Source organism: Citrus clementina, unplaced genomic scaffold (assembly GCF_000493195.1).
Source record: "Citrus clementina cultivar Clemenules unplaced genomic scaffold, Citrus_clementina_v1.0 scaffold_3, whole genome shotgun sequence".
In the NCBI taxonomy this organism is placed as follows: Eukaryota; Viridiplantae; Streptophyta; class Magnoliopsida; order Sapindales; family Rutaceae; genus Citrus; species Citrus x clementina.
Window position 1 is genome coordinate 43,753,330 of NW_006262339.1, and position 138,771 is coordinate 43,892,100.

A 138,771-nucleotide genomic window follows, 5' to 3' on the forward strand; every position below is an offset into this window, starting at 1 on the left:
AGCCCGAAATGATTGGACATTATCTAGCTGAGTTCTCGATCTCATACAAGCCAGTTAAGCACGGAAGACCTGGTATTGGTGCTACCCACTCTTCTAGGTTCATTCCTCTGAAGTGAAGATTTTGCATGCTGTCCTTATGGAGGGTATGTTTTGTCCTCCAAAAAATGATTTTGGACCTGCCTGTTTTTGTCGATTCAGTTTTAATTAAAGCTTTTGAAAGAGTGTGATGCAAAATAGTTTTGAAGGATATTCTGCTCAAGAGTAATGCTTATTCTGGGAAATTAATTTAACCTGCCTTACCTGGGAAATGCTTTTTGGCAATGCATCTTAATCGATTTCTTCTTGTGGCAACCATACAAACATTTTAGGTCAACCTTTTTGAATCTAGCAGGTGTTTTAACTTCTAAGGAATGTTTTTTAACTGCATTCAATTTTGCCGTGCTGTGCCATAAGAATAATTTGTGAGTCAACTATAATTGAGTAGAAAAATTATTTATACGAACAGCCACACGCCATTAGTGACTATCGAAACGTTCTCAATTATTTGATCTATGAGGAGAAATTTTCTTCGTCCCTGAGTTGTTTTTCGTCAATTGCTTTCTGGTGATGATTTTTGTGAATTTTTACTATTTTTCTTTGTATGAATTTTATTGATTTACAATTCTTTAATTATTCAAATTTATTGTTGAGCGTATGTTTGGGATTGTACTAGCTTCCCAAATAATCAAATAATCAACTTTCCAAATAATTTACTAGCACCTTTGATAAATCAAGATTATGAGAGTCACTTTTTAAATAATTTGTAACATCATGTTTGGTAATTAATCTTAAATTATGTTGCTTATACAGATAATGACTAAAATGGTATATAATTATTGTAATAATAAAAATTTCAAGTATTTTATTATTGGTAAATTGAATTCATATATATCAGATTTTTATTGAAAAATTATTTTTCAATAAAACGAATGAGTATTCTTAATTCTCTAAAGAAATTATTGTGAAATTTTGTCATTGTCAGCCACTGCATCGCTGCCGTCTTCGGAGAATAATTTAATTTTGATATTCTACATTATAAAATTTGATATTCTTTAAAATAATTTAATTTTGAAATTCTACCTTATAAAATTAGATTATCAAATGATTGGATTTTTTTTTTTTTGAATACTGATTAATCATCAGATTACTGGATTGCACAGATATTTACAACAACTGCTATTGTAGCAGAGATATTACACTGATATTTACAATTAGATATACATGATTGGGACTTACATTATTACATTGAATTCTATTGCTCAGACAAATAACCCCTCACAGGAGAGGGATGTCTATACTCCACTTGCATTTCGGCATTGGCCGAAGTGGCCAAATGATTGGATTTTGAAAAGCTATTATTTACTACTTTTAAGAATGATAGAGCCCCAATCATCTTATACAAGTGAGTATAAATTGATGTACAAATTGTTAAATAATCACTTTTAAATTTAGTTTACCAGACATATATTAGGTGTCAGTGACTATTTTTTGGAAAAATTGGTGAATTCTTTTTGTTTGTTAGAATTGGGTGTTTCATGTAAGTGAATTGCTCTATCATGTCCGTTGTATTGTATTTATGATTCAACAATTCAGATCTTCAATGGAAAATGGGATTTTCTCCAATTCCAAACAAAATCCTAAAAAAAAAAAAAAAGTGAAATTAAGTTTGAACTAAATTCCAGACATGAGTTTTGTTGTCCAGATCCAGAACATGACTCTGTATGAGGTTGGCCTGTTGTTATTGATTTATCTTAATTTTGGCATTATTATAGTCAAAGCTATTAATTTTTGAATTTTTTTTTTTATAATTATTTGCATTTTAGTCTAGAGAGGATTATACAGCTTTATTTAACAACAACAATGTATTATAAAGTTTGATACAAAGTTTGAACCCCGCTGGTATGTCACCAATAAATAATGGCTTTTTGTATGAATTAAATTGATTTTATTATCCTATTATTTAATATCTAGTTATATCATTTAGAATACATATATATTGCATTCAGATTGGTGTATAATCCCAGAGCTTGCTTCATAACCAACAGCAGCATCCTCGTGTTATCTGATAAAGAAGCAAAGTCATTACCAAAATTGAAAATGTCTTATGTTTGGGGAGCAATCTTTGTTAGGCAAAGGAATAATGAAGGCTACTCGCCAACTGCCAAGCTCTAATCCAACTTCAGGAACTCTTGTATTCTTCTTTGTTATTATGTTAATGCTTGAATAAGCTTTCTGTTTTCCCGATTGCGCAACCCCAGTCCACAACTAACAAAGATTGTTAGCTAGTCTGGTCATTGATAATCATACTTATTAATCAAGGTTACAGAACTCATCATTGTTACTTCAAACATTAGTCTATCCTCATTCAATATTTGAACTTTTTTTTTTCCTCATTTAAAAGGAAAAAAAAAAAAAGTATTACATTAATGTAAATCACATACATTTCTAATATAAAGGAGGTCTCAATATCAAGACCTGTTATATTATCCTGAATCCTTGCCAGGGTTTCAAAACTTTTGTCTAATTTGTTCACTAGTAATTTCGGACCCATTGTTGCGTGTGGCAATCAATGAATAACAAACACAGCAATATGCCAAAGCATTATTGCTGATTGCCCATGTGGGTCAATCTCATAATCCACATGCTTTTGTTGCCATGGAGGGGAAAGAAACAATCAGAGGGATAGGAAAGGTTGAACGATTTAAGTTGGAAAATTGATGGATTCAAAACCCTAGAAATTGACTCCGAGTCCCCACTCATTTTCCTTAAACCATATTGGACTGCTGTTGAAAAAAAACATGCAACTACATCCACCAAGGAGGAGGAGACCAGAAAAATACGAAAGAACACCAACATTCAAGTCGTTGTTAAAAGTGTGAAAAGTTTTACTTTGACTTCAAACACATTGCTTTGTTGTGACAACTCAATCATGACTTTCTCATGAAGAAATTTTAAGTACCTTGAATTTCTACCAAACACGAGAGAAACTGGAATCAACCTAATCATCAACTACTATTGCTTATTCTAAACTTGTAAACATACCATATTTGTACCATTCCATTCACTTCAATGGAACTCTAGACTTTAAAGCATTGATTGCCATAAAAGATGAAGAAGTTCTTACAATTTGAAACCCCATTCCTACATTGTTCTTTAGTCCACCCAAGGATTCAAGCCTGCAGCAGTCAAATTACTAAAAAGCCTTGGAAAGCAATCCTCCAAAGCCCAAAAACTCCCAAAAAAAAAAAAAAAACTGCTCCAAATATGTCCCCATGACTTAAGTCAGAACCATGCAAAATATGTACAGGGGCAATTCAAGCCAAACATATACAGCGGTTCAACAAATTCAACATCAACCGGCTTGAAGTGACATTGATGTAGCTTTCCAGGAAGTTTATGTGGTTGCGGATTGCGATGGTAACCTTGGGTGGTTATGTTCGCCTTCGTACGTAACAATAAGCATGGTTGGTTCTTCCAAGCACCGCTCCACATGCTTCCTGGCAGGACAACCTCTCATGCTGCTACACTTGTAGTATCCCCTGTGGAAGTTTAAAAAAGGTTTAAAATTCATATTAGGTTCCTTCAATTTCATACTTCTTTGAAAACAGTTATCCGAAATGCTTGAAAGAGCTCCTAAAAGCTAACTGATACCCAAACTCTCTACCATGGGAGACAAAGTTCCACACTTTACCTTGACACTTAAATATCTACGGAAACGCACTAATCAGTTCAGTAACAACAGAGCAAGCACCTAAAGTCATTCAAATAAAAAAGACAAGATGACATCTAACTTAACATATTCATTGGTAACCACCAGTGTAAAAGTAATATCATAACTACTCAACACAGGCATAGATGGTATACCCCAATGTACCAACCACGAATGGTCTTCAAACAAATACTATCGCTTTTGAGCGTGCATGAATAGAGAGAAGACAACAAAAAGGTTCCTTATTTATCTTCTAAAAACTTTCCTTAGAAGAAAAAAATACTATATCCTTTTCAATTAACACATTACCATATTGAATCACACAGCTTCGAAATAAATGTTCACATAAACCATGCCATGAAACGGTGACCGGTAGAATTGCAAATTACTGCCTTAAATTTAAAAGAGCATACAACAGAACTACAGCGAAACTTCATACACATTACTTGCAAATTAATCTCATATCAAAGACTGCAAATTGAATGTACCTAGGATGGGGAGAACCCTTGATTGGCTTCTGCCCATACTTCCTCCAAGAATAATCATCGGGAGGGATATCTGCAAGCTTGTTGCTGATAGCAGGTACCTTGATTGACTTCTTCACCCTATGCTTCCTGTCAATAAGCAACCAATAAGCGAAAAGAAAAGAAAAGAAAAGAAAGGGGGGGAGGGGGGTGAGGCAAGCTACAAATAAAAGAAAGAAGAATATGATGATAAAGAAATAACCTAACCTCTTCTTCGAGCAGTGGCATCTACCACTGCTTCCACATTTCACACTCCCATCTTCCCCCCTTCCAGAGCACTTCCTCTTGTGCTGTTGTGAACTCTGATCTGAAGAACGAGGTGCCCCAATCAAATGGAAGGCACTTCCATCCAAATTAGCCACACTACCATCCATACTCAAGGAAGAAATGAAAGACCTGTTGGATGACATTGTAGGTGTGCAGCTAGAGCTATCAAAATTAAGGCTAACCCCACTATTGCTCTTTCTAAACATCTTTTCAGCTTGAAGTTTCATATGATGCTGTTGCTGCTGCTGCTGCTGGTGGAGCAACCTCTGTTGTAGCTGCTGTTGCTGGAGGAAATGATAGTGTGCTGAAGTTGAAGGAGTTTGCTGACCAAGTTGTAGATGCTGTTTCCCATTTGAGATCAACTCCAAAGATGGGTTGCCCAGAGTTAACGAACTTTTAGCAAGCGATCCCATTTCTTGAACAGGGTTATCATGAAAACTAGATTGGAGAAATTGCAGATTCTTGGAAGGAATTTCTGTTTTATGGTGAGGATTCTCTAAGAAGATGGATTGGTTAACAGGATTTGGTAACTTCCTGAGCTTTCTCACTCTTGCATGACCCGACCCATTGTTGAGAAGGGAAACAACTTTTTTGAACCGAAAAACAGCCTCTCCAGTTTCTACCATTAAATTCTTATACTGAACCTGATCTTGGGGCTGACTCAACAAACTTAGAACTCTGTGGCAACTCTCAACAGCTGCCTTGTTCGCTTCTTCAACCTCCTCCATATTAACCCAAAAAACCCTAATTCCCCAAAAATAAAAAAGCCAAACCAAAACAGGCCATAAGATACTCCAAAGATCTCAACTTTTTTACGGGAGAAAAAAATCTTTTTAAGTCAAATTTCCATTTTCTGACCCATAAATGGTTTTCCAATTAAAGTTTAAAAAATTTAAACTTCCCAAATACGTTTGAACTTCCAAATTACTAGACGCAGAAGATCAGATTCTACGAAAATCAATTGGGAGAAAAAAAAAAAGAAAAAGAAAAAAAGACCCAGATAGAGGATTCAAAAACGCAAAAACTATTTCAACATCGAAATCTACAACCAAAAGAAGAAAAATGACAACAAAAAAGCACCAAATAACAGACCTTTGTTGGACTTGGTGCTACAAAACTTCAAACCCTAGATGACTCTCCTCCTCCCACGCCTTTTTTTTTTTTTTGGGTTAAGATTGAATGGTGTGAAAGAGAAGACTTCGCCTCACTTCAGAATTCACACCTCCATATGAATACAAAACCCCCCATTTCTTTTGAGTGATATTTTAATAATATATATATATATATAAATATATTACACATATTTTTCTACAGAGAGAAAAAGTAAGACACATTAATTTTTATATAAGCAAAGGAACACAGGAAGAAGCACAGAGACTAATCTGAGAGAAAAATTGAAACTGCCGTCTCTGTCACAGATTTCAGAGTGGGCCCCACATCAAAGACCTTGGCTATTGAATTTATTATTCATTTTCCCTCTTCCTTCCCTTGTTTCTGGCTTCTCTTTAATTAAAGGTTTTTTTTTTTTTTTTTTTTAAGACTACCATTTTCAGCTTCAGTTTTACCACTCCCAGAATCCGGACATGCAGTGTGGTTTTCTCATTTTCTGATAGTTGATATTTGAGTTGAGTTTAAGCTTACGATACATGGACACAGATTTTGACAGGCTTTTAATGTATAAGTTAATTATTTTCAAATTTTACTTCAATTATGATTTCCCAAAAAAAAAAAAATGTGTAAGACAAATGTTAATTATGATTTCTTATATATATATTTGTCCCGAATTTTAAATTTAAAAAAAAATTCTAAAACCGTGAAGTTTAAGAAATTTAAAATTTAAAATTTAAAATATATATTATGATTTTTTAAATTTTTTTTAAATTTTTAAATTTTGAATTAAAATATTTCTAATATATATAAAAGACAAATGTTAAATTCCTAAAATTTGTAGTGCGCCTATATTGCATTGGGGGTGTGTATATATTGCATAAATCACGAGTTTTTCGTTGTGATTTTTAACTTATTCATGACGCTCTCAATTAATTTTGTAACATAACAAAATTCGTAAGGATGCAACATGTGTTGCACGTAATGCAATCGATATACCCGTTTGTTGCATGTATTTGTTGTCTCTCCTGCTGCCTAATATTTTTACCGCAACTTCTTAGCCCGGTTAAATAAACAGCTATCGGCTCGGACATTATTTTTCCTGCCTTTGTTTTTGCTTTTGCGACTAGTTATCATGATCACTTTTACTTTTGTGTACGTTAAAAAGATAGATGCTTAAAGGAGTCCCTAATTTCCAACCTAGCTATTTGCTGATTACCCCCCTTTGCTGTAAATGATGCGCCTGCTTTTGTATTTATTGTAATTGCTATCATTTGCATTATTCGCTTTTTCAAATGGTTTTCACATCTCTGTGCCCCAAAGCACCCACCCACCATATAACATTTTGAGAATAACACAAAGTAGATATAGATAATTAGATGTGGATGTGTTAAAAAGTAAAAATCTTTTACTAGGAAGTTTTTATTACCATTAACAAACCATATAACATTATATTCTAAGCAATTACGAATGTGATTATTCCAATTCGATTTACTATCATACATGTAAAGAAATCAAGATCATCGCTTTTAGATCCATTATTCCTCAAACTATAATTACGAAAGGTATGAAAATAATTTTTCAGTTAACTCAGAAAAAGAATGAGCATTCGGTGGGGGGAATTGGAAAAGAAAATGAGTAAATATCAAAGACTAACTGAAACTTTGACCCTTTTGAATCAAGGAAGAGAAAAACACAAAGGAAACAAAGAGCAATTGGCAAGGCCAAAAAGTCATTCATTCAACCAAAGTCCTAAAGCAAGGGTCCAGTGGCCAGCCAGAGTGCGACCGAGGGATTTATTTGGACTGCGCGGGGGGGGGGGGGGGGGTGGGGAGTAGAAACAAAGCTACTGCTGCCTCTCTTTCCCTTGGCCTTCTTACTTCGCTTTCAAGTATGATTTTTCTCTTCCATCTCTTTCTCTCTACATCTCCAAATTCCTATAATTGCCGTGCGGCTCTCTGGCCACATCCTCCGGGGCACACACTAACTATATTAGTATATTTATTTATTTTTTTTAAGGAAAATGCACTGGGCAATCGTACACCTGTAGCCGTTGCGAACGCTGCCCAAGAGGAGGCTGCCACGTATACAATTTGAGTTTTCCGCTATGTCTGACACGTGCTCCGATGCGGGCGCTTTGTGTGTGATGCCTGCTTTGACTGCCACGGCATGCCACTTGCTATCTTGCGCTGTGGGATCCCTGTCAGGTCGGTGATTGACAGCTCGTGGGCCCACCTTGGTCCCGATGCCGTTGACTTTTATTGTTTTATCTCTCTCTCTCTCTCTCTCTTAATCATCTCGTTTTTCTTGTTTCTGAATTTCCTTAATCGCGTACTTTTAAAATTAAATTTCAAATGAAAATTCTTCTCAACAAACCAAAAAAAAAAAACAAAAATTGCGGATGAAATTAAGGGACCAGTGGAGGAGCTGTTTGTACTTCCACATCACCCAAAACACAAATCTGGGAGTAGAGTATTATCAGAAATTATTTTATCCCTTCTGTCTGACTATGGTTATGAGGGTAATAATTTGAGTTTCTATGAACTCAAAATCTCTTAATTAATTATAATTGTATAGAGATTGTTTATAATATTTTTTTTTTATGAAATACGAGTGAAGTAGAGATATTATTTTTCTATAAGGAGTATTTGGCTGGACATCTACTTTATAAAATAAAAATATAATAATATAAGTCACATGTATATATCTTATTATAAATATCAGAGTAATGATATGTTGTCATTTATAAATATTTTTGTGTAATACAATAACTTGATGCTTAATCAGTTTAAAAAAAAAAAGAGAAAGAAGCATACCCTCAGGGTTTGGGTGGCTCGATAATCATCCGTTTAGATTAATAATTTTCACCTATTTAACTTTGGATATATGCCGCTTGACACGTGGTGAGTGGTCAGCTCGAGCCCTCACTTTGATTACTCTCATAATTCATCACACAATTAAAAAATTGGATAAAAATAAATATTTCTCTTACTCATATTAACAGAATAGAAGTTTCATCAAGACATTTGCCGATAGAAATTTAGATTGTATTATATTAAACTTCATCTAAAATAGATTTAGTAAGTTTTTATTATTATTATAAATATCAGTAAATCTGTTATTGCTCTCTCTCTCTTTATGTGCTTTGCTTTGGATGTATAACACAAAATTCAAAATATGGAAAGTATAATTAAAAATAATTTGTAACCGTTATGACAATTGTTAGAAAGTAAATTTATCCCTTCCTTACCAACTATGGAGTATGGACTAGACATGAGACAAAACAGACATATAATGAAGTTGGCGCAACTACTGCTACGAGTCCCCGAGATTTTTGTCTTAAATCAGCAAGAAAATGCTTTGTCACGTCCATCTCCCATGTTTATAAAAATCTAAGCATGTGCTTTGACCTTTACAGATCACGCGTGTGGAGTTTTTTCATGTGACTTTATATATTTCCGTCGTTGTTGCATATTTTAAGAGACCACTCCTTTACGCGTGCTTTTCAATTACAAGTTTAATACAACAACTGTAGTACAAGTTACGATTATTAGGCAAGAAGATTATAGTGAAATTCCATTTTTCTAGGGAATATTAATATATCAACCGCAAGTAAGAGATTTTGGTTGAATTGGATGATGAGAGAGAGAGAGAGAGAGAGAGAGAGAGAGAGAGAGAGAGAACAATTTCTGTTTTTAAGAAAATAAAAGAAATAAAAACGTCAACTTAATTTCAGCATGAGCATGTTAATGGTGTTACTAATTACATGTGGAAGAAATGAGGAGAAAGAAAAAAAAAGAAAGTGAGATGAGAAAGAAGAAGGAATCAAAGCATATATATATATATATATATAATATAATGATCAGCAGCATCAAACGAAAGTGGGAAAAGCAGTACAGCTAATCAGTTATTCATTCAATAATTATTGCAAGAATTTTCCACTTTACAATGTTTTTAACTTTGAGGATACCACTTTAATCACCCAATAAAGTTCAGCTGCAAAGCAAGATGTTGTATCATCTGTTGTACGCATAAGTTTATTAACCCGGCTAGTTGTTTTTATACTCTTTTAGGGATGCCAAATGCGGTTTTAGAGAAAGCATAAGGGTCGCCCTAGAGCTGGGCTCGGGTTTTCATTATTATTTTATTTTTTTTTTTTAATTATCATAAACATAAAAATGAATTAATACTGAATCTCTAATTTAAGCAATCTCTTATTAATTAACGATTAAGAGAAAGTTTAGTATTATAATTTAAATTTTTTAATCATTATTGATTTATGAATTAGGAATTTAAGGTTTTTTTTTCTATTTTTCTATTATTTTTAAAATTTCAATTACTAAATTTATTTTTAAAACAAAAATAGAGGGCCCAAACTTTTTCCTTAAGCCTTTATCCAAGCCCTCATATGGAGGGCTGGGCCAAAAGACCACGGGAGGGTCAAGCCAGCTCGGATTTTTTTGCACATCCTATATGGTTCAATACAATAGTGGTGTGTTTACTTCTTAAATTAAAAAAAATGAGAATAAATTTTGGGTGTGACTCATAAATTTAAAAATGAAAAGTAAGAATCTCATTCGCACAAGAAGATGAGAATAAAAATAGGGAAATGAGAATGAATAGTAAATTAATATTTTTATGCTTAAACAAAATTAAAAATTCTTTTTTATCCATTTAAATAATAACATTATTATTATTAATTACTAATAGTATAATATTAAATAATAGTAACATTAATAATTATTATAATGTAAGTAAGCATTCGGCATAAGCTTTAAAATCTGTATTGTAAATATAAAAACTTCAATACTCATTTGGTAGAATTCACTTGAATTATTGCTCTTACTAAATGTGTAGCTTATAGTTATATTCAATGAGTAATACAAGATTAATTTGTTTTGCAATACCACACAATCTTTAGTAAAAAAATTCATTATCTTTATTAATCAAATAATTCAGTCAATAAATATATTATAGAGTATCTGATAGAATTTATATGCGAAAACGATATTCAAATGAAAAGTATGGTAAGTTTAGAGAAAAATCTCATTTGAAAATGTTGCTTTTCATACTTATCAAAAAAAAAAAAAATGTTGCTTTTCATAGAAATATCACAGCCTATTTCTAATTTTAACTTTTTAGTGGGGCTACTAAACCCTAATAATTAGTAGAGTGGTGCATTGGGGTCGGATCCAAATCCAATGGACTGAGGACGTGCATGAGATAAATGAGGTGCGGCCATGAATGATTAATTAGCGTTAATTAATTTCTTCAATCTAAATTTTCCTGGATTTAGGTCTCCTCCCCTCTTCAGTCTTAACATCATTTTCCCTTATCAGATGAAGTTTATCTGAATTCTCAAAGATTATGGGCAATGAATTAATTAATTTAAATCGAAACACACTGCACTGCCTTTGAGGCAAGCATCAAAGCTTCAACTTTTTGGACCCCATTGCTGCATGCTGACGCCCTTGTCTAGCAAACTTTAGAGTGCTTTATTTGCTTCGAAAGAGTGCAAACAGCAATCTGGAGCCACGTACATTAATTCTTTAACCATTTGTTTTGTGTCAAGAGCAACTGCTCATACTATAAGGTTGATCAAATTTATTTAATGATGATAGACTGAGTCGGGGTGGAATCAGAGGACGTTACTTCTTATGCAGGCGAATCGATGGTGGCAAGCTTAGGAGCATCATCGGGTCATGCTGATAGACTCATCAAAAAAAAAAAAAAAAAAAAAAAAAACACTTTTGAGAAACCAATACCCAGGAACATAGCTGACATGCTACCTTCCCTACACCACAAAACTTCTGCAGCAGGCCAAAACTGAAGAGTACCTCAGCCTCCCTGCCTGCAGTCTGCAGAATGTCTGAATGCCTGCAGTCTGCACTCAACTCATAAAATAACAAGATTACGAGTCATGCTCCAGTTACTGCGATAGGTATATATAGTATAAGCTTCCCATTTTCTTTTACGAGTTACGACTCCTAGGCAAGGCTTTGATTAAACGCCCCCAATGCTTTGGTTATTATTTACAGAAGTGCGCCGAAGCATAGCACGTAAATAGGGATACGTAACATAGAACTTGTAATGAGCTATTCCGCACACAGTAGCATATAATCATGTTCGTTAAACATAACAGTGATCATAAAAATAATGAAGAAGATACAAGCACCGCAAGCCCATAACCTCGATTAAACCATAAACAGAAAAATTATAGGAAAGTGAAAAAAGAAGAGCAGGGGAAATTAATGTTTCTATAGAAATTCCCTTGAAATTCTTCGTGACCGAAATAATTTCGCCAGAATTTTAGTTGGCAATGAAATTGCAAAAATTCTTTCAAATCAAACATCGTCTTATAACATTTGGTCAATGACTATTTGCCTATCTAGCAGCCGACAAAGTCACTGTTTCCTTCCCCTTCCTTTCTTTGCTGGCTGTGCTTCCATTTGTTCTTTTCCAGTAACTTCTGACAAGTCCACTGCAAAAGTAAGAGGCACAGTTACTGCCAAGCACAATTTGATGGGATAAAGATTCAAGACCGAAAATCAACTTTCACTGAGGAATGATAATAAATGATAGGAATGTTGTTTCCAAGAACATATAAGTTCCAGCTTCAATCATAGCCCATATAATTAACATTAAAGTATGTTCAAAAGCAGTACTATTATATACCTATTTCATCAAATAAATTGTCAATGTATCCTACTTGGCAAATGATTGATACTTTTACAAATAATCCTATCACAGATTTGTATCTTCAACAACTAGAGGATAGAAAATTAGATTTCCAAGGGTGTTAAAATACGACCCGAGTTAGGACATAATAGTTTAGGGGAAGATGGTACCATCAGGGCCCCGGGCCATCAAAGCAAAAAATATGTTGTTCAGTTTCTCCATCTTCTTAGCATCCTGTGCTTGGTCTGTCTTGAACTTAAGACACTGAAACAGAGAAACAAAGAACTATAAAAACACAATATCTTAACGCATTGATAACAAAGGCTTCAAGTTCTGCATACTTACGCCATAACTACATGCATGTATCTATGACTATGCTTGCGTTTGCGTGTGCATATATGATTTTGTCCTACCGTTAAGATAAACGAATCCCGGTTACTACCAAACATGTGGGAAAAATCAGCATTTAATGAACCAGAGCCAATATTATTTATGTTAGCAAGGAGGATTATCTCTCAACTTACCCAAGACTTTAAAATTTGAAGGAGAAGAACTCACTTCCAATGAGGTCCAATATGGTGCATATGAATCTACAGCATCATACACAATCAACCAATTACCACCTCACTCCAAGGCACTTGTGTAAACTACCATGTCCGCCCAAGGTCTATCTACACTAACTTCTGTCTTGCCTCAATTTGCACAATATAACAAACTTAAGAAGAAAGGGTAGGAATTTTCCTATTAGCGAAAAAAAGACATAAAGCTGCTCATAAATAAAGGGTCCTCTAGGCACAATTCAGCCCCTGGTAGCTTTAAAGATGTCATATGCAGTGCCAACATCATTTTATACTCTAAAATGATCAAAGTGACACCACAATCATGAGACAAACTACTTTTTGCTACAAATTGAGGAAAATGATGCAAAATTAAGGCATACTTCTTCCACATTAAATTGCTACAATTCAAGAAGAGTCTCTATTCTCTACCCAAGAAGCATCTCTTCAAAGTACCTCTTTTACAATTATGATGCATCTGAAATCGTATTTCCATCTTCCCCCTAAAAGGCAGCTTATAGTTGCATTCTGAATATTCCTCTTATTATTATTATAATTGTTTTTCCAAATATCACCGAATTAATTTTTCCAATTTTCCTCTATCTATGCAACCTTTAGATGTGATTAACAAAGAAGACAAACATGAATCTGCAACCATTAATCAGCAAGTGAAATACCTCTTCCCAAATCAGTAATCCCAGACAGAAGGCAAGTAAAAGAGAGATTACAGACTTGAAAAGGAGCTGAACATCTGAACTAATAATAAAAGAGAATCTTTGCATCTGACAAGAGCCCTTAAAACCAGAAAACTAACCAACCAAAAAGTTTATGTTCAATCTCAATTCCAAAATTGATCACAGCTTTGTGCTCCAAAAGCATACCTATTATGACAAACTACAATTGTTGCCACACACTAGTAAAACTGAGAAAAACCAAAGCGTCCGTAACAAAGTTAAGGAACCACTTAACAAAGTAACAAACATTACTTTCAATTATAGTTGCAGCATGATGTGCAAGGTGAAATAGTATTATGATCTCAAGGATATTAACTTAACTATGTATAGGATCGAAAAAACCATCAGTTTATATTAATAAAAAAGAAAAAAATTCCAAGATTCAAGCACTTAGAGCTTACAGTGCAATGCGTTCAGCTCTTTTTCATCCATGCTGATAGATGAAATTACTAGAATAGGTTGCCTACCTAAGAGTCCCTCACAAATCCTTCTACTCAAATCCGCGGTTCTAAACCAATCCCATCTCATCAAAACTATTGAAAATGAAAGAGAGAGATGCTATAGCAATTTACAGTTCCTAATATACAACACAGCTAAGACAATCACATAGACCCCAAAAAAAAAAGCTATTTCTTCTAGGCTTTTATCAGAGCTAAACTTAAATCAAATCTTTGCAAAACCCACCCAGATGCCACCAAGTGAAGCGTCTTACTGAAAATCCATCATTAACTTCTCAAATCCAAGTCTTTACTAATAAGCCACTGGTTGCAAAATACAGAGGCAATAAAGGATAAGGTTATTTTCCTGTATTCATGATTCAGAAAGGTATGGCACTATATTTCCCATTCCACACGTAACTTCACTCCACAAACATCCTCCCAAGTTTCAACATTGGAAAACCAAACAAAAGCACAAAAATTTAGCTAACTCAAACACAAAAGCTCAACATCCATTGCAATTACAAGCCAATCTGCAATGTTTGACTGAAGCATTAAACATAAACAAATATACATTGCAACCCGAAATTCATTAAAAAAAAAAAATGGAGTGGATGTAATTCATACCTCTTTGTTATCAGTGACTTTGAGAACCAATTTACCATCGCAATGCCGATACTTCATGCAATATCTAGTCTGCGTCCCAAATTTGATTAAAAAAAATCAAGCCAAAAAAAAAAAAAGAATCAGTCCATTTCACATTATCTATCAATAAAAAGTATTCCTATAACTCTGTTTAATTGCCGAGGAAAAAAAAAGATTAATTATTCCAAGATAACATTGTCAAGAAAATGGAAGCAAAAGGGTAAACAGTGGCTATTATCACGCCGGTTTTATCTTAATGAAAAAAAAAAGCAATAAATTCAGAATCATACTTAATTATCTTCTCGGCAATTGAACCAAAAAGAAAAAAAAAAAAAGGTAGCATACAGATTGGGGATCGGCTTTGTACAACTGAACGGATCGCCCAACGAACTCGTCCCACGAAGTTACGTAAACCATTGTTGCGCCGCTGAGAAATCGAGAGAGCAATTGATACAAGTAAATCTGTATATGAATCGTTAAATGCGAAGAGAGGAGTGCTTGCCTTTTTTGTTTTGTTTCGTTAATACTTGAGTTTGTGGGGTTTTGGAGAACTGGCCTTCCCAATTTACTTGCAGTCCGGATCGAAGAGATTCACGGGGGCAAGGCAAGAGGTCTTTGTTTGAAAGAGACGGAGACAGAAAAGAGAACGGAGAAGCCAATATCTAAAGCTTTCCCCCTGGTGGGTTTATTGACGGTAGGATTTTGGCATTTCGATTATTTATATTGTGGGGCCAATTATATCCCGCCGCGTCAGCAATAAGGTTATGTTCTTCTTCTGTTTGTTCAAATGATGAGATATGCGTATTTTCCAGTGACATGGGTTTAAAAAAAATAAAAAAATCATTTTTGGAAAGTGGTGTCAACGAACGGAACTCTAATATCAACTTACAAGGGTCGACTTCGTGAACCCGTTATCGGCACAAGGCCATTAAATGTTTTGCAATGGATGAGTAGGCTAGCTGCTCTGCTCTGCTTCTATTAGAGTTTAGAGCAATGATTGTGAATTTACAATTGATGAATAATCAACTTTATCTCCACATTAGCACAGAGCAGGATTGAGCTTCCCATTCTTTCAATTTAGTCCTAAACCAAACTTCAGCACTTCACCGAGGAATTCTGTCGTTATTTGCATTTTTTCAGCAGGTAGCTTCTCTGGGCACTAACATTGCCATCTAAACTGCTGCAGGCAGCAGCCTTAGGCTTAGCCAATTTCATTAGATTTTCTTCGGTAATTACATAATACTTTATGCCATTAGCCATTTTGTTTTCTTTACTTGTAGTGTTTGTTTCCCTTTCACACTTCTCTTTTTCTGGGGTGGGTCGGTGGAATTGTGTTCTGTTTTCTGCAAGCAGTTTATGTCGCACAAATGGCACCCTAACTTTACAGTATTTCATCGTCTTCTTTGGTGCCTTTGAGCTTGTCCTCTCCCAGCTTCCTGATATCCACTCATTATGATGGGTCAATGCATTGGGCACTTCCTGCAGAATTGGCTTTGCTGGTATAACGATTGGTGTGATAACGTAAAATGGTAGATAAGGGTGGAATTTGGAATTGTTTATTTAACTTTGTTCCGTTTGTAGACTTTTATTTACAGTTTTATCAATTTTCTAAACACGTTCATGCAATAATCTATTGGGCTATCTTTTCTTCTTGTAGGGAGAAATATAGATAGAGAATCAATCAGTTACAGTTTGCATGGGAACTCCTCTTCTAAGACTTTTAGGGCATTTAACGCTGTTGGGGCAATTGCATTCTCATTTGGAGATGCAATGCTTCCAGAAACACATGTTTTTAACGCATTCAGAGATCATAAATTGATTCTTGTTCCTTTTCTATCTGTTTTTTTCTCTTTTGCAATATTTCTAATGAAATGGTTTAGAATGCTCTTATCTTACCTGTTGTAGACACAAAATTGCAAATTTGATATTTTTACTAGTCTTTAAATGATCACTTTCTTGCCATTTGCCAGAAAACCTTGACAGAACCTGCAGAAAAAGAATGTGTAAAGGCGTATCACCAGCATGCAGTAATTGGCCTTCTGTGGATGCTGGGCATGTGGCTCAGAAGTCCTGCCTCATATCTTGGCTTCTCTAGCTATTCCAGAATGGACAAATTGTGATGGCAAACCTCCTTGTTGTGATTCAAATATCAGGATGCTATCAGGTATGGTAGTGTTCATGGTATTGTATAATGGTTGGCTTCTCATCCTTTTGGAAGGAGACTAGTTTATTCCACTTTGGTGTATATGAAGAATCATCCGTAAACTGATATTTACAAGAGAAGATATTCATTAGCTATGTTCCCCACTCTGAATAACAATTCTAATTCAATCATCAAGCTTATCCATTTCTCCCATTTTTGCATCAAACCAAAATGGACGAATCTTTGTTTGTTTTGAATAAATGTTGTTGCTCCAAAACTTCTCTCGTACAAAACCTGCTACAGGAAGTTACATCTATGATTCGACTTCGTTTCTGACGATGATGTATTGATTTCTTTGTTTAGATATATTGCAGGCCTACACATGCCTACTTTGAAGAAACAATGTTGTTCCACAAATCTGCTCGGCACATTCCTTTGAGAGATCGCTTCATCCGTCTTTACTTTTACCAGTATTTACATAGTTCTTGTAACTCTTGTTGCTGGAGCAATGCCTTTTTTCGGAGATTTTGTGTCCATCTGTGGTGCCATCTATAGCATACCTGAAAGCTGGAAGAATGCCCAGAGACACAAAACTCAGGCACTCAATGCAGCTCCTTAACTGCGTAATGCTATACTGGGTTGCGTTGGCGGGTGCTGTAAGGTTGATCATAGAAGACACCAAGACTCACAAGTTCTTTAATGAAATGATATGGGAGAATTGAGGTTGATGTATGGTTCTGAACACGTTGGATATCTGTTTACTTTCTTTCCGTTTATTTATTTATTTATCTTTAAATAGCAGCTTTCTTTATTTTGATTTTACGTTTAAACCGCACCACAAATCGACAATAACGTCGTCAATGTCTGTTTGTTTAGAAAGAGAAAAGAAAAAAGAAAAGGAAAAAGAACACGTCGGCACTGACCGTCACCTTTTAAATCCTTGAAAACGTGTCGTAACCTCTCCTTCAACGATGCTAATTTTCCCAGCAAATATCGAAGCCAAAAGCATCAGCTTTTAAACGAAGAGACCTCTCTCCCCTTGCACTCTCACACACTCTCAATTTCTCTGCATCATCGTCATCCCATGACGCACAAATTTCATTTCAGATCTTCGAATTAGGGTTTCCTAAATTCTATTAGTTTCCAAAATTCACTCATTTCATTCATCACCCAATGTCTTCACAAGCTCCGCCTCACTACGGCTCCCTTCCGCCCACGTCAACCTCTCCAACCTACGTTCCCCCCACCACCGCGTTCCTCACGCGTGCCAGGGACACCACCCAGTCCGTTTTCTCCACGCGTCGCCCATGGAGACAACTCCTCGACATCCACGCCATCACGCGCCCTTCCTCCGTCGGCGAAGCCACCATCCACCTAAAGCGGAACCTCTCCTCCTTTCGTGTTAATTACGCGATGATCGTCCTTGCCATCCTCTTTCTCAGCCTCTTGTGGCACCCGGTCTCAATGATTGTGTTCATAGTCGTCTTCATCGCCTGGTTCTTCCTTTACTTCTTTCGCGACGGGCCATTGGTTGTATTCCATCGCACGGTGGATGACCGTGTCCTTTTGGGAATTCTCGGCGTCGTCACGATTGTTTCGCTGGTATTGACGCACGTGTGGTTGAACGTGTTGGTTTCACTCTTGATTGGGTTTTTCATTGTTGGGTTACACGCTGCCTTCAGAGGAACTGAAGATTTGTATTACGATGAAGGAGAGGTTGCTGATAATGGATTGCTTTCTGTTGTGGGAACCCCCATCAGAACCGGCTACACCCGCGTTTAGCTGATTGTTTCCATGGTTAGGTAGCATTTTGATTCTTAATTTGCTTACGGTATATTGTGATTTTTCTTTTCCTTTCTTTCCGTTTTTATTTTAAAATGTGTTTTGTAAATGTTTATATAGGTTCTTTAATTGATGATAAATGGATGAATATTGAGATGTAACAGTGGTTCAAATGTGGAGTTCTTAGTTGCGGAAATTGTTGGGTATTTGCAGTGAGAAAATTGCCCTTTCTGAATTTCTATGCAAATGTGTGAATTATTGTTTTCGTACTGTTCATGCAATTGGCCGGTGGAAATCTTCATCAAAAAAGACAATTCTCTTTTGGACGCTATGTGATTGTCTGAGCTCTGTGTTTTCCTTGTTTTCATTGTGTTGTTACTACTTGCGATTGCTTTGTTTTGTTTCGGATAACCTGAGCTTGACCTTTTACTTTTAAGCTATCTAGTTGGTTATCAAGCTATATCTAGTTGTTTTATACATCGACTATAGGTATTGTATTGAGCTGAACGATCTTGGTGTTAGTGAAACTGGTCATGTTTGGATTATGGATACAACAGCTTCATACATATCTGGTCCCAGATCACCTATTTAAGTTTATAATTGCACGGTCCAGATGTTGAGAAGTCCATTTGTTCAGACATTTCATGTGGAGCTAAAGCATGAATCTTCTCTAGTTTACTGGCAGCAAAAGTTCCCTATAAATTCTATGACTGTTAATGTGGGTCGAGAGGGAAGTGTAATACAGAAGGGTTGCAATGCCCCTGAGATTTTGCCATGTGCAAGTTAAAGCTTTTGAAATTAGAAAAATAAGAAAAGTGGTATTTCAAAAGCAAGCAAGAATTATAGATCCATGGGCCCTTGCCTTTTTAGTTCTTATTTTAAGACCTTAACATCTACACTGACATCCACATGGGAATCACTTGTAGGATACTTTTTTGGGTGCCTTTTTTTTTTTTTTTTTTTGAATTGGGTGCCTGTTAATTACACTTTATGGTTTACATCAGAGGACTTGCTATAGAATTTCATTGTTCTATAAGTTCTAGAGTGTGAATATCTGATGAAATGGCGTTATGATGTACTTGTATAATATTCTGATTGTGCCATCTGCCAATTTAGGTTAAAGAGTATTTTAGTTCCTACATAATCATGGAATATGGTTAAGCTGGTCTCACTCTGTCAGACAAAAATATACTCTGCATGCTTCTAGTAGAAGTCAATCAATCTTTGAGCATGTCTATGTGAACATGAATGGTTGGATCTTGTTCTCTGATGGACATGTTGAAACATTGCCTTAGAAATAGCGACCCTCTGTAAGCTTCTGATGGAAACTACTTATACAGCATGAACTGTGGCAGAAATCTTGTTAATGATCTAAGCTCATTTGAATGAGATGGGGATCTTTGTGCCAGGCATTTACCCCACTGGAACTCAGATTGATCATTTCTAGATGTACTACAATCAACAGAGAGATTCATGGCTTACTCTGACACGTGCTTCATATCTCTATTTTTTATCAACCGCAAAATTTTTAACACTGGCATGTTAAGCTCTTCAATCTTCAACTTTCTTGGTCAGTGTCACGTGGGTCCTATTTAACTTATAAAGACTTAATTTTCTATGATCCAACGGAGAGATTCATGGCTTACTCGGACGTGTGCTTCATCCCTCTATTTTTTATTAGCTGCAAAAATTTCAACACTAGCATGTTAGGCTCCTCAACTTTCTTGGTCAATGTCAAACGGGTCTTATTTTGTTTATGGTGACTTTAACGTTATACTGTGATTGGTTGGATTGCAAAGGGGAAGGAAACATAAGGCTAGAGAATTAATCCTCATCTTTACGTCCATTTTGTTGCTGTTATGGAACATAGAAAGTTAAAGGATTGTTACTTTTCACCTTTTCATTTTTTATTTTTTGACAATCTACTGATATTTATAATAAGAAAATCTGTTAAAAACATTTAGTGTATCGTAGTGCAACCTAAATTTCTATCCCAAATCTACCGGAGCACAGTCCATATATCCACCAGGACTTTTGTTGCTATTGTGGACGAATTAGTTAAAGATTTTCTGCAACTTTGTGCCAAGGCGTACCAAGAGTCAAGGCTGTTGGATCTTTGAATATCACTTTAATCTGCATGTGCCTACTCTGCTTTCTGCTTCAAAAATAAATAGTCCTCAAATTACAGTTTATTCGTGTACTGGATATTTCGCCTGCTCACGCGAACAAAGGTATGGATAAGAAATTAAGATAGCGCTTGTGGAACCGCAATGCTCTTGGGAGGGGGGGGGGGGGGGGGGGGGGGGGCATTTTTGCTGCTTTCATCAGTACGGTGCAATGTAATTCTAAGCAATGTCAATCACGGTGCTGATGCACGTACGAGCAGAAAATTGCGAGTACGAGCAGAAAATTGCGAGTACGAGCAGAAAATTGCGAGTACTTCAAAATTCTTTTTTATGGAACAAATCTTTACAATTATTGCAATAGCCAACACCACCATGTTACTTAAGCGTCAAAACGGAGGCAGTTTTGCATTTGATCCAATTTCTCCTTTGCTGCTGCAGCTCGCTGCGGTTAGCGATATGGTGACTGCAATTATTGTAGAGGTACCAAGTAATGGAACAGTTCTCATAATATACAAGCTAGAGCATAACACCGCACTGGATCGCTAGTGCGAAACAGCAATAACAGTATGAGATTATTGAAGACGTGAGGAGTTATAACATGTTATCTATCGAATGTCCCGGACCTTTCGTGCATATGTGAGCACCATCACAAAATCCTTTGCAGATGAACCTATCATTGCTGGTACTCGGTCTGAAGTTGCTGCTGTTTGCAGCCACAAATCGACCAAATTATACAGTTGCAATGTGGGGATCACTGGTTGTCCCATGCATTTAATTTCAACCTGCAAGAATACCAAACAAAAGATTCAGTAAGACGAAAAACAGATGCATCGTTACATTTGTCAACAAAAGCACAAACTATTTCACTATACTTCCATTTCTCATTAATTGACTTGAAAGCACATCTCAGATAACGTGTGGAGCATGTTCCACCATACAAAATCCATGATGAAACAAGGTCATAATAAGAGGTGTTACTGTTTGCAAGGGCTCAGTTTAGTTGTTTCAAAGTACGAGAGATAATTCACTGTTATCTTTGATTTTTCCAGGAGACCTCACTAATTGTTTTTATGATTAGATAACTTTATCAAAGTTCAAGACCAGATATTATGGTTGCCTTCTAAGTTTTTACGACACCAAGCCAAGTTTCGTTATTTTGATCAGGACTAAATTACCAAAGGCAACATGACTATACATACTTCTATAACTGAAAGCAAAAAGAACGTACATGACATGCTTGAGTTGACTCTACAAGCTAATGGGTAAACTGAAATCATATCAGTCATTTTCTCTGATTAAGAATTTTTCTTTTAACGAGAATTCAGAGACAGATTCACTAACCTCGGATTCACTAGGGAGATCTAGTTTCATCATTAAGTACTTCTGGATAAAAGAAACAGGTATGTTTCTGTCCCTGCCACAGAATGACAAATTAAAACATATAAAACATCAATATTACCTGTAATCAGAGAATCCTTTCCAGTTAATTAAAGCAAAAAAAAAAAAAAAAAATTCATTGACAGCAGCAATTAGTTGCAGGAAATATTAACAGTAATGCTTCCAAAACAGTCACAGTGCACTCTAATTAAAATAAGGCACTGTGCCATATGGCTGACCTGATACAAGAATTTGTACACGTGCAGATCAACACAGTTAAAATATACACTGCATGAGGAGCCACCTAAGGGCAAAGACTGATACAGATGATTTGGCCAATGATGACAGACCTCATCATTCATAGATTTATACAGTCAACTTGAGTCCTAAAAAGGCCATATGTTGGAGACTGGAATATTTGGGTTAACCCGTGCGGCACTTAGACAGCTGCTAGCACAAAAGTTGCTAAGTAAGCCTATTGGACTTCTCAAGCTAGATGATTGCGGAAAGGTTAGAGAGAGAAAGAATTCTCTGCAATCAGTTTCATTCAGGCCATGCACTTAACAAGTCAAGATACATTGGAGTAGCCTAGTAGTTCAGGAGATGAATTTCATGGTATTTTACTTTTTGTGGCAATGAACTTGAAAGATCAGTTGCTGTTGGCATATGACCATAGAAACACCATGATTTTCTACCTGAAGTTCTAATGGCATACAAATATTATTAATAGGAATCTAATCTCTAGTTGGTCAGCATTGTAGAAACTTCTCAAAAAATTGGGAAGAAGAACCATCACACAAGACCAATTTCGTGAATATCTCCCAGATTTTATTCTTACCTCCCAACTTCCACATATGATTAGGAAACCTATGAAGCCTCTAAGACATGATAGGGTTCTATTTAGTAAAAGAATGAAAAATATCCATTGGGGTATCTGCCGGGAGAGCCAGCTGGATTAACAATACAAAGCTGAAAGGCCTGCAGGATATTTATAGATCAATAAAGTCAGCTGAACACAAGCAGGGATACGTGAGTTGCTGTATAACTAGCCCAATCCTGCTCCATATTAACATAACCGGAAAGGAAATTAACAGCTCTAGGTGAGGAACTAATTTCTTTCCACAGTACTAAGTGTACATAAACATACACTCCTTGGCACAGAAGAATTCAGTTTGCAATACGATATGATTCATGGATTTCCAAATTATCAAAAGTATGGATGTATGAAAATCTCATAGAAAAGTCATGCTGATACTCAAATTTTAAGAAATATCCTTTAGGACCAAAAGTTAGTTTACTAACTCAAAATTTCTAGAATGAATTCATTCAGAAACAACTCAAAATTTCTAAGAATGCAATGAAACCAGAAGGAGACTCACTTTATTCTCAAGTAACTCGAAGAGATTTGTGGCAAGGGCAAACTTCCTCTCCTGAAAGCAAAATTTAGTCAGTAAGTCGAACAGAAGTCAAATATTTTTTAAGCAAATTTATTATTAAAATTTACAAATCAGGTTGAAAGATAACTCATTCTTACTGGTCTTCGGAAGCTACTAAAGAGAACCAAATTGGACCATTTCTTCTTTCATACTTTGCACCAGCGGCATCCAAAACAGCTTGGGGTGAAATATTTGAATCCCCAAAAGCAGCGGCTGTTTTTCGACGAATTCTTCGCAACCTTTTAGGATTAATTGTTTCTGAAGTGGTAGGATCTGGGTTATTGTTTTTGTTCCCAGATTTTGATTTGCATTTGTCTTCCTTATTCTTAGTTTTATGCACTTGAGCTTCATTATCAGTAATCGTTGTAGGTTCTGCTTTCGCCTCAGATCCTAGTGAATTAGACTTGAGGGACCTAGTTCTACTTGCAACTTCCACCAAAAAATTTAAAGGTTTCCAAAGATCTGATTTCCCCTCACATTGTTCAGCATCATTATCCTTCTCTTTACTGGATATGGGTTGGCTAGGCTGAGCAGAAGAAGAACTCTGCATCTGTAACATTTGGGGCATGAAACATATTAAGTCACAGAAAGCCACAAGTATCTTATAAAGTAAGCGTTGAAACAAGAAAATAATATTGTAGGATGTAAGAATACAAGTCACAGAATGCACAAATAAAACATGTTCTGCTATCTTACCGGCTTTACATTCTGGGATAGCTTATTAAGAGTTTCTGGTGAGCTTGCCCCATCCTCATTATCTTCCACAGAGTCTTCCTCTTTTTTAGGGGGTTTATCAGTGGAAAGATTTGAACCTCGTAAAGCAGCAGCCTTTCTTGCAGCAGCATTTGATCTTCTCCTCGTCATGGTAGTCTGTGCTGATACTCTAGGAGCACTAACAACCAATGATGAGAGCGACCTTTCCTTTCTTCGAACTGGCAACGTAACTGAGGGTACAGCTTCAGGTGCCTTCACCTTTCTTCTTTTGAGAGGAAATATTTTTGCCCTCACATCTTGCAAAGTGTGGTCTGGCCTGAATAAAGCATCAATAGACGCTAAAGTGTGACGCAGGGAAGGAGAGAAGTCAATTGACAGTAGAGTAACCGGTCAGCAGATGTTACCTCAATTTCTCCAGAGGAACACAACCCAGATCGATATTGCATACTGGACAGCATTCTATTTCCTCATCTGAAATTTTGTCATATATACACTTCCTGCAAACTGAAGAAAATTCAAAGACAAATCTATAAGAATTTTGCAAAGACCCAAGAAAACCAGAAGAGATATTGTTTGTATCAAATGCACATGAATATGTCTGCATATATATATAAAGGGAACAAGCGGTAAATGCCATCTTATAACAAAGTCAAGGCTAAGGCCATAATGAGTGTTTAATTATTTACCCGTAAGCATTCACCTGCAATGAACACATACTGTGACAAGCAGCGGTTAGTTCGTTAAGATCAAACTAACCAATGATTGACTGCAATTATCGCTCATACAGGTAAAGCTGACAATTAACAGAGATGTACGCACAGCTTAGAACCTCAAGAAAATAAAGGAGTATGAGCTAAATAAGCGCAAAATATATCAAAGCATGCAATCACTTTTAAAATCAAATATCTAAAATCACGAAGAGAAGTATCGAAATCGGGGATACTTTGCATCCCAAAAAGCAAGCATTTGAAAGTCCTTTGATCTCCAAAGCATAACAGCGAGTGAATAATAGTCAACCAACGAAACCCAGATGAAGAAAAAGACTGGGAAATAATCCGAACCCAGATCGTAATAAGAAGAGCAAAATGGCAAGAAAACGTAGAAATTAAGATGAGCTAAAGTGAAGACCAACAGAATTGGAAAGCAAAAAACGATAATAATCAGAAAGAAAGGAGTTTGGAAAGACTTACACGTATGGAGACACTCGGATATGGTGGTGGCATCCCTCAAGAGCGTATTACAAATAGGACAAGTCATGCATGCCGCAATCGTCTCTCTCTTCACTTTCACCACCAGATTATTGCTCGCCATCTCTCTCTCAACTCTCATGCCTCAGCAACGCGTATTCACTGTGCAAACTGCATGTTCATTTTTATTTTACATCACAAACATTCACCCCACCACCACGTTAACAACGAACAAAAATATTACGAGATAAACATTTAGCCAGCGGTAACACGAGAGATTTACTTACGTTCACTCACATATATCTGCATTAAATTAACTGAAAACGAGCTTAACAAAATTACCCAACAAGGGTAACAGCTGAAAATAATGCAGCTGCGACATACATACGCGTGAGCTTGCACAGAAAATAAATAAAGGAAAAAAGGGAGCTGCTAACTATGTATGTTAATTACCTGGTGATGATCTGTGAAGAAGAGAAGCTTTGTGATGTTACGAAGCGTTGATGATATCAGAATTGACGTGGGATTTTGCTGGATTTTGACGAAAGAGAGTTTTGGATACGATCTGAATCGAGCGACTCGAGAGAGAGGAGAGAGAGAGAGAGTTTTGTTTGTCGAAGGAGAAAAAAAGCATGAAGCAAGAGCTTCTTTGTTGAATTTATTATTTGCTTTTAGTTAATATGAGTTTCTGCACTCCATATATATTTTACTTCTATTATTACTTTATCGTATTCGTTATTTTTCTTGTTTTTTTTTTTTAAAAAAATTAAGACAAGTTCAACTGCTAAATGTAGTTGGGGCGCTAAGGATATGGTGCGCCGGTGGTGCGCTGCGCACAAGGGTACCGTGTTTATGACGGCGCGTTCTGCGGTGTGCGTATTAGTGTGTGCGCAGGCGTACGTTATTTTCTTGTTGGCCGTCAGAGTGTGGGCGTGCAACTGCAATCGAACCCATTAGTAAGTAGTAACCACCATAAGAGACCAAAATTATAACTACTTAAAAGTGAAAATCATTAACTGCTGTATTTTATTTAATTCAGTTGGGCACGTTTTGGCCTAATAAAATTTATTAATGACATCTTTTAGACTCAGCTACCATAATGTACATTTTCGTCCTTTGCTTCATCCCAAATTCATATCGAAATTTCGAATGCGGTCCCATATATTTTTAACATATTTGTCGATTATTAGTTGCAGCCGTCAATGATTACGAGGCTTAAGACTCTAATGAAATGAACACTATTGGTCGAATAATTCTTTTACTCCAACATGAGACTTTTAAAAATACTCGCTTGTCAAAATTATAATTTGTAAACTTAACATGCAAGAATCTGTCTGTATTACCTTGTCCCTGTGCTAAATAAAGCAGACCACCACCAGGGCCACTAATTGAGTGAAAAAGGGCAAAGGGTGTAACGGGGAAGCGTCTCCTCTCTATTATTATCGAATGGGCACATCACATTACTCAATTAGCGGACATGAGAGGCAGATGTTTCATTCGCGTCCAGTTCAGTTCAGTTCAGTTCACATTATGGACAAGAACTGCCTTCCGCCGTCTGAAAAACGTTGTAAGAATTTTAGCTGGTCAAAAAAGGCGTACCGACTTAGCCAGGTAGGGCTCGTTCGAGACTGGTGATTCAGATCTGATTATTTGCATACCTAGAACATGTTTCGTTAAAAGTACTTCTTGCAACAAAAGTGCTTCCTATTTAAAAACCCAAATAAATATGATAATCGCGAGTTGTGCTCCGTGACACCATCCTTATCCAGTTCCAAGTTATTGCAGCAAAATCCCCCACCACAAGCAATCATTTGGATCAAAATGAAATGCAATTAAATCAGCAGAAAGAGGAACATTAAAAGAAAAAAAAAAAAATCTGTAAACAGTATTAGTCAGCCGTAATTGATGGACGCGTGCTCCAAGTTCGGGGCGATTGGCGAAGTGACTCAGACAAGCTCGCTTCATAGAATTAAATCAAACGGTCCCAGCAAGTCGACTTCATTGAACATTCCTAATCATATCAAATGCTGTAAAATTTGACAACAAATTAACCCAAGTTCTATCATACAAAACAAGTAGATATTTCTAGCATTTAGTTGTACCTAAGGCAGCCAGAGACAAGTCACCTACTTGAGCAAACGAACGCCAATAAAACATTGTGATGGATAATCAACCAACTCTTTCCCAATTTTAACGAGTGATTAGGCTGGGCCCCGAGAACCAATCTTATCCGAAACATAAACCGCAATTCCTCAGTCATATATACTTCCAAAATAAATGCTATGAGCTTTTATCTTGTATCTCCTTCCAAATTGATTCTACGTGTATGATCAGGATCCAACAAGACCTATGATGCTCCTCCGAGCATACGGTGTTATTAATGAGAATATCAATGCACAAACTGCGCCCGAGTTGATGACGACCTACAGTTGAGAAATTGAATAGAATGAAAAAAAAAAAAAAATGCTAAAAGTTTGTTTTCTATTTTCTTTTGGCAACCATATGAGAGTTGCTGTACATATAATACATACCCATTTGAAGGCATATTTCCATGTATATGGGATGTTCATGCCAAATGTTGCAGCCACCAAAGAATGAATATACAGACAAGGTAATAGTCCCAGCCATTGGGATAAGCTCTAACTAGAACATATGATAAAGGGCTATTGTTATTACCCAAATTATTAAAGCTGCTCTGACCAGAAAGACAATTTAAGAATGTAAGAAGCATTATAAAAGTGGGAAGACGTAAATGAACATGAACAGAGAAAAGAATTGCGATCAGATTCAAAAGACATTACCCGAAATTAATCAGCCGATTTCGATGATTATCAATCTTTCAACGTTAAATAAATCGAGTATCCGACAGTTGGTTTCTGTCAAAGACAGGATGCAAGGAGTTTAACAGCGGGGGCGAACCGATAGGAAAATGAGCCCTCAAATTATCCAAAACTGCCGCCTCGTGTGTTGTCACCTCACTGCATCAAAATCTTAAACCAAATGTTCTAACTCACCCGAATATTAATATAATCCTCTGCATCGTTTCGCAGCTGTTAATAAAAGATTTACAGCAAAAGGTATAAGCAATCCAATAAAATATAACAACAAAATACTAGATTTGACTTTAATAAAATGTGCTTTCTACATTATTCCACATAATCCCAAGCATGACTTTCCTAGTAATCTGATTGCAAGGGGAAGTTCATGGGCGTACTGTTTACCGTGGTCAATTTGCTCAAAGTGTCTTCAATTTGAGAAAATTAAGCCTGCGATAGAAATCCAGTATCACCACTCAACATGTCAAATTTTTCATTCATTCATTATGCGATACCAACGACAAGTAGCTGATGTTCTAACCTCAAGCAACATTCAAGTTCCTCAACATCATTCTCCTCTTGAATTGTTGCTGCGTCTTATTCTGTATGTTCCCAAACTGATTGCGCGATAGTGAAGAAACCAAGCGGGAACACTAGAATCAGTGACGGGTGGAGATGACACAGCCAGCTTCCTTGTTAAATTAAGGTCTGCCATACCACCTTCATCATTTAGAAGTTGTTGGAGTTCATCTCTGACCCGGAAAGAACAACATTTTGAAAATTTAACTCCGAATCGAAAGGCACATCATACACTTAGTGGTAGTCCCTGCTGGCACCGGTTAATAAGGCACGTAGCAGAGCTTAAACCATTATTACTCACACTACAAATGGCATATGTGGATACAAAAAGCTTCTTTCCAGAGTCATAAACTCCCTTCCTTCAGTTGTGATATTCCTTATTGTCGCTTGATTGTTTTACAAATGTTTCTCCAGGTGGTAATTTACTATACACCTTTAACAGATATCTGTAAAGGGTCATATTTTCATTCAAGTAATCCAATTTTCTTTATGTCTATCTTTCTTTACATCAAAATTATCATTCTTCTTGTTGGTCAATGTTCTGCTGCTGCTTTGCACTTTTTTTTTTCTACTTCAAGTAAAAGTGTGAGATGAAGAGAACATTGGATAGAAATTGAACTTTAATGACGCGCACTGATTTTATAGAAAGATGCCTTGAAATATTCTGGTTCAAGCCACTCACGGAGCTTTTCTTCTAATCCACTCCAATTAGCTCCCTTATTTAAAAGACCCTTGGTTTTTTTTTTTTTTTTAATATCAGAAATGGTCTGCTTTTTCACTTATTTTCCTACTTCCAATTATTTTGGTGTCTGTATTGAACCATGTTAACTTCTTCATATCAGTCACAAAGGCTAACTGAAGGATGCAAAAGCATTGAACCAAGAATCCGAAGATATCTCGCATGAATGCGAACACGGCGCATAATAAAGTGCTTGTCTACATCAAGAATCGTGCTCTGTCCTCTGTAGTGCAGTCCGACAGAATCCATCTCCTCTCCTTTTAACATAGGTTGATACGCCTCAGACATAAAATGTGAGTTTATCTTTTAAGTTATAATATTAAAATGTTCCGTAAATATTAATTATTGTAATTTAAAAAATATATTTATATGATTTTTCACTTGTGTGATGAAAAATTTATTACATCTTGGTTGGTGTGAGTGGTTGGTATGATTTCAAAATATGTTAATATGATTTTTCAAAATTTAGTTTCACACCAAAGTTGGTTTGTATGAGTGGTTCGGCACTATCACTCCTTAAAAGAGGTCAGGGGTTCAAGCCCCGCTCTCGTATAGAGTCACCACTTTGGCCAGTATTTTACCCCTTACGGACCGACCCGGTGCGAGTGTGGATTAATTTGAGTTGTGTTACTGGTTTAAATGTGCCTCACAGGGGTTCAAGCCCCGCCCTTACGGGCCGATCCGGTGCGAGTGTGAATTAATCTGAGTTGTGTTACAGGTTTAAATGTATCTTCCACAGTTGGGGCTCACTCAGGACTACCTCTTGATCAGTGCCCCTGGTTTTATCCAAATTTGGCGCGTGCCTCTATGCTTAACAGATTTCCAGAGGCAAAATTTAAAAATACAACTCAATCGACCGTTGATTTTAATTTTTAAGGGTAGTTTAATCGTTGGTCTTCATGTTTATTTATTTATTGAGGGTAGGGATCTTTGAATTTATCAAAATATTCTCTAAATTCATTATTTCATAAAAATTCTTATTACACAATTATATTTAAGGACAAAAAATAATCTACGGAAAAAAATGAACTATTCCTATGTAAACAAATTACTGATTTTTGGATCCTGCTCTTGCATAATGAGAATTGTTAAAACAATAAAGAATTAAAATCAATTTGAAAAAATAAATTTTATTAGATTGTTTAGGATCTACTGAATATATTTAAGAGTAATTGTTTTTGGTTCTTCCTCTAGACAAAAACTAGTTTTATATGATTGGCCTGATAAATTTAATGTGAATTTTTTCTTTACTTTTGTTGTGATGCCAGGCTATATAGTCACTTGTATGATTAATTTGAAGCATTGTTTGATTAGTAACTAGTGCTTTATTCTTATCAAGTCTTTGTCTTACAATAGATTTACAATACTTTCAATACCTTTTATAGTAGCAAATACCAAATTGACAGTTGTTAATCTCATTATTCTCTCTTTAATTTATTCACGACTGTGAATGAAGAATATAAAAAACAGAATATAGAAGGAAAATGATGAAAGAGAACATACCATAATGGTGGGCTTACTTAAATTGGATCTAATAAAAATATTGTTTAGAAAGTTTATATTAAGTATTTAAGTACGTTTATAAGGTAAAAATATAAATTTTAAATTTTAGTAGTGAGTTTATTTAATAATGAGTATGATAAATGGTTTAATAAGTTTAAATAACCTTACCCATTTATTTAGTTATAAGTGGGGTTATTTGAACTTATCAATTTTCTCTCTAGACCCTATTTTTTAATTAAAATATTTATAATCAAATTAATTTTCATAAAATTACCCAATCAACCTTATTCTCTCTCTCTCAATTATTGATCAGCTCTAACCAATTCCTTCGATTTTCTCGTTTGCAAATGAATGTTAAATCTTACAAACAATCGAAATTAATTTTCCTTTTTGGATACAACCAAAATCATATCAAGGTTTAATGCCTCACTGCTGACTAGGGCTCTTGGGACCAAAGGGGTTTCAAATTTTGCATGCTTCACTTTGAAATTTTAGAGCCTGAGTTGGCTTATTGATTTTATTCAAAAACTCTTCAACCAGGAGCTCAATAATAATAAGTACTCTTTCTTTAATTTATAGGAACAGACTCATCATCACAAAAATGAGTATCAAGAATTTTAATAACCATGAAAGGGGATAAATTTTTTTATTTTTCCTATAAATATGTGTAATACTATAAATCTTTGTATCAATTTGAAAATAAAATAATGTCTGCATTCAAATGCTTAAAAAAAAATTTGTAACGGAATTTATAAAGAAAAAGAATCCATGGTCAAAAAGAGTGAAACAGTAAGTTTTTAATTTGCAAGAAGTGACATAAAGAGAGAACAAGCACTATGAGAAAGCGAAGGAAATTATGGACAGTTTTGAGATTTTAAAATTCTAATAACTATTATATTTATAAAATGAGTGCATAAAAAGATTTAGTAGATTCAAATAACGCTATCTTTTAATTATTTATTATTTTTATTTTTCATTGACGCTAATCGCTCGCTCGTGTAAATTACAACATTACCCTTATAAGAAGTTGTCAAAATATTTTTTTCCCACTTTAGTAACTAAATATTAAATAAAAAAAATAAATAGTAACATAAGTGACGCAATATATCGCTATTTATGGTGCTTTTAAATATTTGTAAAAACTTTTTAAGCTTTCGCCAACTATTATTAAGTGTCTGTTTGGTATGTCTTATCTAATGGCCACAAGTGCTTATTTAATTCCATAAGCTCTTATCATAATTTTTATTGTTGTTTTTTTTTTTTTTTAGTATAGCTTTTAGAGCTTAAATAAGCTATTTTGTTTCTACTAGCAAAAACTCAAATTTTGGGCTTTTGGGAGTAGAGGTTAATTTTTTTTTTAAATGTTAAAATATCCAAAACATTCTCTATTTATTTGACAATCTTATTTTATTCTTTTCATAAAATAACTTTAAAAAAACTTGTTTATTAAAATAATTTCATAAATTTTTAATAAGAGCTCTTATTGACAACCAAACAACTAATTTTTTTTAGATAAAAACTTTATTGTCAAAAGTTCTACTTAAATAAGCTCTATTTGAAAAACTGTACTAAACGGGACCTAATATAGATGGCTTGCCAAGAGTACTTTTAGACAATCTCCGAGCATTTTAGAAGTGGAGACTTTTGATATGTTTTGCATGATAGTTACGAATATTTACCAACTATCTTTTTTTTTTTTTTTATTATTACAAACTATCTTAAAAAGCTATTCAACGCCAATACCAAATATTGACATCACAACAAAGCCAAGCGTCTACCCTTAGGCTACAATTGTTATCAATTTTTTATACCCACTTTGATACGCAACTGACTATTTCCCATGACTATTTACTAAAATAAAATTTAAAAATCATAACAAATAATTTCTATTTGACAGCTAATGATTTTTCTTAAATACCTATTGACTTTCCCACCATAATTAGACCTTTAACATAGCACTGTAGTACCAAACAAACAAAGCCTTAGTAATTAATATTATTTCATTTTTTGATATATCTCCATGTTATTAAAGCAACGAGATCTTCTTTACTCCCTTCTTACACGGTGTGAATTTCCTCCCTGTTATTAAAACTAAGTGATTTTATTGTTCTTACATCTACAGACATGGTAGGGATGCTTTTGTTAAAAGCAGTTTGAACAGAAATGCGTTGCATAAAAAAAATAAAAATCAACAAAATACACCATGCATATTGTAGTCATACACGGCGACACCATCCTCATCCAGTTCCAAGCTATCCCAAGAAGTCTCAACATGCAATCATTTGGATCAAAATGTAAATCAACATAATCAGAGGAACATGAAAATTTCTGAAACAACAGCACTTTTATGATTTTTGCTTTAGACAAAGAGTGTTTACATGCCCACTTGACAAAGAAATCAAGCTGTCCCAGCGATCCACCGCATTGGGTATTGTTATCATCAAAAGTTGTAAGATGCATAATAAATCGAAAACTTTCATACATAACAACTTGATATTTCTTGCACTTAGTTGTACCTGAAAGCAGGGACAAGTCACCTACCCATGCAACGCAATCTCACCATTCTTGTAAACCAACCACTTTTCTCAGTGACCAAGCATGTTAGGACCTGATAATCAGTTGTATCCAAAACATGATTATAAACACAGCTTGCAGACGTTCACTTGCTATTGGCCCTCAAATTCACAACCAGGTAGTATAGCATCTCATTCTTCCCAAGTAATCTTACAAACTTTATCTTGCATCTCCTTTCAAATATTCTACAATTTTCAAGACCCAACAAGACCTTTGTGTCGAGCATAGAAGATTATTATTGAGAAAAGCAAAGCGCAAACAATACCTGTGATGACGACCACCTGAAGTAACAAAAATTTAGGAGAGTGCAAAAATTGATTTCAAGAACTTGTAAAATTGCCTTGGTTAAGACTTGGAATGCTATATTCGTGATCAGGAGATGTATTATACATACCCATTTGAATACATATCCATGGCCTGTCTTCCATGTATATGGGATGTTCATGCCAAATATTGCAGCCACCAAAGAATACACAGACAAGCAAACAGTCCCAGAACATAGGAAAAGCTCTAACTGGAGCACATGATAAATAAATTTTTATATCGTTACAACCCAAATAAAACAGCTCTCAGAAATAATAATACCAATAAAGCACCAGTATAATGATGAGAAGAGGTACTGAAAGACAAACAGAGACAAAGGATTTGACCAGATTCAGAGGACATTACCTGAATCAGCTGATTTCGATGGTTATCAAGCTGCAAAAAGAAATAAATGAAATATCAAAACATTTGTTCTGAGTCCACATACCTTAGGCAGTTCAATTATTAAAAACCTTCCTCCACATTTTTATCGCTTTCACTACATCAAAATCTTGACACTAGGTGGTTTGACTCACCTGAATATTAATGTAATCCTCTGTGTCATCTATATATTCACGCAGCTGTTAAGAAAAGATTTATTAGCACTAGTAGCGTAAAAAATAAGATGCTAGATTGTTTCCCAAAAATTGCTCTCTCTACATCATTACACATAACCTCAAGCTTGCCTTCCCTTCTCCTTTTTTTTATTTATAATCTAGTAACAAGAAGAGAATTTCATGCGCATGGTGCTAACCGTGCTCAACTTGTTCAATGTCCCATCAATTTGCATAAAGTAAGCCTGCAAAAGAAATCCAACGTCCAACTCAAATTTGAAATGTTAAATAAGAGCTATGACAAGTTGATGACTTCATAACCTCAAGCAACATTTCAAGTTCCTCAACATCATTTTCCTCTTGAGTTGTTTCCATGCTCCCCCTGCTTATCGTTCTTGATATTTTAGAACCAATGGTGGGAGAGTTAAGAAACCAATGGGGAGCACCAGAACCACTGACAGGTGAAGATGCTACAGCCAACTTCCTTGATAAGTAAAGGTCCGCCATATCATCATCATCATCTAGCAGTTGTTCAAGTTCATCCCTGACCTGGAAAAAAAAAATGTTTTGAAAATTTTAAATCCAATCTCAGGGCACAAACATTCACTTTATCTATAAATTGGAAGTACAAAACCAGAGAAGGTATATAATGGAGCTTATTTCCAGGACTGCATTCCATAATTTTGGTGTATTTTAGTCAATATTATTTTCACAGTTGAACTCAAGATTTTGCAATGTGCTTTCTCCTTCCTAAGGCACAAAGAAGCTGCTAAACTGTTCACAGGAAAACCTCTTCCCAGAGTCATAAGACTCCCTAAAGACAGTCCCTCGTGAAGACAAAACCTTTATTAGTTTGTAATCTTTCTCTAAAGCAGATATATGCAAGCAAAATAGCACTTAACCAATTGTACATAGGAAAAATGGAAATTAATCATTAGAAGATTGAAGAACTCACTCCAATGCTAAAGGTACAATGCCATGTAAATAAGAAAGAACAATTGCTCATACCTTTTGAACCCGATTTGTCAACCTTGTCATCGCACTTTTCAATTTACGCACCCGATCCAAATTACGACTGCTAATCTGGATGAATTGTGATAAGTGTTTAGCAAATGGAGTAAAAGAATGCCACCTAAACTCCAACACAAATTGTGAAAATTAAACATTTCGAGTAAAGGTGATAACTATAAAATATTAGAAAGCAACTGAATCCTTCAATAGATCTGCTAGGGCGAGCAGTTTTGACAGGTTTACTTTAATATACTCCAATCAAAGTGGTTTCAGCTAAAGATAATTCGCAATCAACAGTTTTAGCCTACCCAACTATTAGAACGAAGCAAGTGAGACAGGTCGTCGTAAGGCCATTACCTTGGAAGTCAACTCATCTAGAGCAGGATAAGCATCGGTCTCCAATTCCCTTGTACGCGCATCAAGAAAACTACAGATGGCTTCTAGAAAAACTTCTAATGCACGAAATTCAAAAGGAAATTCTACGTTGCACAAGACAGAAACAAAGAAAAGCATCATCTTTAAATTACAAACTTTACAAAATGACAACAAAAAAATGAAACTTTTCTTCGTAACACCATATATTATCAAACAGACAATTCTAAGTTCATTGAATTAGATATATTCAAAATTATTTCGCTCACCGGTTTCAAAATTATTTCGCACCCCAGGGTGGTTGTCTTCTTCTTCTCCTTGGCCTTGGCTTATCGGATAATCCGAAGCCAATCGTCTTTGAAGTTGCTCTACAATGGGAATCACATTATCATCCATTGGATCTCTAAGCAACACCTATCTCAAAACAAATAATTTCTTTCGCCTCAAGAAAAAAAAAAAAAAAGGGTTTAAGAACTGAAGGAAAAAAGAAAAAAGAAAAGAAGGAGAATTCAAAAACATTAATTAGAAGTTAAATTACCTCGTCCGCTGTAATAATAGCTTTAATATGCTACAACAGAAACGCATAAACAAAACAAAGTCAGCCGACCAAAAAGTTGCAAGTAAAAGTACAAAACACACCGTTTTGCAAATAAACCGAAAGGACAAAGCTCACCTCCAAATTGAGTACGATGACTTTTTCTCTGCCGAGAATGGTAGAAGGATAATTTAACATAGGATCAAGAATCCGAAGATCTCTGGCATGAATCTGAACTCGCCGCATGATGACGTGCTTATCCACATCAAGAGTCGTGCTCTGTGCTTCGCGGTCCAGCAGAATCCAGCTGCTCGAAACGGCCGTTTTTTTCTTTAACGACGATTGATCCACCGCCGTCACCACGAGGCCGTCTCTATTCATTTTCAATAATTCAATATCAGAAGATGAGTGTGAGCAGGAAATAGAAAGACTTGAGTGTGTGATGTGAATGTGAATTAACTGGTGGGTTCAAAAGAATTGATGAGAGTTAGAAAAATGAAGAACAGAAGAGACAAAGACAGACAGAGAGAGAGAGAGAGAGAGAGGATTTTGATGGAAGTTAAATTGAGAAGATATTTGCATGGCTTTTTAGTGGCTGGTAGTGGGAGTGTTGCAGGCGTGCTGCCTGTAAGTTAAAAATAGAGGGAACGGGTTTTGAACAGGTAAGTCGTGAAGTTTGCGTTGGTTTTACTCTCTTTTACTCCCTATTTTTGGCGCGTGAGCCACTCGCATTTTCCGGTAAAAATTAATTTATAAATCTTACCTGGCAAGTAAAAGCAACACTGTTTCAGCTTTTAATTAAGAAGAACTAAATTTTGTTTTGAATTTTATTTATTTTTTAATTTTGCGGAAATGAAGCTAACAAATTGTTTCTCACAGCGCGTGAAGAAAGTCCGAAATTCCAATGTCTCTTTCACATTCCATATTAACGTATGCAGTGCGCAGATGACCATGACAACTAATCTCAATTGCTATTCGCCGGTCAGTTTCGATTAATTAGGTTTGTGTTTTCTAATCTGTCTCTTAATAAGATTGCAAAAAGTTTTCAAGCAACTAAGAGGGGCCTAATACAAAATAGATCGATCACACTCACACCATTAGTAATTTTACAATGAATTGAGAATGATGATAAAAATATTACAAATGATATTATATCACTGCATCGCCAATTTTCAGCCACGGAACAAAAAACTTTTACGAGACATCTGAAAAGCAAAGTGTAGCAAGCCGATACGGCAACGAAGAGTAATGCACAATTGAGGAAAAAGGCTTCATGCAAAGTGACCACGACGCGTTGGCTTCACCTTTTATTTTTGGTTTATTCGACCTATTTATTTATCTCCCCAACGCCCACTTTCTAATTTGTTTTTACTTATTTTTCAAATCATTCTTGTGCTTTTCTCTCATAAACTTCAATTGCATGGCCTTGAACCTCTCTATTCATTAGTGTGGCTGTCTGTGCCAGTGCCACCGAAATCACATGCACATCAACGAATTACCCGAGCCGCATTAACTTTCCAATTTCGAAGTGAACAGCACAAATTTTGTAAAAGAAACTAACAGGAATGATTAATTAAATTGACAAACCAAAATATAAAGAGGATGAGAGAGGATTTTGGTCTGTTTAGGTTTCTTCTCTATAGGAGCATTAAGATTCTTCTCCCTTATAACTTTTTCAGGCTTCTTGGTATTAATCCCCTCTCTCTTATAAATCATTTCAACATCAATTCTCTTTTGCTTAGTTTTCAGAAATTGATAATCCAGTAGACTAAGAGAGGGAACAAATGAGAGAGAATAAAAAGTACTTAAAAAAATACTTTCTTATTTTTAGGGATAATTTGCAAAATAAATAAGATTAATGAGAAATTTTTGGGGCTGGCGATACAAAAAGAGTGGGTCAACTATCAGTAATACCATTTGCTCTCTAATTCCCCCCCCCCCCCCCCCCCCCCCCCCCCCGAAATAAAGTGGGCTTAAGCCCATAATTGCATAACAGAGCTAATCATTGGGCCATGCAAGGCCCATTACAAAACACATATACCAACAAGAATAACAACCCCGCGATCCAAGTGACCGACTATTGTATGACAAACGCAACCTCGGATAAGACACTACAAATATTCCTTGTATTTAGAATTTTTTAATGGAACCTTCACCCACACTCGATCGAAATTCGATACTCTCGAGAGTCATAAGTTTCAAAGTGTTAGGTCATAATCTGGTCACCGAAACCAACGCGTTTGGCACGATGGAGTAAATATAGAGCACATGCCGAGAGGGTAACAACTAACAAGAAGACAAATAAGTAAATAACACACAACCAATTACTAGATTGGCAGTTCGACATTTTGCTGCCATCATCAATGCACAAAACATTTTAGTGAACTTTTTTTAAGTAGAGTGCCGCTACCGCTCTAAAGGTCGCATACTCACACATTCTGCATTCGGTCGCCCCACTTTAAGATAATTTGAGCCAGCCTACTTAAAAGACACGTGGCTTGTCCTTACATTTGTTTTCGTTACGTTAATGTAATCATTAGTAACCTTGCCCCTTTCAATTTTTATTAATTACTCTATCATCTTGCTTAATTATTAATCAAGTACTCAAATACCCGAATTCAAGCCATTTCCATCTTCCACGCTGCAAAGAATTAATTAAACGTGATTTCAAAATTAAAAAAAAAAAATCTTGAACCGCGTTTGACCTAAATGAAAGACCATCATATTTTCATCAAAATCAACGGCTGAGATACATACCCCTCCCCTCATCATCGTCGCAAATCTCAACGCTGAAATCCCCAAGCAAGGGATATAGATATAGATGATAAATCCCAATCCCGAATCAGAAATTTATTAACATTAAATAAAAAATACCTGATAAGAGAAAAATAATAATGAGTAAAAAGGCAACCTCCCTCCTCACAGACCCGAACATGAAACTAACAGCTTTATTTTCCTAACAATATATTTTCCTTCCCAAAAACGCAAAGCAACGGAAAAGGGAACCTGAAACCCTAGTATAAATCATTCTTTATAATTCCTTGCGATACAAACATCGAATATTGAGATTTTGAATCTATGCGATGTGCTTTTTGGAAAACGACGGAGAAAAAAAAGATAATAATAAGAACTACAGTACCTTGGATAGAGTGAGGATTGAGTTTAGATTTTTTTTTTTTTAATAAATAGCGATTGTTATTGATGAATCAAGTTCGTCGATGGCAGAGGATTTCGATCCTCGCTTTGCTCTCTGTTTCTGTGATCGCTCCAGTCATTTTCGTCTCTAACAGGCTTAAAGTCTTCACTTCAATCGGTAAACTTCCTTGCACATATCCATATATGTATTTTAAGTATATATGAATGTATCCGTCTTATGTACGTGATAAAAGTAAGCTTTAGTGATGGTAGAGATTTGTGGATGATTAATATGGAAGTGTATTTGCGTACTTTTTTATTGTATGTTGATGATTTGGAAAGTGATTTTGATTCTTAATAATCCAATTTTCACTGTATTACTGAGTTTGCTCGCCCTTCGATGTGCATATGCAGTTGTTTTACATTTTAATTATTATTTTTTATTTTTTATCCATTTGATGTGCCGTATTGATTGATCCTGTTTCTCTGCATTTGCGATTCTGTTTTGCCAGGAAGATGGGACTTTGCTGAGGAATTATCTACTACTGTATGAATCTAATCTCTTTAAATCTTGGTTTTAAGCTTTTCTTCGTATGTCCTTTTTGGTTGCTGGAAAAAAATTAAGGACGAAAGTACACAAAAATCTGTTATTTATTTAGTTACTTACTTTTGGTATCTGAAGAATACGAAACCTTGTTATAATTAAGTAAACTTTTTTTTCGCCTACTATTGTAGGCGTTTGTGTTTTGAAGACCTCGACCTTTTTCCTTTTCTTATCATTTTCCAGCAACAAATGGACTTTAGCTGTCGTGTCTTTACCTGTTATTGAGGATCAATTTTGTTTATTTGGTGCAGAAATTTAGGGCAGAAAATATAAGACTTAATGCGATTGAGCAGGTAACTTAATATGTATTGTTGTATAATGTGTTTGCTTTTCTATTCAATTTTTTTTTGTTCAATGGTTTTACTAATTACATGTGTAATTTTATATGCTTTTGCGGTTTAGGAAGCTGATGAAGGTTTGAAAGAGCCAAAACTAGTTGTATACAAAGACGAGGATTTGGGTTCCTTAGTTAGTTACAGCACTTCTACTGAGAGTGATACCAAGCAATCTCAAAATGCTGGAGACACTAATATCTTGGAAAATAATGGTTGGTATTGTTAGGAACATATTTTCTCCCTTAATTTTTAATGCTTTCATTCTTTGTTGAATTAAAGTTAACTTTAGTTTGCAACTGTTATTATTTCCAGGAACAGATGAAGGAAAAGAAGAAAATAAGAAAATGAAGCAGAAAACAGCATCCTCGGGATCTCGTGGAAAGGTATGCTTATCCATGAAAATTTTTTGATGAACTCAAACGGAAGTGTAGAATTTAAACACAGTCTAGATGGTTGTGGTAGCGTCTAGTACAAGATGTAACAGGATAGGAATATATTCACATGACATGAAAAGATACCAGTTTGGGAAGATTGGTATTTTATATTCTTTCTTTCTTTCTTTATTTCCTTTTTTTAATTTTTTTTCAACTGGTCTTGGTTGCAGGACCAAACCAATCAAGCAGGAGCTCGGCGTAGTCCAAATGTACAGGCTTCATTGTTGAGAGTTTCAGATGAAAAGATTAAGGAGATGAAAGATCAAGTGATTAGAGCCCAAGCATACTTGAATTTCGCACCACCAGGCAGTAATTCTCACTTAGTGAAAGAGTTGAAACTGAGAATTAAAGAGGTGGAACGAGCAGTGGGTGCAGCCACCAAGGATTCTGATTTATCAAGGAGGTATATTATCACTTAGTTCATTTTTTTCTGGTAACTAACTCATGGATTTGATGGATATTTAAAAAAAGTAATGAAAGAAGATTCTTTTGTACCGATCAGTGAATAAGAGATTGTTTGTATGTCACTTAAAAGTTAAATTGCAGAGAGAAATTTCTTTAAAAATCTAAACAGACATCACCAGCTAAGTAGGTATGAGATCTGAATACCAGTGACTTTGCAGGGCTTTCCGGAGAATGAAACAAATGGAAGCTACCCTGGAGAAAGCCAGTCATGTTTACCCAGACTGCTCCGCCATGGCCACTAAGCTCCGTGCTATGACTTATAATGCTGAAGAACGAGTGCGGTTGCAGAAAAATCAAGCTACATATCTTGTTCAGCTTGCTTCTAGAACCACCCCAAAAGGCCTTCACTGTCTATCTATGCAGCTGACAGCCGAATACTTTGCCCTACAGCCTGAAGAGAGGCATCTCCCTAACCAACAAGATTTGCACAATCCAGATCTCCACCACTATGCTGTTTTCTCTGACAATGTTCTAGCTTGTGCTGTGGTTGTTAATTCCACAGTCTCTTTTGCAAAGGTATAATGCCTCTTCTTTTTTGGTCCTAGTTCTTTTATTTTTTCTTTTTCAACCATTCCTAATTTCCTGGTTTAGTTTTCCTAACCCATTTATTTGTGATATTATTGCTGACATATCTTCAGTTTCCTTTTTATTAATGACTGGAATTACTTGCAATTAAAGGGAATTCGAATCATTATAAGAATATGACTTTTCTGATTGTAGAAATATGACTATATGAGAAATGCTTACTTCTAATTATTGCACTTGATCAATGCTGATGCACCTCCCAAAATATATTTTTCATGTTTATAGGTAGTAGTTACTACACGTCTGTCATTGCACCCCTTATCTGTGATGAATAAGATGCTGCTGGGTTTTGTCATTATACGACTCAACAATTTGTGCTGGATGCAAGGAAGATTGATGATATTTGTTACATAACTATTTGTAGGAACCAGAGAAAATTGTATTTCATGTGGTGACTGATTCTCTAAACCTCCCAGCAATCTCCATGTGGTTCTTACTCAATCCTCCTGGCAAAGCAACTATCCAGATCCAGAGCATAGACAATTTCAATTGGTTGTCCACCAAGTATAATGCAACATTGAAGAAGGAAAACTCCCACGACCCAAGATATACTTCCGCCCTGAACCACCTTCGGTTTTACCTGCCGGATGTCTTCCCTGCATTGAATAAGGTTCTACTCTTTGACCATGATGTTGTGGTGCAGAGTGATCTAGGCAGACTTTGGAATATTGATATGAAAGGGAAAGTAATTGGAGCAGTGGATACTTGCAAGGAAAGTGAAGCCTCTTTTCGCCGGATGGATTTGTTTATAAACTTTTCAGATCCATTGATTGCAAAGAAGTTTGATGTCAAGGCTTGCACTTGGGCTTTTGGGATGAATTTGTTTGATCTGCAAGAGTGGAGGAAAAGAAAACTAACTGCAGTGTACCATAAATACTTACAGTTGGTATGTGAATATTTACGCTTCTGCCTGAATTTGCATTTTCTTGCGTTACTAATTGCTTCTCTCTGTTATCTCTTAGAACAATACATATTGGTCTACCACAATATTCTTAATGATTATTTACAAGTTTCCTGTGATACAAATTCTCCAATAAGAATTTTTTTTTTTTTTTTTTAATTTAGTATTTCTTCTGGTAATTGAGCTAATACCTCAGCTTTTCCATTTATTGTTATTATTATTTATTCATCAACTCACTTTACTCCTTTTTCTCTTGTTTTTTTATAACTGGAATTTCTCTAATGGTAGATGTAAATGTTAACAACAAGACGATAATTTTTTATCATATACTAGTATGCATTATGTCACTTTTAAAATATCTTTCATTCTGTACTAATTCTGAAGGAACTCGTGCCTTGTTCAGCTTTCTGCTCTTTTTGTGCATAGTTTAGACTTTAAGAGTATTCAGCGTGAGATTGGCCGAGTGGTTAGGACTTGGAGGGTAGCAGTTCGAACCCCCACAAGCGCAATGTGGGGGTATTTCCTTCCTTAATTATATTGTATAATTAAGTGGAGGTAGTCTTCTCTCTTACCCAAGTGTGAGTAGAATACACATTGCTCGAATATTAATGAGAGTTAAAATCTGGGCAGAGCTCCATAAGTATTGATGTAAGTTGGTCCCAGTAATAGTTTGATTCGTAAATATCAATATAGTCTTATGTAATATGAGTTGTAGTTTGAGCAATAGTCTCATGTAATAAAAAAAAAAGAGTATTCCGAGTGAAAACTGAGGTGATGACAAGATGATGTCATGTTATGTGGGTTGGATTCTGTTTGAAAATTGTCTTCTGTCAGGGATGTTAATGATGACCTCAAAAGGCTTTTCCATATCTATGACTACCATATTATATTTAGAGATGGCTTGGGTTGTTGGAATTGTGATAGGCCAGGGTTTAACTCCTGACTGTTGGGTGCAAAAGCTTGGATGCATGCATATTAGTAACTAGCTTAACATATGCTGCATAAGTGTTTTTCTGAAGATATGAAAGGGTCATCAACGCCTTTTTGTGTGTAATATTGACATCACTTGCACATGCATGAAAACAGACATCCATCTATGTACAAATGCGCTCCCCTTCAATGTATCTATTAAGCATATGTAATGAATATCTAATGTCTTACCCCTTACCTGGGGTTTGGTACTTTGGTTGCAGGGATACAAGAGGCCATTGTGGAAGGCTGGGAGCTTGCCTTTGGGTTGGGTAACTTTTTATAAACATACAATGGCTCTAGACAAGAGATGGCATGTACTTGGTCTAGGTTATGATTCGGGTGTTGCTCGACGGGACATTGAGCAAGCAGCAGTGATACACTATGATGGAGTCATGAAACCATGGTTGGAGATTGGAATTGCTAAATACAAGGGATACTGGACCAAATTTATAAATTATGACCATCCTTTTCTGCAGCGGTGCAATCTCCACGTATAATGCAACATGACAACTAGTATTACCGGTATTAAGTGATCCACACCACATTATTGGAGTTGCTCATTTACTTGATTCTTTATTGATCTCATGTAAATTTCTAGTCAGTCGAAAATTTTTCCGGCAGTAATCTCTTAGGAGTTGAGTTGATTTATAGCAATAACTGAAATGTGCGAAGGGTCCGTGCTGGTAGATGTTTGTACATAACCCATTTCACGTATTCCATTATACTAAAACTGTACTGAAAAAGAAGATTTTTATTCATTTACATCAATTTTAATACCTCAGTGGCCTTCATTTAAGTTTTTCGTTGTTCTATGATTTGAAGGACAATTCATTTATTTTCCACGACAGGGTGTTTTGATCTTTGTTTCTTGTGGGTCAAAGAGAGATTAACAGTACGCGTTAATGCGTGCAAGCTCGTCTATTTCTTTTTGACCTTTCAGATCTGATGAAGATCTCGCTTGATCCTTGAATCTTCAGTGAAAGACATAATTATGAGGGTGGTTTAAATTTCGGATCTGGACTTCGATTTGTGATCAGAAAATAATTTCGAAGAATGACGGACAAAATTTTTAAAATCAATCGATGGCTCAAAGTGAAAATCCAATTGCCGATAATATACTAATGTTATATGTTAAGATTCATTTCCAAAAAATATCTTAATGAATCATTCACACCCATCAATATTTCGATACCATTTACAGGCATAAGAGGTACGAAATTATTGGAATATTGATCAAATACAGAGCAAAAAGACTGAACGTCAAGAGGAAAATAACTGGGCAGGTTGGGTCCCACAGGCCACGTGTCAAAGAGACCCCACTATTGGCTTGCAAACTGATGATGTGGGCGACACGTGGAATTACGTGGTTGGATTAGTGTGGATAGAGGATTTCAAATGTAAGGTTAGCTATCTACCTATCCATGCTCTGTGGTGCCAAGCTTGGACCCCATTATATTAATCTGTAGATGCTTCAACGAAATAAACTGATATACCCTGACCACAGCAAACATCTTTGTGCTCATTCTTCACTCCATCTCGTCTTCCAACTCCAAGAAAAATGGCCGCCATCACTGCTAGCGTAGGAACATCATCGATTACACGCTCGGTTCTTGTGCACAAGCCATCCATTGTAGCTTCATCATCCCCTGTTCTTGGTAAGATTTTGTTTTTATCTCAAATCCCGCGCTGTTATGAGAATAAATGATTGCTGCTTATGAAAAAAAAATACTTAATGATTGTTGTGAACTAAATCAAGTGATTTCACCGATTGAACCAATTAACACACACAAGCAATTATAAGTTTTTCAGCAATCGAGTCGTATCTTTACAGGATTGCCAGCAATGGCAGTGAAGGGGAAAGTGAGATGTTCGATGGAGGAAAAGCCTTCAAAGCAAGAGAGCAAAACAAACGTGGGAATGAGTGCGTCACTGCTAGCAGCAGCATGCGCAGCAACAATGTCAAGCCCAGCCATGGCTCTTGTTGATGAGAGAATGAGCACTGAAGGAACAGGGCTTCCATTTGGTTTGAGCAACAACCTCCTTGGGTGGATTCTGTTGGGTGTTTTTGGTCTCATCTGGGCCCTCTACATTCCTTACGCTTCCAGTCTTGATGAAGATGAAGAGTCCGGATTGTCCCTCTGATAGTCTGAAGTCTAAAGCCAAACCCCCTGTTGGTAGAAATGTAAAGAGTTTGGCCTTTTCCCTTAATTTGTTTTAGTAAAATCTATCTTTTGTGTTTCTGTTTCTTGATTCATGTTTCCTCTCTGTGCAATGTTATTTTCTTTTTAATGCTTCATTTGATCGTAGAGTATTTGAAGCTGGGGGAATTTAGGATAGTAAATCTTTTTTCTTGACAGCCAATTAATTAATTATTACTGTTAAAAATAGCCAAGCTGCCATTACTTGTTAACTGGTCATCATTCATCAAGCATCCATCCAGAGCTTTCATTCCACAACAATTCAGCCACGACAAATATTCTTCGCAATCAGGAAGAACAAAATATGATCAGATGCAAGAATAATCATCGTGATTTTGGTCATACCTTTTATGCTCTATAACATATTGTAGTGGCGATGACCACCTTAAGTAACAAAATTAAAAAAAAAAAATTAAGAAAAAATAAAGAAATCAAGTTTGATGCTATTTTGTTCAAATCAATAGGCCAAAAAGGGGAAAAAAAAATGAAGAGTTATTTTATTTATAACTATTTTTATTATTTCTTTATCAAAATAATTTTGCTTTAAAGGCACATATCTTTTATTATCGAAGTGCGTTTAGGGGATGACAAACAGTTCGGTTTTTGTCGAACCGAACTAAAAAATTTATTCTTCGATGCGGTTCAATTTAAAGAATAAAAACCGGATGGTTCAAAAATAAACGAATCGAACCGACAAACCGATTAAAATATAAATCAATTTCAATTGCTAATAACTTTCTAAATCTAATTCTAACTCTAACCTACATTTTATTTCCAAAAAAATAAATGAATAAATAAATAAAGATTGGCACGGTGGCAGCAATCTCCCTCACGCACAAATCACTCACAGCAGCTTCACGTACAACAATCTCTCTCTCGCAGCCTCTCACGGTCACGCCGACGGCCCAATGCCGTGACGGACTCATCCCTCACGCACAGTCCGCCACAATCTCACTCTCATCACTCACGGTCTCACTCTCACCATCAGCCGCCGCCAGCACCCATCACTCACGAGTGTGGCGACGCTGTTCTGCCTTATCTTCGCCAGCCGTCGGGGGTTACCTCATTCATCTCGCCGGCCATTGCAGCCTCTGTCCGTCGTTGCTGTCGGGCCGGTGAAGGTAACAATTCTATTATTCGTTATAGTGCCTAGTGTTTTGATATATTTTTAACAGATGAAGATGCTATGGTAGGCGATGATAAAGGTTAAAAATATAGCATGCATCACGCATGGTCATGAAAAAATAGGTTCTGGATTTATGAGTGTTTTTAGCTTTTAATAATTAGGGCGGTGCCGAGAACTGATATGGTTTTTTGTGTTGTGTGTCCTGTCTCCCACAGATTCAAAATTTATGAGTGTTTTTGGCTGACTAGGAGCTTATGTAGGAACGATGAATTACACACTTGCTTTTGTTTAGGTATTGAGTGGGACCAAATTTGCATTGAGAAGCTGTTTATCTGAGAGATTCTTATTCACATCCACTGTCCTATTTCAGCATTGAGCATTTTATTTTTCACTAAGAACATGATTTAGTGGTGCCAAATTTGTTTCTTTTTTGCAAAATTGTAGTTGTGCACGGCCTGTGATTAAATGCTATGCCAGTTTGGTAGACAAATTGTGTTATTTAATCTACAATTTTATCTATAAATGCTGTGCCAGTCTGGACCCAACCAAACCGAACTCTGTTAGATTTGGTTCTGAAATTGGTTCGAGTTTGGTTCTATTTCTTGAGAACCATTCGGTTTCAGTTTGGATCGATTCTGATCCAGAATCAAACCGAACTGTATAATGCCCACCCCTAAACTGTGTTATGAACCCACAGTAGAATTCATTCTCAAAAAAGGGACTAATAAGTGGAGGGTGGTTGGAGTTAATAAAACTAGTTAATGTCGGATCCTACATTCTACCCTCTGTCAAATTTAAAAACTGATTTGTAAGAGGGCAAGGGCCACTTTAGAGGATCAAAGTATTTTGATTGCAATTATTATGAACCCACAAGATATAACCCACTCTTAAAACCCAACTTATAGGAGAATGGTGCTTTAGAATTAATAAACTACCAACTAGTCTAGGGATGGCAACATTTCCTGTGGAGGCCCATGCCCACTGGCGCCCGATCAATACAAGTCGGGTATGCAACCTTGCAAAGCTTCAAAATTTAAAACGTGCCCATTTCGGGAATAAGCCCAAGTCTGAAACATGTTTTGGGTTTGGGTTCAGGGATTTTATCGGCCCCAAACCCGAACCCGGAATTTTTTTTAAATCAAAAATATATTTTGATTTATCAAATAAAAAAAAAAATCAACTCATATAAGTTTAATCAAATAATAAAAAAAATATAAAACACTAAAACCCTAGATAAACTCATGGTGAGTTTACTCTCTCAAAACGCTAGACTCTACCCATCACCACCTCCAATTCTCCAATGGAACTTCCCGTTCCTGGCCAACACATCCAACACCAAAAGATCAAAATTTGCTGTCAACATCGCTCTCCTCTCTCGCCTAAAAACCAAGCTTCACCGGCAGCTTTTCCACTGTAAATTCTATTTTAAACTTTATCATTGTAAATTCTTCATCTATAACATTTTTTAGAATGCTCTGTATTCTCTCTTTATAATTTGTGTGCATTTTTCATTTATTGAAATTCAAGAATGACTATTTTTTTTTTCAGGGGCTTGATTGTGAATATAAACAAAATCAAATTACAAAGCTGAATCAAAGAGATCGCTACTATTGGTTAGCTGGGAACTATATTTATCTGACTGACCTTTGAGGTCATAATCCAAATCCATTATGATTCATTGTTTTTATCTACGTGTGGATTAATCCAAATCAAAGAGATCGCTACTAGTTAATAGGCTCATAACTGGTGGATGTGGATCCTAACACTGTTAGATTAAATAATTAGCCTTTTATCATCATTTTAAAAGAGAGAAAAATAGGAAAAGGAAAGGAAAATACAGTGACATCGTTTGCAGCAAAGTGTCTAAACCCTCAGCCACCACTGGCCCCCCTGGACGATAACTGCAGCAGCAAGCAATTGGAAAAGCAGAATACTCGAAACGACAGGTCAAGGCAAAGTAATTTAAGCACTGCTGCCTAGCCCCAGATGAAGTTTCTACCTTCGCCATAAATGCCACGCAAGTCTCATCTGCTCTGAAGAAAGTTGCTTTCTAATTCTCAATTTGGAAAAAGTTAAAAATGTTTTATCTGAGCAAAATTGAGCACACTTTGCGTTTGCCACCTCATCTTCTTCGCCTTCCTCTCAACGAAGCTATTAAACTAGAACTTGAAAATGTTTTCTTAGATAAGGTTTGTCAAAAACAATTCAGTGATTCACTTTAAATTTTTTGTAACGATTAACTTATTTTTAGAAGATAATAATTTTGTACATGAAGGTTATTGCAAACCTGGGACTTTGTATTTCTATCTATGATATCAAGGAAATTGAAGGTGGCTTTGTCTATCCAGGAGAAGGTGCTTCCACACATACGGTATATTTGCACACTGTTCTGTTTTCTATCTTTTTTCCATTTGTATTTAAGCACGTATAGCTTTAACTCACTTGGAACTAGATTGCTTTCCATTTGTATCTTTTGTTTGCCATTTGCATTCGAAATTTTAATTTTACGACTACATAAGTTGTTGCTTATGTAAAAGACAGTTCCTTTTCGTAAATCATAGGTTGATTGTGTTGACAATCTCTCTGTTGATTGAACAGGTGAAGTTTAGATTGGTGGTGTTTCGTCCCTTTGTGGGAGAGATAATTGCTGCCAAACTTAAAGAATCTGATGCCAACGGTTTGCGCTGTATGTCCAATCAATGCCTCACTGCTTATATGATTTTTCATTTAAGGCTTATATATTAATGGTTTATATCTAAAGTCTTGCTCTGGTTTGAATTTGGACCAACTCTTATTAGTCTTTGCCAAAATTCAGTATGATCTGAGTTCTTTTCAATCATTTGCATTAGTTGAGAGATTTTCTCGTCAAACGATAGTCTATTTATATTCTTCTTGTTTCGTCTTGGATTAAAGATTTATATTTATTATTGCACTTTTAACTTGTATTATATTTGCTCCGTTTGTGGTGTATATTTTTGGTTTTCTTTTTGATTTAAAATTGTCTTTGGAAGAGTGTTGAAGCTCAGAATTTTTAAATGACAATGGCATGGAGTCGTTGCACAGTTGATTTACTAGATATTTGATAGTAGTGAACCAAGCTAACAGCCAACATGTTGTAAAAGGTACATGCTTGGCCTGATGATAGATTGTGAAGTCTCAGCATCAAGACTGAATATGGCTGAACTATCCTCCTCAGATTCTTGATTAAGAAATTAATAGCAAGTAACTTGTTCCTAACATTTTGTTGTAACTCATTTATTTAAATTTGGCTTGTGTCTGTTATAATCAGTGGAGTTGCACCTCGGCTTGTCATATAGTGGTCAAAGTGATTCAAGAACTTTAGTATCCTTAAATAATTACTTGTGATAAGTCCTATTGTCATTTCTTGTTACATGACAAGCCTGCATCTGGTGTAAACTATATTTCTCTCCTTGGTGAAGCAACTAAGTTTGAAGTCATTATGTTTTCTGAATTCCATGATCTACAGTGTCCCTTGGATTTTTTGAGGATATTTACGTTCCTAGTCATCTTTTACCAAGTCCATCTCGTTCTGAGCCTGACCCTTATGGAAGGTGTGGTCCTTTCCTGGTTTATTCTACTTTTCTTAATTTCTATCATAATTGTCTTTACATTATGAAATTATAATTTTTTTTGGCTAATATCTTTTTATGTCCTTTCTTTACATGTTTTTGCACTGAAATAGACTTTTATGATCTGGTTATAACCGCTCTGGTTATAACTACAGGTACGAAGTCAAATGGATATGGGAATTTGGAGATACAAAATATGTTATTGATGGGCTAGATGAGGTTTATGTTTTTGTGCTAATTCTATCAACATCCTCTTTTTCTAATGTGCTCATGTATGCTGACTTTAAAATTATTAATACCAGATTAAGTTTCGAGTTCTCAGTGTGAATTATCCTTCAATTCCAATTGAGCAAGCAGAAGGATCAAAGCCATTCGCCCCAATGGTGATTAACGTAAGATAATTTTTCTAACTTAATTATTTGGCTGGTGGTTGTCTCTGGATGTATCATCATCGTTATCCTTATTTATCTCTAAAGCCTTTATGATTTTGAGACTAACAGCCTGCAGCACTAAAACATTTGTTACTTTGAGAAAGCTACTCACTAGCAACTACTACAAAAGGGGAACAAATAAAAGGAAAGTACAGAAACACGGATATTTTAGGTTACTGGTCTCTAAAAAATGTGGTGCTCATATGCTTTTAGACTTGTAATCACATTCGACAAACAAAATCCATGTTCAATATGTGATTAGTTTGGTAACGAGATTCATCTGGACGAATCTGGTAACATAACTTGCAATCATATTGGTTTATCTAGAGTTTTGAATACATTGAATATGTTAACATGAGAAATGGTTCGTGAAAATTGCACCAATTTTCTGGATCTATAAAAGTTTTCACTTGATTACTCTCAATACGTTGCATTTGATTGTTGGCCAGTTCAAATCTGGCGAGTTGCTCATTTGTTCATGGGAGTATCCCCATTTACTCGGTATGGTATTTATTTATCTCGGTGTATTGGATGTGTTGTAGAGAATGTGGTCAACTAGCTTTCATTATTACTTTCTCAACGGGATCTTAAATTCTTTTTTCTTTTTCAATTTTAAATGTTTGCAGGGGTCAATTGATTATGATGGTCTAGGTCCAGTTTCATGGTGGTAGGATGCTGAGAAGGTTTCACACAATTAGAGATGTCTGGAGCTTGTAACTAGCTCAATGAAGTAACCAAAAAACAACAGGGATTTATCTTTGTCAAAGCTTGGGTGAGTAACTTTGGGTTGTCTGCGAAAGTTAAACAAATGTATTATATTTTATCTTCATTTCTTGAAAATATAGAAATTTTTCACGCCCTTTAAAATTACTTTTAAATTTCAAATAGAGAAATTCTAACGTGTCTTTTGTTAATATCATAAAGTGCATGATACTTAGAATTATTACATTAGGAAACTAGGCTGAAATCACTCACAGGAGGCCACAGCGACAGCGGCAACAGTAGAGTATGAGATGGTGGAAGTCCTTGGACTCTTGTTGTGTAACAACTCCTCTGATGGCTTTCCCATTTCAAAGTTGTTTTTTCAGTAATATTATGATAATTCTTTTCTTGTTTTTAGAGTCTAATATTATGAGAACTCTCGGTAGTTATTATGTGATTGGAATCATGAGTTTTGGAGATAAATTAATGATTATTAGCATTGATATTGATATTGAAATTGAAGAATATAAAATCTAAATACGAACTGCTAAATTTTGTTTCATTCTCTGAACAGGAAAACAATATTTTTATTTCGTTTTCATAAAACAATTATTCTAATCTTTTTGTCTTCGAGCATGCTCAAGTCTCAAACTCTCAATATTCGTAAAACCGTTGATGCCAATGGGACCGAGCCCCATAAACGGTCGAGAAAGTAGAAAGCACAAATGCTATTTTGATCCGAAATTAATACAATTTATCTTCGGATTCTAAACAACACGATATAAGAAAGAACGTAACTCACTAAATTTTAATTTTAATCTTAAAAGAAATGGCAACTTCTATTACAACTCCAAAGCTCGCAACAACCTTTGTATAGGAGACTACCAATTGCAGACCCGCTCTCGTCTCACTTTCATTCGCTACCAAAAACCCTTACTCCACTCTCTTACTGCTCTGTGAACTGCGTGATGTGCATTTTAATTGCATTGATGAAAATTCTGGAGATTGAGGATCCACACATTGTTGATGTGGATGGGAAATTTTATTCAGCTAGGCACATACTGATTCCGGTTGGGGGACGTCCCTTCATTCGTGACATTTCTGGCAGTGAATATGCAATAGATTCTGATGCTGCCCTTGATTTGCCCTCGAAGCCTGAGAAAATTGCAATTTGCTGGTGGTGGATACATTGCCTTGGAATTAGTTGGCATCTTCAATGGTCCAGCAAGAGGGGTGCATGTATTTATAACGCAGAAAAAAGTTTTTAAGGGGTTTCCATTAGGGTGTGAGGAGTGATGAATGATGCTAGATTTTTAATTAATATACCTCAAACCTAAGTTTTATTATGTTATAATATTTACGTTTATTGTATATTTGTAGATACGAGATTTTGTTGCTGAACAGATGTCTCTAAGAGGATTTGAGGAGTCACCTCATTGCATAAGTTAGGTTTGGAGAAAGTGGGGGTCAAAATGACCAAGAATGGAGCTATAGAGGTAGTGTTCTTGCTGCATTATACTTCTGCTTTTTCTTCTGTTTTTTTTCTATTGTGGTGCTTTTTTTTATATAGTTTCTTCTTCATTGTTTCCTTAGGTGGATGAATATTCCGGTACAGCAGTTCCTTACACTCGGGCAGTCGGAGATGTTGCAGACAAAATAAATCTGACTCCAGTGGCTTTGATGGAGGGAGGGGCTCTAGCAAAAGCTTTTTTTCTGGCTGAGCCAACAAATACCTCAGTGTAGATAACATACAAATCTTGCCCTCAAAAGTGATTAAGTGAGCCCTCAATAATCTGTTTTCTAAGGGAGGATTAGTATATTATCCAGTAAAGATGCACCTGAAATTGTGCAGGTTTTTGCCTCCGCATTAAAAGCTATTCTTTGCCTTCCAATTCTCTTTTCTTTAAAATTTACAAAATCCAAAAGTTCCCATTTAGTTTTGCTAACCAGAACTACCCTATCCAGCGGCTTGTGGGGAAAAAATCATTCCTCTTCTAACAAAGAATACCCCGATGAACCTCAGATATGTTTACGAGGCATAAACACCAAAGATGCAGTGATCGTGCCTTTTGTGAGGATCAAGCACGTCTTTGTCGGAGCTATAATAGTGGGGATAGTATGGTATAACTACATGTTTTTCATTGCACAATATATAACAATTTCTGTTTGACCTGGAAGGCAGAATAATTGTATGTGATCTGAAGAAATCTGAAGAAATAAAAGGTTGGAAGACAAAATTTAGACGTGTGCTTTCGTGTTGATCTTTCACTAATGGTGCTCATCTGTTCTAAGGCCGTCGTTTATTTTTAAATTTAGCATCCAAAGCGGTGTTTTGCTTTTTCTGTGCCAAGTATTGCATCCCCACCTGAAAGGTTTTTTAAATAAATAAGCTAGAAATGAGTTTCGGGGATACTGCGTATTGTTTTACGGCTTTCTTGGATGGTTGGATAGATAAAGGAAGTTATTGGGATTCTGTAGGCCAGTGCATGCCGCTATAGTTCAGATCGAGAGGGATCATCCGGTGGTATCACGGCTCAACTGGAATCAAAATTGAACTTTTACATTTGAGAATTGATTGCCAAATAATAGGAAAAACTCAAGGCAACCAGATGAAATCAAAATCAATTGATTTGAAAATTCAACCAGAACCTGTAGCAACAAGGGAGCATGTAAGATTCAAAACATCCACTAATAAATTGATAATCATGATCCTACTAGTGGTATTTAACCGTATCCTTTATCCAAAAATTTGACGTCATGACATGAAAACATAATAAATCAACAGAAAGATAAGCTATTGCAGGGATCAGTGTCATGCAACCAACAGGCACGAAACATTGAAAGTTCTGCAACTATTAAGTGATTCACAAAATCAATCAATAAATCACTAGGAAACACATGCAGCTCCAATGATAAAACAGAAAAGATGAGCCAAAACTGATATCATCTAGTGCCTGCCATAAGATATTCACCAGCATGAACTAGAGAAGCAAGGCAATAATATTCTTCGAGCACTAGCACATTACAATCACATATTTCAGCCCCTTCTATGTTCACACTATGCATGGTGGTAATGATTCAACTTGTATAAAAACACTTTTCCTGCGGCATTTCCCACAGCCATAAAACCACCACCAGGACTGAAATCCAGACATCGAGGATATTGCAGGTTCCTATTTGCAGGAGGCCAGTTAGAGAAAACATTATATGATGGAATGTGTATCAACTTCAAACTGTTCTTCTTCATGGTAGAACAAATAGCCAATATTTGAGCATCATTATTGAATTTCATAAAATCCACTTTGGTGGTCAGATTTTCAATGGTCTTGATTGGTTTTCTCTTACCCCCTAAAAACTCCTGTCTGTTGTAAACATTCACTATCCCACTGTCAGAACCTGCGGCAAAGAAAGTTCCATCGGGTGAAGTGCAAAGAGCTGTACCATTTATGCACCCTTCATCAACTGCTCTGTGGATGCATGTTCTTGTTCTCAAATCCCAATGATAGACCTGCCCATCACCTCCAGAACTCAGCAATTGCTTCCCATCATCGGCAAAAGCCAGAGAACGAACAGTTCCATTCATCTTTAAAGTTCCAATCAGCTCCTTTGTTTTAGACGAGACCAACAAGATATAACCTTCATTGCCCACAAATGCAATCACGCTAGAATCAGGGGAAACTTCAAAAAATTCCAAGCTTTTCTCCTCCCTACCAACCAGGGGGCCTATTTTATCAGCCTTTGCTTTCACTAAATCAAGGCTGTAAAAGAACTTTCTTCTCCCAGCTATTATGGCCTGAGAACCATCAGGTAAGAAAGATGCCTTTCGAACAGGACAATCTTCAAGGAAAATGCTCTGTATTTTAGTATTCCGTTTGCCATCAATCTGAAAAAATCTGAGTCTTCTATCTAACCCAGCAACAAGTAGCAACTGAGCATTACGATGGAACTGAACTGAATTTATAGGACCAGTTGATGATTCATCAGCATTTGCATCAATGAGTCTTGAGTACTCAAGAAGTCCAGGAGACAACTTGGCACTGCTCTTCACAACAAGATCTTCGTCTGTTCTTAGAATATCGTCAACAGCTTCAGTATCTTCATAACCACAAGCCACCACTGCTTGAGTTTCTTCATCTGATGATTCATCATAAGGGTCATTATCCCTTGACCGTGAATCGAGTTGAGCCCATTCCGTACCAGGGTTCAACTTAACATGCTGAGCCCTCAGTCTTGAAACATACTCTGCACCTGAAATCAAACTCTCATCCTCTTCCTTCCTCAGCTTCCTCAATCTGTTAACTTTAGCTATATTTACATTGGTCTGTTCCTCTTCCTCATCCACCCAGACAGGTTTCTTTTGCCAAGCTTCCTCTTCGTCGTCACTTTCCCCTGAAAATTGTGCATCCTCTTCATTAACAGACAACATGCTATTAGCAGAAGGGTCGACAAAGTACACGGCAGAACCAGTCTCGGCTTCAGGTTGGACCTTTTCCTCATCTTCCTTCCCAAATTCAACAGGAGCATAAAGTGATCCAAACAAAATGTTCTCCAACTTTTTCATTTCCTTCACTTGCTCCATTTCGCTTCGTTTTTCCTTCTCTCTCTTTCTCTTCTTAGCCCGTGATGTTTCCAAGTCGGACTCTTTTCCATCCTCTACATCTTTGTTCTCTTCCACAACCAAAGGCCCCTCACCGTCCTCTGTTTTTGTCTTTAATCTATTTCTAGAAACAGCATTTTGAGATATCAAACTCATTTTTGGGGAAATAAGGTCTGCTTCTGCAAAATAAAAAAGTACGTAAAGGAGCAAATCCCCAAGATTTCCAATTCAAAAATCTATGATTTCGGCAAAAACAGATCTGAGACCATAGTTTACCATTTAAGAAATGTAACATGAACTGTAATTAAAAACTCCAAGTAATATTTCTCACTGAGAATATATACAAAGAATATTGAAATTCAACCAAAGGAATAATAAAGCTGATCTGATAAAATTTGACATGAATAAAAAGATACAGAATAACTTCAAAAGGGATCAAGCAACCACAGTAAATATCAAATGACAAAGCCACCTACTGAAAAAGACCTATAAAATCAAAGACTCCTCTGAAATGCGACACGTAGTTCTTCGAAATGCCGAAATCACATGATTTGTACAATCAATGCAAGTGCTATTGCTCTTTTATGAAACTATAGATCTAACCCAAACTCAAAAAGAAAAAAAATCAATGATTTCAATAAATACGAAGATAAAAGGATATCCAGTTCGCAAACTTAGAGTTACAGCATGCATATGACACCAACCAATCAACCAAAACATCGGCTAAAGAAGAAAAACGCGAACGGGCACACAGTCGGAGATTGCTGCTGTATTAGCATATGTTACAAAGAAGAAGGCAGTTGAAGGAGATGCAAATTCGTACCTTAAGTCGCCTGGTAGTGAGAGCAACGACGGCCAGTAAGAGTATGGCTTCCCCTAAACCCTAGCTTAGAGGGAATTGCAGGGTTTATGCTGGAGGGTAATGACCAATGGGTAAATCTACGAAGGGTATTTTGGACAATATGTTTAATAAGCGTGCTGTTGTGGTACATTGACATTTTTTACCCCTTCAAATTTATCTCATTAAATCCAACTTTTCAATTTATCTTATTATTTAAAAAAAAAAAAAAGTATGTTTATTTTATTTTGGTCCGCTCTCCTTCCTGTCCCTACCACCTTCTGTGATGAATTGAAGAGATCAAATATCAGCAACCTACTAATTTATTTTCTGATCAATAATTAGAATGGATATAAAGATTAAAAATCGAATAAATTGTCGTAAAAATTGAAATCGAAATCGAAATGAGTTATATTACATTAATGTATTTGTTTTATCCTAAAATCAAAATTATAATGAGCTAAATTGTTGCAAGTTACTAAAAAATCCTTAATTAACTATTGTCATCACCGTTTTTATTTATTATAATACTTGTAATTATTATTATTCAACAATTTATTACTATTAATAATTATTGTTAATAATAAAAATAATTTTATTAATATTAATATTAATAATGATTTTTATGAACCTCCTGACTTTTTTAACAAATGAATCTTTTATTAATTATTTAACACTATAGAGGTGTTTGGGGCAACTGCGCTGCCACATCGCAACTACTTCCCATGCCTATATTTGGGGGAATATTCCCCTAGAATATGGAATGGGGAGCAGCTGCCTCAAACGCGTATATATAGGGTTTGTGTATATGTATCTATTATCTAATGGCTAAATCGATGATCGGCGATGCAGGGGACAACAACAAAGCAAGGGCTGAGAAGAGCAACAGTTGGTAGAAATAGCATGAGAGTAACAAAGATGAGTAGCAGCAGCGAACATCAATGACACAATTATCGGCAACCTAGTTAGAAAATTGACGGGTGCTATTGATTTCAATTGATGCTTGATTTTGATTTTTTTATTTTTTAAAATATTTTAATGAGGACAAAATTGAGATTATGGAATGTAGGTGGGGGTATTTTAGTTCGTCATGAAAATAGAAATCAAAATCTCATTTTCCATTTCCAAATTAGTATAGACCCATCAATTTGATTCACATTTTTCTTATTTATTTTTAAAAGTAAGTAAGTTATTAATTCTCCTTCCCTTAACCCCATTTCCACAACTTATTAGTATACACAACATTCGAGAATTTATTTCTATTGTATTTGATTATGATCCTTGTTCTATGCATATCTTTGCCAAATTGCCTTGACCGGCTTGATCCTTTAACGAAATGACGACGTCATCACGTGATTATCCTACCTCACTTCTATGGGTAGGCATGGCAAATTGTCGGGTCGGACTCAAGTTTGGGCATAAATAAAGGGCCTAAACCCGATAAAAAGCCCAAAATTTCACTTTCGGGTTGGGCTCGAGCTTTGTTCGAGCCTAACCAAATATATTTTTTAATTTTTTAATTTTAAATAATTTAAATTTACTTCTCCTAGTATATTAAAATTAAATATAAAAATTACTCTAATCAATATCTCAACCATAAAATCATATAAATAACTAAATATAAACAAAAAAATGTCTAATTCAAATAAAAATAAAACACATTTTTTTTATTATTAAGTAATTTGATCGCCTTTATTTTAAGCCCGATCCCAAATTTTAACCCTTAAATTCGGGTCAAAGTTTGAAAAATTCGAGTTGAGTCAATTGGACCAAAATTCAAGTTGAGCCTTTTTGTCATCCCTAGTTATGGGGATATTTGAGGGTTAGTTTCAAACCTTAGGTAACATTAATTTTAAGCAAAAGGTCAGGGGTATCCAATAATATTCCTAAAAACTTAAAATAATCAAAATTAAAAAAATATTAAAATTCTTTAATTTTCATTAGTGGTAAATAATATACCTGTAAGGAAACTTTCACGTCCTAATCAATGGTTGCTTGCGTTGACCTTTTTATTCCCATATTATATATATATTGTGTGTGTGTGTGTGTGTATACACAATTATAAAAGGAAACTTACACATTATCAACTAATGTTTCCTCTATTCTCTTTCATTTTCTTGTGTATGAACCATTTAATTGCAATCTAATATATTTCAACGTTTGTCGGTAGTATTATTAATTAGGCCATACCCACCATTAGATAATTGAAAAAGTTACAGTGCACAAATTTTAAAAGAAAATTTGTCTTCGACTCCCTGTATTGATCATCTTTGAATGATATCATGTCATTGTATCCCTATATGCCCAAAATCATACATTACAATATAAATATATTTTACACTTAATTCACATCGACAGCAGCATTTTCAAATATTTAGCCTAGAACTGGATGCATGCTCAAGTACTTATTCGGACGGAGATATGTAGACTGAAGTAGACTAGCTAGAAATGCTCCGAATGAGCAAGGCCTAATTGCTTGAGATGGTTGTGAATATTGGGGGGATGATCATCGAGTTTAGGCCTTTCAGGCTGCACCCAACGCCCGTCTTTGCTCCTGACCAATCCCTTGTTCTGATTTTGCCTCCAATACGGCGGAACCAAGTAGTGATCTTTCAGAAAATCAGACGCCTTGTTCACCAGTGCCGGGTCTCTTCCGCTTGCTAGCACAAATCTATGCCCCTTTCCATGGTATCTGCACATGCATTTCACAATTAATTAATTAATATCACTTCGTTAAACGTGAACGCAAATCAAGGTGCTTTTCTTCCTTAAGGAAGGATGAATTATAAGGTGAAACTTGATTATATATCTCAAATTCTCTACGTAATCATAAATTCTAATGACTAATCATAAGTTGATGTCACTAAAACAATGGCGGCTTTCAGGACGTGTCAAGGATATTTTCTTTGATATATTTTAAAGATTTGCCTTTGGATACAACCATATTACTTGCAGGCTTTATATATTATATATATCCCACTACTATTATCAAAAACACCTTTTTCCAGAAATATCAAAACTGTCGTGACCATTGACAAGAGCTTAAGTAATTATTAAATACTAGAAGTTTTGGCCATATATAAGCAAGCGGACACAAGCGGCATCATCTAATCATGGTTTCATATTTTAATTGCTTTTCCAGCTAAGTGATCCGACTCCCGATACGTTTAATTAAACCTGCCATATCTTATAGCATCAAAATCAAAATTCGCGATGCATGAGGGCCCTAGTACTTAAAGCGATATTGTATAGATTAATCATTATTGACAGAAACTTTATATCTACCACGCGAGAAAATTTACACTACATCTATCCGGCAAGAATATGACCTGCGAAGTTTGTTTTAGGAAACAAATTAGTATCAGTTTTACCATCTAAAAAACACTCATCAATAATGTATGTTTAACGTAGTGATCACTTAATTGAAAGCATTGTAATCACGCCAATGCCAAATTAACGAAAAAATAAAGCTTTTTTTTCTAAGGATAATCATAAAATGAATTAATAAAAGAAGAAGAAAATACTAACCCATCAAGCAAATGCAAGAGAGCCTCCAAATTATGGGCACATGTAGGATCAGCCGCGGGATTCAAGAAGGGAGAGTTCTTGTGATCCAACGCCAACTCAACCCCAACGTGCGAGTAACTCCAAGGGAACCCCTCAGCCATTTTCATCAAAACAGGCGAAACATTTTCATTAAATAGAAAACCGGGCGTTTTAGGCACCACATCGTGCACATTAATCACCCTCAAAACCTTTAACCCTAATATCTCAATCCTCTCTTTGAATCTCACGTTCCCGACCCGAGGACCCGAAAACGAATACACACATACCGGCACAGCCCTGCTGTCCCTCAGCACGTTGATGCCGGTCTCAACGATGTCGTATGCGCTCAATATCGCCAAGGCACTCCCCAGACTGTGCCCCGTGACGGTTATGCTGACGTCTTCGTCGTAGTAAAGTTCTAGTAATCTTTTAACTTCTGTGAGTATTTGCTCTCGAGCTGAGAACTTACAGAACCGGCACGTGACATCCTTGTCCGTGTACAGATCTAAGAATCCGGATTCGGCTTTCACTGTCGGATCCGGACAGGGGATCTTGTTATTCGAAAAGGGTTTGAGAAAATCCATCAAATCAGCGATCCACTCGAGGCGCGTCACCGTGCCTCTCCACGCAATGGTGATGTCACGGCGGCCCAAACGCTTCGTGGTTTCGTCGTTCGATACGGCGACGTATCCCATCCAGTTGGCGTTCTTGCTCCACATCTTAGGCCAGCGAGACTTCTTAAAGAAATTCGGAAGGTTGATATTCGAGGTCGCGTATAAATACCTGGAGACATCGTAGCCGTGATGGGACATCTCTAGTGAGTTGAAGAACTCACGCTGCATGAATCTGCAGCTTCCGCAGTACTTTGAAAATGGATCAAAGTCGAAGGCATCGTAGCTGGCTTGTGCCATCTCGCCGTACCGGATCAGTTCGGACCGTAAAATTGGGTCCATTGGATCAATCATGCCAACCCAGTCATCTTGGCCGTGGATTTCTCGCCACACGTCACCTAATTTTCTCTCTGCGGTCTCTTGTTTATTGGTCGTAAAACCATCTCCGCGTTGTTGGCGATGATCTTGCTGTTTGTCCAGTTCAGTGATTATGGATGGTGAGGACTCGTTAGTTTTGGACAAGACCTTAGGTATGGCAGTGGTTGGTCCTTTCTTTGTTCCAAAGCTTAGGGTTTTCGAGGGACCAAATTGTGATCTTTGGGCTGAATGAGAAACCAGGAAGCCCGTTCCAGCTCGAAAACTACCATTTGCTGGGTTTTTTTTAAGGGAAAGAATCGTGTTGGATGGACAAAATGCTGCCATCGAAGGACTTTTATTTGCGAAGCTTAATTTTGCTGGTCCAAGATGATCTGGTGAACTTGTGAAAAAGGAAGGTGCGCGAGAGAGTTATATTGGGAGGAGAAATAATTATTTACATAATGCTATCCTAATATTATTATATAAATCTGTACATATTGTATTTTTTAAGTGCATGTGAATCATGGGGTTCCCCGAGCTAGTCGAGGTGCCTATCTTTTATTATTTTTTGGTTTCCCGAGAGTTCCTCTGTGATAACTTCCACCATATGTCATATGTGTCCACAGTAATCCATACATGCATGCGCAGAGTATTTCTCAATGGTTGGACTAAAGTAAGTACCTAAATCCTCTGATTAATGGTTAGGTAGGGCTAATTTTTTGAAGGGCATAAGAGAAAATGCATAGAACATATCTGTATGAAAAGACTTGAACCTTTCTACTTAATTTAAAATAGAAATAAAAGAGGCATCCTTGGATCAAGCCCTATCTTCTATATATAACAAAAACAAAAGTGTCTGCTTAGAGTTCTTTTGATGGTTGGACTGAAGTAAAGTCTAATTGGTTAAAAAGATAAGAGGATGTGATACTGATGAGGAAAAAAACAACCATAAGCCATTAAGCTATCAATGCCAACGGTGACGCAATGGGTTAACTATGACATGTGTAGTCTAATGGCAAAGCATCATCTTTTTCGAAAAATGTCTTTCATTTCCCCTTGATCACTTTCTACTTTCTACGACATTCGGAGGCCGACAGAATACGGGCCCCAGTTGAAAAGAAACCGAGCACCGACTGCAGGCAAATTGTCTTCAATGCATTACATCACACTGTTGGGGAAAAATCAGGTTTTTAAATTTTTATAAAACCTTTTGAAGATCGCTCTCATATAATATATAAGAATTCGTATTCTAGAAATCGTACCTTGAAAATCCGAGTTGACTTTTTCCGCTGAAGTGATTTAGGCTCCTAGATCACGATCCGCCACCACCACTCCTGTTAGATCACGATCCGTCACCACCACGCTAGTTAGATCACGAACTGTCTCCAATGATCTTCCAGGTTATGACTCAGGTTCGATCTGCACTTGACGTGTGGGCGCCTTTATCACTACCAAAGCAACTAGCACGAGAAAATTTTTCTCTCAACAATGGAGAGAAAAATCTTATTCTCTGATTTGTATAAAGTGGCTTCTTCTTTATCCTTTTTGGGAAAATAAGCCTTATATATCTCCCTTTAGTGAAAACCCTAGGCTCCAAGGATTCCCCCAAAATAAAACTCACGTTACTTTTCATTTAATAGGGGACCCACCATGTAAAATAACATAAGGCCCCTTACACATAAGCTTATTAAATGGAGCCTCCCACTAAATGATATATTTAGGCTTTTGACCCAAATAGCTAGTTATCTTGCTTATTAGTCCAGCAGTGGTGCAATCAATTAAATGAGCTAACCCGGGGATCATTTGGGAACATACAATAGTGGCTACAATAATTAGGCCTGTAATTAAACTAGCCCAATTATTTAATTCCAAATCTACTCCACTAAAAGATTGGAACTGACTTCCATAATTGTATGCTCGAATAATAATTCGTCCCAAGCCACATTGATTTCTTTACTGCACAATCCTTTGTACCACATCGTTAATTAAATTGATATCTCAACTGTCCAATCAATTTAATAACATCTTATTCCTTGATCCTTACTGGTTTTCTCTAATGATCATTTTCAACATACTAAATATGTTGACACACTCTGGCCAGAGAATTCTATGATCAAGTACCGAAAACCCATCAAGAGATGTGTTGTACAAATTCTATATTGTTAATCCATAACTCCAATACTCATAATTGTTCCCACCAAGATACCGGGTAATCTAGACTACAAGTATGTGTCATGCCCATTGGTAACTCAAATGGAATAACAATTACAATCATGAAATCATAATTAACTCAAGATTAAGATTACAGTAAAATCAATGCCTATGAGATTTAATAAGTCTGACAGTTATTACAAAGTTAATTAAATCTCATATGTGATCCTGTTCAATATAGTCGTACTACATCAATAAATTCATACATGATTAAGACAAATCATTCAATGAATTTATTACAGTCTATACCTAAATAAAGTGTCCAACTTTATTTATCAACTGCGAACTAAATTTATTTAATCATAAGATAACTTGTATTTATGTCTTCTGTGAATCCACATGGTGATCACATAAATACATATAATATGATTAAATGGACTTTAATACAAGTATCAATGCAATTAAGATATTTGAATAAAATACCTCATTTATTTTATTAATCAGAAAAACTGTTTATTTTAATTAAATAAACACATATGCTTTTAAAGAGCATATTTTCCCAACAATCTCCCACTAGCTCTCAAAGCATATTTGGCATCTCACGCATGCCCATGGATTCTAAGTGCAAGTTAAAAGGTTTCCCAGGTATGGCCTTAGTAAAAGGATCTGCCAAGTTTTGCTGTGACGCAATCTGAGTAACCTCCACATCACCTCTCTGCACTATATCCCTTATAAGATGATACTTCCTCTGAATATGTTTTTGTTTCTTGTGGTTCCTTGGTTCCTTAGATTGAGCTACCGCACCACTATTATCGCAAAATAGTTTAAGGGGTGCAGTTACAGCAGGTACCACCTCAAGATCTTGTAGGAACTTGCGGAGCCATACAGCTTCTTTTGCAGCTTCGGATGCAGCCACATATTCAGCTTCAGTTGTGGAGTCTGCGATACAAGATTGTTTCACACTCCTCCAACTAATAGCTCCACTTCCCAATGTAAATACATAGCCGGAAGTTGATTTTCTGGAATCCTTATCTGACATAAAGTCAGAATCAGTATAACCCACTGGAATGAGTTCATCACCAGAATACACAAGCATATAATTTTTAGTTCTTTTCAGATACTTCATTATATGCTTGACCGCAGTCCAGTGTTCAGGTCCAGGATTAGATTGATATCTACTAACCATCCCTACCGCAAAACAGATGTCTGGCCTAGTGCAAAGCATGGCATACATGAGACTTCCCACAGCTTCTGCATAGGGAACTCGTCTCATTCTCTCTATCTCTTCAGATGTTTTAGGTGATTGATCCTTAGAGAATGTAATTCCATGTCTGAATGGTAATAAACCAATCTTGGAATTTTCCATGCTAAATCTAGCCAATATCTTATCGATATAGACCGCTTGAGACAAGGCTAAAGTTTTATTCTTCCGGTCTCGAAGTAACTTGATACCAAGAATATAGCTTGCCTCTCCCAGGTCTTTCATATCAAATTGTTTTGCTAACCAACTCTTTATTGTAGTCAATACTCCTATATCGTTTCCAATTAGGAGAATATCGTCTACATAAAGAATTAGGAAAGATACAGATTTTTCTTGAATTTTCTTGTACACACATGGTTCATCAATGTTCTGAATGAATCCAAACGATTTAATCGCTTGATCAAATCTGATGTTCCATGACCGGGATGCTTGCTTTAATCCATAAATGGATCTCTGCAACTTACATACCATGTGTTCTTGGCCTTTTTGTATAAATCCATCTGGTTGCTGCATGTAGATGTTTTCTTCAAGATGCCCGTTGAGAAAGGCAGTCTTGACATCCATTTGCCAAATTTCATAATCTAGCACTGCAGCAATGGAGAGCAGGATCCTGATAGATTTAAGCATAGCAACCGGAGAAAAAGTTTCCTCATAATCGATTCCCTCTTTTTGAGTAAACCCTTTGGCTACTAATCTTGCTTTAAATGTTTCCACCCTTCCGTCTACTCCTCTTTTTCTCTTGTAGATCCACTTGCATCCTATAGGTTTTACCCCATTTGGTGCCTCTACAAGTTCCCAGACTTTATTGGAATACATAGATTCCATTTCTTGATTCATGGCCTTTTTCCAAAATTCAACATCTCTATCTATTAGAGCTTCGTTGTAACTAGTGGGATCTTGTACATGTTCATCTGAGATAGCCGTATAGGTTTCTCCCAAAAGCATGTATCTCGCAGGTAACCTAGTTACCCTCCCACTACGACGAGGTTCTAAAAGTGATGGTTGTTCAGGGTTAATCCTGCGTTGATCATCTGGTTGTTGCTGTTCTTCCTGTTCTGTAACAGGCATTGAAAGCTGAGTATCAACCTGATCACCTGACAGTTCTTCAAGTATTACCTTACTCTTAGGTTTGAAGTTATTCATATAGTCTTCCTCAAGGGAAGTGAAATGTGTACTCACGATCACTTTCCTATCTTGAGGACTATAAAATAAACCTCCCCTTGTTCCTTTGGGATACCCCACAAACATACAAACCTCAGAACGTGAATCCATTTTGTCTGCCTTTGGTTTCAGCACATGTGCTGGTGATCCCCAAATACGGACATGTCGTAAACTTGGTTTGCGACCTGACCATAATTCTATTGGGGTTTTAGGCACTGACTTAGATGGAACTAAGTTCAAAAGGTAAACTGCAGTTTCCAGTGCTAATCCCCAAAAAGAGATTGGTAATGACGAATAACTAAGCATAGATCTCACCATATCCAAAAGAGTTCTATTTCTTCTTTCAGCTACCCCATTTTGTTGTGGTGTTCCCGGGGCAGTCAATTGAGATATAATCCCATTTTCAACCAGATACTCTTTGAAATCTCCTGAGAGAAATTCACCACCTCGATCAGATCGAAGTTTCTTTATGTTCTTATCTAATTGATTTTCTGTCTCAGCCCTATACTCTTTGAATTTCTCAAGAGCTTCAGACTTATGACGCATCAGATAAACATAACCGTATCTTGAGTAATCATCAGTAAAAGTGATGAAATACTCATAACCTCCTCGAGCTTGTACATTGATTGGTCCACATACATCTGTATGTACCAATTCAAGTGGTACTGTTGCACGTACTCCTTTGGCCGAGAATGGCCTTTTGGTCATTTTCCCTTCTAAACAGGATTCACAGAGTGGCAATGATTCATTTTCTAATGGACCCAAGAGCCCATCTTTGATCATTCTCTGTATCCTATTTTGGTTTATATGACCCAAGCGTAAATGCCAGAGGTAACATTGGTTGGAAGAAATATTTCTTTTCTTAGATAAATGTGCATGCTCATCATTATTTATCACTGTGTCATGCAAATAATGGATCATTGGACTTAAATGATATAAATTATCTTCCAATGTACCAGAACAAATAAATCTCTTATTATGAAAAATAGAAACAGAGGATCCAAAATTTACAGTGTACCCTTGCTTTGACAAACAAGCTACTGAAATTAAATTCCTCTTAATGTCTGGAACATAAAGACAATTATTCAAAACTAAAGTCTCATTATTAAAAGATAATAAAACAGATCCAGTCTTTACTGCTGACACGAACTGTCCTGTCCCTAACTGCAGCTTGACGCTTCCTTCACTTATTTTCCTGGTTTCCTGAAACCAATAAAGTGAATTACAAATATGATTAGTTGCTCCTGAATCCAACACCCAAGTGTCAATAGGATTCTGAACTAAACAGGCCTCAATTACAAAAAGATTTCCCATACCTGATTTCACAATCTTAGGGCAATCCTTTTTCCAGTGACCTTTCTGTCCACACTTGAAGCATTTGCCTTTCGGCTTGCCATCTTGCTTGGTAGACGGTCTCTTTTTCCCAGCTTTCTTCTTACCTTTGCCTTTCGGCTTAGGCCCAGAAGATGAACTTTTTTCAGTAATATTTATGCTTCCCAGAGATTTCTCAGCACGATAGATCTCTTCAGCAGAATGAAGTTCGTTCATCAATTCAGTTAAGGTCATGTTTCTTTTGTTCATGTTATAATTGACCTTAAACTCCTTGAATGTTTCTGGCAGAGATTCTAGCACCATGTCAATCTTTGAGTTATCATCGATTTGTGCTCCCTGAATCTCAGCCTCATTCAAATAGTCCATCATTTTGAGGACATGATCACGAACTCTTGTGCCCTTCCCCATTTTACTGTTCATAATTCCTTTCAGCGCTGCTTGTCTCGCAGAGCGAGTACTCTGCCCGAACATCTGTTGGAGACTATCCATTATTTCAGTGGCAGTCTCTAAGTTCTGATGTTTGGTCTGCAGAATATTAGAAATCGAGGCTAAAATGTAGCACTTTGCCATTTCATTGGCCTTTTGCCATTTCTCATAAAGCCTCCTCTGATTTCTATGAGCATCATCTGCTGGAACTGGAGGGCATGGCTGGGTTAAGACATATTTATAATTTTCAGCAGTCAGGACAATGAATAGATTTCTTTTCCAATCTATATAGTTCTCTCCAGTGAGTTTGTTTTGACTCAGAATAATAGTAAGTGGGCTCAGGGAAGACATTTTCTGAAAAATAAAACATCCATGCATAAATAATTTGAAATAATATTCACAATAAATGACAAAAATGCAAAAAACCATAAATGCATTTTAATTTATTGCAACGATAATCTAGTACCGCTTTGACAAGCTATCCGTTGGGGAAGTCATGTCTACACTTACTAGACCCAATTATCCATTGGATTATTTACTTTCATGTAGAGACATGATAAATAATTATCGTTATCCTTTTGAGCCTAAATTTGTTAACAGAGCTTCGTTGGGAAGGTTAATAACAAATTTTAGTTGAGTGTATAACCATTATTTCAATCTACATATTTTTCATATCAATAGTCATCGTTGGGGTGAGCAATCGATTGAAAAATATTTCAATTTTATCTTTGAAGAAGTTCATCAAATAAAATATCTAATATATATACCCTCCGTAGGGAGCATCACCGTATCATGAAGTCGAGGTATATATATAATTTTATTATTGAACTAACAATGGAGCCCGTGGGAAAAATTATCTTGAATTTTCCCTCTCCCACTCAATATTTTAAAATTGGTTTTTCCTTTTTAAAACATACATATTGTTAATTGCATGCTTCCTATAATATTATCTAGATGATATCAAATATTGTTAAGCATATGCAAATTTCAAACAATATAATGAAATTCATTATTAATGAATGACATGTATCATTATGCATAGAGTGGCACTACCTATTCTATATGACATGTTATCATGGCATGTGATCATCCAAAACATAACATATAGAAAAAACAATTAAATAATCTTAATTCATGGCTTTCCTAGTAATGAAAAAAAAACATTAACCCTAAGCCTAATCTTCATTGGGCTTCTTGTCAATGTCCATCTTCCATAAGTTTGTCTTTGTTAATGGACTAGGGGAAATTGGGCTTTTAAATTTATAATTGGTCCAATTTTAATTTTGAAATAAAATAAATAAATAAATTATTTTATTTTATTATTATTATTATTTTTTTATTGAAATAAAACTTTTGGACCAAAAATAAATTTAATATATTTAATTTTGTCTATGCATTTTTAATCCATTAAGCCCAATTGAAATTAGGCCTAAAACTAGGATTCATTAAATCCAAAACTATTTTTGGATTTAAACGCAAAAAATTAAAACTTGACTGCCCAAATAAAAAATTATGGAACCATAGGGACCTCCATGACAAAAGCCATGCAACCCTAAATCCATATTTTTCTTTCCCCAGCCGCCATCATCACAAAGGCCTCCAGCCACTGTTCACTGTTTCACACCGGACAGCCGCCGATCTCCGACACATCTCCAACCGCTGCCGCCTCGCCGGAAACGCATCAAACCCGCGCGTGCAACTGGAAGCCCTTGCTCACGCTGCTGGTTGCACGCTGCAGCTGCTGGTCACAGCGTGCTCTGCGGGCTTGCAGCGCGCACGCGGCAACTGCTGGGCGTGCAGCGCGCGCTGCTGCCCACGCGGGCCGCGCGCTGCTCGCGCAGCAGCGTGTGCTGCTGGCCGTTGCTGAAATTTCCGTCCTCCATTGTTTGCGCTCGTTTTCCAGTGATGATGCTTCGGTGATTTACAAATTTTCAACGCAAATTTTGGCTTACAAAATTTCAATTACAGTAAAATAAATCAAGAGGGAATTATGGTGATAAAAAACCACCCCTCTTGTTACAGATCCAAAGAACAATACAAAAGAAAATCTAACCATGAATTAAGACAAACCATAAGCATGCTTTATTCATATATTAAATAAATAATATACATCTGAATAAATTGTGCCACTCTAATACATAAATTTCAAGATTAATTTCATACGAAATTCTTATATATTAATATGAGATGGCTCTGATACCAATTGTTGGGGAAAAATCAGGTTTTTAAATTTTTATAAAACCTTTTGAAGATCGCTCTCATATAATATATAAGAATTCGTATTCTAGAAATCGTACCTTGAAAATCCGAGTTGACTTTTTCCGCTGAAGTGATTTAGGCTCCTAGATCACGATCCGCCACCACCACTCCTGTTAGATCACGATCCGTCACCACCACGCTAGTTAGATCACGAACTGTCTCCAATGATCTTCCAGGTTATGACTCAGGTTCGATCTGCACTTGACGTGTGGGCGCCTTTATCACTACCAAAGCAACTAGCACGAGAAAATTTTTCTCTCAACAATGGAGAGAAAAATCTTATTCTCTGATTTGTATAAAGTGGCTTCTTCTTTATCCTTTTTGGGAAAATAAGCCTTATATATCTCCCTTTAGTGAAAACCCTAGGCTCCAAGGATTCCCCCAAAATAAAACTCACGTTACTTTTCATTTAATAGGGGACCCACCATGTAAAATAACATAAGGCCCCTTACACATAAGCTTATTAAATGGAGCCTCCCACTAAATGATATATTTAGGCTTTTGACCCAAATAGCTAGTTATCTTGCTTATTAGTCCAGCAGTGGTGCAATCAATTAAATGAGCTAACCCGGGGATCATTTGGGAACATACAATAGTGGCTACAATAATTAGGCCTGTAATTAAACTAGCCCAATTATTTAATTCCAAATCTACTCCACTAAAAGATTGGAACTGACTTCCATAATTGTATGCTCGAATAATAATTCGTCCCAAGCCACATTGATTTCTTTACTGCACAATCCTTTGTACCACATCGTTAATTAAATTGATATCTCAACTGTCCAATCAATTTAATAACATCTTATTCCTTGATCCTTACTGGTTTTCTCTAATGATCATTTTCAACATACTAAATATGTTGACACACTCTGGCCAGAGAATTCTATGATCAAGTACCGAAAACCCATCAAGAGATGTGTTGTACAAATTCTATATTGTTAATCCATAACTCCAATACTCATAATTGTTCCCACCAAGATACCGGGTAATCTAGACTACAAGTATGTGTCATGCCCATTGGTAACTCAAATGGAATAACAATTACAATCATGAAATCATAATTAACTCAAGATTAAGATTACAGTAAAATCAATGCCTATGAGATTTAATAAGTCTGACAGTTATTACAAAGTTAATTAAATCTCATATGTGATCCTGTTCAATATAGTCGTACTACATCAATAAATTCATACATGATTAAGACAAATCATTCAATGAATTTATTACAGTCTATACCTAAATAAAGTGTCCAACTTTATTTATCAACTGCGAACTAAATTTATTTAATCATAAGATAACTTGTATTTATGTCTTCTGTGAATCCACATGGTGATCACATAAATACATATAATATGATTAAATGGACTTTAATACAAGTATCAATGCAATTAAGATATTTGAATAAAATACCTCATTTATTTTATTAATCAGAAAAACTGTTTATTTTAATTAAATAAACACATATGCTTTTAAAGAGCATATTTTCCCAACACACACCACATCGCGAGATAATTAAGCTCCTTTTTTAAATTAAAGAACTGATAGTTGTGGGTGGTATGGCCAATTCCTTGATCTTTATTATTTTCATTTTCTTCCTTTGGGGGGGGTTGAAAGAACGATACAGCTTTGAGATCCCCGTGCCAAATTTTTAAATAGATATGGTTATTTTGTACGTATCTTGCAGATTATGGCACTGTTAATTTGACCTTATTTGTCCCATTTATACATGCGCTTGATGACTATTTCCTCAATTAATTTAGGATTTACAATGTAAATACAAAATGAACCCAGAATTTTTTGAGCGGTTTTAAAATGATCATATTATGTGATGGCTTTAAAAATACGCTAATAGCCTAATTATAAAGCGAGTTTGACAGTTCCTTTGATAATACTTTCAGTGAAATACGTTATTACAATTGACTTTGACCATCGAATCGCAGAAAAATTAAATGCATGCTATTTGCGTGATTAATTTCCATCGTTTCCCATTTACGAAGACTTCAATGCTTAAAGAACAACTTATTTCTACGCTACTATTTTTCATTTCACACCTTTACTATTTTTATATATTTTCCTTTAGTAATTTAACAGCCTACAATCGAGAATGTTCTTCCTTTTATCTTTTAACGGAAATTTTTCATTTCTAAATTTATCAAATATTATTGCAATTTTCGTTCAGATTAAGTGATCAAGACTCAGAAGCTGAAAAAAAAAATAAACAAAAACTTCCACTGATTAAAATCTGAAACCATTTGGATCCAGTTATATAATTCCAAAATCATCGATAGTTATAAGTTAAGCACCAGACACAACAGCTAATGTAAATCTTTGGGGCAGTAAAACTAGACAGGGACAATATGACATTTAACGACATGATCTCGCATAATCTACTAGCAGTCTGAGTTGGTTATTCTTAGTTAACGACGTGATCTTAATCAGATTTGATTCCTAATTTTTTTTTTTTTTTTTTTTTGAAAAACCAAATGGGTGGGCTTAGTTTAAATCAATTTTTTTTAACTATCTACCTCTTTATTATTTAAATTCATGTAATTACTTATATCAGGATTAGTTATTCAATCAAACTATATTATATTGACTTATATTTTAGATAGCAAATCTGTATTATATTTGTTATATTTTAAAGTCATCTATTTATACTTAAAGCGAACTGTAGTACTACCAAATTTCTACAAAATATAATAAAGACAATGTGAAATTTTTATAAATAAATAAAATTTTTATTAAATGGGTGATAAAATTATGACATAATAATAAATTATATTGCATTAAAGATTGTCTCAAATTTGAACAAGACAAAGACTTAACCTACCAACCTAAATTGCCACCACCGTCAATAATTGCTTTCCTTTAAAAAAAAACAATAGCTATACACAAATGAATCAAAGCACAATATATGGATGAAAGCCCACTGAAATCCAAGATAAGAAATTAAATAAAATATTTCTACAGTTATTTTGCGAGAATTATCGAACTTCTCACTTTAAAGTTAAGAAAAGAAAATGTGTTCACCAACCCAGCCAAGAGGTTGTTCATACAAGTGAATGAACTTTGAATAGTTGCATGAGTAGAGCTTTTGACACTCCCTCAAAATTCCTTATAAAATCTCTTTGAATGGGGTTATTTGAACTCATTAAACTAATCAAAAACTCACCCCAAAATCATATTATAATTTTAGACACAAAATATAGTAAAAAATGAAAAAAAAACAATTATTAACCTTTGAACCCATTTTTACAATCAGTGTATTTTTGTTAAACCCTAATCAACTAGAGGTGTGATTCTCCTTCCTAAGTCATGTTTTTTTGTTAACTGGGCATATGTGGTTGGATTCGGTGAGTGACTAACAAAGCTGGTGGTTACATCTTTGTTGGCAGTTTGGCACTAGGCATTGGGTCAGGAACAAGGTGTTTTTGATAGCCATCACGTGGGCTTGTTGTGGTAGACTTGTTATACATTTTGTTTATGAAAGTAAACTAGTACACTGTTGTAGTTCAACAGCCGTTCTTTTAAGTTGAATAAAGGGAAAAACCAAGGGGACTTGAGCTATATCATTGAGTCAATGACTATGAATAATTAATTATGTTCTCTGCAATTTTGTTTTCGGTCAATTATAGTATAATCTGTGACATAAATTGAAAAATACTAAATGGCTAAAATGAAGGAAGAAGAATTCGCTGCCATTTTTGCCTCATTCTCTCTTTTCCTTTTGCCCCATAAGAAGTATTAAAATAATAATTACAAAGGATGCCAAAAAGAGAAGAACTATCTCCTTATTGCAAACATTATCCTCTTCTTTGACTAGATCCACTGCTTGAAGCTCTGCACATCCACATCTGTTATATTGGAAAAAAAAAATGGCCATTTTTCGATCAGAGTTAATGATCTCTTATCGAAAAAAAAGAAGAAGAAAAGCCACAACCTTGCATTCAACAGAGCCGTCACCACCAGGCCAATCTATAATGGAGCCGACAGAGCCACCGCCACCACACTGATGCATCATGGAGCCAACAGAACCATCAGCACCACACCAACACTGTCATCGCCTAAGGTCCCATTTAACTCCCTCTCTCTTTCGCTCTCTCGCTCATACAGAATCAAATTTTTATCAAATAATTATTCCATACGGTCTTCAAACAATATATCCATGTATTATGTATGACTCGTATGGATAGGAATGGCAATGGGGAGGGGAGGGGAGGGGACCAATCTCCCCGTACCCATCCCCGATATTTTGCATATGTCCCCGTCCCCTCTCTGTCCCCGTCAAAATTATTTAAGAGAATCTTCATCCCCTCCCCGAATAATAACAGGGGATCCCCGAGGGTCCCCGATCCCCGAATAACTAATACATTTTTTTGTTTTCGATTTTGAGTTAATCATATTAAAATAAAAAATTCAAATAAAAGTAAAGTTCGAAATATATCTTACATTAATATCCATTACAAAAGTCACATACATTAAATTAGTAAGTAACGCAGCATGCAAGGGATACAAACTATCATGAACAAATTAATAGCCTAATACAAAATTATTACAAATAAAATCAAATTTAGATTCAAAATTAACTTTTCAATGGTGGCGTGGACACTTTATAAATGTGGACTATTCCCTTTACAACACAATAGTTAAGTCAAAGCAAATCAAGAGCAAATATTATATTAGATTAGATATTAAAATTGTGATTTGTTGTGGGCAATTATAACATCTAAAAATAAATAAAAAAATAGATTTAAAATAAATAAAAAATAGATTTAAGTTTAAAATATTTAATGAATATTAAAATTAAAACAAAAGTTTTGGGCTAATAGAATCTGTTCGGTCTTTTTAATGTCCTAAATAAAAATTTAGGACTTTAATTAGTTAATTAGGCCTAAAAGTTTAATAATATAAATATTTTGATATTTTTTATTTTTACCAATACTTATAATTTTATAATTCAAATTTTATTATTTATTTACTAGTAATTTTAAAAAATTAAATTAAATTAAAAATTAAAATGGGGAAATGGGTAGGGGATGGGGATTCCACCTCATCCCCGTCCCCTCCCCGAATAAGAAATTGGGTAAAAAAATTTCCCCGTCTCTTCCCCGAATAAGAAATTGGGTATGAAATTATCCCCATACCCTCCCCGAATGGGGAAAATCCCCGAGAGTACCCGTCCCCGTGGGGATTTTTGCCATCCCTACGTATGGACATCAACTTCAATTATGTTGATTTCTTTACATCATTTATAATGCATCATAGTAGATCATGTGTAGATTTGTTCTTTATCCCCTTGTTGTTTTTTTCCTTTTTCATATAATTAAGTTTTCAATTTTCTTGTTGCTATAGGAACAATGTTGATGGTAATCCTCGGCACTGAATGCATATCTCTTGGCTTTAGGGTAATGGTTGATGGTTTGATTTTATTTATTTATTATTTATTCTTTTTGGTCATCAAACAAATGTAGCTTAGGGAAATGGCCACTTTTTTATTTTATTTTTGTCGCCTACTTTTTCATCCTTTTTAATCATTATTTTAAGCGTTTGCCTACCTTACGTTTAAGGTACAGCCTTCTCACACAACTGAGAAGTGGGTTCTAGTGGGACCCATTACTGTAGAGAGGATTGTACCTTACGTTTAACGTAAGGTAGCATCTCTCTTGTTTTAAACTTCCTACGGGCCATAACAAATGGTGAAAAGGACGCATGAAACGACCGCATATGCTATCTTTTTTATTGTCCTTTCTTCCTAATGGCTATTTAACAGTACTCCCATAAAATTGTGACAATGGTTTTGGCAATCAATTTCATCAGAACAATTATTAACTAATCCAATATTTAATCACCACCATATTCAACTTTCCTTAAAAAAAAAAAAAACAGTTCTAATGACTAAAAACACTATTATCATATAAAATTGGGTTTAGTAAGGATATATTAGATATTTAGTTGGTTTTATTGAGTAAAATTTAAAGGTTCAAAACTTTATGTCTAGCAAGTAGTTTAGTGGATTCAAATAGCTTCACCCAATCCTTTCATAATGTTTACGGTTTTACCTTAATTAAAACAACTATTAAAGATAAAGACATGTTTGCCACAGCAACATCATCCAAGGAGAAAGCCTTCCATAGTGTGATTTGCATCAACACCACTATCTCGTGTAGTGTTGACCCAATTATTATATGACACGTGTGTGTGCGTGGGGGGGGGGGGAGGGTAACTCTTTGTTGGTTAAACAACTTAAATTTGATAAAAAGATAAGGAGAATAATCATACAGGTAGAGAGATTTACAACTTAAGAAGAAGAAACTAATTCAAACACAACAACAAAAGCCCACAAAAATCTAAATGTTTGATGTTTTATAATTTATACATACAAAATTTAATTATTTATACTTTTTGTTTATAAATGGTATAAGAATTGCATTATATAAATTATTTCTTATATGTCACTTGTTAAATAAAATTTTATTACTCATAAATAAATTGTATTTTCATCTTACATAACTAAATTATAATTACATTATTGATTGAATTTTTCAAAATTCATAATGCATTACTGTTGTTTGATAATTTATACGTATAGTGAAAAAGTAAAAAAAAATAATCTTCATATATAATGATTTATCTTATAGTTGCCAAAAAACATAAACTCATGAAATTCATTTTAATAAGCACAAATGCTCAATTTCTATAATGAATGAATTCTTTCCCAAAAAAATTTTATGATCAATGAATAAATAAATATAGAAATGATCATACGATTGAGATTGTATATGAGAATTTGATTGATTAACAAGTATTGAAGCCATCTTGAACTGATAGTCACCTTTGTATTGATTAATAAAGACAACAACAATTAAATTAAGATTTAATTAATTGCTTGTAACATGAGTGTTGACGCTTGATTTTTTCCCACCTGGGGTCGAACCATGTGCAACAGATGGAGGTATACATGCACACACAACAACAAATAAAAAACGGTGAAATAAGGGGGGTTTCCGACAATCCCACTTTGATACTTAAGTCAGCCGCTAAAGAATTCGAGTTAAATCATAAAATATTAGAATTCTAGTGAACCTAACCTCTCTTTGAGAGAGTAATTTAATATTTATACCATACCACATATTTAGGAGAGTGGCCCTCTTATTTTTGGTGAATGTGAGTAGTTATTGGTCTCATCCATTGTGGGATCGAAGTGCTGCATTGCAATTATGGCTTTATCTTTTTTATTTTAGAAGGTTGTAGGATGGTGGAGTAGCTCACATAATCCGACCCCTGGAGTGATGGAAGAAGAAAGTGGGGCATGTTTTTAGGAGTGAACTCTTCTATTTTAGCTATGTGTTGACCTTGTAACAAGCTTCCTTAATCACTTTATTTGTAGTCCCATGATTATTTCGTAATGATAAATATTAACCTAATGTTTCAGGCTTGTTGGGTCGGTGTTTATGAACAAATCAAAGTCTCAACTGAGAGTTCCCTACTTCTCACCTTGAGCGGTCCTTAATTCCCACCTAATAATTTATATTATTGCCTTCGAGGGATCTAACTTTCTCTCTTGGAGACCCTGACCCCTCGATGTGGTATAAGTGATTAAATTCCATATCAACAATGAGTAAGTGGTAACTGTCAATTAAAGATGAATCTAAGGATAGAGGTACTTCATTTTAAGTCAAATAGTTCATTTTTAATAACTATTGATATTGTTATTTTTTTAATAGCATCATAGAGAAATCTACACACACTACATGTATGTATGTATGTATGTATGTATGTGTATGTATATGAATATGTATAATTCGAAATTACCTCAAAAACTTTACCAAACCAACCACCAAAATCTGACCAGCTAAAACTGCTAATTTCCAATTTGATCCTCGTTGCCCAAGGAACAGTTCTTGTTCTCACCGAATTCTTCTTCATATATCTACAATCAATGAAAATTTTAAAGGTATATAAGTATTAAAGGTATTCAAGATCTCTTTTCATGGTCCCTCATTTTACTTTGTAACAATAGTCTTTATCGCAATATTATTAGTGAAAGTTTTTAATTCTCTTTCTTTTTTAGTTCATCATTTTTGCCTATTTTTTGCCATTTTTAGTTTGCTTCTACTACCTCCTTCTAAATTTATGGTTATTTATTCCATTTTTTTTTCACAGATGCATCAGAAAGAAATTGGATCGAAAAATGTAATTTTTATGTTTAAGTTTCTTTTTCTTTTTTAATTTCACATGCATCAAAGAAAAAGAAATGAAGCTAGAAGGAGGAGGCAAGTAGAATTGCAGAAAATGAAAAGGGCAGCGAGGGAGGTGAGAGAGCTTTTTGTTTTGAATGAGAAAGAAGAAGAGGCAAAATTGATTTTGATTACATAAAAAGTACATAAAGCCTAAATAATGGCCTAACTAAAGTGTTTGATAAAAATTATCTACTGTACCTTAAAAGTTAAGTTAATTTAATTTTACGCTTGTAGATAAAAAATCTCTTATATTTTTATTAATTTTATCAAAATATTATTTAAAAATTATATTTATTACATAATATTATCTTTTGTTTCATAGTTATAATTTTTGTTTTCACAACAGGCGTATCTTAAAAAGTTACAGTAGCTCAATCTTAAACAAGACTTTAATGGATTGGTTGCCACAAGTCATGAAATAATTAGGTCAATACTGCTGCATCAGTAGATGAGCCAGTGGTGTTGACACCGTGGAAGACTCTCACCAACGTAGAGAAGTATGAAATAATTATGGTGCTATTAGATTAGAATGACTTTTAAATAATCTAAATGAGATATCTTTAGGAACTGGTATTATAAGGACTTTTGAGGGGTGTCAAAAGCAGGACTGTAGATGGTTGAGTTTATGCATGAAATTTAAGAATGAAGATGAAGGCTTTGGGCTCGTTATACATTTTCCAAATATAAGTTATCAAGGCCCACGTAGGAAATAATGGAACCTTTGCTGCCACAATAATAATTGGACAGGTTTTCTTTTCATATCTGAATCATCGGATTATTTCATTACTTTGTAGGGAGATCAATAATATTAATGAAGTATGGCACAGGCTGGATATTTCATTACAGATAGAAATCTGGATTTATTTTTTTTTTTATCGTCATTTCTTTAGTTTCTCACAAGTAAATTATTACGCCAGTGGAAAAACCAACACATTCATGATTCACCCCACTTCTCGTTCTCAAATGATCAATTGACCAAAATCAATCACATGGCCGGCCACTAGCTAATTAGAGTGTACATACATGAAAATAATGAAAATAGGCACACTTTTATATCATAATTTTCAACAATACCTGCGTGATTTAGGGACAGTTTAGTGAAGTTGTTGTTTTCAAAATAATTGTTGTTAATTATGCTGTAAAAATAATTAATTATAAATAAAATACTATAGTAAAATTTATTTTTAAAAGCACTGTGAATTTCAAAAATAATTGTATACGTTCGGTAAATCTTGTTATTAAACTGCAGTTATAATGCTATCTGACTAAGTAGATATAACATCCTATAAAATTTATTTACATATTTGTGAACACGTATAAATAATATTTGTTTATTGTGTATATATAATAATCGACAACTAAAATAAATATTTTTACTTTTTCTATCTCAATATAATTGGTAATAATACCGATTTATTTAAATTTAATAATTTTATTTCCTAATTGAACAATGATAATTTTAAATTTTTATAATATACGCGAGGCTATATAAAGAATTGTATTAAATATAATTATGATTGTTAAAAATCATATTTTGAAAAGCTATTCATTCCCGCTTTTCATAATATATTGTAGGATGAGATAATTTTATCAAAAATGATTTTTTTTTATAAAAAATTATTAAACACTAACTTTTAACTTTTTAAAATAATGTCTAAAAAACTATATCAAATGACTCCCTAATTTCAAACTCATGTGGTTAAATAAAGTTTAACACTCCTGATGATAGATTCATGTTAGGGGAGCTCCTATGTTACATTTCATATAACATAGCATTTACCTCGTGTTAGAACTTAAAACTAAGTGCAAAGGAAAATAATAAAGGTAGACGTAGATAATCTATATTATATTATATAACAAAATGACAACTAAAGAGTAATGTAAAACTTAATTATAATGCGATTCTTGGGTAAAATATCCAAGTTGTATTTAATAAGAGTGGTGTTTTAAATTTTGGGAAGGCCGGCTGGCCGGGGCCCTTATGGCCTGCTAGTTTTGTTTGGTTTAATGGCATCTCATAGTTCGTGCTTAAATAAACCATTGACATCAATCGAATCCAAAAACAGATGGGTCGTCGATATAATAGGTCTATCATGCTGGAAATATAATTCATAATTACTTAAATTTTGAAACAAATAAAGAAATATCAAGAAAACATTAATAATACCAACCTAATAATTATATGTACTTAGTTATTCTCATTGTTATTAAAATTAATGATCGAGTCTTTCATTTGTTATAAAGTGATAGATATCTCTTTATCTTATTTTTTAAGATAATAATTCAATTTACCTATTATATAAGAATAATTTTTTTTTGAAATCAGATTTCTAAATTAGGATACATCATCACAATTCGGATGGACTGTTTTGAAGCTGAAATTAACTTTTTATTTTTTAATTTTTTTATTAAGCATTAAAAGAGAAGGGAGCAAATTCCTACACTTGGTGATACCCGTATAATCAAGAAAATGATTAGAATCCTCTCTTAATCTGAATAAATTTTGTTAATATGATTAATAATTAATAAATTAAATTAAATAATTAAATTCTAATCATTCACTCACATTAAAATATAAGGCGATAAAAAATACTAGAAAAGAATCCTAATCCTCAAGAAAAAGGTCAGTTTATGATAACAAAGTGTTTGGACAACACCATTAAAGTTTAACAACTCCATATACAACGACGATGATCTGATGATGCGTGTCAATTAATGCTAAGCTGCAAACTTAAGTTGATTTGTTTCCTTTTTATGCCACGTGTTTGTGGAATTGGATTAACTATTATTTTGCAGGCAGTGCAACAAATTACGATGACAAACATTAATTGACCAAAGTTATGTCTGCTAAAAATTATGTAACGGGTAATGAAATGATAGTACTATTTTTTTGATAAGAAATGATAGTACTATTTTGATTTTTATTGATGACGACATTAAGGTTAAAAGTTTGAATTTCATAATATTTCTTTTAGCTAATTTGACAGTTCTTTATACGCCGATATTTGAAAAGAAGAATTAAGAAAGGCTCGATTTCAAATAAATATACATAGAGCTATGATTTACAAATGTTTGAACAAAAGAAACCAGCAACAATATATTAGCCTGTCTCGGTCCATGTCAATTACTTATATAACCCACCCCAAATAAATAAGCTGACCAGATTGAAACAGTGGAAAATTTAACTCAAAGACTCACAGTCAAAACTTGGCGGGGGCGGTCGCGCCACATGATAAGAAAATTTGAAAAACAAAAAAGGGCATAAAGTCACGTGTTTTCACCCGCCCAAACCGAGGAGAGAACTGTAAATTGACCCAAAGCATACGACGCTCCTCGCACCGCGCTTTATTATTATTATCATTTTTCCCCTTCAAAACCAGCGCGCGAAAGTGCATCCAATCTCCCGCGCCTCCGCCACCAACCCAACCCAATCCCCTCCCCTTTATTTTCATCGCCTCTGTCACACACTCACACTCCCTCTCGCGCACCCGCGCTTACACAATGAATAATAACCGCCAACACCAGCCCCACGTGTCGCCCTCCTCCACCGATTATTCATCTTTCGACTTCAACCTCCGCCCCTCCAAACGACGTGGCAGTTACAACTGCGGCCGTTGTGGCCAACCCAAGAAAGGCCACTCTTGCCACGTTGGCACCCCCTCCACTCCTTCTCCTCCTGCTGCTACTCCAGCGCCTTCCGATTCTTCCGCTGCTATCTCCGCTCCCACGTCTCTCTCCGCCAGCCGCCCCCCACGTCACCAGCATTACTCCCGCTTCCGCCGAGCCTTGTCTTTTGACAACATCGATCTCACTTGCGAGTCTCCCGAACCGGATTTCGCCATCGAGGAGCTTCTGGATCCGGATCCTGAGCTGTCTGGCGGCTTGCCGGCGGCAGCTTTGTGGGAGGTGCTGAGGAGGTTGCCTCCACCGGGGCTGTTGGCGGCGGCGCAGGTGTGTAAAGGGTGGAGGGAGACGTCTAGGAGGCTGTGGAGGGCCGCGGAAGAGCTCAGACTTCGGGTTCCGCCGAGGGCTCAGGTCGGGTTTGTTGGATCCGTGTTGCAGAAGTGTTCCGCCCTTGTTAGGCTCTCTCTTACGATGGAAAGGTTAGGGTTGTGGACTATTTCACTCAGATCTAGGGTTTTATTGGGTGCATTGCTTGGCAACTGACAGAGATGGTGTTTGGATAATGAAAGTGAACACGATAATCTGGGTATAATTGAACAAGATAACCGAAAACGAGGACTAAATGTGATAATGTAGCGTGATTTATAAAGATAAATGCACAGGACTGTTTGATCTATAGACATCATTCAATATTATGGAACATTAGTTTAATGCTAATAATTTTTTACTAAGACTGATACTTCAATGCAAAGATGGATTTCAGGTTTTCAAGATCTATGTTATTTTGGATTTATTTACGTTTTTTTTTTCGTTCTAAAATCTTAACTTATGTTTGCAGTGATGTAGATGCAACAATGTTGGCATGCATTGCATTTTCGTGCCCCAATTTGGAATCTATGGAGATTTACACATCTGGATCTGCGGTAAATCGGATCACTGGGTATGATTGCTTATCCTTATTTTTCACGTCCATTGTTTGATCTACCACGTGGTGCATTATTTCTCTAGTTGTTTTCCCTGTGGAGTCTGTTAATGTTGAGTGAATTTGGTTCTTTATTGTATTCAACCCTAAGTTCTAGGAGTACAAATGGATTTCAAGTGCAATAATTGGTTGAAAATTGAGAGATGCCTTATTTCTAGGTGATATCAACATAAGGATCAAATGATTCAATGTTTGTCAATAAGTGGTTGAAAATGATTCTAGGAATACAAATGGATTTCAAGTTCTTAGTTGTTTTTGTCAATGTCAGATTTTAATATGTAGGGCCTTTTCATCTGAACATATGCTTAAGTTGTGCTGATTTAAAGATTCCACATTGCCCTTATAAACAGTGCTGAATTACATTTTGGGAATTATAATTGGAATTTTTTAATTTTTGAGCAGTCTCCTAAAATTGCAATTAAATTGTTAGCTATTTAGGTTTCATACCTTAGTTTGTTGTAAGATTAGTGGTCTGGCATTGGTTGACTGCTGCTGATTGATTAAAGGGTCTGTTTGGTGTTTTTCCATGTAGTGATGAATTGGGTCGTTTTGTTGCTGATAAACGATGTCTTGCAAGTCTTAAGATGGAGGGGTGTTCTAATTTAGGAGGTTTTGTCCTCTGCTCATCAAGTCTTTCTACACTCTGGCTTTCAGATCTTTACTCCCTCTCTAAGATGGTAATTATTCATGTTCTTTATCTCTTGATTGGGAATCTAGTTGAATTCTTCTTTATATCAGTGTTCCCTTCATGCAGATTTTTAATTGTCCCAATATGAGAGAAATCTCTCTGGAATTTTCTCGCCAAGAGAATGATAGTACTGACCTTACTACCATGGCTGATGGACTGGGAAGGAATTGTCCAAGGTTGCAAAACATACACATAGCATCAATTCGACTTTCTCATTCGGTTGTGCTAGCACTTACAGCCGCAGGCTTAAGGTTTGTGAAGTGGCTTCATGCACATGAAACCTTGAGCAGTATCTTTGCATATACTCTGTTGTCCATGGATCTCCATGTATATATTATGACAAATAACCTTGAGTTGTTGAACTATAAATGAATATTGATTTAAGTGCCCTTTCATTCAGGGGGTTGCGAATGCTTTCGCTTGTACTTGGATCAGAAATCACTGATGCATCTGTTGCTGCCATTGCTTCAACCTACTCAAAATTAGAATTGCTTGATCTAAGTGGGTAGGTTTTATTTTGACTCAGTCTTTTCTTCCAAATTGTTGCTTTTTAAGCATTAGCGTGTCTCCTGTATTTTATATTTGACATTACACTTTAATGGCAGATCTAGCATCAGTGACAGTGGCATTGGAATGATCTGCAATGTGTTCCCTAATACTCTGTCAAGACTTCTCCTTGCTCTTTGTCCTAATATTACTTCAAGTAATCTTCAAGTCCTGGCTCTAATCTATGGCATTTTTTTTTTATGGTTCCATATGTTTTATGCTGATTAACATGTTAATTGGGTCTCTCAGGTGGAATTCAGTTTGCCACAGCACAGCTACCTCTCCTTGAGCTCATGGACTGTGGAATGTCAATATGTGATCCCACTTCTGAAGATTCAAACTCTGATGAAACCTGTGACTTTGAGTTACAGAAAGCCTTTAACAACAAACTGCATCTCATGTATCAGAAGTTGATAATTAAACATTGCTGCTTGAAGAAACTAAGCTTGTGGGGTTGCTCTGGCTTAGATGTGAGTTATTTTTTATAAAGTTCATATTGTTTTATGTGTATCTTTATCCCTCTTCATGATCTTACTTTGTTAATATAAATACAGGCTCTATGTCTAAACTGTCCAGAACTAAATGATCTGAACTTGAACTCATGTAGAAACTTGCGGCCAGGTATATTACATAATTCACTTTGATTTATTAGCAGATGATCTATTTGAACAGTGGGATAAACTGTATTAATCATGGTACAAATTGTGTTAAAATATCCAGAAACATTGCTACTTCATTGCCCCAGATTAGAAAGTGTGCATGCATCAGGCTGTCAAGAATTACTAGTTGACACCATTCATAGCCAGGTAAACAGTTAATTATTTATGCTTATTTTTGTTTGTTCATAAACTTTTTGCAGCCTTGGTATTTTATCAAGAAAAAGGAAATGCACAAAGCTGATTAAGCATTTATACCTTTGTTATTTAAGAAAATGATTACAAGTCCAATATGAGAAGCTCATACATTCAGCATTAATTTCAACAAAATGACTTGCTCTTTTTCATTGACAAACCTTGCAAAATCTAAAAAGTGGGATGCATGGCTTACTTTTCTAGCAGTTGTTAGAATCTAATTATCTAAAAGACAAATCACACCGCAGATAACATCATAAAGCTTTTTGCTGGCTGTCAGTATTGGATATATAGTTTTGAAACCATGTACAAAATGTGAAACTCAGATACTTTGTTGACAACTTATAAACTTCTAGAAAATGAATGGTTATTCTAGTTTCATTGCTACTTGGGGGTGGCATCTTCTTGGAAATGTGCACTTCTATCACCAGCTTAATTGATAGGCAAGTTTTTGTTGAGGTGGAGTTATGATCTGAGCTATCATGAAACAAGGTTCATTCCAGCATGGAAATCTCCCTTAAAACTTCCAACATGTATGTGCAATTTACTGTTAAGTAATAATTAACTGTAGGTTAAAATTAGGGAATCTAATTTAAAACATTATGTTTTATCAGAATATTGTATTCATGTTTCATGAGTGAGCTTCAAATTCTCAAAGCAAACTCAAATAAAAGCTCAGTTTCTATGCTTTTAGAGACTATGACCCAAGTCGTCCATTTTCTCATGTCAGTACAAACTATTTCAGGTAAAAAATAACCCTTCTGCTCTAGAAGACCAATATCCATTTAAACGTTCGGCTGATGGCTCCAAGAGAATACGGGTGCCGCATTCTTTCAGTCAGGTAACCCCGAGAACTATTTTACAGTAAAGACACGTGACAATTTATGTTAGTTGATGTACTGTAACAAGTAACAACGTACAAGTATGTTCATAACAAAATGAAGAGAAACAATTTCTTAATTCCTTAGAAGAAATGCTTCATCAGTGAATGTAAAAACTTATGTAAAAATTTGTTGTTCTCAGCCGCCGGATGATGAGATGAAGCGGCGGAGGGTTGGAAGACGGGAATGTTATGTGGTGGTGGATTGACTAATAAAATCTAAGTGGCTTCTGTTTCTGGAGGATACCAATTCTTTATAACGTAAACATGGTGCAAATTCTTGTTTGTCTGCGACCACTTCGGATCCCCAAATGCTTGTAACTGTTCAAATTTGGCGGCAGCTACCTTGTAAAACTAAATACCTTTTCTTTCCCAACACAAACAAGTCAGTTGTTTTATTTCAAACTAAATACAAAGTCATTATGTGGGAAGAACTCTGGATCACCTTGTGTATGGTATCTGGACTTATTTGAGCTGTCTCGCAACTCATTAAAAAATAAATTAAAAAAAAAAAGAACAAAACCATAGTATAATTTTTATATCTCATTGTCCAAGAGCTGTTGTATCGTGGTTAATGCGGGATCTTTTTATTGAAAAAAAAATACTAATTCCTCTGTTTTTACTGCGAAACTTCGTGGGTTGATCTCTTTCGATACGATTAGGATAACAATTATTATCGATAAATTGTACAGTTAAGGATTATTGTGGCGTGGATTGTTATGGGAAATTTATAAAAATAACTATAAAATTTTTACTATTTTCACAATTAACCCTCTCAATTTTTTTCTATCAACATTAGTTAAACACACGCTTTTCTTCCCAAATTACCCTTATTTACAAACCAAAAGTAACTTTCGTGAAAACTTGGTGCGACAGGTGCCTGTCGCACCAAGTGCCAAGCCTTGCTTGGTGCGACAGGCAGTAGAAACATCTCTTCTCTCTTCTCCTCCGACAACCGCCAAGACGCCAAGGACTACCTCAAAGCCGTTTACGACTTGCAGACCGCCATGCACTATTTCATCACCCATCACTCCACTTCTGACAAGCTCGTACTCGTCCAAACCCTAATGAAAGGACTCGAAAGGGAGTTTTATCATATGCTGAAGATCAACGGAGAGTATCTCGACCATGAGTCTGTCTCCGTCTCCTCTTCCAGGGCCTCTAGAGCGAGCTTCTCTGATCTTGAAGATTACGAGGTCAGTGAAACCGAGTCCAGAATCTCTGACGACACCATTTCCGAAATGGAGCGTGTTTCTACTGCCGCCATGGCTGATTTAAAAGCCATCGCCGACTGCATGATATCGGCTAGCTACAGGAAGGAGTGTTGGGGAGAGATGAGAGAGAGGGGTACTTTGGTCTCAAAGGCTTTTTTATGGCTAATGTTGATAGAAGTTTGTTTGGGGGGTTAAGATGAAAAAAGCCAAAAAATTTATGGCTATTTTTGTAAATTTCCCGATTGTTATGGGGTCGTTGTATACGTGTCACGTCAGACACGATCCGTTTTACAAGGAATGGGATACGTGTACTGATTTCACAAAGAATCAGAAGGATTTCTTCATTTTAACTGCTTAGAGTTAGGATGTTTGCTTATGGAATTTGATGGATTATAAATTTTTAATTTTATTTAATTTATAAATTAGTGAAATTTAATTTGAATTTAATTTATATTTCTATAAATTGGATATAGATTTAAAATTTTTAATTTTGTTCAATTCATGAATTAATTAAATAAAAAATTTAATATAAAAATAAATTTATTATCGATTAAATTTAAAATTAAATAAGATTAAAATAAAATTAATTATTTAAATAAAATTAAAAAATATATTTAAAATTTTAAAATATAACACACTAAAATAAAAAAAAATCTCATTCGTTTAGATCAATACATAAAAATTAAAATTATATTTATTTATTTTTTATTTTTTATTATTATCGAATAATATATAATATAATGTTAATATAATTATATTTTAATTTATTTATTTACTAATAAGTACTAATATTATATTTATAAATTTTATTTTTTAATTAAATAATTTTTTATTTTTTACAAATCCACATATTTTTAGAGATTTATAGAAATATTCAACCTATCAATTATAGATATTAAATTTTTAATTCAATTCAATAAATTAATTTACGGATAAAATTTTTACTAATAAAACGGATTGAACGGATCAAATTAAATTTTAAACACCCTGTGTTAGAGTGTGGATCCTGGCTATCCTAATTACTGTGGCGAACTCAAATATTCATTTTCATTTAGCGCCAGCATCTGTTCCGGACAAGTTCGCCGTTCAGTTCTCTGTCGTCGATTTTCAATGGATGTCTCCTCGCTTTCTACAACTCCGAGAGCATGTCTGAGCTCTTCTTCAACAGGTTTCCTTCTCCCATTCGATCGGTTTTCAATTTGTTTATACATGCTACAAGATTAAAACTTTTGTTCCATTTTTTTTCTTTTTAAAAATCTCAATTATCATTTAATGTTTCGTCAGTCTGATTGTCAAAATAATAATAATAATAATCTGTAGATATCAGGTTAAGTGATATAATCCATTATTTTCTCACCATACCGTTCGAGTGAGATAATTGCGATTTTGATTCTATAGGACTTTTTGATATATACGCACATATGCGAATACACTTCCTACATTAGTAAGTAGCTATTGAGTGTTATTTATTTCGGTTCTTGCTCTCTCTCTCTCTCTCTCTCTCTCTCTAGTCATTATTGTTTGCATTCCAGTAAAAGTATCTGTTAATGCAGAGTCAACACCGCTGAAGAGAGGTGAACTTCCCTCGGGGCATCATGGTTTTTTGTCCTTTTCATGGATCAGAAGAAATGCGAATGCACAACCTGTTTTTGGTAAAACCAGGTCTTTAGTTCAGAACAAAACCTCTCTCAAGGTGGAACTTGTATTGATAATCTTGAAAATCTGAATGTTTGTTTTCTCTGTTATTGTGATTTTATTTTGATTCATTTTGTCCTTTATCAGGTTTTATGCAGCCAACGGAGAGAAATTCCTGTTGTAGAGGCCAGGTATCGTCAAACATCATTACCATTGAATTTGGATAATGGCAATATCTGTTGTTGCCATATTGGCCTCTGTTCAATATTGAAGTTTATAATGATAATCTACGAATTTTGAAGATACTTAGTTACCTTAGTGATTAGAAAATTTCTTATTGAACTTTTGGCTTGTAGATTTGAAATCATTTGTTCAAGTTGGGATTCCTAAGTATTTATGATTTCCCTCAGCTTGGAGCTTTATGTATGCCACCGAGGCAGGAAGTACTATTTGCAAAGCAATATGCCGTATACCTAGCTATGAATTTTAGAGTTTTTCTTGTTTATCAAAATTGTGAAAAATACACACGGGGACTTTTATTTTGGTTAATTTTACGTTTCTCTTTTCAGTTTTGGTTCTTGTAAATCATCTCAACATGTTTATACCAATGTCATGTGCTTTTGCTTGTGACACTATGTGCAGCTTGTCCATCTGTTGATATGAATTTTCATATTTTCTTAATTTATCTATCTGTTTAGTTTATAATGAAATGTTTACTGACATTTAAAGGTGTATGGATGAAGTTTATGATGCTTTGGCTCAACGTCTTCTTCCTACATCAGCATTAGCCTCAAATGTCAATGTGAAGTGAGTTCTATTGTCTTCAATGAAGCAAAATTTAGATTTTGATATCTTATATAACCGGTGGTTGCCTTATGATGAAGATACTTTTATATTCAAATTCTCAACAAAAATAGTTCAATGTGAACATTTAATAACTATTTTCAGTATTTATATTCAATCATCGTTTAATGATGTTGGGATTCTGTGAAGAGTGTTATCTTTTGTTCTTAGTATTCAGTTACTTTCTTCATCAAATGAAATTGTCTATCTGATTAACTATGCAGGCATATTGTGGGTTTGGCTGGCCCTCCTGGTGCTGGAAAGAGCACTCTAGCAGCTGAAGTAGTGCGACGTATAAACAAGATATGGCCTCAAAAAGCTTCTTCATTTGATTCTCAGGTTAAGCCTCCAGATGTTGCTACAGTTCTTCCTATGGATGGGTTCCATCTATATCTTTCTCAGCTAGATGCAATGGAGGTTATGCTTCCTCTATATTTCTTCATATGATTTATCATCACCTAGAACATAACATTTAATTCTGAGTAATGTATCTGAATTTTAGGATCCAAAGGAAGCACATGCAAGAAGGGGAGGTGAGGTTCCTACACTTGGTATTTAGCAACTTGAAATCTTCTTGGAAATTAACAGTTTTTATCCTTTTCTTCATCATTCAGCTCCCTGGACTTTCAATCCCTTGCTACTGCTTAACTGTCTGAAGAATCTGAGGAATCAGGTTAGAAGTGATTTGGTTGAGACTTGGCAACAAACTTTGATGGGGCTAGAGAAAGAAAAAATAAATTATACAGTTATTTTTTATGTGTCTAGGGTATGTGATAATATTATGTGCACAATGCATTTCATTTTGATTATCAATATATTTCTCAGGGATCTGTGTATGCACCTTCATTTGATCATGGAGTTGGAGATCCAGTTGAAGATGATATCCTTGTAGGCCTCCAGTAAGTACGTAACAGCTTTTATTGCTAGTTTTGTTGAAATTTAGTGGTTTTATTAAACGTCTTTCGGTTGATAAAAATCGGCAACTAAAAACTTGTCTTAGTGCATATTGTGGATACTATGTCTGATTAGCATCCATCTCCAAATTGAAAATTCATATTTCTATTTCCTGGATGGTCAATTGCTGTCCTACAAACTAAAGAAGGCAAAAGGAGGAGTGACCTTGCTAGAATCTTTATACTTATGTTACTTTGAGACATTTTTATGGAAACTGATATTCTTCTGATCTGACCAAAGACAGTTTAAATGAAAATTTTGATTACAAACTTTTGAAATATCAACTGATTCTGCAGGTTATTCTGTATATGTTTTCAATTCTATTGAATTTTTATTAATTTGTTTCCATGTTGAAAGGATTGGTATTAGGCAAGTATGCGTAGCATCCGGAAGGTCTAGTTGATGCATTGATGAAATCCTCCTTTCTTACTTTTGCAGGCATAAAGTTGTTATAGTAGAAGGAAATTACCTGTTTTTAGACGGAGGAGTTTGGAAGGATGTATCATCTATGTTTGATGAGAAGTGGTAAGGATTAGCTTTTACTCATGTAGTAGCAGTCATTTCGTTTATCTGAACTGATGGCCTGTAACATGAATGTAGTATGAAAGCCACTATTCTATAAGGATGCATTTGACACACTGTATTGCATTGCCCTGAAAGTTTTACCAGAGATGGGGTTGCAATGCATTAGCTAATGCAATCCCATGTTTTGCGAAACACACTCTTAAGAACTTTTTTACCTCCAATTCTATCTTACACTATGGCTTGGTTTTTTGCTATAAATTTTCCCCTTTAGATGTAAGAGCAATCTTCAAATAACTGGTAGACATCTTTTTTTTTTCTTTTTAATTAAAAAAATTAGAAGTAAAAACAATGTTCACTGCTCATTGGACTTTCACCGTTACATGTTCTCATAAATGCTGGCCTGGCCATTTCATTTTCTCAGTACTGCTTTGTCAATTATAGAAAGGTTTTAGTTTGTGCTGATGAATCGGCTGTGCATAGATAAATAAGATTACATAATAAATTGTCTTGGACAGATGAATCAGCATTCTGCTTTCCCACAGTGCTTTGTCATTTGGGTAAAATCAGATATCAAGGATTGACGAAATATCAATAACTTGAATGTTGCTACTGCAATTACATACTATTATTTAGTAAACAGCTGGTAATGTTCTACTTTTCTTCATCATTTGAGGTTCATTGAGGTTGACCTTGACACAGCTATGCAACGAGTTTTAAAGAGACATATTTCAACAGGTATTACTTCTTTTAGTTTTAACTAATTGTCTCAAAAGTGAAATTGAAATAAATGGTTAGTCATGAGTTTTTCTGATCTTTTACAGGGAAGCCCCCTGATGTTGCTAAATGGCGGGTAAGCTGGTAGTTGGTTCTGAGATTTATCAATCCTCCAACTCTCATGCTAGATAATTACGTGTAACACATAATTTCTGCAGATAGAATATAATGATCGGCCCAATGCAGAGCTTATTATGAAGTCAAAGAAAAATGCAGATTTAGTGATAAAGTCTATCGATATCTGATGGTGAGACCACTAGCTGTGCTAGAGAAGAAAGAGCAGAGCAAGGTCGGATGAATCTCATTTGCGTGCATATATATTGACTGCCAAACCAAATGTAAAGATAAATGGATCAAAAGGCAACACTTTTTTTTGTTTTTTCACTTTTGGGGTTCTCCTTTTTGGAGTCAATTAACAGAAGATGTTGGATTCAATAATGGAACACTGAGGGTGAGGTCATTTTTCATATTTATAAAAAAGACTGGCTTACCATGTTTAGTTTATTATGACATCAGAAATATTTATACAACTAGGTTTCGATTAATTCCACAACCTTTACTTACTTTCCATGTAGCTTGATATATGCTTTTAATCTTATCTTCTATATTTTAAACAGCATGGTGAATATTTACTTGCTAAGGCTTCGATGTTATATCAGCTCAATGCTACTATGTCCAAGAGATTTACCAATAAGAATTGTTGGTGGTCTCAGTGCATTTTAAGGTTTTTTGTTCTTCGTTGAAAGAGACATTGCAGACCAACTTGGCCTAAACAATAGCTAGTGAGATAAATTTAAAGAGCTATCTTTGCTATTTGATAAATCAAAATAGGATTTGTGTCTCATTCCCAATAGTATTTGTCCTAGTTCGTTGAGACTGGAGATGCCCTTTGCTGGAAAGAAGATTTTAAGCAATTGCAACACGAAAATCCCCTAAACACTGCTTACTAGGGTTGGCAATTTATCGGGTCAGGGTCGGGTCAGCTCGACCCTATAACACAACTAAAGAGCCCTAGTCTTACAAAAAGCTATATTGTTTCACCTTTGGGTCGGGTCTGATCCGACCCTAAAAGGGTTAGGGTCGGGCTCTGAAAAAGCCCGAGCCCTACCAATTTTTATATTTAAATAATTTAAATTTAAATTCCCTAATGTGTTAAAATTTAAAAAACTTTGAAACTTATTTAAAGTAACATAAATATAAAAATTGCTCTACTCAACATCTTAACCATAAATTATATAAATAACCAAATATAAACAAAAAGTTCATCAATTAACACACAATTTAATTCCACAATCTAACCAAAGAGTTCATCAATTTAACAAATAAAATAAAAACACACAACTCAATACCATAAGTCCACAATTTAAACAATGAGTTCATTGGTTTAATAAAAGCTACAATTCATAACCCAACATTAAAAAAAAATACTTCAAAATTTGCAGGCCACATTCTTCTTCATCCACAAATTCTTCTCGGGTAAAAATTTTACTTTCAAGAATTTTACCTCTAAAAAAAAGGAAAAAAAAGTTTGAAAACAATTTAAGTATATAAAATTATTATTAAATTAGAGTTAGGGTCAGATTGATTCGGGTCATATAAAGTCCTAACCCTGACCATAATTTAATCAGGCCTTTATTTTTTAAACCCTAGCCTTATGTTTTACCCTTAAATTCGGGCCAAAGCCCTCAAAATTCGGGTTGGGCTAATCGGGTCAAAAATCGGGTCGGGCTAATCAACTATTCAACTATGAAAATTTGTTCGTTGGCATGTGTTGTTGATTAATTGGATTAACAATTAATATTTCATTACAAAATGGTAGCAAATACCTTTAATGCATTCAATAGAAGTGACCACAGTCACTGGTCGAATGTATAAATGTTTATATAAGAGCTACATCATTCACACATAACGCGACTTGTTTTCCTTTCCTTCCATTAATTTCCGTTTTTGTTATCCAATCAAAGTATGCCTAAATAAACTAGCATGGAGGCAGCTATCTCTTTTATAACTATGATAATAAATCAACTAACCTAAACAAATGGGCATGAGTAAAGTAAATGCTCCATCAACATTGCACATGATATTGCCCCCTCATTCAACAAGATCAAAACTAGCGAATATATATAATAAATATGTGTTTCAATGACTATTTGAAAGAAGCGAATGATACCAAGAATCCCATAAAAGAAAATTGAATAAATAATTGGAGGCACGAAGCATACACAATAAATAACAAGTACAAACAGGTCCATTATTACAATTATTAATAAACAAGCCATTCACACTAACACAAGCAACGACAGTCGACATAGCCAAGTCTTATAGGAACACCGAGGATCTGTTATTGTTTATATATGTCCACAATAATAAATACTCTAAGTATCTCTCATCACATGTACTGATGTATCAAACGATAACATTACACAAACACTGTAACAATATTATGCATCCTGCTCTATCCATCTGAGCGCTTGATCTACCGTCGTATTGGTGGGTCTCTACAACAACTAGCTAGCGTCCACGAGATCAATGGAGCAGGCTGTAATTATTACTCACTACTTACCTTCTGTTCTTGCATTTCTCCATGGCCCTTGGAGCTGAAATCCCAGTAGAAACAGTATAATTTAATAGTGTTATTTTATCAAAGGACATTAAACTTTGTGCTTCGTTGATCGAAAATTAACAAATCAATAATTTTTTTTTTCATCTCTAATTGAAGAGGTTAGGTTTACCTCTTCCAATAAAAACTTTTGTTAAAAGATACTTACCAAGTCCAATAGCCTCAGTGCCTTTCACTATACGCAACCGCTTGCACGATTCAACAAACATCCTGATTAAAAAATAAAAATAAAAAGTCGATCAATAAACTAAACTGAGATGAAAGACTTGTATGATTAATTATTAGGTTTATGGTTTAATTTTCGGTTTCAGTGAGTAAATGGAGGCGATAGTTAAGGAATTGAAAGAAATAAAAGTAGTTACCCCCAAGGGACATCGCCAACAAGCATCCAGTCACCATCTTTGTCTTCATATGTAGGAACATAGTCAGAACCATTCAAAAGATCCATGAGCTTGCTCTCGTTCATGAAGTCCTTCATTCCTTGGGATCCACAATTGCCTTCAATGAGGATTAATTACACGTACGTCAAATCAATAAGTGTTATATAACGTTGAATTTTAAAAAAATATATAATTAATACGAGAAATCAACTAAATTATTATAATAACAATAATAATAAGGGGTTTTATTATTAATGTGTATATGTACCAATGGTGAAGGAGCTGAACATTTTGCCCAAGGCATCGTAGAGGTCTTTGTAAGTATTGTACATCCTTAAGTCAACTTTTCGGAGGTAAGGTGCTCCGTCCATGCTAACCTTCACAAATGCAGCGTTATTGCCGCCGGCCATGTCGCTCTCCTCGCCGCTGCTCTTTTGAACGACGCCTAGCATGTTCTTTCGGAACGATCGGACTGGTGGCCAACCTACAACTTGTGTCCTGAAAATTGAAATTCCACTCTATGCAATATTATTCACCTTTATTAATTTGTTTAAACATTCAACTGTGAATTAAAGAAGTTATTTTATATAAGAGTAAAGAAATTAAGAAAACAAGGTGTATGAGACGAAGTTTAAACGGGGAATTAATTGAGAATTCATGTGCCTAAATACGTGGCCTGATTTTTGCTTCGCCATGAAATTTTTGTCAGCACTGTGTATGCCAGGAGATTTTGTTTGCATAGCTTGTGCAGTGGACGATAAAATTTTGATAAATTTGAAGGAGGTTTTGGGAAAAATAAGATTGTAAGTTTCTAGCTAATTCTGAAATTATTGATAGGAGAGGACAAAATAAAAAGATAAAAAGAAAGAAAAAGGAGAAAGATAGAGAGAGAATTATATCAATCATCTCTTAGCTAGCTCAATAAATCATGATGAGCTTAGCCCTAATTACAAAAATACAAATGACATGTAGAAGTAGAAGATTAATACGGAGGCTTGTGTTTCTGCAACTCTTTTTGGGCTTTGATATCAATTTTTCATTTTATAATATGTAATTATCTTCGAGATCTATTTGTGAGCTCAAGCTGGACAAAATATGAAGCGATGATAATATAAAAATTCCTCTCTTCTGACTTCTGACATACAATGACGCACACAGGCTAACTCTAAGCTTGCTTAACCTAACCCTAACCCATGATGCCATGATTAATCATGCAGTACCATATATAGAGCATAAGAAACTGGATTCAGAAACAAGTGAAAATATAAAAAGAAAGGACTTACTTAGCTGGAGGCTTGGCTGGTGGATCAGTGGCACGAGGAAGAGGATGCTTCTCCTTCTGGAAGCTCTTCACCTTCTCAGAAGTGTCCTTAGAAGAAAGATTAAGCTTCAAATCCACAGTTTCAGAGAAGCCTCTTTTCCTTGATCCTTCTCCTTCACTCCGTACTCTATTTCCTGGTAACCCTAGCCTCAGCTCAGTCTCTTCAAACCCCATATTTAGCCCCAGTGCTTCCATGGTACTTTCACCTCTCTGAAACGGACGCCCACTTTTGCTTTCGCCAATTTTTGTGCTATATTCGAGTTTTTTTTTTCTTTTGTTTTTTTGCTCTTTTGGATTGGTGTGATTGAAAATGAAAGTGAAAGTAAGTACAGTTAATATAGATGCTAATACAAAAGCATTTTTTGTTTTGGGAGATAGACAGAATTGTTAGTAGTAGTAGTAGTAGTAGTAGTATTAGAGATAACGGGCGGGACGTTGCGGAAAGAGTTGTGTGTTTGCCTCCGAGCGGGTTATTTAATATACGGATAGATGCATTGTCTTTTTCCAGTTTAATTTCTCGTATTTTGACACGTGGACACGTGTGTGGGCTCTATTATCCTAACCCTGCCATGATAGATGACGATTTGGTGATGTCAGCAAGCATCCTATGATTGCTCACTGCTTCTGCTTGTGAAGAGAGAGATTGACTGTGTGTGTGTGTATGTGCGCGTGGAAGCTCTGCCATTTTAACTATACTAGGGCTTCGCTCATTGGCGGCCCACTGTTAATTCTTGTCAGTTTTTATCCTGTTTTATGTATTTAAATCTGTGATCGGAAAATAATCACTTTTCATTTCACCTTTCAATCATTTAGAAGAAAAATTAATAATTGAGAAAATCTGTGAGCTTTGGATTGACTTCAGGATAAGCTGACACAGCCATTAGAGTTTTGTGGTCAGGTCTTACCAGCAAGAAACTGAAATTTTCTGCAGTTGGGGTAAAAGTATTAGCCTGGAGAATATAAAATAGATTTATAATCTTTCTGACCCTACGTATATATGATAATATAGTGAGTGAAATCTCTAGCAAGTCGATCCATAACTGATAATGTACCGGCACTGGCAAGTTTCGAAACTCGAGAAAAGAGAGGTGGGGAAAAAATCTAACCAAGTTGACGGACGTGGAGACTTAGAGAATTGAGATGATAAATAAAGACTTTCCAGGAAGCACCAGTGCTGTGCCACTTGAAAAACTCATGATGATCCAGAAAAGCTTCTCTTTTTCAGCTTTTTAGTCTTTTTGGAGAGATTCTGTGTATAATCTTTCATCTATTATATATATAGAAGTTTTTGCATTATCAACACAATTCCGTGGGGGCTGCGGCCTCTCATCTCTCTCTCTCTCTCTCTCTCTCTCTCTCAATCTCTCTCTCTCTTTTTAATCTTTTTTCCCTCCTGATAATATTGTGTTGCAACCCATACCTAAAATTATATGAGAAATTAACGTGTTAAATCACTACAATTTAACGTTCTGCTTATACATTCGTAATTAACAACTTAATTAAAACGTCCTTGATTGTAACCATCAAGCAACAAATATTCAGAGCTTAATTAAAACGTTACTAACGCAAAAATTTCAAGGCATGCGGCAGCCCGTCATCTTTTAAGCAGAATATGTAACCAAATTTATGTAATAATATGCGAAAAGGCTAGCTATATGATCACTGAATGAACACATGCAGTGTGCAGAGTTGCGAACTGATATAAATTTTATATAAGCTTGGATACTTGTATTCATATTTTGTGCCTATTTGGTAAGATATATCTAATAGTAACAAATGTTTATGTAATTTCATAAGTTCTTTTTTAAAAAAATTGTTGTTATTTGATTGTTTTTCTAATAAAAGCTTTTAAAGATTCAATAAGTAATTTTACCTCTACTAATAAGAGTTTAACTTTTAGAGCTTTGGGAGTGGATGTTGAAAATTTTTTTAATATTAAAATATCTAAAATATCATTTACTTATTTGATAATTTTATTTCATTCTTTTCACAACATAATTTAAAAAAACTTGTTTACCAAAGTAATTTTATAATTTTAATAAAAAGTTATTGTTGACAACTAAACAACTAAAATATTTTTTATAAAAACTCTACTAATAAAGGTTCTACTTAAATAAACTCTATTTGAAAATTCATATCAAACGGAGCTTTTCTAGACCTAATTATATACACCAATGTACTACTGTTGTATTGCATATATATTTATACATAGAGTATGGTGTTTATAAGCACCAGCTAGTGAAGTAGTTATGAGAAAAACAAAGCTCAAAAGTGTATGTTCGTATGTGCCTATTAGACATTATAAGTTGCCTGCCAAAAAGAATTGTGGGTGCAAAAGAAGATATTAAAGATGCGCATTTACTTGACAAGCACACTTACTTAACTGTCTGTGACTAGCTAGCTAGATAGGGCATGCGCATGAAGCAAAACTGTATCATGTGGTGCTGGTATGTGCTATGTTGTTCTCGAATTTGCATGCATACATGGAAGCCACGTTCTCCAATTTGCAAGATATACGAAACACCCACCATTTTTATGCTTTTATTGAATAGCAATGAAAGCAAATTTATTTATTTGTCCCACACACAATTAATTAACCTCCATTAACACGTACGTTTGCACTTCAAATTTTCTGGAGAAGTGACGGAGGGTTCTAGTGCTAACTTCTTCTCCATCTTCTCTCAGCAGTCGATCAGCATTCAGCTGGTTGGTTAAGAATGTGGGACCTAAGTGTAAGAAAAAGCATGTGCTGAGATTCATGGAGATTGAAGGAGGAAGAAAAGTGGGGGTCCCATGGAAGCGGCCACGTGAAATTTTAGGCTCATGGCTGTGTCGCCTATGTCTCGAACCCTATCCCATGTGCGCCGCTGCAGGGCATCCCACTGACCCACCTGCCACCTTTTTTTTAAAAAAAAAAAATTTAATTTCTCAGTTTTCACCATAGACACCAGGCCACTCACACACATCTAGTTTTATTATTATATTGATCATCATAAAAAAGGAATCTATTTAATTAGAATCAAAGAGGCTTATCTTAGAGGATTTTCTTCTCCAATGAAGATCTAGAGATTCAGCTTTAAGATCACTTGAGTTATGTTTTGACACTTAGCCCTACAAAAGATTCAGTGGCAGGTCTCAAAAAATATATATATATATATATTTCATGCGAACACGTTATTAAATTATATGATTTAATTAAATTATATATTTTACTACAGTTAATATTTAATTCATTATAAAATTATAAAGTATAATAGTATGTATATATTAATTCTATTAAACTATATGACTTATTAGTACGTCAGCATAAAAAAAATGAAGGTGTCCCATAAAAGAATAATTATATATATATAATTTTTTAAAACTATATATAGGGTTATAATTGTAGATGATGGTAATCATTTTAAACCAATGATAATATGCAATGATTATGTGTGTGTGTATAGATCAGAGATATTGATAGTTTAGTAATTGGGCGGTGGGTGATTAAAAAATATATGGGTCAATATAAATTGTACGCGTTGAGAGAGCAGCTAGGGTCAGAGGAAACCCAAACCGGGAAAGGAAGATGGTCAAAAATATTAAATTTAATGACAGATTCTTGGTGCCTTTCGATTCTATTTTGAGCATAAATCTCAATTCGATGCTGTAAGAGCGGATCCTAATATCATTAAATTCTAAAAGAAATGCTTTGCTTTTGTGCTATCTCTGCTGTCCCTTGAGAGAGACTTTATAAATAAGGAATAGTTATATGACTATCACTTCACTTTGCAACCGTATTCTTAATCGGACGCCCACTTCTTACGTGCACTCGCACTCTACATACGACATGCACTCTTCATTCCAGCTAGTTACCACATACAAAACTCCAAATTCTTCATCAGAAAATTTTGATAATTGAGCTGCACAAAATGTCTTAATCAAAATTGGTTTTAATTATAGAAATTTAATTAAATGGCTAGCTATATTAAGAGACTCATTTTCTTTTTCTTTTGAATTTAAAAAAAAAAATGAAAACTAAGTGCGACGGTAATATATCATTGAAGCTATGCTTACTTTACTATAAACTGGCAATGAAGCTAGCTTATAGTGATTTTAAATATGTCAGGCATATTTCTATTGAGTGTGGGGAAGAAATGATAAATTAATGAACAAATTCATCTAATAATTGATTATATAATAATATAATAATAATTAATCAACCCTTCAATCGTAGTTTATGATTTATGAACATTCCCTCGCAAGTCAAGGTCTATAGATAGACCAAACTCAGTGACCCTTCTTGTGTTTGAAGGAATCAAAGATTAGACCAATCCAATTTTGCACGAATGAGTGGCGATGCTCGTGGCCACGGTCACCAGTTACACGTTTTCTTGGCTTCTTGCTTTGCTGTCGGCTTTGTGACAGTGATTGGTTTATTATAGCATCAGCGCATCATCAGCAGTAGCAGCAGTCACTAAAAGGCTCCTAATTATGGATGAGGTGGGCCTCACGCTGCCGGAAATCTTGTCTCACTTTTGCGAGTCGAATGGGCCAGCGGTGGGCTATGGTTAAGAAAGTGGCCCGAGCACAACAAGTAGACACGGAACTGTCAGTGTGATTAAGCTTTGGGCCTGATCTGGGGCCAGTATTTGCTATTATTTCTACTCACGCCCCCATTGGGGGACCCCCCTTTTATATATATATATATATATCTGCCCCCGGGATGCGTATGGTGGACCATAATCCATGGTCGACAAAATTGGTACCTAATTTTACGTATGCTTGAAAAGATCCAATACACCATTATATGCGATTCGTATATATGCATTAATTTTTTTTTTTCTAAAGAAAACTTAAATTAACTTACTTTAGTAATGTAATCATGTTATTGACGCCATGGACCTGGAATCACTGTCATCATTAAATTAGCACAAGAGACATGGCTTGAGATTGATCTATTTTGCGTTCAATCCCATATTAGGCGAGATTAATGTAATTGGGACATTACTTAAATGATAATTTAATTGTTCATGTACTTATGAGATCAATTAAAAAAATTAGAAATATGTAAAATAATGTAAAAAAATCAAAATGAACAGAAAAATCGATTAGTTTAGTATTATGAGCTGATCCATAAGAGTTTAATTTTTTGAAGCTCTTTATCAAAATTTAATGTCTTTTTCCGATTTAAGTTGGATTTTTTCAATGACCAACAATGAAACCAAATCAATTAGTCCGTTTAAATTAATCAAGTCGATTCATTTTGATTTTATGACTATCTTTCCTAATATTAACTTTCTCAACTTCTACCCTTCCACAACCCCACATAAAAAGAAATAAAAATTAAAATATTTTAAGAAGAATTATAGAGTCTAACCTTACATCAAATCTCACAATATTAAATAGAGTAATGATATAGCCACAAACTCTTGTACAAACTGATGTGGCATGATAAAATTAGTTGAATTAAATATCTCTTGGCCTACATGATTTATTTATCTTATTTTATATTTTTATTTAACTAATGAATTAATGCCACATCAATTTGTACAAGAGTTTGTGATTGTATTATCACTATATTAAATAAAGAGTAATGATATAGCCATAAACTCTTGTACAAACTTATTTTGTACAAACTGATGTGGCACGATAAAATTGGTTGAATTAAATATCTCTTGGCCCACATGATTTATTTCTATTATTTTATATTTTCATTCAACCAATGAATTAATGCATATTAGTTTGTACAAAATAGGTTTGTACAAAAGTTTGTGATTGTATCATCACTCTTAAATAAAAGTTAACCTTACGTCAAATTTCGAGTTAATGATAAATTTCTCTAAAAGTTTGTGATTGTATCATCACTCTTAAATAAAAGTTAACCTTATGGCAAATTTCGAGTTAATGATAAATTTCTCCAAAAATTTTGTCTTCTGGAAGCTGTGGTGGGTTTATTGGTGGGGTACCTTTTTTTCTTATTTTTTAAATTACATTAAAATTTACTGATGCAATTTGCAAAAAGTAATTTAAAAATGATCAATGTCTCCAATTTTAAAGATTTTATCAGTACTATAAATAAAATTGTAATAAGACTCTTAGGGTGCGTTTGGTACACGTATTGTATTATGTTGTATTATATTATTTTAATGCTGGTATATTGTATTATGTTGTATTGCATTAGCATTGTATTATAATAATACTGTACAATGTTTGGTACTACACTGTACTATAATAATTTTTTTGATTAATTTAAATTAAATATTATATTATATTAATATATTTAAATTGTATTAATATTTTATATTATTATTTATATTATTATTAATTTTAAATTAATATTATTCATATTTAAATATTTATTATTAGTCATAATAAATTGTAAATTTATTAATAAATTAAAATGTAAAAATAAAAAATAGAATATAATATTATTGAACAATAAATCATTTATTTATATTAATAATTATAATGTAAAAAAATAAAAATATTAAATTATATAATATTAAATTAAAAAATAATATTTATTATTATTATTATTATTATTATAAAATTAAAGTAAAAGCAAAAGTTAGCAAAAGCTGGAAAGTTGGAAACGAAAAGGAAAAAAAAAAAAAAAAAAAAGAGCAAGCGGCAGTTTGCCGCATTAGATTGGCCCATTATGCAGTGTTTTTGTAGCTTTTAACTTACTAAACATGGACTTGTATAAAGCTAATGCATTGAGGAGTTATAATACAACAACCAAACATGCCCTTAGGTTATAACACATCTCTCATTCTCCAATGAAAAATTAAAAAAAGCAAAGAATTTAAAAGGTTATATATAATCCCTTAATTACTTCATTCACATGAATGATCGATGCATGGCTCTGGCCCATGGGTTTCTTCGACAAAAAACTTATTGTATATCACAGGGTATTTGTTACATCATATTTAATTTTGATGAGCACAAACAGCAGGAACAAGAAGGAAATGAAGGTGGGCGCTGCCTGGCTAATAGCTAATTTCCTTTTTTTACTTTCTCTATTAGTGAATAATGAAATGATCGAACCCACGAACTCCAAAATTTGATCTTTCTCATCACGTGCGGCTTGTGTCCAACATGTCACCATCTGATATTTAACACGTCACACGTGTGCTTAGACCTTGTGATATATGATGCTTCTGCCTTCTGTTCCTCGATCCCATGAGCCCCTCCACTCCACTCATCACTTCTATGACATTTAATATAAATATAAGTGCTACCTTATCCTGTCCCCTTCCTAAAGTTTGATCGAATTTTCGAAAGCGAAATACGTTTAGTTTCATTATTTATCAAATGGTAATTACTATGATTATATTAACATAACTAATTAATGATATGTAACATGAATTTCAAATCAAAGAATCGATCTGAACATTATGGAGTGGGGTCTAAATAAATTGGCGAAAGACACTAAAGAAATCAATGCCCAGAACTAAATATTTAGTTGGGAAAAATGGGGGACCCTTATGCTGTGGTCCTTACAAGATAAGTGAGTTGTGTTCACAGAATCAAGATTGCTCAAGCAGCAATTTTACTAGAAGAAGGGTGTCTTTGTCTCAAATGTGACACCTTAATTTGTCCATTGCGATCCTTTTTTTGCGAGCATCATGCATGCATGAGTTGTATTTTCATGTGTTTAGGGTGTGTGGATATGGTTATGTTTTTGGTTTCTGATGAACAAAGACCTAACTCTTGCTGGGTCGAAGTGCACAAGCACAGGCTAACAAAGCTACCCCATTAATCTCTCTAAAGGACTTGCTTTTCCCTTTTTTTTATTATTTTTCCCCTTTTTGTTGTTGTTGTTATTAAATTTTTCTTTTTCTTTTTTTTTTTCCTGGCCGAAGTTGATTAAAGTATTTGTTCCTTTTGCCTTTGGGTGAAGGGTACGTAACAGTGAGTCCTTGAAACTGCATGCATGTTATCTTATTATTGGAATTTTCATCAGCTGATCACTGGATTCTTGTCTTGAGATTTTCATGCCAAATCAATCGCCCTTGATCTTATTCCTTCGCTAATTCCCTAAACCCCAAACTTAAAAGATAATTAAAATTCGGCATCTATAAGTAGTTGCAGCAAATCTGACCTTACAAAATCCGTAAACTCGTCACTTCACATGAACAATAAGGTGTATTAGTGGTCGCGCAAATTTTCAATGTTATCGATCATAGTACTTGAATATTGTTTATGTATGCATGTTATATATTCTGCACACTTCGTAATCAACTGCACATACATATTATACATGCACCACTTGAAGCAAAATTCAACTAAAGATCTTCATATCTTCATCTCAGTTACTGTAATGCGAATATCAAATATATAATTGTATGATACGCTGAGAATTATTGCCTAAGAAATGGTCAAACAAACTTGTTAAATAATTCTGGAAGTCTTGAAAAGTAGCTAGCCACTTCTAATCCTTGTCTACACCATCATTTTGAGTGTCGCATTCTTACATTCTGTATTAGCTTCAGCTGCCTATTAATTAGCTGGGAGCAAATCTTGTTAGCTGAATACTTTCCGACCAGCGATATCAAGTGAAATGAGGCTTGTCAAGGCCAAGATCGCAATTCTTTGTGGCGGAAAATCTTATATGTGTAACAATCACATTGCATCATATATCGCGTGCATATTTATGAATTTAATATGAAAGCCTGTCATCATTTGTTGCAGATTATTCCCTTCCTTTTCAATCGGTTGAAGCTCTCTGCATTAATCATATCAGCAATAATTAATAATTATATCATCTGAGATTCTAATTGTGCATCAAAATTCTGCGGACCAGATCAATGGGCACATACTTTTAGCAACGACGGTTACACATTTTATAAGATTAAACTAATCAAATTTTTTAACATAAAAAATGGTTTTATGGAGCTTCTTATGCATGTTAGCATTAAATGTTGTGACAAACTACTCTTAGGAAATTGTAAGCAGATGCATTCCAATTAATTCTACCATGCTTTTCTTTCTATATGAATTCCCTTCCAATGCATTTACGTAACAACAAATGAATCTGACATTAATGATTCAACGAATGGGCTGTGTTTAGTATTTAATATAACGATCAGACTTTTTTTTGTGTATTAAATCATCTGGCATCCGAAGACTACATTGATCCCGACTAATTCATATTCGAGCTTAGTAAGATCAAGACTAATTCATATTCGAGCTGAGTAGGACTATTAAGGCGGTAAAACTCTCGTAATAAGTATTTAACCCAACTGTATTCTCAAACCTCGAACCGAGAACCTTAGTTAAGTTAGAACAGACTTATATCAACTGATTTATGCGCTTGTTGGTCGGACTTTTTTTTTTTAATACAATATAATGACAGGACGTATAAGCTAGTACCCCAGTTCCCTTTTTTTTTTCCCCCCGTTGAAAATTTGACTAATTTGATTAAATCTAACTTCGCTGGTTGTTGGACCTTGCTGTCTGTTTGTTTCGTTTCCTTCTTTATTTTTTACGATGGTCAACTCCCAAATGACCATGCATCTGACCTTTCACATGTCATATGCATCATGCATTAGTAAGCTAATCGATTTATTTTTTTAAAAAATTCCTACCAATCTCTCTACCCACATGGCCATGTCTCGCCAATGAAAGACATCCACGTGGAATCCGTAAGTCACATGGGCTGTCCTTATCCTCGTCAATCCAACGCTCGAGATTTACCCGCAAAATCCACCACACATAAAACTGATCTCAGCCATCCATTCCTGGGCCACAGTTGTGAATACCGTCGGCCGTGCCTGTCCCTCCTTTGTCTCCTTCACCAACAGCACCAAACTACAGGGTGCTCCTCGTATGACAGGCAGCCATATCTGTTCTGTCCCAAAAACGTACGACTCCCCCCACGCGCTATTCTGTCCACGTGCTGTAGGTCTAGATGCAAACTCTAGCTTAGTCGGGACGCGTGAATGAGAAGGCGTGTGGGGTTGATTCTTGTGTGGATGAAATTTATGCACGGTGAGACTAAGTGGCCTAGATAACGTCCCTCACTGATCATCCCCTATAAAACTCTCTGTGCATGCATCACATCTTTCTCATCAACTAACAGTTTCCAATCTCATTCAAAATTTGATTGAGTACACAAAATTAAAGTATATACATCATAATCCATAACAGAAAATTAAGAAGAAAAAGTTTCAGCGAATTTGTTAGTGTAGCAATGGAGAGGTTGTTAAGTTTCGAGAGTGACCATTTGAAGGCAACTGAGCTGCGATTAGGGTTGCCCGGAAGCGACAAGCCTAGTGTTAGAGCCAACAATAATAAGCGAGCTTCATCTGAGATTTCTCAGGAGTCTAAGAGCAATTCTTGTGCTTTTAATGCTGGAGACGATGATGAAAGGGACAGTGCTCCTCCTGCCAAGTAAGTAGCTGATCTTTTACCTTGCCGATCAAGAAAGAAATTAATTAATTTCTGGGTTTCAATTTTGTGTGTAATTAACTTGTATATATATATGATAATTACATGACAGGGCACAAGTGGTGGGTTGGCCTCCGATTCGATCATATCGCAAGAACACGTTGCAAGTACAAGCAAAGACAAGTGAGAGTGAATTATGTCGGGGAATGTACGTTAAAGTAAGCATGGATGGAGCTCCTTATCTGAGAAAGATAGATCTCAAGGTTTACACGTGCTATCCGGAGCTGCTTAATGCCTTGGAAAATATGTTCCAGTTAACAATTGGTGAGCCTCATATTCATCATATGTCATGTTGATTAATTTATTGAATCGTTTTCATTTACTAATTGACGATGATTAATCTCGTGAGCGGGATCCGGGTAGTAATTCTGATTATTTTGGTTAATTATTATTATTATTTATTTAATTATCAGGCAAATATTCAGAGAGGGAAGGCTACAATGGATCTGATTATGCCCCAACATACGAGGATAAAGATGGTGATTGGATGCTCGTTGGCGATGTTCCGTGGGAGTAAGTGTTCTCTTTCACCAAGTTTAATTATTTCTCCTAATTTTTTATTGCCTTTTTAATTTTAATTAATTATATGTGTTTTTCACCAATCTTATCGATTTTCATTTTCTAATTAATTGCAGTATGTTTATTACCACTTGCAAGAGACTAAGAATCATGAGAGGGTCAGAAGCCAAAGGCTTAGCCTGTGTATGAATGAAATATGAAACCCACCGAGTCAGATATGTAAATTCCTTTACGGTTTCTCCAAGACTTTGATGGATCTATGCAGAGAATTAAAAGAAAAGAAGCACATGTACAGCTCATGAATGTTCGGACTTCGGAAATGCTCACTCATTTTATTTTGTTTCCCTTTCACGGCGGCCTTTTTGTTAGCCTACTGATAGCTCTTGATCAAAATGTATGAATTGCCAAAAAAAAAAAAAAAAAAAAAACATATATATTATATATATACTCGAGATCCAAACTGTACATGGATGCAATTTTTTTTGCCTTTTTCAATTATTTAGGCGGCATGAATCAATAATATATTACCTCAATTACTAAGACTATCTATTTTTGTTTTAGTGAACTTACATACAATTTGTTAATTGGAGAGTATAAATATATAATAAATTGCAAAATGTTATCTTTTATATAGTTTCATTCCCTGCACTTTTGTTAATGTTTTCAAAATAAATACATAAATGCATGGTGGATGAATGTCTTAGTAACTCAAATGGATAAAATAATTTCTCACGGGATTGTTGGTTTCCTCCTACTGAAATAAATATTCACCACTTATTCCGTACTATTTTTATAATAACCAATAACCCTCTTAGCATAAAAAAATTTAAGGGAAACAAGAAGTAAATGAGTCATTTATTTGATATATTATCTTATAAATATAAAATATATACTTATTCTAAGAAAAAAGTTTAAAAATAACAAAAAGTATAAGAAAATTATCTTATTATTAATTTTTTTATTCACACCAAAACCTAAATTTTTTATTTTTAATACTTTAGTTTACGTTTATATGATTTTTTTAAATTAATAATAAATAAAAATAAAAGTGTATTTGAAAATAAAGATAATATTGTACAATTATGGTTACAATTATGGTATTAAGAGAGTTATTGACTATTATAAAAATATCAAAGAGATAGGTGGTATATATTGATTTTAGTACGGGAAATTGACAACCGTCTAATTTCTCCACAAAATTAGAAACAAAATGCGTTGAGAATTTTCCACTTCCATCTATAATTTTCTTTTTTCTATAATGCCTTTTCAACCGTAGCTAGCAAACTAACAAATATGTTGTCACAATTTTGGATTAATTGTTTCATAAATTTTCTGCCGAGACCTTCTTTGATAAAGTTCATCCACAGACTAGACTGCTCTAAATAAGACTCCTTGAAAGTCTATGAAATCTAGTTAGGAAAACTGCTCCAAAGAATACGCATACCTCCTGACCATATAAGGAGACTTGAACATTTAATCTCAAGAATGAAGTAACAAGATATCAACTACTGAGCTAAGAAGTGCTTGACCATGATATTGGGAACTCAAAAGCCTTAGTTATTAGAAGACCATAAATAACAAATACGATAATAACTATAAAGTTGTTAGCTATTCATGAAGAAACAATAGCCAATATTGTTTTAAATTTTATCTCTAATGATACGGCATGTGATGTGTCATTCATTAAGTAGTTAATGGCTTTTCATAAATTTTGAGTGAATTAATCACATTATCTCACTAACTTGTATATGAATGCTACATCATTTGGAATTGAATTTTAGAATGCATAATGCAATTCAAATTTTTTTTTAATTTACCCTAACGGCCACCTAATCTCTTTCCTACCTATGTGAGTGGGTTCAAACTCTAATCCAAGCCCCTTCATTAGTTGTTACTCACAATGATCGATTATAAATTATTTACTAGAAAATTGGTACAAAATGTCATTATTAATTGATCATTTCCATGACAAGTTATCTCATTGTGGTAAAAATAATAATACTAACAAATAACTGTGTTTTATAACAATCATTTTGACTTTTGAGTGAGGGAAAAGTTACGTCGCTGCATGGTTTATCTGATGTATTCCTTGGAAATTAACATAGTTGAAGCAATATTGCATGATTCAGTAAGAGCTAAACTGGTTTGACGGGCTGTGTAATAACAAACCATCTGAATGAAATTCGGGATTTGCATTCTTTTGATTTATTTGCTCACACGTTTACAAGGAGGTTGTGATATACATATTCTACAGATATCACAGATATCTATAAAGCAACCAAAAAATTTAAGCTAGATAAAAATCAGTCGATTGTTAGAGATGGTGTCTTTGTTTCATCAATGGGTGAGAATCTAAATTAAATAACAAAAGTACAGCTAAATGCTGGAAATTGATTCCAATTAATAACCCAAAGAAGAAATATATTTTGATATATACAACGGTATAATATAAATTGATTCCGATTAATAACCCATAAAAGTAAAATGATTACAGGTGATTGTTGAGACGATATAAAGCATGTGGGTAAAATTCAGTCTCCAGCATTTCTCAAGCAGTAGCCTTAGCCAGCAATGCAAGTGAAGCCAGATCGATTCCAGCTTTTACTGTTGATACTTGAGGCTGAAGTAGGCCATCAAGTAACCGTTTGGGAATGGACCTGCTATATCTCGACTAGGGTCCCGGTGCAAGAATTGGATTCAGTTCAGATCTCATCAAATTCAGGCTAAGAATTTCAATGATTTATGTCAAATCCATCTCTTCAGATGGCTTATAGTCATCCCCCAATTAATCAAAACCATTGAATTTCAGGCAGTGGAAGCATAAGAGAGATTATTGTGTTGGGCCATGTAAGTTAGACAAGAGGAGAGGCAATAAGAAATTGGAAAAAAAAAAAAGTAAGAAACATTAATTACTTCTACAACAAACATACAAACCCAGAAAAATCACTCGTAGCGAGTCAAACATAAGGTTAAGGTTTGCAAACCATGTAATTGTCACACTATAAACTATACAAACAGAGACCTGTTGACAAAATTGAAAATAATTCCATGAAAAAATCTGATCTAGAAAATTACTTGGGAACAATGGCACAATGTTGAGCAACTTGCAATTATGAGCTATCAGAAAGACATCAATTCATCAGCAGACATAAAACCTACATGTGTCCTGGAGTCTTCATCGTGAAGTGAACCCATCCTTGTATCCAGTATTGCCAGCTGGGACTTAACCCAGCCTGGATTGTACCTGCCTTCTACCCACAAAGCTTCTCCAGTATCCTTGTGCTTGAAATCTGGATATTTTGGGTTTTTCTGTAAATAATAAAAGGAAATTCAATCAACATTCGCAAATAAAGATTTTAAGAACAAGCTGCAGGTTAACAGCTAATTTCAAGAATGCACATAATGCATTTGAAAACCTACAATATCAGAGCATTTTAGTACTCTTCGATTGGTTTCATTTATGATTATGAATTATAGTAATTGGCATGCTAATTCTAAACTGATCCATAACCAGTACCATTTATTCTATTCAGGTACCCAAATTTCTAATAAATCAAAAGGTTGATCAATAACCTCAATGTGGATGGAAACTGACTAACGCAGTACGTACATTAACTATTCTTCACTCCACGTTTTACAGTTCCATGCATGAGTAGACAAACAGCCAAAACAAATGCAAACATCCTACCCAGGAATCTTGGAACACAAATACCATTCTAATTGGTAAATTTAATCTTAAAATTAACCTAAACTCAAACCTAACTCTGCCACTAGCTAAATTTGAAAAGCATAAGCCACACCACAATAGAAAATAAAGAACACACAAACATATCAAGTTCATGAAGCAACCAAAAAGAATACCTTGTTTTTCCTATTATCCCACCACTCATTTGGACTAGCAAAAAAGGCTTGCCATAGCTCTTCAGTAGAACCCATGTTATTTCCAGAACTATTGGCGTATTTTTTACCTGAAAGGAAATTGGTTTAAGAATCATTTTGATCTTTTCAAAACTATATTTATCCGTTAAGATATGACTTGCCTGCAGTCATAAAGTTAGATTCACTATCATAAGAGGACATTGATGGTGAGCTCCTCTCAACAAAATTCAGTTGCTGAACAACTACCTGCAAAAAATCAGAACCATCATAATCTACTCAGACAATCCAGTACTCACAATAATATGAAAGAAGTAAATGCTATAAACAAAACCTTATAGTATGTCTGCTGTTGTCCATCATCACTTTCAACCACATCTGAAACCAGCCGGCCAGAGATATATATTTGTTGGCCTTTCTCTACATGCTGAGATGCAACATGTGCCAGCTCATCCCAGAAGGTCAAATTAATCCTAGAAAAGTTTAAAATTATTACTCCAGAAAGAGGAAAACAGTATGGCTTACTGATAAAGCATTCAAGTAGATGTATCTTCACAGAACAGGAAGCAAACGGATAACAGAATGGCTTGCTGATAAAGCATTCAAGTAGATGTATCTTCACAGAACAGGAAGCAAACTAACAAATAGATGTAACAGTTCAATTGCACAAGTGAGTAAATGTTAAATTAGTCATCAAATGAGGAAGCAAATAATGTTGCATCAGAAAGAAAAAGTGAGCAGGAGAATCTGACTTTCTACAAAGCAAAATGCCAGCCAGTCTACATAGCGTCGTTCAAAGTCATGAATCGGTTGCCTCCTTTCCTCCATTTTCTCATTCGACCTGCTTAAAGGGACCTCTCTCTCTCGAGATCTTTCTAAGTTTACGCGGCACTCCCGTTTATTAAGCAATTGGAAGATAAGGATAAGGAAAATACTCACAAAATTGAAAAGTTACCAATGATTTTATCCTCACAAAATATATCCAATTTATTTATAAATTTTTTATCATTTTTTTTCTTTATCTTTATCAAAATCCCATCAGCTTCAAACAATAATAGCTAAGTTATAAGTAACAAGACAATTAACTTGAATTGTGTATACTGAAGTTTATGAGTCAAAATACCAGCTAGTTTGTGTGGCAGATTTTCTGACGGCGAGACGGGTCCAGGCGAGAACTTTACCGGAGGGGAGGTGCTTTGTTTCAATGGGGGTCCCAACGACGCCAATGAGGTGTACGGTGTTAGTGAGTTCCTTGTTCCACGGAATCTCTGCCGGCTTTGGGTAAGACGCTTGACTACTGTACTGATGGTCTTTGTAATCAACTGAGCATCTCAATCTCAATTTCAAGGGCTGCCGGTGACTAATAAACCAAGCTTGCTTAGTTAGAGGATTTTGGGATGGGGACAGAGCGGGAATTTGAATGTTATTTGGAGATTTTCTTCGAACCGAAACCGAAAAGACGAGGTTTCTCGTTGATACGAGCGTTTGCTCTAACGCCATTCTTCTCTCGCTGTCTCCGTCTCTCTATCTATGAACTCTCTCTGATCTCTCTTCTCCACGTTTTCCACTGCACATGTAATGTATCCCCGCCCGAAGCTGTAAAATGGAAAGCGCTTGTGAATTTTGCAAAGCGATAGCGTAGCCGCACAGGCACATCTTGGAAGCATGATTGGACTTTATGGACTCGCTAAAGCCCATGGGCTTAGCTGATGACTGGACTCGAAGTTATGAACATTCACATATCCTTCCCTTTTCTCTTTCTTTTTTTTTTTCCAATTTGGTTTTTAAAAAATATTACCAAAATATATTGGAATGATTGGATTCTCCATATTATGTTTGTTGAAGATTTTTCAGAAATATCAAAATTTTAAAATATTTTCTACCACGCATTAGGCAAACAAACAACATAAATAGCCATTATGGCTAAAACTAAACATTAAGTGGGCGGAGAAATATTGTTTAGAACAGTAATATTAAATATGTGTATTTTATATTGAGTAACTATCTCTATACAAAGTCGACAGTTAAAATATATATTCCAAATAATTTAAATTGTAACATACATTACTTGTTTTCTTTATAAATTAATATATAATGTAACGATTTATATAAGACTTTGTCGTATTTATTCAGAAGGAAATTTTGTACTTCAACTATATAATTGTAGCACAACTTTTAGAGGCATAAGTCCTTATCTAAATTGTAAATGGTAAAATAAATAAAAGAACTAAAACAGGAGTTATAGACATGGGGTCCAAAACAAACTAAGCCGGGTGCCGAAAAATAAAAAGTCCTTGAAGGTTTAACAATTGGCCCAATTGAGAGAAAGCCCAACCTCAATTTGTCAAGAAGATAGAATGCGCGCAGTGCGCAGTACGCACCCGGCGAATTTGTTTCTCCCACGGGTTGTCTGTGGTCGGGGTACCAAATCTGTGGCGTCACTCTTGTTGAGCTTAGAACTCGTCGAAAATGCTAGCTCGTCTCGCGGCCAAGCGTCTTCTCGAGATTCGTCAAGCAATCCGTCCATCTCTTCAGGTTTAGCTCTCGTTTTTCTCCCCTTTTTTTAATTTTTATTTTTTTTTACTTATCCATAACACCTTCTTCGATCTAATTTCTTAAATCCGCGATTTTGTTTTCTCTGTGCAGGCATCTCGATCTTTCTCCACTGCCCTGAACTATGTAAGGTTTTGATAATAGACTCCTTGATTGCATATAAATGATTTACTAATTTTAAGTTTTATTTATTTATTTATTTTTCGGTGAAGCATCTTGATTCTCCAGATAACAATCCGGACCTTCCGTGGAAGTTCTCTGATACAAACAAAGAAAAGGTAGGATATAGTATTATTGTATGTTCAAATTGTATGGATTTTGTTTATGAAATCAAACATTAATGACACCTGCTTAAAGTTGCTGCATTTCATGATGTGTTCAATGGGCGGCATTTTCGTTAGTTGTAGATTGAAAAGCTTTTCATCCCCCCGGAATCAGTCTTGTGATTAGTTTGTTACATATAGGGATGGCAATGGGCGCCGCCCGTTGTGGGTTTGTCAATACTAAACTTTGCACCCACACAAAATTTAAATTACTAAATACATTCGCAACCCGCTGCGGGTTGTAATTTTTTTAAGAAAACTCACTCACTGTGGGTTTTGACAATTATTGAACCCGTAATGGTACTTGGTGGAATTTTTGTGGGTTTTCACATTTAAAACCACAAATGTTTAATATGTAAATTTATAACAATAACTTAAAATAGTAAAATTGCACATAAAATACTCAATTCTTAATTTAATCAATATCAATGTAAATGAAAAATTAAAATTTCACCATCAATCCAACAATTACTCAAATTTAAGTATAAAATACACAAGTTCATCAAAACTCAAAAGTGTTTTCAATTAATTAAAAAAAAAACCACAAACTAATATCTAAAAGTAACAACGGATGGTGGAGGCAGCGGCAACGGCTACAGAATCAGCGACAGCAGTAGCTGCAGAATCAGCGGCCCCTGCGGCAGCTGCAACAGCACGGTGCTATTTTCGACAGAGAAGGGAGTTGGGTGCTGGCTATTTGGATTGAGAAGGGTGTTGGGCGGCAACTGATGGTCACAGCTAAAGGTAGATGACCGATCGGTTTCCTTTAGCTTACATTAGATGAGAGATCGGCTGAAGAAATAGATGGACTTTAGGGCTTACACGCTGCAGCTGCACGCATGTTTAGACACTTTATATATTTTTAGGTCTACATATTTTTTTAATTAAAATTTTAAAAAATATTTGAAAAAAAGTGCGGGTTTGGTGGGTATCCATGCGGGTATCCACCGGATATTTAGCAAATACCAAACTCACGCGCAACCTAGTGCGGGTTTTGATTTGTGATACCAAACCCGTCCACAACCCGCAATGAACAAGTTTTGGTGCAGGCGTATTTGGGTGAGTTTGTGGGTACCATTGCCATCCCTAGTTACATAGTACTTTGGGACCGAGCTTAATATAGGGAACTCAGTTGAATGTTTAAGACAATTATAGGAGTCACTTTCTGTACACTCATAAGTTCTTTTTCTTTACTGGTATGTTATGATATTGGAAGCTAGCTTGTAATCAGCTGATGGGGATTGTAAACGAAGAATTTGTGTGTAAAATAAACTGGTTGTTTAGTCTTGAATGTCTTATGGGTAAAAATCAATGGTTAAATGATAATGATAATAATAATAATAATAAATAAATAAAAATCTAAAGTCTTGTTGGTTTAAGGAGGTTGCTGTAAACATAACTTGCATTCTTCATGTTGGTTTTAGCAATTAGGAATGTTTTTCTCATAGAAGGTTACAGCCAAAGTTTAGTTGATTTTATCTAGAAACACGTTACAATTTTTTATTGAGTGTTCCTGAAATTTTAACTCATGCATGTATAGGTTAAGGAGATATTGTCTCACTATCCATCCAATTACAAGCAATCTGCTGTCATTCCACTGCTAGATCTTGCACAGCAGCAGCATGGAGGGTGGCTTCCTGTTTCAGCAATGAATGAGGTATTTTGGATGAGACTGTATGGAAGTTCTTGTTTCTTATTTTATATGTTTATACACATGTCATCGTTAAGTATAATATGCCTTCATGACTTGTTTGTGTTTACCATAATGCTATCTGGTATGGGAAATTTTCATTGGTGAAAACTTATTTATGCGAATAAATTAAAATGCTGCTTATAAATTATTATACTATGGAGACAGGCTTTTGTAAGTTTTAACAGAATATTATGATCCCCTTCCTGTACTCAGAATTTTAGAGGCTTTTCAAGTTATTTGGGGTCTTGTTTAAATCAGTCTTTGTTTTATTTTCATTGATAATCCATCTCAAGGTTAAAATATTCCCTTTTTGCCTCTACCTCCGAAATCATGAGTTGCTGGCAAAATTAAATGCTGATTCCTTGAAACTTTCATGGGGATGAGAAGTTAGCTTCTTCTTGGGTGATACTAGCACCCCAGGAAACTACTTCTTGTTCATGTTTTCAAGCACCTACTATCATTATATTTTCTTGTGGCTGATATTGTGATACGAATATTATCATAGAAGGCACTTCAGAATACAGTGATTATTCTGGCAACATTTTTAAATTCTTTTTTTTTTAAAAAAAGAGTATTCTGAAATACATTTTGAAAAATATAGTAAAAGTGGTATAACTTTTACACTTGATCTTGAATTCACATGTGCACTTGAAATGATTGCATATTCTGATCTTAGACTTGTAAAGAGCGCATAAATTTATCTCCCAATCGATTCAGATTTTGTACTCTAGATTGTTTTGCCGGCGATTTGATTAGGGTTTGGGTTCAAAAACTTAATTATATAACTTTTACGTTAATCTCATCCATATGTAGTACTCCTTCTATGTTCAGTTAGGTTGGAAGGATGATTGTGCAGATCTTTAGTTTTAAAAATATCTGGAACCCTGTAATGGTTTAGAAAGAGGCACCTCATCTGGCATCATCTGAATATTGGTATTGTGCAATTATATTAGAGTAGTTCATGATGGTGATTGCAGGCATTTTTCAATTTCCTGTATGATATTTGCCTCTTCTAAGTCAATTAACTCAATTGGAAGCTGAATTAAAATCCCATATATTGTTCATAGGCTGTGAATGATTGTTGATTGAACATGTATTATGGTTGATGATACAGGTAGCTAAAATTATAGAGGTTGCTCCCATCCGTGTATATGAGGTTGCAACATTTTATTCAATGTTCAACAGATCAAAGGTGAAAAAGAGCTTTGTTTATATTCCCTATGCATCATTCAGTTTTCCTCAATGCCAGTTTCATCTTACCTGAATGGACATTTCCAATTCGTTTTCAGGTAGGCAAATACCACCTACTGGTCTGTGGCACAACACCTTGTATGGTACGTGGTTCACGAGAAATTGAAGATGCCTTACTGAAACACTTGGGCGTGAAGCGCAATGGTGGGTATTGTGTCGTTCTTATCTCATCTCTTCTCAAGAAAACTTTGCTTGTTACCTCACACTAACCCATGTTCAAATTTTGGTATTATTTGTCATGTGTAGAAGTAACTAAGGATGGCTTGTTCTCTGTTGGAGAAATGGAATGCATGGTTAGTCTTTACCCATTAACTGATTGGAATCTGCTTTCCTTTATTTTTACTGCTGCCCTTCCTTGGACATACTGGCAAACCTTAATATAAGTGTTACAACTTATTGCTATTTTTCTTGCATCACAAATTATTTGCATTACTAGAATGAGAGAGAAAATATTAGGACTTGTATTTGAACTTTAATTATTTGTTTTATTGTAGTAGTGTGTCTGATATGATTGTTTTTCTGCAGGGATGCTGTGTAAACGCTCCTATGATTACAGTGGCTGATTACTCCAATGGATCTGAAGGATATACTTACAATTATTATGTGGGTCCTTGAAGATCATCACTTTGACCTTGATTGCCAAGTATTGTGTATTTGACTCAAAAAATTATTAGATATTTTGGAATCTTCTGATGATCTATTGTGTAAATGCAGGAAGATGTCACTCCGAAACGAGTTATTGAGATAGTTGAAATGTTAAGGAGGGGGGAGAAGCTACCGGTAAGGAAATTCGGTGGAAGATATTGGGTTTCTGTCTTGGGTTTGTCCACTTGTTTTGGTTAGTGATGTTATTGCTATGTTGTTTATCTGTATTTCAGCCCGGCACGCAAAATCCAAAGCGCATTAAGTCTGGGCCGGAAGGAGGGAATACAACTTTGCTAAGTGAACCAAAACCTCCTCCATGCCGGGATCTGGATGCCTGCTAAAGTTTGGGCAGATGTCATCTCCAATAATGCAAAGCTTGGATGTTTCAGGCTTGCCTAGGGTTTATTTTTTTTGGTTTTAATTGGTTCAACTCAACAATTTTTTGTACCTGCCAGTTTTGGCTTCTGGTGGATGTTCAGTTATATAAACTCCCCATCTTATTTCAAGTGAGATGACTAATTTACTTTCGTGTGCTGCCACTTTGATACCGTTCTGTTTGTAATGATAAACAACACCGTAGCTGCACTATGCTTCTCTATAGTCTAAAACAGCTAATGCTATCCGGCACGGCAGTCATTAAGAAGGTATTTTACTCTTTTTCTTTTGTTATTATTATTATTATTATTCTTTTTTTTTTTCAATCAAAATTTTGAGCAGCAATATTGAGATGTGATTTCCACTGGCAATTGATCTCTAGTATCACTATATCAATTGAAAGGAACGGTACCCGGCCCAAGCCCAATGAGTAGGTTGTGGACGTGATGCATTCTGTCGGCTATGGAGGAACTCGATCCATACTGCCTCGTATTGATAGCTTAGTGTTGTTTTTTTAAAAATAAGGATGGTTCGCAGGTCCAGCTCCAGTCTATAGGATAAAGTTTTGAATTAACTGTCCACAGCGTTTTGTCAAAGTCCTCTTCTAACTTTTCCGTTGTGGTACTTGATGTACCGAAACTCTCTGTGTGCGCGCGCGCGTGCGTGTTGTCTTCCCCTCTGTGTCTATCATGTGTGACGGATGGCTGGATTATTTTGCAAACTGAGATTAGTGATGTTGGAAATGCGCAATGATGAATGATCCAATCGGTAGATTGAGAAATTATTAGTCAATTGCAAACTAGATTTTTGTTTTTAGGAGGTCAAGAATGAGTGGCGACTTTTTTTTTTTTTTTTCTTTTGTTGGGTTAAATCAATAGATCGGGAATTTGACAAGAGAATTTCATAAACTATAATTCAATGTGATTAGCTTTTACCCCTTAAAAGTCACTCTAATCCAATAGCTAAAGGACAAAAAAATAATAAACTCAAAAAACAATTGAACTTCCGGTTTGGGACTGTAGTGCTGTCAGCCCCAAACACGTAATATATTATAATACAAGGATATAAACAGTACCTGAGTTGGATGGATGATCCCCGAAAGGAACACGCTAGGTTGGTTATTATCAACTAAATTCAGTAATAGATTTTTCAAATTTTGTACCTCAGTAAATGACTTTAGAATTGAAAATCAGGTTCAGTTCAAATACGAAAGTTTAAATTTATACCAAACGTAGTCCACCAATGCCAATGCCATCAGCCATCAGCCATCGTCAGCAGCCCCGTCGCCCTCCAATAATGAATGATTCAGGAGAAAATGAGAAAGAAGTCAAATTACTTTTTGAAAACAAAGCCCACGCCTCCTCGACAAAGCAAGCACTATCATTTTATGTTGGACTGGGAAAACACTAAGCATTTTCAAACAACCAACCATTATCCATTCTCCCTCTTCATTCCATTTCCTCTAAAAATACACTAATACAAATTTTATATACTTATCTCCCACTTTTTGGAGGTCCCACAATCCCACTAACAAAAATTTAAGAGCCCCACCCCCACTACAAAAGTGCTTCCATCATTATCCACTACCCCCACCATCGATACCAAAAAGCAGAGCATATCAAGTAAGCTTTGACAATTCCCCCTCCTTTACTTGAACCCTGTTTGACAAAAGCTAGTTATCAAGAAAAGGCAAAAAAGGCAAGAGCTATGGCATCTGACTTTGATTGCAATTTGAAGCAAGGCAGAGAGAACAACTTATTTTCTGGGGTTAGAATGGGACAAATACGCTGTGGGACCCTTGGTGACCCTGGATTGGATTAGATTGGATTGGATGGGACCACGGGATGAGTACACTTTTCTAAAGTCTACGGAGGAGGATTAGTCTCAGGCTTCACAAGATTAGGGGATTCCGGTGGTTGCGAATGGTAAATTGCCGTGGCCAGTGAGATCGGCATTATGCAAAGAGCCTTTGATTGAAGGAACTGCATGGCAGCCCCAACATTTTCTTCCATGAGCTTAGCTACCTGTCGCTCAGTGCCATCATTTGACCATTTCTCCCAGGCTGGTTGGTTTCTTACCCCTTCACCAGATTCATCCTGAAGTAAAAGAGAAAGCTCAACTGACTAATCTAATTGTACAGAATTTTTTTTTTAAAAAAAAAAATTCTTCTTTTGTTTAATACCTCGACTGATGATAGTGGGAGGTCCGTTGTTACCAGTGGAGCCACAGCGCCAGGAGCGCCCACTCTACTCATACTCAAAACCTGTCAAATTGATGGATAAAATATTAGTAAGAGGAGGAATACAAACTCAAAACAAACAAAAATGTAGTTGGTGTCCACATTTATCCAATTTCCTTGTGAAGGTGGCACACATTCCTAAAACTTATGGACTAATCTACCACTGTTGCATATGTAAGGCATATTCACCTTTCCAGGAACCCAACTTCATAATATAATGGACATCACAGAGATATTCTATTCTCAATGATTGAGCCTATTTAAAGGGCACAATAATATAATTCTGGAGGCTAACATAGTGCACCTGACATCAATGACTCCTTGAATAAATTTTTTTGACAAAAGATAACCCAAGGTGTACTGAGTAGAACATGCCACGGATGGAAGTCAAACTCTTGGTAAATGCAGCATTGGTCAAGGAATTGGAAGATTCCCAAAGCAACATATTTAGAGATGCTTCAACACAAACTATTGCCAATTAAAATAACACAATATTCACCATAGCATATGAAGGAAGTCGAATAGTCTAAAACAGAGTTATATGAATAAGGATAGAGGAAATCAATTACACTTCTTGACTTTTTCCATTGAACTAATATGGATATGTTCAGTAATTACTAAATCTAAAAGGATAATGGGATTATTTTACCTTCACTTGAAGCCTCAAAAACTTCACATAATCCACAATTTCATCAAGCATGGCTGCTCGATCAGTCTACACAAACGAAAACATACGTAAGTATTAAACCGAACAAGCACTGATTCAGTTACTATTAGTGTCTTATGATTCATAAGATTTTAAGATTAACTTCACCAGTAGCCTCACTGCAATAAACCTATCACAAATCAGCAGTTCCCCAAACATATTTCAAAAACAAGAGAAAGCAATGAACTGGTTTTCCAGCAGGATAAGCAATGGTGATCAACTATTGAGTCTTAACAATTTAAAATTGAGATCCGAAGGCATCCAACCTTTAACCATAGTCAATTACTAGTAGTTTTCATTATAACTGTTCATCTACCACTGGGTGCTATTTGTCAAAATCCAACAAAATAAGCATTTGATTACAAATCAGGTCAAGCAAATTGACCTGGATGATGTAGAAAATTCAGAAAACAAGTTGTAACAAAACAGCTTACATTTTTCCATATTTTGAAGACCAAATATTTGCAGTTTATGAATAAGAGGAAGATGAGAATCAATGTCTTGGACACAATTAACTAACTGTTCTGAAAAAGAAAGGTCTGTAAACAGTTGCTTGAAGGACACAACTGAAGTCAAAACCCACTTTTAAGGTCCAGAAGTGGGCAATTTGTAAAACAGCTTGGAGTGAGCTAAGAGCAGTCTTGACCAATGTGAAGTACTTTATATCACTGACCAAACATGAACAATCAAATATCTGATTTGAGCTCTGACATTAATCATTTATATGTTACCGTTTAATTTTTCACAATTTTCATTGATCATGCTTCAACAGGATGGAGATACAAAAGCAGAGACAAATATAAAATGCAGAATTCCTCATGCCGAAGAAATAAGGGGAAAAAAAAGAGAAAGAAAAGCCCCATTTTGCAAATGAATTATAAACCAGATAGAAGATATATTTACCTTGTTGACACTAGGGACCAGCTCCTGCAGTGCCCTAATTCTTTCTGCTATTCTTTCTCTTCGTAGCTGAACCAGAAAGAGTGTTCGTTAGTGATTGTAGAGATAACAGAAAGAAAAAATGACTCCCAAGTGTATAATACAACGAAATATCACAACATTATTACTAACAACTTCATTATTTAGCATGACAACTTTGAATCAAGCATGATAAGGGGTGTCATATTCCCAGGCTTTATAGTTTATACTAATGGCCCTTCTGTTTAATCTCTTAAGGAGGATAATAAGCTGTATTAATATGGTTGCAGACTAAGATGTGTTATTTCAGTAATAATTGAAAACTTCCAGGCCCGTTTTCAGTGGAGCAAAATCCTTGGCATTGATCATAGTGACAATCAACATGCCTGTGCACGAATAGAGTGTTCAAATGATCTTGGAAGCAAGAAGGCCAAGAGCCTTCAGAAAATATGTTCCAAATGAGAACTGTGTAACCACATGGATTAACTCCACTGTATAATATATATATAATTGCAAGCTATAAACCTACCAAAGTCTATTCCTATCACCATAGTTTTATGCATTTCACCATTTACATTAATAGATTAATTGACAGCTATATGCATTTCACCAAAGACTTACACGTTCAGCAATGCTGTGTGGATCAGTGGCCTGTCCTCTCCTAGCCCGCACCCTGGGGCGCATTGCTGGTGGATGTGGAGCTGCAGGAACAGGTGAGGGCAGTGGTTGGCCATGAAAAACCTGCAAAACAATAGTAAATAATTTCACCAATATGCAAGGAGAGGAAGAGTGCAGTGCAGAGATGCAGCCTTTAGATTACCACATTGATAACATCTATAATAGTTGTAACAATTGTGTCATCTACATAAATTAAAAACTATGAGAATCTGGACAGCATAATTGACAGAAATAATTCTTATGACGCTTGTGGAAATAAAAACTTGTCAAACAAGGAAGAGGTAATATGGTTCATGAAACCCCTCGTATAAATGTGGTTTCTCTCCGCGCCACAAAGCACTGCAAAACCTCAGAGAGAGTCCAGAGTCCAAATATGATTGTGGACTTCTATCATTCTTTTAGTTAGAATTTTACCACTCCTAACATATCCTATTTAGTACATATTTTCACTCTACTTATTAATAAACACGAGGCAAGGGCGAGGATAGTCTTTTGGCCAGCCAATAAAAATGACCAACTACTGAGGAATACAAATATCAACTGGGAATCACCCAGTTGCCCCCCTAAACAATAAACTATAAATAAAAGTTAGAATTCCCATCAGCAAAGTCCTATCTCATACAAGAAAAGCAAAAATCTTCGCTCTATTTTTGCTTACCAAAGAACCAGAAAAATAAAGTCCTTGTTTTAGAGGTCTTCCCTCCCAATTAGTAACAATTTCTTGAGTTCTCTACTTGTGCCTTCTTGTATTGTTTTTTGTTAGAAAGAAACTTTGGAATCTCACAACAGTAACGTCCAAGCACAGCCTACTGCAAGTTTCTATCTGTCCTTTTCTCTCTCTTATTAATTTTTCCTTCCTCTTCCCAGCTATCAGCCAAACATAATTAAAAATTCAAAAGCAAACCAAAAAATAAATAAATAAACATATAAACAAATAAATCACCCCACAAATCTCCTTACAGAACACGCAAGTTTCACGCAAGATATAAACAATGCCCAGAAGAAAAAGAAAGAAATTGATAATGTAATCAGTGAATTAATCACTATTTTTAAATAAAAACAAATTCCTCCAGTAATCCAGTGAACCAAGCTTTAAACAAACAAATATAAGCAAATACTGGTAAGTTTATATTTTCTTTTATGAAAAAGAAAAAAACAAAAAGAAAAAGCAAACTCTATCTTACATTTTTTATAGCATGTTCTTCAGGAAACCGCTTTCCACTTCCAGAGGCTTCCTCGGGCTTCAAAAACCCTCCTTTACCTTGCTCCAAGCTCAAGCCTAACGGAAACACCTGCCCATGATACCCACTGCTTACTCCGCCTCCGAGAGCCGAGATGTGGCTGGAGCCGTCGCCGGAGCTCAGCTGCAGCATCATCGGCGAGCCTGCCGCCAAGCCGCCATCGCTAGCCGCCAAGCCGGACTCCGCAGAACCGAAATTAGGAATTCCGAGGATTTGCTCGAGGAAATCGTCGGTCGAGGAGGCTTCGTTCGGGTTGTTCGCCATGAGTTTGACTCGGCCAAGTCGTGAGTGAGTTGTGTCAACGAGTTATGAAAGTACCCACATGAAAAAAAAAATTAAATGTTCGAGAAAGACAGATTTCTATCAAAGTTTCGAACTTCACTTGGCTTAGCTTAACTTTTTTTTTTTTTTCTCTCTCTTCTTTTTCCTCTTTTTCCCCTCTACTGGTTGGTACTGGTAGGAGCAGAGAGAGAGAGAGAGACAAAGGCACGCGTAAAGAGGGTGCCTTTATCCTGCTTAAAAATGTTATACTTTGTCTAAAAGGGGCTGTCTTTGATCAATATTACATTTCTACCCATTTCTGAACGACGTCGGTTTTTCAAGCTTATTACTTTGGCCGGTGCCCACCAACTCCTCCTGTGTGTCCCTGTCCTACCTAGTTCCTATATTATTATTATTTTCTTTTTCCCTCCCGTGATACATCTGGTGACACTACACTAATAATGCTTTTACCTTCCGAATTAAGAAATTAGAATTCAAAATCGGAATTATTTACTTCACAAAATGAAAATAAAATTCAGAATTCGAATAGTTGAATCCACCTAAATTTAGGAATGAAGAATGGGATATTAATTTTCAACGGGATGGTGGGAGTCAATCTCTCGTTTCCATAATTGATCATTTTACTCCATAAAATTAAAAATATTCATTTTATTCTCAATTAAAAAATTATTATAATTAATTAATAAATTACTATAATTAATTGGGATTCATTTGAGCTTGTCTAAATTTAGGTGTTTCATATTAGACTTTAACATACTTTTTAAATATTCAGACATATCTTAAATTTTTTAGGTGAAATCCCTTGGTCCAAAAGCCCATAAATTATTTAAAAATTTTAAACAATATATATTATTTTAATTAAAATACAAATTTTAACATATATTTAACCCAACCCCGTAATATATATATTTAAGATTTTAAATCATTTAAATCTAATTTTTAATCTATCTAACAAAAAAAACCAACTTTTATAATTATATATAATATATTTGCAAAACATTAAAAAAAAGGTTCAAAATTATAGAATAAAAAAAATTTGGGCTTTGCTAAGCCCGGGCCCGATAAATAATATGCTAGGGTCAGTCTCGGGCTTTGTCCCGCCCGGCCTGAACCAAACATTTTATTATCTCTATTTTGGAAGTGATTTTAATATTGTAAAGTTTGTATTTAAATTCTTGTATAATTATATTTTTACTCAGTTTATTGGGTATTTTTATTGTAATTTTAGGCAAGAACGGATCTATATATTAATGAAAATTATTAGTAAACAAAATTAAATTAGCAGAGATTTACTGAAAAATAAATGTGATTATACGAAGTGTGAACAAGTCAGGAAGTGACTCTGAATCTCTGATGATGCAGATGCGGAAGCGAGGACTTACAGCTGCCACAGTTCCACTTGAGCCACAATAAGTGGAAATTCCTTTTTGGGCTAAATGAATGTTGGACCCCCATTCATTAGTCCTCGTCCAGAGCTCTCTGTGGATTTGTATCAGACCCAATAGCATTACTCTATTGGCATATTATTTTCATAAGAGTGGAACTCGTAGCACCCCTCAAAAACCCTTATAACACCCCTTTTGAATTCTATTTCCTGAAGTACCCTATCTTTATTTATAAAATACTAATTTGTAAACTAAAATCAATTATTTTGTCATTAAGTTTCACCCTACAAAGAATATTTCTTTTAAATCTTTATTTATAAATACTTACAAATCCTAAAATTTTAAATTGGTTTCTTCTTATTACATAATTTTTACTCTTAAAAGTTTCTATATATATATATATATATTCAATTAAAATCTAAAATATAAATTATGAAACAAGGTCAATGTAAGAAATTGTTAAAAGAATAATTTACTAAAGGAGTTCTTTTTTTTTGACTTGTTGTCTTAATTTCGACCAATTAACTCATTAGATCTTTTTTTTTCAACATAATAAATTTTTTTATCATTAAGTCATTAATTTATTAAGTTAATTTTTTTAACTTATTGCTTCATTTAAAAAGTTTGAATAACATATATTGATGCATATTTCTATTATAATAAATGAAACACAAAGTAGGCTTACATAATAAGTAGGCTTATATAATAAATGAAACACAAAGATTTTATATAATTCAACATTAGGCCTACATCCATGGATATTGAAAGAACAATTTCACTATTGAATAATGATTACAGTGGAGTTTTATTTCTATTATTTTTAATTGTTTACTCATGTCCCTCTTTATATATCTAGAACTCATTATTTATAATACAATTTAGATAACTCAAATTCTTGAAAACTCCTTGTTCTGATGATTTTTATCACTTAATTAGAGTTTTTATCTGATGTCAACAATTATCTCCAATACTTGTCTATTCTCGAACTCATATTAAGCTTTTGGAGCTTATAGATTCTTCTATTTTAATAACTATGTGAAACTGTACTCGACTTGAGTAAGGCTTCCAACTACTGGACTCTAATAGTGGGTCTTATGAAACTTATTCATAGTTGCGCTCTCTCATAGCCGTCTTATCTTATAGACATGCTTTTTGACTTATTCAAGCTTTTAGCTACTGAGCTCTTGTGCTATCATGCACTCATTTAGCTGTGCTCTTTGTAGTTGTGCTTATTTGACTTATTTAAACTTTCAGCTACTAAGCCCTTGTGCTGTTATGGTCTCCTGTAGCTACGCTCTCTTGTTCTCTTGCAGGCGTACTTATTTGACTCATTTAATCTTCCAACTATTGAGCTCTCGTGTTATCATGCCCTTTTATAGCTATTTCTTTCCAATTTAACTCATTCAAACTTCCAGCTACTGAACTCTTGTGCTATTATGTTCTTTTGTAACTGTGCTTTCTTATTCTCTTACAGCATGCTTACTTAATTTATTCAAGCTTCTAACTACTAAGCTCTCATGCTATTATATTCTTATATAGTTGTGCTCTTCTTCTCGTTTACAGTCATGCTTATTTAATTTATTCAAGTTTCCAGTAATTGAACTATTGTTCTATCATGCTCTCTTCTAGTTATGCTCTCCTTATCTCTTGCAATTAAGCTTACTTGACTTATTTAAGCTTCATGAGCTGCTTCTACTACCATGCTCTATTGCAATCATGCTTATTTGACTTGTTTAAATTTCCAACCACTGAGCTCCTGTAGTAACGATATCCTGTAGCTGTGCTCTCTTACAGTTATGCTTATTTGACCTAGTGAGTTGTTGAACTCTCATGTTATCATGCTCTCTTATACCTCTGCTCTCATGCTCTCCTACAATCGTGCTTATTTGACTTATTCAAGATTTCAACCACTAAGCTCTCATGTTATCATATTCTCTTATAATTGTGCTCTCTTATTCTCTTGCAGTCATGCTTATTTAACTTATTCAAGCTTTTAACTCTTAAGTTCCAATGCTATCAAGCTCTCTTGTAGCTATGCTCTTTTGCAATTATGCTTGTTTGACTTATTCAAGATTCTGGCTACTAAGCTCTCGTACTATCATCCTCTCATGTAGTTATACTCTCTTACTCTTTTGTCGCGTTGATTGACTTATTCAAGCTTTTAGCCACTGAGTTCTCGTGCTGTCATGCTTTTTTATAGTTGTGCTCTCCTGTTCTCTTGCACTCATATTTATTTGATTTATTCAAGCTTCCAACTACTGAGCTCTCGTGCCATTATGCTCTCCTGTAGTCATGGTTGTTGACTTATTCAAGCTTCTACCTATTGAGCTTTCATGCAATCATACTCTCGTGAAACTATGGTCTCATATTCTCTTATAGTCATACTTAATTGACTTATTCAAGATTCTAGTCATTGAGCTCTCATGTTATCATACTCTTTTATAGCGGTGCTCTCGTGTTCTCTTGCAATCATGCTTATTTGACATATTCAAGTTTCTAACTATTGAGCTCCAGTGTTATCATGCTCTCTTGTAGCTATGCTTTCTTGTAGTGATACTTGTTTGACTTATTTAAGCTTTTGGCTTCTGAGTTCTCATGCTATCATCCTCTCATGTATATGTGTTTTATTACTCTCTTGCAGTCACACTTATTGACTTATTCAAGCTTTCAGCCACTGAATTCTCTTACTATCACGCTCTCTTATAACAATGCTCTCCAATTCTCTTGCATTCGTACTTGTTTGACTTATTTGAGCTTCAAATTACTGAGCTCTCGTGCTATTATGTTCTCTTGTAGTTATGCTCTCTTGTAGTTATGCTCTTTTGTAGTTATGCTCTTTTGTAGTTATGCTTGTTGACTTATTCAAGCTTTTAACTATTAAGCTCTCATGCGATCATACTCTCATGTAGTTATAGTCTCCTACTCTCTTATGGTCATGCTTATTTGACTTATTGAAGCTTCCAATTAGAGAAGGCGAGAAAACTCGCTTCCCCGAACCTGGTTCATGCGGTTTCGATAAGAACCAGCCTGGGTTAATAAATAAACTGGTTTCAAGTATTGATTTTTAATACCAAGTTATTCCCAAAAACCTAAAACATTTATCCGAACCTAGTTAAATTTTTTAACTTAAAAAATATAAATATAAATATATCTTTACCCGTTTACAAATCTTAAACTTTCATAACACATAACACAAGCTGCCACCCCCACACCTCCTGTACGACACCATAACTCTGCACCTCTAGCATCAGTCTCTAGTGCTACACTGTACCTTAATTAGCTAATTCGTATTATCACAAAATTATGAACTTTTTTTGTCAATGCATTGTTTATGAAAAAGTTAGAAGAAGTCATACAACCTTGATCCCCATATCTTGAAAGTCATTTTTATTTCAAAATGTTATGAAATTTTTATCTAATTGAATTGATAATTGTTTCACCTTGGGAATTTTCTTTGGGCGGGGTCACTTTGAGAAAATAGTGGGTAGATGTCGAATATAACCCAAAAGGAAACTATTAAAATTTTATTGAATAGAGCTTAGCCTATTTTATGGTGAGTGGAATGGTTGGTTGATGATTTTCTAAAAGATCTTGAGGTTGTGAAATACTTGGTGAAAAAGAAATTATTTTTCTAATTATTGCAATATTTTCTTTCTTTTTTTTACACAACACTGAAATTATTTCAAATATCAATTTTTGTTTTCATGGTTGAATTTTTTTTTAGATTATTTATCAACGTGATATTGTTTTGCTTAAGTTTTTGACACAGAATCAATGAATTTAGGCATTAGATTGTCATTTATTTAGAACTTAATGATACCAGTTTTTTTATTTAATTTACTATATCTAGGTAGTAGAAACTCGGATAAAAAATGTTTGTTCAAGGTGTCAGGCTTAACCTGACCTCTGTGTAAAAAAATTAAGCATAACCCCAGCTCCGGGCATTTGTTGAAACAATTTGGGGCAATCCTTTTTTTTTAAAAAAAAGAAAGTAAGACTTTCATTGCTTAAGCTTTGTGAATACATCCAAAACGGCCTGAGGAAATTCATTGGCCCATACAGCTAGCTCTTTAAAGTCTATGGCAAATTTCGCCAGACAATGAGCTTCTAAATTACAAGTTCTGGGAGTATGCTAAATCATGACAGATTCAAACTATCTACATATGCTTTGAATTTCTGAGATCACCCAATAAATTTCGGTTCTGCTTCCTAACTTGTTGTTGACTAAATTTGTCACTTCCAGGCAATCTGTTTCTACAATCACTGACTGCATTTTTGCTTCTGTTGCAACCTGGACCCCCCAATCCACAGCTTCAGCTTCTGCGTATCTTGCTTCTCCTCTAAATGGTACAGTTTTGACAGCTGCCATCATTATTTTGCCATCAGATCCTCTGACCACAGCTCCCAGCCCAGCTGTTTGCGATCCAACATGGATAGCTGCATCAACATTTATCTTATAGGTTCCGATTGGAGGAGGTTCCCATTGCTTTTTACATTTCTTAGACCTTGACTTGAGGGCATTATCTTCAACCTCTCTCACTCTCTGGAAAGCTCCTACCATAGCTTCTGCTTTGGCTGCAGATACTAGGTGGTTCACCTTTTTGCCTTCAAAGATCTTCTTGTTCCTAGCATTCCATGCAACCCACCAGTAAGCTACTACCAGCTTCATATGAGATTTGGTCAATTTCTTGTACAATTCCTGCATTGAACTCAACACATCTTGGTTTAATCCGCCATGGAGCTCTACTGCAAAAGGGGCTTGCCTCCAAATTTTCTGGGAGTTTTTACAATATAACAGTGAGTGATTTATGGTTTCCACCTCTTTATTGCATAATCTGCAAATTGGATTTGACAATATCTTTTTCCTCCACAAGTTTTCAGCTGTGGGGAGAAGATTTCTAGCAGCCCTCTAGAGAAATATTTTAATTTTCTCCAGAATGTTTAGAGTCCACAGATCCTTCCAGCATTTAAAAGCATCACCAGAATAACTTGGAGTGTCAGGGTATTTTATTTGAAAAGCAATTTGATAGCCACTTTTCACCGAATATTGCCCTTTTTTGTCAAAGTGCCACAATACTTCATCCTCTTTGTTTTCTTTTGGCAATGGAATTTTAATGATTGCCTCTGCATCCTCTTTCATGAAGCTTTGCCGGATCAGACCTTCCTCTCAATTATTCCCAGCATTAATCATTACAGCCACTCTAGCATCCTTGTTTAGCTTAGATGGGAAAATTGGTTCAAAAGTTGCTGGCCGGGGGATCCAATTATCTTTGAAAATTTGCACTCTATCTCCATTTCCAATTCTTCATCTACTTCCTTTCTGTAGGATTTGTCTCCCCCATAATATGCTCTGCCATATAAATGAAGGGTTACAGCCAGCCTTGGCTTGAAGAAATTCAGAATGCTTGTAGTATCTTGCTTGCATGACTTTGGCTACTAGTGAGTTATGATACTGTAGCAGCCTCCATCCTTGTTTAGCAACCAAGGCTTGATTAAAGCAAGTAAAATCTCTAAAGCCCAAACCCCCTCTGTTTTTTGCAACACTCAGCTTCTCTCATCGCGCCCAGTGAATGCCTCGTTTGTCTTCTTTGGAGCCCCACCAGAATCTTGCCACTGTCCGTTGGATATCATCGCACAAACCAGCTGGAATTCTAAACACACTCATGGCATAAGCTGGAATAGCTTATGCCACTGCCTTAATGAGCACCTACTTGCCTCCACTAGAGAAAAACCTATGCTGCCACTTTGAGATTTTGCTTACTACCCGGAGCTTCACTTCGCGGAAAAATTAATTTTTCTCCTCCCCACCATCGATGGAAGACCAAGATACTTTTCATGTCTAGACACCACTTTGAGCTGACAAATATCTTTGATAGCTGCAACTTGTCTTTCCGGGATCTTTTCGCTAAAAAACATGGAGGACTTATTATAGTTGAACATTTGTCCTGAGGCTGAAGCATAACATTCAAAAAGGGCTTTGAGGTGCTTGCAACTTTCAACTGATGCCTTTGCGAAAATCAGGCTGTCGTCCGCAAATAGTAAGTGAGAAATGGTTACTTCCTTGCTAAACTTTAAGCCTTAGATTAGCTTTCTTTTTTCTGCCTGCAGTAACAAATTAGAGAAGGCTTCTGCACACAAAATGAATAGATAAGGGGAGAGGGGGCAGCCTTGTCGAAGGCCTCTTTGAGGTTGAATTAATCCCTTGGCGGTGCCATTGATTAGCACAGAAAATGATGCAGTAGTTATGCAATTTAGAGTTAATTCTATCCACTTATCAGTGAATCCCAATCTCTTCATTGTAGCCTTCAAAAATCCCCACTCAATTCTGTCATATGCCTTACTTATATCTAGCTTCAAAGCTACTTTGCCATTTTTCTTGCCTTTGCTAAGCCTGATTTTATGGAGGCATTCATATCTAATTATAATGTTGTCTGTGATAAGCCGATTGGGTATGAATGCACTTTGTGTGGGGGCAATGATTTGATCAAGCATTGGTTTTAGCCTATTGGCAATAGCCTTAGTGACAATTCTGTAAATTACGTTGCAAAGGCTAATAGGTCTATAATCTGTGACTTTCCTAGGCTTAGCTATCTTAGGAATTAAGGCAATGTAAGTATGATTCAAAGGGGCTATGGTACCTTGGTCGTTGAGAATGTGGAGACATGTTGAAAGCACTCATTCTTTCACGGATTGCCAATGCTTTTGGTAAAAAACAGCCGGTAGTCCATCCGGGCCCGAAGCTTTTGTTGGACACATCTGCGCTAAGGCTTCCGAAATATCTTCAGCTGTGAAAGGATCTGCTAGCCTGTCGTTCATCTCTTCTGTCACATTCGGCTTCATTCCTTCAAGGGCAGCATCCATCTGAGCTTTGGTGGGATTTGTAGATGAGAACAGATCTTGAAAGTACTCGCAAAACTCCTTGTCAACCTCATTCTGCTCTTCAATCCATTTCCCCTGATTATTCTCTATCCCCCAAATCTTGTTCTTCCTTTTTCTGGATGTTGCTTTAGAATGGAAGAATTTGGTGTTTTTGTCTCCCTCCCTAATCCAGTCGGCTCTCGATCTCTGCTTCCAGTACATCTCCTCGTCGATGAGATGGTTGTTGATCTTTTGTTCTGTTCTTTTAAGGTCCTCCCCACCTTCGTAGTGCTTGTAATTCTGTTTTATTTCCTTTAGTTGCTTCATCAGCTTATCCATTTCTTTTTGTCTACCCCCAAATTCCTTCTTGCTCCATATCTTTAAGGCTGCCAGAGAGTTTTTTGTTGTTTTATGAAAGTTTAGAGCCGAATTTCCAGAATTCCATTCTTGGTAAGTAGCCCATTCTTGCCTCACTATATCCTTACACTCATCATAAGCACTCCACATGTCTTCGTAATGCACTCTCGGAAAAGTTCTTCTAACATACCTCGGCAGCACACTTCTCTCTTGGACTTCCATCACAATTGGGGAGTGATCCGAAGTCCAAGTAATTAAGTTATTTGCTGCTGAATCAAAGAAACTCTTGCCCCCATTCTTTACTGTAGAAGAATCTATCTAGCCTCTCTTCAATGAGGTGGGGACCAAATCTTCTATTCGACCAAGTAAATAGGTAGCCCGTGCAGCCAGCATCCACCAAATTACAATCTTTTATAGCTTTTCTAAAATCAGCCACCATACTTACATTCCTGTTTTTGCCCCCCGTTTTTTCGTTAATGTGTAAGATTTCATTGAAATCGCCAAAGCAAAGCCAAGGGTAAGAGAGTAGCCCTGCCAATCTTCGAAGCAACTCCCATGTATGCTTTTTTTGCTTCATATCAGGGTGTCCATAAACTCCCGTGCACCTCCATTTCTTGCCACTTCCATTTTGAACTACCGCATCTATATGATGGTTACTATAAGAGGTGATTTCTACTTGAACTTCAGCATCCCAAAACATAGCAACTCCTCCACTCATTCTATCCCGTCCGACCCTAAAACCATTTTCAAAATTTAGATTTCTGCACTCTTTATTTATTTGTCCAGACCTTAACTTTGTTTCACACAAAAATAAAATTTGGGGTCTGTGCAATTGGAGAATTTTCTTTAGTTCTAGGCGCATCCGGGGATTCCCCAAACCCCGGACGTTCCAACTCAAAACTTTCATGGTTGTTGGCGGGGCTGGCCACCAGCCTCCGCCAATATCTCCTCCTGCATTTCCCATGCAGCCTGCATTGTTGCCTCCTCTATTGCCTTACCATTTAGCTTAAGCTCGGATTGAAGAAAGCTTCCTTGTGAATTCCATATCAACCTTTTTATTGGGCTCACTACTTTTATTTTCTTTTTTTCGGGGCTTTTGTAACCAATGTCACAGCCCTTTCTTTTGTTTCCAGTTAGCTCATTTGGACTCCCCACCTTAGCTTTTGTGGTTCTTGCCTGTATCTTCCAATTTTTGCCTTTAATCATTCTTTTGCTTTGACTGGTCCCGCTACCCATTTCTTTGACTTTAGAAAGGCCTTGACTAATTTCTTGCTTGTGTTGGCTCCGGCCCATTAAGCCCATCTTGACTATTTACCCCTCATTTTGGTTTTCCCTCTCTTTTTCACTTTCAATTCCCGCTCCTGTGCCCCTGTTTCGAGGAAATATGTCTGCCCCAGTTGTATCAGTCTGCTCCATGCCGTCGCTTTTCTGTTGTTGCATTTCCCCATCTCTTTGCATTAATGAGTTCTCACCTGCTTCTGCCACATTGCTTGATACCATTGGGCTGGTTCCTTCATTTTGCTCAACCTGGTTCGACTCTGATCTGTTTTCCTCATCCGGGTTTTGTTGCAGGTTGTGTTGGCCGACCTTGTATGTTTCATTGGAAAAGTTTGTATTGGCCTGATTATGAGCTTGATTCCAATTTTCTCTACTTTTGGTTTTGTTTTCCCTCGCTCTTTCTGCAGGGGTGATTTCCTTCATCCAGCTACCGAACGCCAGCTTTTCTTTTGGCTGGCCCTTATACTTCAAGCATTTTCTGTATTTGTGTCCTAGCATCCCACAATAAAAGCAAAAGTCCGGTAATTTTTCATACAACACTATTATTGGAATCTTTATTTCTCCTTCCGGTTGTAGGAATATGATCTTTTTTAAAGGAGTAGTTATATCTATAGAAATTCAAACTCTAGCAAAGGCTTTGATGCATTCTCCATCTTCGTCCGTATCCACCTCCTCCACCGTGCCAACCTTCTCACCCAGCATGTGAATGGCTTCCTTGTGCATGCACATTATAGGCACATTATGAAATTGTACCCAGAATGAAGTATGAGTGAACACCTGCTTGTGGATATCTCCTATTCCCCTTGGCTCCGTCAAAACTATCAAAGCTCTATCAAAATACCACGGGCCTCCCATTAGCACCTGTTTCTTGTCTTCTTTTGTATCAAATTTGAATAAAAACACGTTGCTTCCCATGCTCTCTATTTTCACCTCTTTAATGGACCTCCAGACTTGCCTTATGGCTGATCTCAGCCCCTCCAGGTTTACTCCTCTTGTTAGAAGTATTTTGCCCACTAAGCAATTTGCCGTAATCTTTACTCCTTTAGCCTTCATTTTGCCCATTACTGCTACCGTATCCTCTTCTTCTTCTTTTAACGTTATGGCCTGACATTTCCGAATGAGTTCTTCTGTATTCATATTGATTAAATCTCAATCCTCACTATTAATAAATTATCTCACCAACCACACTTTGAGAAGAAAGCTTAACTAATTAAACCTTCTGATCCTCCAAGGTGTGGGTGCCATAAAGACTCATAGAGCTTCCATTCCTGGTTTCTCTTTCAGAGAGAGAGAACCCGTTGGGAGGAAGATGTAAATGTAAATCAATCTGGATGAAAATTATGCACGTTGAAGAAGCAGAACCAATTTGGGCCAATCCTGACCAGACACAAACTTGGTAATTTGTCATCCCTACTTCCAACTATCAACCTCTCTGGCAATTATGCTCTTCTACACTCATGCCTATTTAACTTTTCACTTGTCTTGTTACACAACATCATTAAAAGATATTCTCCAAAATATCATTATCTAAGTAATTAATTTTCATTCTTATCTAAATAAAATTTATTAATTAGCATTATTACCCATCTCTATAACTTGTGATAATATAGTGGTAAATTATTATTATTTTTATTATTTTATTTTCTTCAAACTAGTACTATTTATCTTTATAATTTTTAATGAATATTATTTCATATAAAAATATCATAAATCGCAATAAAATTGATTAACATATACTAATTTAGAATATTAAAGGATTGTGTCCAATTCAACATGATATATGTTATGATAATACATTATCTTATTTATATCCTTTGAAATTTTTTTATTTGTTTAATATTTATAATTTGTAACCGCATAAATGTAGAAATATTGGTTTTCATATTTTTCAAGTTAAAAAAATCTTAATACTTATTTTTAATGATTTAGACAAAAAAAAAAACAAATATGTGATTCAAATTCAAACATTCAACTTTATTCAGAATACAAGTTAATTTATATCTATTTAGCTTTTAGACAAAAAAAAATTTATAATTTAAGTGTCTAATTGAATTTTCATTCAAAGCAAAAAAATAATTAATTTATCTTAGGCTATTTAGGTAATTTCAATAGAAATGAGGTTTTATAAGGAAATTAAAGGAATGTCAAAAGGCCTCCTTTTTTTATTATTGAAGTCGATTAATAAAACCAACCAATTCTGCTATTTTATTTCACTTTTTAAAAACAGTAAACTAATGCAATTAGGTAAACAATGCTATAATTCCCAACTATTATTCTAATTACTATCCCAAAAATTGAGGTGATACTCACCTAATAGGTGGTGAATATCATTACTACCAAAATTATTTATTACTCCAATTGGCTAATCAATAAGTCAATGTTAGCTCACTTTTTAGGATAGTAGTTGGAATAATAGTTGGAAAGTGAAATTATTCATACGTCAAACCTATTGTTATTATCCGTTTGACAAAAGTTGTGATCCAATCCCCATTACATCTATGGTTTAGAAGTCAATGCAATCTCACTTGATAGCTAAAACTTACATTTCACATAACTGTGACTGCGAAATGAAAGACTTTATATGTTATTTATTGCCTAACAACTTTAAATTTTAAGCTATATTCTAATGTATTGGATGATGGGACAAAACTATGGTGCAATTGTGGTATCATACCATAGCTACTCCTAGCCATTGGATTCATCTCATAATTGTCACCATAGTTGGATCCAATGGATGGGTGCAGCTGTGATATGGTACCACAGTTGCACCATAGCTGGACCCTGGATGAGGTATGATATATGGAGTGCATGTTGACATTCCATTAGTAGAGTTGTAGGGCTCACAATACAACACCACCAATGAAAATTCAACGCGCAATCTGTTGCACACCATAAACATGCACCTAACAAGAGTTTGTATTTGATAACATTATTTAATATTGCAGTCTATTAATATTTAATAAATAAGATGTTTTTTATTTTTTTATTTTTTTTATAAGAGATGTTATTGTACTTTGTATATATATATATTTTCTCTTTTTCTTAAAGAGCAAGCCTTTTCACATGCCTATAAATTCCTTATAAAACCTTTCATTAATTGAAATTACTTAAATAACTATAGATGACTTAATTCATATTTTTGGTTTTGAATGAATATTTAATTAAATAAGTTATTCTCTTAACAATTTTTTTTTACACTCATCCCATTTCAAAAAAATTTATTTATATTTTAAATTTTAACTAAAAGTGTGTTTTAGACATTTTTAAGAGTTTAAAATTATGTAATAAGAAGAAAATAATTTAAGATTTTAGGATTTGTATGTATTTTAGACATAAAAACTTTAAAAAAAAATTCTTTTTAGCTTGAAATTTAATGTCAATATTATTAGTTTTAATTTATGGGTTAGTATTTTATAAATTAAATTGCGTTATTTAAAAAAATTAAAACAAGGTGTTATAAGGATTTTTGAGAGTTGTTAAGAGTTGTACTCTTCCTTAAGCCTTATTTGACAGTAAAATACAGCAAAAAATTTCAGGTTGGTTAGTGGAAGTGTAGGCACACTCGCCTTGACTTTCTTGCAGTCCTTGCAATTCACCTCATACTTCCTGCAAAATTTGCAGAAAATTTTGTTATGCTGACTAAACCTTCATCTTCTTAATTGCTTCCTCAAACTGACACCATAACGGGTACCATACTTTCCAACTATTCCAGCGTTCTTTGCACACCATCATAGTGGCGTCGGAGCGAAGTTCTGTAGTTCTTCAACAGTCAGCGACTGCTTCAGACGTTGAGCGATAAAGAAACCATACCGGTGGCTGAAGTAAGTTTTTTTTAGGCTTTAGGGTTTCTCTTTTTTTTTTTTTTTTTTGCCCTTTTTACACTTAAAAATTATTATTTAATTAATGTTAAAATAAAAATATCCGGATCCGGGTTCCGGATATCTGGGTTCACCTAAACCCGGAACCAGACCCGGATTTGTTCGGGTTTAAAATATTGTTTTCGGATTTCGCATTATTTAATATTCTGACCGGGTTTAACCTGGACTAGATAATCTGGGTTTGTCCGAGTCTGATCCGGGTCCGAGTTTATTTGTCATCCCTAAGCAAATCCATTGTGGCCATATTTGAAAGTAATACAATGTACCATTAAAACTTAAAAATTGTTGGACTCTTGCTTTCGGCCTTGCATTGCTTTTGCGGTAGATTAGTAGTCGTTATTTAAGCTCTGTTTGATTTATCTTTTCAAATAAAATTTTTGTTAGTAGAGTTTTTATTAAAAAAAATTAATTGTTTGGTAGCCAATGAGTGTTTTTTATTAAAAATTATCAAATTACTTTAATAGATAAGTTTTTTAAAATTATATTATGAAAAGAATGAAATAAAATTGTCCAATAAATAAAAGATATTTTAAACATTTTAATATTTTAAAAAATCTTTCCAACCTCTACTTTTAGAAGCCCAAAATTTAAGGTAAAATACCTTATTCAATCTTCAAAGGCTCTACTAAAAAACAAATAACAACAAAATTTTTGATAAAAACTTATAAAATTAAATAAATACTTATGACTATTAGATAAGTCATAACAAATAACACTTAGACTCTTTTTGATATAACTTT

At 35.1% G+C, this 138,771-nt stretch overlaps 19 protein-coding genes across 30 annotated transcripts in view; 9 read left to right on the forward strand and 10 right to left on the reverse strand.

Annotated features, from left to right (window-relative positions):
* The window catches only part of LOC18047655 (40S ribosomal protein S15-4), a 2,317-nt gene extending 1,982 nt beyond the window's left edge, over positions 1-335 (forward strand). Inside the window, exon 4 of the mRNA XM_006443835.2 lies at positions 1-335. This exon is cut by the window's left edge and continues 133 nt beyond it. Coding sequence (XP_006443898.1) covers positions 1-116 — 116 coding nt within the window. The 3' untranslated portion in view covers positions 117-335.
* A 2,737-nt stretch (positions 336-3,072) lies between these two features.
* On the reverse strand, positions 3,073-5,873 carry LOC18045859 (probable WRKY transcription factor 21). Of its 2 annotated transcripts, none has more exons than XM_024189402.1 (4): positions 5,632-5,873; positions 4,480-5,283; positions 4,237-4,362; positions 3,073-3,578 (listed from the first exon to the last, which is right to left on the reverse strand). In XM_024189402.1, exons 2-4 carry the CDS (start codon positions 5,265-5,267, stop codon positions 3,434-3,436), a joined length of 1,059 nt encoding a protein of 352 aa, XP_024045170.1. In that variant the 5' UTR covers positions 5,268-5,283; positions 5,632-5,873; the 3' UTR covers positions 3,073-3,433. The 2 variants fall into 2 exon arrangements, with proteins under 2 accessions (XP_024045170.1, XP_024045169.1); XM_024189401.1 differs by having other exon boundaries at positions 4,480-5,487; positions 5,632-5,872.
* Positions 5,874-11,800: 5,927 nt separating this feature from the next.
* LOC18045860 (signal recognition particle 9 kDa protein) lies at positions 11,801-15,422 on the reverse strand. Its single transcript, XM_006443837.2, has 4 exons — positions 15,043-15,422; positions 14,680-14,748; positions 12,495-12,588; positions 11,801-12,127 (listed from the first exon to the last, which is right to left on the reverse strand). The coding sequence occupies exons 1-4, from the start codon at positions 15,112-15,114 to the stop codon at positions 12,051-12,053; spliced, it is 312 nt and encodes a 103-aa protein (XP_006443900.1). The 5' UTR covers positions 15,115-15,422; the 3' UTR covers positions 11,801-12,050.
* A 2,314-nt stretch (positions 15,423-17,736) lies between these two features.
* On the forward strand, positions 17,737-18,869 carry LOC18045862 (PRA1 family protein E). Its single transcript, XM_024188660.1, has one exon. The coding sequence runs from the start codon at positions 18,014-18,016 to the stop codon at positions 18,620-18,622; it is 609 nt and encodes a 202-aa protein (XP_024044428.1). The 5' UTR covers positions 17,737-18,013; the 3' UTR covers positions 18,623-18,869.
* A 2,236-nt stretch (positions 18,870-21,105) lies between these two features.
* On the reverse strand, positions 21,106-26,131 carry LOC18045863 (E3 ubiquitin protein ligase DRIP2). Of its 2 annotated transcripts, XM_024189389.1 has the most exons (9): positions 25,916-26,131; positions 25,750-25,835; positions 25,466-25,633; positions 24,680-24,779; positions 24,258-24,591; positions 23,660-24,111; positions 23,505-23,555; positions 22,090-22,162; positions 21,106-21,530 (listed from the first exon to the last, which is right to left on the reverse strand). In XM_024189389.1, the coding sequence occupies exons 3-9, from the start codon at positions 25,602-25,604 to the stop codon at positions 21,354-21,356; spliced, it is 1,326 nt and encodes a 441-aa protein (XP_024045157.1). In that variant the 5' UTR covers positions 25,605-25,633; positions 25,750-25,835; positions 25,916-26,131; the 3' UTR covers positions 21,106-21,353. The 2 variants fall into 2 exon arrangements, with proteins under 2 accessions (XP_024045157.1, XP_006443905.1); XM_006443842.2 differs by lacking the exon at positions 25,750-25,835.
* A 7,313-nt stretch (positions 26,132-33,444) lies between these two features.
* On the reverse strand, positions 33,445-37,061 carry LOC18045864 (magnesium transporter MRS2-I). Its single transcript, XM_024189934.1, has 11 exons — positions 36,587-37,061; positions 36,452-36,481; positions 36,183-36,327; positions 35,899-36,020; positions 35,539-35,613; positions 34,852-35,079; positions 34,731-34,775; positions 34,513-34,557; positions 34,343-34,372; positions 34,068-34,187; positions 33,445-33,954 (listed from the first exon to the last, which is right to left on the reverse strand). The coding sequence occupies exons 1-11, from the start codon at positions 36,827-36,829 to the stop codon at positions 33,868-33,870; spliced, it is 1,170 nt and encodes a 389-aa protein (XP_024045702.1). The 5' UTR covers positions 36,830-37,061; the 3' UTR covers positions 33,445-33,867.
* A 2,267-nt stretch (positions 37,062-39,328) lies between these two features.
* LOC18045865 (probable galacturonosyltransferase 6) lies at positions 39,329-44,661 on the forward strand. Its single transcript, XM_006443848.2, has 9 exons — positions 39,329-39,761; positions 40,096-40,130; positions 40,439-40,480; positions 40,590-40,734; positions 40,835-40,905; positions 41,127-41,359; positions 41,580-41,937; positions 42,371-42,892; positions 44,101-44,661. The coding sequence occupies exons 1-9, from the start codon at positions 39,650-39,652 to the stop codon at positions 44,374-44,376; spliced, it is 1,794 nt and encodes a 597-aa protein (XP_006443911.1). The 5' UTR covers positions 39,329-39,649; the 3' UTR covers positions 44,377-44,661.
* A 646-nt stretch (positions 44,662-45,307) lies between these two features.
* On the forward strand, positions 45,308-46,173 carry LOC18045866 (photosystem II reaction center W protein, chloroplastic). The gene is made up of 2 exons (XM_006443849.2): positions 45,308-45,534; positions 45,711-46,173. The coding sequence occupies exons 1-2, from the start codon at positions 45,438-45,440 to the stop codon at positions 46,019-46,021; spliced, it is 408 nt and encodes a 135-aa protein (XP_006443912.1). The 5' UTR covers positions 45,308-45,437; the 3' UTR covers positions 46,022-46,173.
* Positions 46,174-46,739: 566 nt separating this feature from the next.
* LOC18045868 (DNA-directed RNA polymerase III subunit RPC8) lies at positions 46,740-54,169 on the forward strand. Of its 6 annotated transcripts, none has more exons than XM_024188984.1 (11): positions 46,740-47,198; positions 48,752-49,392; positions 49,479-49,574; positions 49,802-49,889; positions 50,691-50,775; positions 50,949-51,012; positions 51,096-51,185; positions 51,851-51,996; positions 53,307-53,422; positions 53,520-53,778; positions 53,892-54,169. In XM_024188984.1, exons 2-8 carry the CDS (start codon positions 49,282-49,284, stop codon positions 51,893-51,895), a joined length of 579 nt encoding a protein of 192 aa, XP_024044752.1. In that variant the 5' UTR covers positions 46,740-47,198; positions 48,752-49,281; the 3' UTR covers positions 51,896-51,996; positions 53,307-53,422; positions 53,520-53,778; positions 53,892-54,169. The 6 variants fall into 6 exon arrangements, with proteins under 6 accessions (XP_024044752.1, XP_024044753.1, XP_024044751.1 ...); XM_024188985.1 differs by having other exon boundaries at positions 53,520-53,703; XM_024188983.1 differs by having other exon boundaries at positions 53,520-54,169.
* Positions 54,170-54,620: 451 nt separating this feature from the next.
* Positions 54,621-57,444, reverse strand: LOC18045869 (U3 small nucleolar RNA-associated protein 18 homolog). Of its 2 annotated transcripts, none has more exons than XM_024188869.1 (2): positions 57,347-57,444; positions 54,621-56,696 (listed from the first exon to the last, which is right to left on the reverse strand). In XM_024188869.1, the coding sequence occupies exon 2, from the start codon at positions 56,677-56,679 to the stop codon at positions 54,985-54,987; it is 1,695 nt and encodes a 564-aa protein (XP_024044637.1). In that variant the 5' UTR covers positions 56,680-56,696; positions 57,347-57,444; the 3' UTR covers positions 54,621-54,984. The 2 variants fall into 2 exon arrangements, with proteins under 2 accessions (XP_024044637.1, XP_006443914.1); XM_006443851.2 differs by having other exon boundaries at positions 54,621-56,702.
* A 2,293-nt stretch (positions 57,445-59,737) lies between these two features.
* Positions 59,738-62,317, reverse strand: LOC18046341 (phospholipase A1-Igamma1, chloroplastic). Its single transcript, XM_006443852.2, has 2 exons — positions 60,890-62,317; positions 59,738-60,053 (listed from the first exon to the last, which is right to left on the reverse strand). The coding sequence occupies exons 1-2, from the start codon at positions 62,218-62,220 to the stop codon at positions 59,804-59,806; spliced, it is 1,581 nt and encodes a 526-aa protein (XP_006443915.1). The 5' UTR covers positions 62,221-62,317; the 3' UTR covers positions 59,738-59,803.
* A 2,289-nt stretch (positions 62,318-64,606) lies between these two features.
* LOC112099998 lies at positions 64,607-67,156 on the reverse strand. The gene is made up of 4 exons (XM_024187558.1): positions 67,054-67,156; positions 66,268-66,711; positions 64,826-64,926; positions 64,607-64,741 (listed from the first exon to the last, which is right to left on the reverse strand). The coding sequence occupies exons 1-4, from the start codon at positions 67,154-67,156 to the stop codon at positions 64,607-64,609; spliced, it is 783 nt and encodes a 260-aa protein (XP_024043326.1).
* Positions 67,157-82,084: 14,928 nt separating this feature from the next.
* Positions 82,085-86,773, forward strand: LOC18046342 (F-box/LRR-repeat protein 17). Its single transcript, XM_024189643.1, has 11 exons — positions 82,085-82,808; positions 83,168-83,269; positions 83,844-83,988; positions 84,066-84,250; positions 84,400-84,504; positions 84,605-84,702; positions 84,795-85,015; positions 85,100-85,166; positions 85,266-85,351; positions 86,142-86,237; positions 86,420-86,773. The coding sequence occupies exons 1-11, from the start codon at positions 82,207-82,209 to the stop codon at positions 86,483-86,485; spliced, it is 1,773 nt and encodes a 590-aa protein (XP_024045411.1). The 5' UTR covers positions 82,085-82,206; the 3' UTR covers positions 86,486-86,773.
* Positions 86,774-88,466: 1,693 nt separating this feature from the next.
* LOC18046343 (putative uridine kinase C227.14) lies at positions 88,467-92,780 on the forward strand. 4 transcript variants are annotated; one of them, XM_006443856.2, is made up of 12 exons: positions 88,467-88,658; positions 89,044-89,183; positions 89,273-89,316; positions 89,855-89,932; positions 90,193-90,385; positions 90,471-90,501; positions 90,583-90,641; positions 90,794-90,867; positions 91,361-91,447; positions 92,121-92,182; positions 92,269-92,297; positions 92,380-92,780. In XM_006443856.2, exons 1-12 carry the CDS (start codon positions 88,601-88,603, stop codon positions 92,464-92,466), a joined length of 942 nt encoding a protein of 313 aa, XP_006443919.1. In that variant the 5' UTR covers positions 88,467-88,600; the 3' UTR covers positions 92,467-92,780. The 4 variants fall into 4 exon arrangements, 3 of the variants coding, with proteins under 3 accessions (XP_006443919.1, XP_006443918.1, XP_024045634.1); XM_006443855.2 differs by having other exon boundaries at positions 92,147-92,182; positions 92,380-92,470; XM_024189866.1 differs by having other exon boundaries at positions 92,131-92,182; positions 92,380-92,441.
* A 1,644-nt stretch (positions 92,781-94,424) lies between these two features.
* Positions 94,425-97,776, reverse strand: LOC18046344 (auxin-induced protein AUX28). Its single transcript, XM_006443858.2, has 5 exons — positions 96,505-97,776; positions 95,490-95,719; positions 95,204-95,339; positions 94,990-95,051; positions 94,425-94,818 (listed from the first exon to the last, which is right to left on the reverse strand). The coding sequence occupies exons 1-5, from the start codon at positions 96,735-96,737 to the stop codon at positions 94,781-94,783; spliced, it is 699 nt and encodes a 232-aa protein (XP_006443921.1). The 5' UTR covers positions 96,738-97,776; the 3' UTR covers positions 94,425-94,780.
* An 8,810-nt stretch (positions 97,777-106,586) lies between these two features.
* On the forward strand, positions 106,587-107,899 carry LOC18046345 (auxin-induced protein 22D). Its single transcript, XM_006443859.2, has 4 exons — positions 106,587-106,919; positions 107,029-107,240; positions 107,390-107,489; positions 107,612-107,899. Exons 1-4 carry the CDS (start codon positions 106,720-106,722, stop codon positions 107,682-107,684), a joined length of 585 nt encoding a protein of 194 aa, XP_006443922.1. The 5' UTR covers positions 106,587-106,719; the 3' UTR covers positions 107,685-107,899.
* Positions 107,900-110,566: 2,667 nt separating this feature from the next.
* Positions 110,567-112,999, reverse strand: LOC18046346 (protein OSB2, chloroplastic). Its single transcript, XM_006443860.2, has 5 exons — positions 112,495-112,999; positions 111,706-111,844; positions 111,536-111,620; positions 111,357-111,463; positions 110,567-110,804 (listed from the first exon to the last, which is right to left on the reverse strand). The coding sequence occupies exons 1-5, from the start codon at positions 112,869-112,871 to the stop codon at positions 110,616-110,618; spliced, it is 897 nt and encodes a 298-aa protein (XP_006443923.1). The 5' UTR covers positions 112,872-112,999; the 3' UTR covers positions 110,567-110,615.
* Positions 113,000-113,760: 761 nt separating this feature from the next.
* LOC18046347 (NADH dehydrogenase [ubiquinone] flavoprotein 2, mitochondrial) lies at positions 113,761-118,342 on the forward strand. Its single transcript, XM_006443862.2, has 10 exons — positions 113,761-113,906; positions 114,018-114,050; positions 114,137-114,202; positions 115,788-115,904; positions 117,055-117,132; positions 117,230-117,335; positions 117,438-117,484; positions 117,717-117,794; positions 117,906-117,971; positions 118,070-118,342. The coding sequence occupies exons 1-10, from the start codon at positions 113,841-113,843 to the stop codon at positions 118,175-118,177; spliced, it is 765 nt and encodes a 254-aa protein (XP_006443925.1). The 5' UTR covers positions 113,761-113,840; the 3' UTR covers positions 118,178-118,342.
* A 1,178-nt stretch (positions 118,343-119,520) lies between these two features.
* Positions 119,521-124,485, reverse strand: LOC18046348 (transcription factor UNE12). Its single transcript, XM_006443863.2, has 6 exons — positions 123,937-124,485; positions 122,696-122,815; positions 122,060-122,125; positions 121,100-121,165; positions 120,394-120,474; positions 119,521-120,307 (listed from the first exon to the last, which is right to left on the reverse strand). The coding sequence occupies exons 1-6, from the start codon at positions 124,255-124,257 to the stop codon at positions 120,077-120,079; spliced, it is 885 nt and encodes a 294-aa protein (XP_006443926.1). The 5' UTR covers positions 124,258-124,485; the 3' UTR covers positions 119,521-120,076.
* Between the last annotated feature and the right edge of the window lie 14,286 nt (positions 124,486-138,771).

Coding starts and splice junctions, on each gene's coding strand:
- LOC18045859 (XM_024189402.1), bottom strand. CDS start 5,267: ATGGAGGAGGTTGAAGAAGCGAACAAGGCAGCTGTTGAGAGTTGCCAC. Junction 4,363..4,479: donor TGCCACTGCTCGAAGAAGAG/GTTAGGTTATTT, acceptor GCTTATTGACAG/GAAGCATAGGGTGAAGAAGT. Junction 3,579..4,236: donor AAGGGTTCTCCCCATCCTAG/GTACATTCAATT, acceptor AAACTTCCACAG/GGGATACTACAAGTGTAGCA.
- LOC18045860 (XM_006443837.2), bottom strand. CDS start 15,114: ATGGTTTACGTAACTTCGTGGGACGAGTTCGTTGGGCGATCCGTTCAG. Junction 14,749..15,042: donor ACAAAGCCGATCCCCAATCT/GTATGCTACCTT, acceptor TTTGGGACGCAG/ACTAGATATTGCATGAAGTA. Junction 12,128..12,494: donor GATGGCCCGGGGCCCTGATG/GTACCATCTTCC, acceptor TTACTTTTGCAG/TGGACTTGTCAGAAGTTACT.
- LOC18045862 (XM_024188660.1), top strand. CDS start 18,014: ATGTCTTCACAAGCTCCGCCTCACTACGGCTCCCTTCCGCCCACGTCA.
- LOC18045863 (XM_006443842.2), bottom strand. CDS start 25,604: ATGAGAGTTGAGAGAGAGATGGCGAGCAATAATCTGGTGGTGAAAGTG. Junction 24,592..24,679: donor GTTCCTCTGGAGAAATTGAG/GTAACATCTGCT, acceptor TGCTTTATTCAG/GCCAGACCACACTTTGCAAG. Junction 23,556..23,659: donor TTAGTAGCTTCCGAAGACCA/GTAAGAATGAGT, acceptor TTTTGCTTTCAG/GAGAGGAAGTTTGCCCTTGC.
- LOC18045864 (XM_024189934.1), bottom strand. CDS start 36,829: ATGAATAGAGACGGCCTCGTGGTGACGGCGGTGGATCAATCGTCGTTA. Junction 34,188..34,342: donor ATCGAAATCAGCTGATTCAG/GTAATGTCCTCT, acceptor CATGTGCTCCAG/TTAGAGCTTTTCCTATGTTC. Junction 33,955..34,067: donor ATGGATATGTATTCAAATGG/GTATGTATAATA, acceptor TTGTTACTTCAG/GTGGTCGTCATCACAGGTAT.
- LOC18045865 (XM_006443848.2), top strand. CDS start 39,650: ATGAATCAAGTTCGTCGATGGCAGAGGATTTCGATCCTCGCTTTGCTC. Junction 39,762..40,095: donor TAAAGTCTTCACTTCAATCG/GTAAACTTCCTT, acceptor CTGTTTTGCCAG/GAAGATGGGACTTTGCTGAG. Junction 41,360..41,579: donor GATTCTGATTTATCAAGGAG/GTATATTATCAC, acceptor GTGACTTTGCAG/GGCTTTCCGGAGAATGAAAC.
- LOC18045866 (XM_006443849.2), top strand. CDS start 45,438: ATGGCCGCCATCACTGCTAGCGTAGGAACATCATCGATTACACGCTCG. Junction 45,535..45,710: donor TTCATCATCCCCTGTTCTTG/GTAAGATTTTGT, acceptor GTATCTTTACAG/GATTGCCAGCAATGGCAGTG.
- LOC18045868 (XM_024188983.1), top strand. CDS start 49,282: ATGTTTTATCTGAGCAAAATTGAGCACACTTTGCGTTTGCCACCTCAT. Junction 50,776..50,948: donor GAGCCTGACCCTTATGGAAG/GTGTGGTCCTTT, acceptor TTATAACTACAG/GTACGAAGTCAAATGGATAT. Junction 51,013..51,095: donor TTATTGATGGGCTAGATGAG/GTTTATGTTTTT, acceptor TATTAATACCAG/ATTAAGTTTCGAGTTCTCAG.
- LOC18045869 (XM_024188869.1), bottom strand. CDS start 56,679: ATGAGTTTGATATCTCAAAATGCTGTTTCTAGAAATAGATTAAAGACA.
- LOC18046341 (XM_006443852.2), bottom strand. CDS start 62,220: ATGGCAGCATTTTGTCCATCCAACACGATTCTTTCCCTTAAAAAAAAC. Junction 60,054..60,889: donor CTCTTGCATTTGCTTGATGG/GTTAGTATTTTC, acceptor ATGCATGTGCAG/ATACCATGGAAAGGGGCATA.
- LOC112099998 (XM_024187558.1), bottom strand. CDS start 67,156: ATGACCAAAAGGCCATTCTCGGCCAAAGGAGTACGTGCAACAGTACCA. Junction 66,712..67,053: donor CAATGTACAAGCTCGAGGAG/GTTATGAGTATT, acceptor TTTGGGGATTAG/CACTGGAAACTGCAGTTTAC. Junction 64,742..64,825: donor TTTGCGATAATAGTGGTGCG/GTAGCTCAATCT, acceptor GATATAGTGCAG/AGAGGTGATGTGGAGGTTAC.
- LOC18046342 (XM_024189643.1), top strand. CDS start 82,207: ATGAATAATAACCGCCAACACCAGCCCCACGTGTCGCCCTCCTCCACC. Junction 85,167..85,265: donor ATGTAGAAACTTGCGGCCAG/GTATATTACATA, acceptor TAAAATATCCAG/AAACATTGCTACTTCATTGC. Junction 86,238..86,419: donor TGCCGCATTCTTTCAGTCAG/GTAACCCCGAGA, acceptor TGTTGTTCTCAG/CCGCCGGATGATGAGATGAA.
- LOC18046343 (XM_006443856.2), top strand. CDS start 88,601: ATGGATGTCTCCTCGCTTTCTACAACTCCGAGAGCATGTCTGAGCTCT. Junction 90,868..91,360: donor GATATCCTTGTAGGCCTCCA/GTAAGTACGTAA, acceptor TTACTTTTGCAG/GCATAAAGTTGTTATAGTAG. Junction 92,183..92,268: donor AAAGAGACATATTTCAACAG/GTATTACTTCTT, acceptor GATCTTTTACAG/GGAAGCCCCCTGATGTTGCT.
- LOC18046344 (XM_006443858.2), bottom strand. CDS start 96,737: ATGGAAGCACTGGGGCTAAATATGGGGTTTGAAGAGACTGAGCTGAGG. Junction 95,720..96,504: donor CCAGCCAAGCCTCCAGCTAA/GTAAGTCCTTTC, acceptor TTCAATTTTCAG/GACACAAGTTGTAGGTTGGC. Junction 95,340..95,489: donor GTTCAGCTCCTTCACCATTG/GTACATATACAC, acceptor TCCTCATTGAAG/GCAATTGTGGATCCCAAGGA.
- LOC18046345 (XM_006443859.2), top strand. CDS start 106,720: ATGGAGAGGTTGTTAAGTTTCGAGAGTGACCATTTGAAGGCAACTGAG. Junction 106,920..107,028: donor GACAGTGCTCCTCCTGCCAA/GTAAGTAGCTGA, acceptor ATTACATGACAG/GGCACAAGTGGTGGGTTGGC. Junction 107,241..107,389: donor TATGTTCCAGTTAACAATTG/GTGAGCCTCATA, acceptor TTTAATTATCAG/GCAAATATTCAGAGAGGGAA.
- LOC18046346 (XM_006443860.2), bottom strand. CDS start 112,871: ATGGCGTTAGAGCAAACGCTCGTATCAACGAGAAACCTCGTCTTTTCG. Junction 111,845..112,494: donor TCTGCCACACAAACTAGCTG/GTATTTTGACTC, acceptor AAACTTTTCTAG/GATTAATTTGACCTTCTGGG. Junction 111,464..111,535: donor ATCTAACTTTATGACTGCAG/GCAAGTCATATC, acceptor ATTTCCTTTCAG/GTAAAAAATACGCCAATAGT.
- LOC18046347 (XM_006443862.2), top strand. CDS start 113,841: ATGCTAGCTCGTCTCGCGGCCAAGCGTCTTCTCGAGATTCGTCAAGCA. Junction 114,051..114,136: donor TCTCCACTGCCCTGAACTAT/GTAAGGTTTTGA, acceptor TTTTCGGTGAAG/CATCTTGATTCTCCAGATAA. Junction 117,336..117,437: donor CTTGGGCGTGAAGCGCAATG/GTGGGTATTGTG, acceptor TGTCATGTGTAG/AAGTAACTAAGGATGGCTTG.
- LOC18046348 (XM_006443863.2), bottom strand. CDS start 124,257: ATGGCGAACAACCCGAACGAAGCCTCCTCGACCGACGATTTCCTCGAG. Junction 122,126..122,695: donor CACACAGCATTGCTGAACGT/GTAAGTCTTTGG, acceptor TTTCTGGTTCAG/CTACGAAGAGAAAGAATAGC. Junction 120,308..120,393: donor TCCCACTATCATCAGTCGAG/GTATTAAACAAA, acceptor CTTTTACTTCAG/GATGAATCTGGTGAAGGGGT.